The following is a 129537-nucleotide window of genomic DNA, read 5'->3' on the forward strand; positions in this document are numbered from 1 at the left end:
AAAACAATGAGATCCCATCATTTTCATTTGCAGCAACATGGATGGAACTGGAGGTCATTATGTTAAGTGAAATAAGCCAGGCACAAACATTGCATGTTCTCACTTATCTGTGGAATGTAAAAATCAAAACAATTGAACTTGTGGACATAGAGCAGTAGTAGAATGGTTACCAGAGGCTGGGAAGGTGACATGGTGGCAGAGGGGAGGTTGGGATGGCTAATAGGTTTTAAAAAATAGAAAGAATGAATAAGGCCTACTATTTGATAACACAACAGGGTGCCTATAGTCGATAATAAATTAATTGTACATTTAAAATAACTTAAAAAGTGTAATTGGATTGTTTGTAATACAAAGGAAAAATGCTTGAGGGAATGGATATCCCATTATCCATGATGTGGATTATTTAACATTGCATGCCTGTATCAAAACATCTTATGTACACCACAAATGTATATACCTGCTATGAACCCACAAAACTTAAAAAAAAAAAAAAAACTAAAAAAACTAGCAATGCTCACTTCAGAAGCATATACTAAAATTGTAATAATACAGAGAATATTATCATGGCCCCTTGCACAAGGATGACACACAAATTTGTGAAGTGCTCTATATTTTTTATATTAAATAAAATTATTATTTAAAAATTTTTAAAAACTAAAGAATTTCAATACACAGTTTGGAAAAACATGCTATATAGTTTCTAAGTAGCCCATAGTGAAAAACAACATAATAAATAATTTTTAATTTCTGTAAGAACTACTTCTTATAGCATAGTAAAAAGAGAAAAAAAAGAACAGGAGCGGCCAAGATGGCCGAATAGAAGTAGATAGTGTGCATGGCTCTCATGGAGAGGAAAAGATGGGGTGAATAAATACAATACTTTCAATTGAAACATCCAGGTACTCACACTGGGGTTAATCAAGGAAACAGCCTGACGCACAGAGAACAAAGAAAAGCAAGACAGGACAATGGCCCACCTAGGAGCAACATGGAGCCATGGGATTCCCCCCTGCCCAGGGAAGCAGTGAGTGAATGAGCAGCCCTGGGAAACCATGCTTCTCCCACAGATCTTTGCAACTTGCTGGTCAAGAGGCCTCCTTGTGAACCCACTCCACCAGGGCCTTCAGTCTTCAGTTTGACAGACGGAACTAGGCAGAGTCTTGGCATAGCAGCTGCTCAGGCATGCATGGAGACCCTGCAACCTTAGATGCTGGGACTTTCTAGCAAACGTAGCTGCAGCTCCAGCAAAGTGGGAGGTTAGACTCCTGTGCATATCCCTAGGAAAGAGGATGAATCCAGGGGGCTGAGCAGCAACAGCCCACAGACCCCACTTCCACAGCACCTCACAAGATAAGACCCACTGACTTGGAATTCCAGCCAGCTACCAGTAGTGGTATTGTACCTCGCTAAGAAGGAGCTCCCTGGGGTTGTGGTGGGTGGCCATTATTGCTGTCCAGGCACCTTAGTCATCCCAGCCTTCAGGCTTTGGAGAGTCTGAGCTGACCTGGGGCAGAAGGGATCCTCCCGAACAGTACAGCCGCTCTACCAAAATGTGGCCAGACTGCTGCTTTAAGCAGGTGCCCAATCCTGTTCCTCCTTACTGGGCAGGACCTCCCAACTGGGGCCTCAAGCCACCCCACCTAAGCACTCCAACCAACAGAGATATGAATTATTCCTGGCATGGCACTCCCAGAGGGAGGGGCAGGTCACCATCTTTGCTGTTTGGGTGACTTAGCTGTTCCAGCCTTTGGGTTTTGGAGTGTCTGGGGTGACTGAGAACTGAAGTGGACCCCCAGTGCCGCATAGCAAAGCTGCTCTACAAAAACGTGGCCAGACTGCTTTTTATTTTTTTAATTTTTTTTAAGGCATGCTTTTTTTTTTTTTTTTAATTATTATACTTTAAGTTCTAGGGTACATGTGCACAACGTGCAGGTTTGTTACATATATATACATGTGCCATGTTGGTGTGCTGCACCCATTAACTCGTCATTTACATTAGGTATATCTCCTAATGCTATCCCTCCCCCCTCCCCCCTCCCCACAATAGGACCCGGTGTGTGTGGAGAAATAGGAACACTTTTACACTGTTGGTGGGACTGTAAACTAGTTCAACCATTGTGGAAAACAGTGTGGCGATTCCTCAAGGATCTAGAACTAGAAATACCATTTGACCCAGCCATCCCATTACTGGGGATATACCCAAAGGATTATAAGTCATGCTGCTATAAAGACATACGCACACGTATGTTTATTGCAGCACTATTCACAATAGCAATGACTTGGAATCAACCCAAATGTCCATCAGTGACAGACTGGATTAACAAAATGTAGCACATATACACCATGGAATACTATGCAGCCATAAAAAAGGATGAGTTCGTGTCCTTTGTAGGGACATGGATGCAGCTGGAAACCATCATTCTCAGCAAACTATTGCAAGAACAGAAAACTAAATACCGCATGTTCTCACTCATAGGTGGGAATTTAACAATGAGATCACTTGGACACAGACTGCTTTTTAAAATGGGTCCTGATCCCATTCCTTCTTACTGGGCAGGACCTCCCAACCAGGGTCTCTAGCCACTTCCTATACATGTCTTTGGGCCAGCAACAGGTCCATATCTCCCTTGACAAAGCTCCCAAGGGAACTGCCCTTGCCACCCTCAGATTAATGAAGAAGTAGAGACCCTAAGTGCCTTATTCACACCTCCAGTGAGCTGCAGTTGACCCAAGGGGAGGAGGTCAGTCCATCTCCCATGGGTCCCATATAGCCCCTATGGCTTGTCACTAGTCAGGAAACCCCTGGCTTGGGCCCACAGCACAAACTTTCCATCTTGGGTTGACTGCACTGAGCAATTGCTGACCTGCATCTCTCTAGGTTGCAGCCCCAAGGAGTCAAGCAAATGACCCTTGGCTACAACCACTACTAAGATCTGTTCCTCTGCGCCTCAAAGCTGGGAAAAGAATATAAACACTGAAATCACCCAAGAGCTGCAGTGGGCAGCCCAGGAGTGCCAAATCGTGAACTACAGCCTGTACTTAAGGAGGAGAGGAACCCCCATTTTCAGAGCACTGAGAGGGAACTTGACTGCAACTGCAGGAAAACATAGGGAGGCCACACAAGGGGGCAAGAGTCTACCAACTGACCAATAAGCCTAAGTGTCGCCTGCTGGATCATACCCCAAGGCTTCAACACCAAAAATACCTCATTAACATACCCTACTCTGAAACCAGAGATAAGAAGTCAGCTTCAAATAAAGACCCTATAAATGTATCCAAAAGACAAGCCATATAATGTTAAAACCATTATGAAATTTTTAACAGTCCTTAAAAAAATAAAAAATAAAACTAGAAATCAATAACAGGAGGAATTTTTTACATTTACATAATACATGAAAATTAAACATGTTACTGAACAACTGATGGCTCTTCAAACAAGAAATTAAAAGAGAAATTAAATAATATCTTGAGACAAACAAAAATGGACACACACCATACCAGAACTTATGGAATGCAGCAAAAGCAGTTCTAAGAGAGAAGTTTATAGCAGTAAATGCCTTTATCAAAAAAGGGGAGGATTTTGAATAAGCAATCCAACTTTACACTTGACAGAATTAGAAAAACAAGAACTAAGCCCAAAGCAAGCAGAAGGAAGGAAATAATAAACATCTGAGAGGAATAAATTAAATAGAGACTGGAATATATTAAATAGAAAATAGAAAAGACCAACAAAACTGAGAGTTGGGTTTTGAAGAGATAAACAAATTGGACAAACCTTAAGATGGACTAACCAAAAAGAAAAAAGAGAAAACTTAAATAAATAAAATCAAAAATGAAAGAGGAGACATTACAACTGGCACTACAGAAATACAAAGGATCATAAGAGACTACTATGAACAATTATAAGCCAAAATATTGGATAACCTAGAAGAAATGGATAAATTCCTACAACATTACAACCTACCAAGACAGAATTATGAAAAATATAGATCATCTGCACAAACCAATAAGTAAAGAGATTGAAGAAGTAATAAAAATATCTCCCATCAAAGCCTCAGAACTTGATGGCTTCCCTGATGAATTCCGCCAAACATGTGAAAAGACCTAGCACCAACGCTACTCAAACTCTTCAAAAAAAATTGAAGAGGAGGAAATAGTTTCAAATTAATTTTTTGTGGTCAGCATTACCCTGATACCAAAGCCAGTTAAGGACACTACAAGAAAAGAAAATTACAGACCTATATATCTGACAAACATGGGTGCAAAAATGCTCAACAAAATACTAGCTAACCAAATTTAATAGCACATTAAAAGGATTGTTCACCATGATCAAGTGGGATTTATCTCTGGGATGCAAGGATAGTCAAAATACACTAATCATTAAATGCAATACATCACATTAACAGAATGAAGGGTAAAAACTATGATTCTCTAATGAATGCAGAAAAGGCATAGACAAAACTCAACATCCTTTCATGATTAAAAATTCCAACAACTTAGATATAGAAGAAAATTTCCCCAACACAATAAAGACCATATATAACTAGCCCACAGCTAACATCATAATCAGTAAGATAAAACTAAAAGCTTTTTCTTTAAGATGCAGTACAAGGCAAGGATGCCCACCCTCACTAATTCAGTACAATATAGTACTGGAACTTTTAGCCAGAGCAATCAGACAAAAGAAAAACAATCATCTAAATTAGAAAGGAAGAAGTTAAATTATCTCTGTTTGTAGATAACATGATCTTAGGTACAGAAAACCCCAAAGACAATCAAAAGCTAATACACGAATATAATAAAATTGCAGGATACAAATCTACATACAGAAATCAGTAGCATTTCTTATATCAACAGCAAACTATCTGAAAAATAAATCAAGAAAACAATCCCGCTTACAACTGCTATAAAGAAATAAAATATTTAGGAATAAATTTAACCAAGGAGGTGAAAAAAAAATCTGTACCTTGAAAACTATAAAACATTGATGAAAGAAATTGAAGAAGACACAAATAAAAGGAAAGATAGTCTGTGTTCATGAATTGAATGAATATTGTTAAAATGTCCATACTACTCAAAGCAATCTATAGATTCAATGCAATCCCTCTCAAAATCCTAATGGCATTTTTTGCCTATCAATGATAGACTAGATAAAGAAATTGTGCCACATATACACCGTGGAATCTATGCAGCCATAAAAAAGGATGAGTTCATGTCCTTAGCAGGGACAAGGATGAAGCTGGAAATCATCATTCTCAGCTGTCCCTTGCAGGGACATGGATAAAGCTGGAAATCATCATTCTCAGCAAACTAACACAGGAACAGAAAACGGAACACCTCATGTTCTCACTCATAAGTGGGAGTTGAACAATGAGAACACATGGACACAGGGAGGGGAACATCACACACCAGGGCCTGTTGGTGGGTGGGAGCGCTAGGGGAGGGATAGCATTAGGAGAAATACCTAATATAGATGATGGGTTGGTGAGTACAGCAAACCACCATGGCACATGCATACCTATGTAACAAACCTGCATGTTCTGCACATGTATTCCAGAATTTAAAGTATAGTAAAAGAAAATCCCGATGACATTTTTCATAGAAATAGAAAAAGAGCCCTAATATTTGTATGGAACCACACACACACACACACACACAAAGAATAGCCACAGCAATTTTGAGCATAAAGAACAATGCTGAAGAAGGCATCAAACTACCTGATTTCAAAATATACTACAAAGGTATAGTAATCAAAACAGTATGGTAATTGCATTAAAAACAGACACATAGACCAAAGGAACATAATAGAGAGCTTAGAAATAAACACAAATTTAGGGTCAACTGACCTTTGACAAACATGCCAAGAACATAAAATGGGGTATAATGCTTGCAGTGGAAGGAAAACATATCATCATTTGCAGATAATATGATTGCCCACACAGGAAATCAAACAGAAAAAGCTTGAAACTAACCATTTAAACCAATGAGAGCTAAACAAATTTCCTAAATACAAGACCAACATGCAAACGTAAATATCATTATTATACACAAGAAATAATTATAAAATGCAGTCGAAAAAAATATACACATTAGCAAAATATAATGTCTTATTGAGGAATAAATATTTTTTAAAAGTATGTGCATGCCTTTAGAGATGTATTTTAAAACACTATTGAAGCACAAAAAAGAACTGAGGAAATTGAGATATGTATCATATTGGTGATTAAAACAAGTTGAATTCTAGTCAAAATCCCAAGGTAATATTTCATAGGATAGACAAATGTACTCAAACTACCTGAGGTGATGGATATGTTAATTAAGTTGATTGTGCTAATCATTTCATAATGTATACATATATCAAAACATCAGGCCGAGTGTGGTGGCTCACACTTGTAATCCCAGCACTTTGTGAGGCTGAGGCAGGTGTATCGCTTGAGGCCAGGAGTTTCAGACCAGCCTGGGCAACAGGGCAAAACCCCATCTCTACAAAAGTAAAAAAAAAAAAAAAAAATTACCCAGGTGTGGTGGTGCCTGTTGTCCCAGCTATTTGGGAGGCTCAGGTGGGAGGATCACTTGAGCATGGGAGGTGGAGGCTGCAGTGAGCCAAAATCACACCACTGCACTCCAGCCTGGGCAACAGAGCAAGACTCTGTCTCAAAAAAAAAATACATTGTATACCCTAAATACATGCAATTTTTTAAATCATGCCCAAAAAAACCTGAAGAAAATTTAAAAATATTAAAATTATATATTTGAAAGAGTAAAACATTAAGTAAAAACCAAACAAATTAAAAAGAAAATCAAGACAAGGGGATTGGCATCTATACCAATTATATATTAAGATTTATTTTTAATGTATAATAATTAAAACAATTTGGAATTGATATAGAAACAGACAAACATACATCAAGATTTAAAATGCAGGCCGGGTGCGGTGCCTCATGCCTGTAATCCCAGCAGTTCGGGAGGCTGAGGCAGGCAGATTGCTTGAGTCCAAAAGTTCAAGACCAGCCTGGGCAACATGATGAAACTCCATCTCTACTAAAAATACAAAAAATTGGCCGGGTGTGGTGGCACATGCTTGCTGTCCAAGTTACTCAGGAGGCTGAGGTGGAAGGATCATTTGAGCCCAGAAGGTAGAGGCTGTGGTGAGCTAAGATCTCACCACTGCATTCCAGCCTGGGCAACAGAGCGAGACTCTATCTCAAAAAAAAAGGAAAAAAAAAAGATTTAAAACCCTAGAAATAGTCATGTATATATATACACACACATATAAAATCAGGGTTTGGCAAAATTGGCTTTCCATATGGAAAAATACAATTCTATCTGTACATCACAGAGACACAACATATTTCAAAAAGAATAAAGACCTAAATATGAAAAAAAAAAAACCTCCTCTTAAACTACTAGAAAAATAAGAGAATGTCTTTATGATCTGAGGGTAGAAAAATATTTCTTGCTGGGCATGGTGGCTCACGCCTATAATCCCAGCACTTTGGGAGGCCGAGGGGGGCAGATCACAAGGTCAGGAGATTGAGACCATCCTGGCCAACATGGTGAAACCCTGTCTCTACTAAAATACAAAAAATTAGCCGGGCATGGTGGTGCGTGCCTGTAGTCCCAGATACTCAGAAGGCTGAGGCAGAGGAATTGCTTGAACCTAGGAGGCGGAGGTTGCAGTGAGCTGAGATTGCGCCACTGCACTCCAGTCTGGCAACAGAGTGAGACTCCATCTAAAAAAAAAAAAAAAAAAAAAAAAAAAAAAAAAAATTCTTGTCTAAGAATCTGTTTTAAAAAGTTCAGTGTTAGAGAAAATAAATACGACTACTTAACAAATTTTAAATTCTGTCACCATAAACAAAGTAGAGGATATTTTTAAATTTGGTGAAAAAGCATAGATAGTATAAAATAGAACAGTCTGGGTACTATGAAAATCTATAACGATAACAAAAATAATACAAATTATGGACATCTACATGTCCATCAAAATTACGTATTATTTTGTAATGTATGTCTAAAGAAAAGAGTCTGGAATCTTGCCAAATAAGCTGATAAAGTTTCCTCTTGACAGGCGGACAGTAAAATGGGATTACAATTCTATCTACAAAATTTTAATGTCTCACAAAATGAATGTTCATGTCTTTACTTCTGGTATAATAATAATTAAAAAAAAAATAACAGGGAAGACAGAGAGGAGCAGGGTAAGGAAGGTAAAGAACAGAAGGAAGAAGAAAGGGAAGCCAGAGGAGAAAAAGGTAAAATAGGACAAGGAGAAAGAAAGCAGAGGGCGAAAGGCAGAAGGAAGTGAATTAACTGAAACAAAAAATCAAATATTGCTTCTCACTTATGAGTGGGAGCTAAACAATGGGTACACATGGACATAAAGATGGAAACAATAACTCACCAGGGTCTCCAAACAGAGGAGGATGGAAGTGGGATGAGTTGAAAAGTTACCTATCAGGTATAATGTTCACTAATGGGTACACTAGTAGCCCAATCCCCATCAGTATGAGATACACCCATGTAACAAACATACACATGGACCTCCTGAATCTAAAATAAAATAAAAACTTTTTAGAAAGAAGTTCATGTGAGAATCTAAGAGCCAAGGCTCTTGAGAGGTAGAAAGGAAGGTTTTTTGTTTTTTTGTTTTGTTTAGTTTTGGTCACTTAGCCACCTATACCCATGTCCAAAGTCAGTGGTTTCCCTATTCTGTCAGTTCCTGTCTCCCCGGTCTCTGCATTCCTCCTGTAGCTCCAGCTGTAACCCAAGCAGGAAGGTCCAATGCTGGCACCTCTTTCTAGAATGGAGACTGATGTTGACTAAACAGCTTTAGACTAACATCCTGGACTCGATATAAAATTCTTCTTCCTCCTAGCCAGCTGTTCTTTGCACTTACATGTAAGTTTTATTTTCTCTGCTTTCTCCTGAGATTAGGGGCTAGCTTGTTCCCTAATGTTGATTAGTGGGGTTCTGCCTTGCTCTCTGTGCTTGAGTCCCCATCAAGGTTATGACACCAGTACCCTAGTCACATTAGGATTAGGACCTCTGAGGAACTAAAGACCTATGTACTTCTATCAGCTTCAGTTACATATCAACTTTGAGGAGAATTGAATGGGTGAATCCCAGTTACCTAATGATAGGCTTCCCAGAAGCCAATTCTCCATACATATCTGTAGACTTCAAGGATTACACAAGAGCACCGTGAAGCCAGAGAGTGACAAAAGGACATCATGCCTGCTAAAAACTGAAAGAATATATTCAAAATGCTATATGAGTCATTACCCAGATAGGAAAACCAAAGCATATCACTTACTTTAAAAGCAATAATTCAATATACAGAATGGTTAAACACAAAAGTGGCTAAACAAGTATTAGAGGATGAAATGTGGAAAGAAAACACTAAGATAACAAAAATGTAATAGAAGATGAGAAGCCCAGATTCCCTCTCACGGAAGGACAAGGTGTCCCCGGGGTCAGCAACCAGCCTTGAGCTTTCAGCTACTTCACCGTTTGACACAGCTGCAGCGAGTTAGCCTGCCCCCAAGAACTGGTAACAGGGACTCTACTTCTGGTGGAGCACAAACAGCCCCTGGCACAAGGTGGGTATTCCAATGGTTAAAACTCTTATCAGTAATGACTAGGGATATGTGCCACTGAGGAAGAAATCACTAACAGATGAACCAGAGCAAGGGTTTGAGTTGTATTCATTTTCTAAACTATACAACAAATTACCACAAGCTTAGTGTCTTAAGCAAAATACATTTATTATCTCACAGTTTCCATTTGTGAGGAGTTGGGGCAGGCTTAGCTAGGTCTTTGGCTCAGGGTCCCACAGGGCTACAGTCAAGGCACTAGCTGAGCTGCATTCTCATCAAAGGCTGGACTGGGGAAAGATCTGCTTCCAAGCTCACTCAGGTTGTCGCGGGTTTCATTTTCTGGCAGTTGTAGAACTCATGGCCACTGGCTTCTTCAAAGTCAGCAACAGAAGTGTCTGCAGCTTTAAGTCTTACTTCCAGACCCTTCTTAAAAGGGATCACCTGGTCCCACCCAGAAAAATCTCCCTTTTGATTAACTTAAAGTCAATTAGTTAAGGGCCTTAATGACATCTGTAAATTTCCCGCATTTGCTATAGCCTGGTTAGAAGCAAGTTACATGTCTCACTCAAGCTTGAGGGGAGAAGAATACATAAAGGCAGATACCAGGGGGATGGGATGCAAGGGGGACATCTTAGAATTCTGCCTACCACAAGAGGTAAGGAGGAAATCGGAGCTAGAAGAATAAAAGCATTGAAGAGTGATTGCTAAGTGCCTTTGATACTACAGCAAGACAGTGAACAGCTGATGGCAATTACAATCCAGGCATGAATGTCAGTATCCTCTCTGACGGCATACAAAGTGACCCTCATTTCCTTCCAGGGGAAGATAAAGAAATCCAAGTGGCTGAACCTAAAAAAAAAAAAAAAAGTTAAATGCCCAACCAAGGGAGCGCTGTAATCAGGACCTTGGTGGAGAAAACCTGAGACTCTGACACACAGGATGGGAACATCTGACTAGATCCCTTGAACACTCACGCTCCATATATTCATCCACAGGAGTGATTCACCCCTGTATAGTGAAAGAGAATGCAGAGGCCACTCCACCATGAGGCAATAGATGTATTTTGCAGTCTTCCCCCACCTCCTCTTTTGGCCACTAGACATAAAGCTAGGATTGAGTCACAGCATAATCAACTGGAAAAGTGCTCAGCATGCTCAGAGAAAAGGCACTACATTCTGAGATGCATAATCAAATGGCAAACATTAAGTTGGAAAGGGAAAAAAGTTCACTCTCCCAAGATAGAGGATTTTACACCTTGGCAAGGACCCTAGGGCATGGTGCAAATTTGTTCCTGGGATGGCTTCTAGAAGCATGGAAAAGTAATGCTCATACAGTGAAGTTGAAATGCCAGAACTGCCATAATGAATGATTATGGGATTAAAAGGTTCATGGAAATGGGCATGCTGAAATGGAATTATACATGGCCTTCAGATGATAATGTTCCATAGGAATGTCCAGAAAATATACAATTTACCAAAGGCGTAAAGCATGTGCTAATGAGAGGAGCACTGGCATTACCAAAAGGTCCAGTATTGAGTCTTTGCAAGCCAGGCTCAGAGTAGGAGAGGGTGTTACAGAACTTTGCTCACTGATAGCATTGGTGATAATATGACTCTAACACCTAGAGGTCAGTAGGCAATACATAACCATCCCAAGGAATAAAAATAAGAAGTTGCAATTGTCATAAAGACTGGCAAGGTCAGAATGGCAGCCAAGACCTAAGGAGATGGTAGTAGAAGGATTCTAGAATCCTTAAGGGCAAAATAGATAGGCAGCGAACAAGGATACTTACTTTATGCCAATAGAAGAAGCCAAAGATAGATGACTGGGAAGCAAAAAGCAGTTGACTCCCCAAAAGTTAATCACTTTCCCAGTTTGTGAACTTCAACTTCTTTCAAACGTGGAACTCAATCCCTGATGACATGGACAGAGCCTTGGGCCCAGGATGCTATAAAATCATGGCAAATATATAAATAATAATGATTCCTCCAGACCTTTACCAAAGGGAACTATGGCCACATACATAGCTGTGCATAAGGAAGGGGGAATATCTATACATTTCGAGGACTACTGAACACAGGGACTGAGTTGACATTAATGTCCAAGTACTCAAAACATTTTGAAGACCTTCCTGTTAGAATGAAGACATATATGAGGACCAGGTAATAAATAAAGTCTTAGCAACACTCTGACTTTCAGTGGATTACTGGTCTTGTGGACACAGAGCTATGATAATTCTTCCACCCTCTGTCATAATATAGTATAGTGAGAGGACTGTCTGGATATCCCACAGAACATCACATTGATCGAGTACATTGATGACATTATGTTGATCAAGCCAGGTGTACAAGAGGTGGTAATGACATTGAAGGCCTTGGTAAAACACATGAGCTCAGAGAATGGAAGATAAGCTCTGTGAAGAATAATAAATTGTAATCAAAGACATGCTGTGTCAGTAAAATTTTTAGTTTTCTAAGAGCCAGGAATATGCTGGGTTATCCCTTCCAAAGTAAGGCCAAATTATTCCTTTCTCCATCTCCTATCATGAAGAAGAAAACACAATGCCTGGGGATTGCTTTGGTTCCTAGAGGCAGCAAATTTGATACCTAGGACCACAACTCTGGTCCTTATATTTGGTAACATATAATGATGTCATCTTTGAGTGGAAACCATAGAAGGAAAGAGCTCTGCACCAGGTCCAGGTTGTGATGCAAACAGCCTTCCACTGCGGTCATACCCTCTAGTAGACCCTATGATGTTGAAAGTATCTGTGACAGAAAAGGATGTTGGGTGGAGTTTGTGGTAAGCCCCAGAGAAAGAATCACAGTGTATGCCTCTGGGATTCTGAAGTAGAGGCATGCCATCAGCCAACTGACAATAAAGACCAAGCTGATCCACTAATCTGCCATAATTTCTAGAAGAACACATAGAGGGAAATTGACTACAATTGGTCATTATCATCCTGGAAGGGCCAGTGGTTCATTCTTACAGTAATAGACACATATTCTTGATATTAATTTGCCTTATCTCACTGAGGTAAGGCAGTGAGCCTCAGTGAGCACCAATATCCAAAGACATTGGGAGTATTTGATCCACTGGTCTGGTGTTTCCATATAATATCATATCAGATCAAGGTACCACTTTACAGTGAAGAAGTTTTGCAAGGGGGCCAAAGAACATGGTACATACTGGCTGTATATCAGACAACATAATCTAGGAACTGCCAGCATAATAAAGCATTGGAAATATCTACTGATGGTACAACTGAGCTAAAGCTGAAGTGCTTGTTCAGAGGCAATATACTACCATTCCCCAGAATGAATTGTGTGCACTGAATTACAGATCTTTACATGGGTCTGGGAACCAAGGCCTGGAAACAGGAGTAGCCCCACTTACTGTCACTCACAGTGACTCACTGGAGTGGTTTGTGCTTCTTGCCTACTGCAACTCTGGACTCTGCAGCCCAAAGGTCCTGGTCCCCAGTGGGACATATTTTCACCAGGGCAAAGCTAGAGTCCCAATAAATTATAAGCTTAAGCTGCCACTAGAACTCACTGTGTCCTGGCACCAACTAAGAAGATGATCACATTGTTGACAGAAGTGATTGACCCTAATCATCAGGAGAAGGCAGGGCTTCTGTTACAAGATGGAAACATAAGGGTGTATGCATAGAACCCAGGTAATCTCCTTAGGTGCCTATTGGTACTCCCCAGCCTGATTGTCAGTATAAACGGACAGGTTCAGCAATCATAGCCTGAGAAGGGCATGATGACCCAGTGCTCAGGTCTTTTGGAGATAAATACCTGGGTCATAACATACAGTCAAGGAAACTAGAATGGACAGTGGAGGAGTGAGACAGTAAGTATCCATTTCAGCCTCAATCCCAAATGCTGCAGAGGGACTATGGTTTATCCCATTAACTTCCCTCTTCTAAGGTTCCCCACAGAAAGGGATGTCCACCATAATCCTGGAGGTGTTGTTCCCCCAATATACATCAAAAAAGTGGGTCAGAGCAGTGCAAATATTGGACTGTAGAATACACAAATATGCCTCTTGGATCCTCCTTCAAGAGAGGACTTGCTGACCATCTCCATAATTATGATCAGAAGACAGCACCCAGATGTTAGCTCTTTGGGGTCAGCCTCAGTTACAAAGAGGCATCCTACCAAGCTCATGCCCTTCTCCCACATCCAAGGGAATGAACAAACTGAAGGGATGAAGACCAGACCATTTTGGCCCAACTCGGACAAATTTGTCAAGCAACATTCAGTCCAGAGCTCACTGCCAGATTGGCCGAAGCTGCAATATACAAGTACACCTTATTTTATCACACTTCAATGTATTGTGCTTGACAGATACTCTTTTGCTTTCATTTTACAAATTGAAGGTTTGTAGCAATCTTTTGTTGAGCAAATCTGTTTGGCACCATTTTTTCAACAGCAAGTGCTTGCTTTGTGTCTCTGTGTCACATTTTGGTAATTCTCACAATATTTCAATCTTTATTATTATTATATCTGTTATGGTGATCTGTGATCAGTCAACTTTGATGTTGCCATAATTGTTTTGGGTGCCACAAATTCCAACCACAGAAGAAGACAAACAAGCCAAAAAAAATTATGTGTATTCCAACTGCTCCACCAACTGACCATTTCCCCATCTCTTTCCCTCTCCTTGGGCCTCCATATTCCCTAAGATGTAAGATGGAAATTGGACCCATTAATTTATAACCCTACCATAGCTTAAGTGTTCAAGTGAAAGGAAGAGTCTTGCATTTCTCACTTTAAATCAAAAGCTAAAAACGATTAAGCTTAATGAGAAAGGCATGTCAAAAGCCAAGCTAGGCCTCTTGTACCAAACAGCCAAAGTTGTGAATGCAAAGGACACATTCTTGAAGAAAATTAAAAGTGCTACTCCAGTGAACACACAAATGATAAGCAAGCAAAACAGCTTTACTGCTGATATACAGAATGTTTGAGTGGTCTGGATAGAAGATTAAACCAGCCACAACATTCCCTTAACTAAAAGCCTAATGCAGAGCAAGGTCCTAATTTTCATCAGTTCTATGACAGCAGAGAGAGGTAAGGAATCTGCAGAGAGAAAATTTGAAGCTAGCACAGGTTAGTTGATGAGGGTTAAGGAAGAAGCCATCTCCATAATATAAAGGTGCAAGATGAAGCAGCAAGTGCTGATGTAAAAGCTGCAGTAAGTGATCCAGAAGATCTAGCTAAGATCACTGATGAAGGTGGCTACACCAAACAACAGATTTTCAGTGTAGATGAAACAGCCTTCTATTGGAAGAAGATTAGGAGTTTCACAGCTAGAGAGGAGAAGTCAATGCCTGGCTTCAAAGCTTCAAAGGACAGGCTGACAGTTTTGTTAGGGACTAATGCAGGTGGTGAATTTAAATTGAAACCAATGCTCCTTTGCCAATCCAAAAATCTGAAGGCCCTTAAGGATGATGCTAAGTCTACTCTGCCTGTGCTCTGTCAGTGAAACAGCAAAGCCCTTGATGATAGCATATCTGTTCAGAGCATGGTTTACTGAATATTTTAAGCCCATTGTTGAGACTTACTGCTCAGAAAAAAAATGATATCTTTTCAAATATTACTGTTCACTGACAATACACCTGACTGCCCAAGAGCGCTGATGGAGATGTACAAGGAGATTAATGTTGTTTTCATGCCTGTTAACATGGATGGATGTTGATCCATTCTGCAGCCCATGGATGGAGTAATTTTGACTTTCAAGTCTTTGTATTTAAGAAACATATTTCATAAGGCTATAGCTGCCATTGATAGTAATTCCACTGATGGATCTGGGCAAATCAATGGAAACCTTTCTGGAAACGATTCACCATTCTAGATGTCATTAAGAACATTCCTGATTTACGTGAGGAGGTCAAAATATTAACATTAAAAGGAGTTTGGAAGACACTGAGTTCAACCTTCACAGATGACTTCAGCGGTGGAAAGAGCTGTAGATGTTATGGAAATAGAAAGAGAACTAGAATTAAAAGTGGAGCTTGAGGATATGATGGAATTGCCATAATGTCATGATAAATCTTGAATGGATGAAGAGTTGCTTCTTATAGGTGAGCAAAGAAAATGGTTTTTTTGAAATGGAATTGATTCCTGATGAAGATGCTGTCAACAATGTTGAAATGACAACAAAGGACTTAATACATTACATAAACTTAGTTGATAAAGCAGTGGCAGAATTTGAGAGGACTGACTCAAATTTTGAAAGAAGTTCTGCTGTGGGTAAAATCCTATCAAACAGCATCACATGCTAGATAAATATTTGTGAAAGGAAGAGTCAATCGATGCAGCAAACTTAATTGTTGTCCTATTTTAAGAAATTGCCACAGTCACCCCAACCTTTAGCAACCCCCACCCGGAAGAGTCAGCATCTGTCAACAATGAGGCAAGAACCTCCACCAGCAAAAACATATGGCTCATTAAAGGCTCAGAGGATTGTTACTATTTCTTAGCAATAAAATATTTTTAATTAAGGTATTGCATTTTTGGACATAATGCTACATATTTAACAGATTACAGTATAGTGTAAATATAACTTTTTTATGTACTGGGGAACCAAAAATTTTGTGTGACTCACTTTATTGTGGTATTCCTATTATTGTAGTGGTCTGGAACTGAACCTGTATTATGTCCCAGGTACGTCTGTACTTGTATTTCTCATCTGCACAACCAACTTCCTTGCCTTTTTTCACAGCTGTTGGTCCCTAACAAAATCTTGTACTTGAAACTCCAATTCAGTGTCTGCTTCTGGAGAACTCAACCTACAACAACAAAGTAGCTACAGAAGGCACCTAACACTCCTAGGGCCAGGAGAACATAAGAAAGAAGTTGGGTTTACTAGAGCAGAGATGATTAAAGAACATTCCCTGCAGAGCAAGGACCCAGACCTCTAAAGACGGCACAGTGAACAGCTGCTCCTGCTTCAAGAACTCAGAGGACCACAACCCTGCTCACTCCAAGGCTGCAAATTGGACCCCTGAGGAGGTCAGTGTCCAACTGCTGCTGGTATTTCTAAGAAAAAATGAGGGTGGTTCTAAAAGTGACAACAGAACTGGAATCTGAAACCAAATATGATTACCAGAGTGAACGGGTCCAGCCAAAATAATGGTGACACTCATGGTAAGCACACAGGAAAGAAAGCTCCCTTCTTCCTTCATCATCACTCCAGGCTACTTCTACTGCCCCCTTTGGCACAGCTAAATGTGCCAAACAGAAATGAGGTGTGTACAGGCACATCCTGAACATTACGTAGTACAGCAAAAAAAAAAAAAAAAAAAAAAAAAGAGAGAGAGAGAGAAGGGTTAAAACTGAGGGACAAGAGCTGGAAACTATCTTTTCTGTGCCTTTGCTCAGGAAACATAAAGACACAACTTCTGGGAAAAGGAATCTTTAATATTGCTTAAGACACTGTAGAGTAAGAATATGCTAGGAATCCTTTGCTGTGATAGATAATGCTTGTGATCCTGACATGAAATATCCATGACGTTTTATTTAAACAGTGAGACATGCATTCATATTTTTCTATTAAGAAAAATTAGATATTAAAAATGAAGTATGAAGCTTAGTCTCCTTCTTTTTCCCATTTCTCTTATCCTTCTTTATCTTCTTTACTTTTTGTGCGTTTCTTTAAAAGCACACGTAAGCAAAATAAAAAAGCAACCAAAAGAAGAAGGCACAATAGTGACAGGTAACCCAACTTTCCCATCACATTTAATCCTTCCATGTTGTTCTTAGGAGGTGGGCCACTATCAGCACTACCTCCATAGCCTTTGTCCTTGCAGTAGGGGGGTGCCCATTCACTGTTGCAGTGACAGTGTTGTTTGTTGTTGCAGACTCCCCTCATGTTGCAGGTCTTAGGCTGACAGACTTGTGACAGACGAACCATACTGGCACACTTCTTACGGATGCAGATCTTTTCTGGACCACATACTGTGCCATCTTTTACCTCACCAATATCAGGTATAGCCATCCCTAAGTGATAATCAGTGCCCCAGCAAGTGGTGTCATTGAGGTGAAACTGCTGTACTGTGGAATGCTCTAGCAAATTGGGAATTACTCCTACATTTTCACACTGAACCCTCCCACACAGGATATCAGGGGACCAACATTTTACATATGTTGTACCTACAATACCACAGTGACCAAAACGGTTTCCTTGGGTGTTGATTTCTTGGTAGCAACTCTGAGATGCACTCCTTGCATCTTGGCCAAAAATCTCTTTACACTGTGTATCATGGTTATTACATGTCTTTTCATAGCAGAAGGCATTCACATTACAGGAGATCCCATCCTGCACATACACATCATCTGGGCATTGATGGGATGTCCCATTGCACCACTCTGGAAGGTCACATTCACCAACTTTTTGTCTACATAAAGTTCCCGATGGCAGAAATTTGCAGTCTTTGCAACACATTCCAAAAGCACAAGCAGCCCCAGGACGTAGAGTACAGTTTAACAGACAACAGGGATCTTTTACACACTGCTGTATGGTTCCACAGTCACATTCCTCTCCTTCTTCAACAACTAGATTCCCACAGTACTTCAGTCTAAATATATTCCCTGGATATGGAGGAGGTTGAATACATAATCCACTACTGATAGTATTGTCCCAATATTGGGCATAACTGCAGTTGCTAAATTTAGTTGTTAACTTTCTATAGGCATGCATTATGCACCACCGTAGCTCACACACACACCACTGGGTGTCATGTTGCATACCCAAATTGTGACCAAGCTCATGGCCCAAGGTAACTGCAAAAATGACCAACTTCTCATCTTCAAAAACATCAACTCCACTATTAAAAGGATTCAGGCATATTCCTTTAACATAGGCAACACCAAGCGTCGTGCCTTGTGTGTCTTTTATGAAAAGATGTGCAACATCATGTTGTAATCGATTATTAAGGTTATAATTCTTCCAAACAGAAAATTCCACTAAAACATTATCTATGTCTCCATTGGTAGGAAGTGGATTTGATGCAGTCCATATATCAATTCCAGTCAAAATTATATCAACCTCCAAAGGATGATAGAAGGAATCCACTATATTGACAACGTTAAATACTTCATGCTGCACTGTTGATGCATTACTTTGAGAGAAATGATATCTAACATTATCCACGACCACCACCAGCTCAACAAACCGCCGATGGGTCCACCAGCCCACAAAAGAACTTTGCTTCAGAGTGAAATTATATGACAATTGCAACTCCAACTGGCGTGCTATTTTCTCTTCTGTTAACCCACATCTCATAGGTGGAAACTGTGTATCATCACTGTCTATCTTATGTACTAGGTGTTCAAATGTGGCAGAAATACTAATTGGCTTGATTTCATAAACAAGGTCATTTATCTGTAGCATTCCAAGAAAGCCCCCAGAACAGGTACTAAGGGCAACCAAGGACTCAGGGACCTCCTCCACATAACCATGGTAGTAGCAGTCATCCTGGATGAAGGGCTGATCCTGGAGCAGGGCATGCTGCTCCGTGTAGGTGAACACAGGGAGGTGTGCGGCAAACAACAGCTTCTTTACCCTCATGTGGACGATGTATCTCTGTCCCCCCAACCGCAGGCTATAGGAGAGCCATCCAGGAGCCTTTGCACCTCTGCCCCTGCTGATCACCTTCAAAGGGATCACCACTTCTGGAGAAGTGAAACGCTGGGAGGGCCTGGCCTGAGAGTGGCCAAAAACAGACAAAAACATCCCAAACCAGAGCAGCAGAAGAGCGACTCTGATGTACACCAGGGGCTCACCCACTGCCATTATGAAGCTGTCATTATGGAGCCATCTGTCTAGAGCAGAAGAGGACAAGGTGTGAGGCACTGGTGGTCTGGCTCCTCCCTCTGAGCTGTTCAGGGTGCATGGCTGACCTTTAGGGATCTGGGGATCTGTGTCCTGGTGGAGCTGGACCATCAGAGTTGCAGTGCTGAAAATAAAAACCGAAAGAGCCAGGATGGGGTGGGTGGGATAGAAAGGGAGAAAAAGAGAGAGAAAAAAGGCAAGGTGATTCCTGCATTTGGACCATATTTGAAGCAATAAAATACATAGGATTCTCTTAATACATATGGCCAAGAAGATTTCCAGATGGGGAAGATTGCACATAGGTGAGTTATTTTCTTTTTTTTTTTTTTTTTTTTTTTTTTGAGACGGAGTCTCCGCTCTGTCGCCCAGGCTGGAGTGCAGTGGCGCGATCTCCGCTCACTGCAAGCTCCGCCTCCCGGGTTCACGCCATTCTCCTGCCTCAGCCTCCCGAGTAGCTGGGACTACAGGCGCCCACAACCGCGCCCGGCTAATTTTTTGTATTTTTAGTAGAGACGGGGTTTCACCGTGGTCTCGATCTCCTGACCTTGTGATCCGCCCGCCTCGGCCTCCCAAAGTGCTGGGATTACAGGCGTGAGCCACCGCGCCCGGCCTGGTGAGTTATTTTCAAATTTTCATGATGGATACCTAAAGAGTCATTATATACTGTTCTTTAAACATGTAAAATGGCAAGACATTTTCCATTTTATTTTAATGTATGTCTTTCTTTTATTATTTCTTTATTTTACAGATGGGGTTCTGCTCTGTTGCCCAGGCTGTAGTGCAGTGACACAATCATAGCACATTGCAGCCTCAAATTCCTGGACTCAAAAGATCCTCCCACCTTAGCCTCCAAGTAGCTAGAACTGCAGGCATGCACTGCAACACCCAGCTAATTTTTCTTTTTGATTTTTTTTGGGGGGTAGAGATGGAGTCTCACTATGTTACCCAAGTGGGTCTCAAACTCCTGGTCTCAAGTGATCTTCCTGTCTCAGCCTTCCAAAGTACTGGGATTACAGGCATGAGCTGTCACACCAGGCAAAATTGTTCATTTTAAAGACATTGTATTCTGACACAAATCTTTCTTCCAACCAAAAACCTACTGGCAACCTCACATTCAATAAGCATATGGACAACACATTCAAAATCCACCATTTTGTGTTCCTTTATTCGTGTAGTTTGCTCCATCTCCCCTCTCCTATCCCAGACATTTTATGTATACCTAATTCTGCTCTAAATTGGTAGTCAAAAAAGCCCCACTAAAAGGGCTTATTAGTATTGAGAGACCTCCTCCAATCAAGACTTTTAAACTTTATAATATATTCTTATCTGCAGAAAAGCCCTGGGCATTCCAAGGAAGGAAGGCATGTGATGGGGTAACAGGGAGTGGGGCAGCTGTTTTGGGGCAGGGCACACAGCCAACTAGCATCATGATCTCTATCATAAGAGGCTCCTCCTGGTCATGTCAATACAGATTTGATTCTATTTTTCACATGGCTGATGAGTTACCTGGATTGATTTCAATCTCAATTCCAAAGAAAGCCTACACAGAGGAGCTTAAGCCTAGAGTCTGTTCATTGTAATGTTCAGAAGACCACAATTTGAGTAGACTTAAAAACCTCATCACTGTTGAAAAAAAGTTTGGCTCAAGTAAAAGCTAACTTTGCTCAGTTCCTGACTTTCACTTAAAAATGTTGTTAATGATTTACTCAATATTTGAAATCAAAACATTAAAACAAATTTGGAGACACGTTGTTAACATATACTGGCGGCCTCAATATTCTAAGAGCACAAATGAACATGTGCAACATCCTTAGCATTATGATGTCAAGAAAACCTGCATCCCTCCGTGTAGGTGTCCAGAACTAATGGATGGCCACCAGATGCCACAAGAGGAAATCAGGAGCACTGGATGAGACCTCTTAGGGCAAGTATATCTGATACAGGTGAAATCCCAATTTAGATTTCCTCTCCATAGCTCTCCTCATAATATTCTTGGTATGTGTCATAGAGTTTGGAATATTAAGATGGAAATGGGTGAACTGAGAGAGGATCATGAAAGAAAAAGCCTTGTAGAGAAGATAAAACCTGTATTATGTATAGTCAGAAATATGATGAGGTTATAATACAAAAGTTTATTCCAAAGAATCTGTGATAGGCCAGTCCTTGTCATCAATGCATTACTCCAAAGACAAGTCTTAAAGGAACATTGCCTTCCCATTAATTTTGTGAACGGGTGTATTCTGAAGGCCTTTCCTCTAATATTACTGGGATTTCAACCACTGTGAGAATCTTCCTCTGCATCAGTAATTAACTCTTTCTTCTAATTCCAGTAACAATTTAAAACGCATCAACACCTGTCTTATGATCTCTCCCCTCACTCACAGTGACAGCCTAATTTCGTGTTTCTCAGACTCAGGTCACAAACTGTAAATCAATTTAGTGGGCCACAACCAAAGGAAACACAATTGTGTAGAAAATATCAGAGGGTTTTACACAGATGCTTACCAAGAGCTTCACACACTGTAACGAAAGTTTATATTTAATTTTCTGTGTCTGTGTTTGTATCTGCATACTCCCATGCTCACTGAGTCTCAATGTAAACTAAGCTAAATTTCTTATTGTGGTCACAGTCAAAATCCACTGGAAGAGCAGTAGCCAAGCAATGAAAATGAAAGCTTTAGAGAAAAACTCTGTCCCTCTTTCTTTGCTGAAAATAAAATCCTATCTGAAACTACAGTCATTCTTATCTCTCCCTGGGATCTTGGATTCAATTTCAGTGAAAGATGTATCTTCCTCCAGTTCCAGCTCATAGCCCCTCTATCTGTACTATGAATCCTATAGCCCTACCTACTTGAAGATTGACTGTCAGATTTATCCTCAACTTTTGCTTCATTACTTTCTCTTTACCTCCAGTACACACAACCTTAAAATATTTATCTTCCTTTATTCTCACATACTCCCATGGCTACCAGCTTGCCACTAGAACTTTCTCTCTTTAATGGACAAGAATCACTTACCAGCAAACTGAACAATTATGCCCATAGTTCTTTCAATGGCCACGGTCATCAGTGGTCTCTATTGCCCCTCTCAAAAAACAAATGTAACTGATATCTCACATGGCGAAAGTAAACAAATCTCTGTGGATCTCACAGAGGATTAGGTTATTGATCTCACTGCTTAGTAACAATGTCCTCTCAGTTACAGATCACACCACGTGGCTCTTAAAGTCAATTGACTCTGCCTCCACCACCTCTATCCAGTTTTCTTTTTCCATCCCTCCCCAACATGCAAGTGTCAGGTCAGCCTCTTCAACCCCATCCTATGAGCTCCACACACAGCATATGCTCACTTCTGCTTTAGGAACTTTGTTCATCCTCTACCCTTATCTAAATAATCTAAACCTTTCCTCACTCTTGAACCACATTATAGTATCCTTCAATGTTCAGATTAAATTCAACTTCTGCTTTGCAACATTAATATTCTATAAACTTCTGAATAAGCATCATATCCTGTGTTTGAAATATTTATGTATGCGGTCTGCTTTTTTGTGTGTGGTTCTACCACATCACCAGTTAAATTACAATTTTGTAGAAAAATATAGCAGAAATATTGTTAATGATGTAAAGTGTTCATATTTTTGGCTAAAGAAAGCTTAGTATCCTTAATATAATTATGTTAAACCTGCATAAAACAAAATTGAATGTGAAGTTCAATACAATTTAAAAGCACTCGCAGAATGATGATGCACTCGCAGTGGTGAGGCGGGTTGGAACAACAATTGGGAGATAATTGTATATCTTTGCCATCTACTATCTTCTTTTTTAGACATGGTTGTGAGGAAATGGATCAAAAAGTGAATAGATAAGGATCAATTAGGTCCATCTTCTAAGAAAGTCCTTTTCATTTTCTTATCATGATTGTATTAATAACAGGATACTTTAATTCTTTTCATGATTATATTAATCACTGGATACATAGGTTTCCCCTAATGTATGGGGGTTGAACTGTTCCATATGTCCAGGCAGAATTGGAGCATCCTCTCTTAAGGTGTGTTTAAAAAAAAAAAAAAAGGGGTTTCCTCATTCCAGAGCTTAGTGGACATAACCTGACCATGTCAGATTTGACTGACAATGATGAAAGAAATTGTCCAAGAAATTAGAGGTTTGGGAAAATACACAAACCCAAACCTGGAAAGGTTTTGACAAGGACACAGTAGATGATGCTATAGAAAAGAGAAAACTATAAACAGGCTGATAGATGGCCACATGAAAAGAGAGAGCCTCCTTGAGTCTGACAGAATGGGCAGTCGCCTGGAACATCTGTGTTAGAGAATGACTGAAGCTTCCTAAGGCACGTTTGACTACATCTTGTTTGTGGTAAAAATAATTTTATATTCATCTAAAAGCAAAACAAACTGTTACAAGAGACAAAGGATAAGACTATATAATGATAAAAGGGTTCAATTTATCAGGAAGATATAACAATTAGAAATATATGTGCCCAACATTGGAGAACCCAAATATATGAAGCAAACATTGACATAATTTAAGGGAGAAATAGATAGCAACACAATAACAGTAAGATATTTCAATACCCTATTTTCAATAATGGATAGAACATCCAGACAGAAAATCAATTTAAGAAACTGACTTGAACCACACTATAGACCATATGGACCTAACAGACACACACAGAACATTCTACCCAACACATCAGAACACACATTCTTCTCAAGGGCACACAAGATATTCTCCAGCATAGTTCACATATTAGGTCATAAAACAAGTCTTTTTGTCCTTGTGATAGTCCTTGCCTTAGTTTACTGAGAAACCACTCATAGGTGGGAATTGAACAATGAGAACACTTGGACACAGGAAGAGGAACATCACACCACAGGGCCTGTCATGGGGTGGGGGCAGGGTGGTGAGGGATAGCATTAGGAGATATACCTAATGTAAATGATGAGTTAATGGGTGCAGTACACCAACATGACACATGTATACATATGTAACAAGCCTGCACGTTGTGCACGTGTACCCTAGAACTTAAAGTATAATAAAGAATGAAAGAAAAAAAAAAACAAGTCTTAACAAATTTAACATTGAAATCACCCCAAGCATCTTTCTGAGCACAACAGAATGAGACTAGCTATCAATAATGTAATTAAATCTGAAAAATTCACAAATACACTCATTCATCACTTAACAATAGGGACAAGTTCTGAGAAATGTGTTGTTAAGTGGTTTTGTCATTGTGCAAACGTCATAAAGTGTACTTCTACAAACCTAGAATGGTATAGCCTACTATACATCTGGGCTATATTGGATAGCCTATTGTTCCTATGCTACAAACATGTACAGCATGCTACTATACTGAATACTGTAGGCAACTGGAATACAATGGTAAGTATTCATGTACATAAACACATTTAAACATAGAAACAGTAAACATATGGCATAAAAGATAAAAAATGGTTCACTTGTTTAGGGCACTCATCATGAATGGAGCTTGCAGAACAGGGAGTTTCTCTGGGTAAGTCAGTAAGTAAATAGTGAGTGAATGTGAAGGCCTGGGACATTCTGTACACTACTATAAACTTTATAAATACTGTGCACTTAGGCTACAATAAATTTATTTTTTAAAATTTCTTTAATAATAAATTAAACTTAGCTTACTGTAACTTTTTTACTTTATATACTTTTAAATTTTTAGCTTCTTGACTGTTTTGTAATAATACTTAGCTTAAAACATAAAAACATTGTAGAGCTGTACAAAAATTTTACATCCTAGGCCAGGCGCGGTGGCTCACGCCTGTAATCCCAGCACTTTGGGAGGCCGAGGTGGGTGGATCACGAGGTCAGGAGTTCGAGACCAGCCTGGCCAAGATGGTGAAACCCCATCTCTACTAAAAATACAAAAATTTTTATATTCTTATTCTATAAGCTTTTTCTATTTTAAAAATTATTTATTTTTTCTTACTTTAAAAATTTTTGTTAAAAACTAAGACACAAACACTAACATTAGCCTAGGCCTTCACAGGGTCAAGATTATCAATAATCACTGTCTTCTCCCTCCATATCTTGTCCCATTGGAAGGGGCAATAACGTACATGGAGCTGTCATCTCCTATGATCACAATGCCTTCTTCTGGAATACCTCCTGAATGAACTGCCTGAGGCTGTTTTACAGTTAGTTAACTTTAAAAATATATATGTAGAAGTATACTCTAATATCATGATAAAAAGTACAGTATAGGAAATCTTTTATCATCATTATCAACTTTATATACTATACATAATTGCATGTACTATACTTCTACATGATTGGTAACGCATAGGTTTACACCAGCATCACCACAAACACATGAGTAATGCATTATGATATGACATTAGATGGCTACAAAGTCACTAGACAGTAGGAATTTTTCAGCTCCATTGTAATATGAGACCACTGTCATATATGCGATCCATCATTGCCCAAAACATTCTTATGTGGTTCATGATGGCAGATGGAAATTAAACAACACCAACAATTGGGTCAAAGAAGAAACTAAGAGGGAAACTAGCAAATATCTTGACACAAAAATGAAAACACAGCATACCAAAACTTATAGGATGCAGTAAAGCAGTCCTAAAAGAGAAGTTTACAGAGATAAATACTGACATTTAAAAGAGAGAGAGAGAGAGAGAGAGAAAGATCTCAAATAAACAACCTGACATTAAACCTTAAGAAACTAGAGGGAGGCCGGGCGCGGTGGCTCAAGCCTGTAATCCCAGCACTTTGGGAGGCCGAGACGGGCGGATCACGAGGTCAGGAGATCGAGACCATCCTGGCTAACACGGTGAAACCCCGTCTCTACTAAAATACAAAAAACTAGCCGGGCGAGGTGGCGGGCGCCTGTAGTCCCAGCTACTCGGGAGGCTGAGGCAGGAGAATGGCGGGAACCCGGGAGGCGGAGCTTGCAGTGAGCTGAGATCCGGCCACTGCACTCCAGCCTGGGCGACAGAGCAAGACTCTGTCTCCAAAAAAAAAAAAAAAAAAAAAAAAAAAAAAAGAAACTAGAGGGAAAGAAGAACAAACTAGGCTCAAAGTCAACAGAGGAAAGACATAAACATTGGAGCAGTAATAAACAAAATAGAGAATAAACAAGTAAAAAATCAATACAAATTGGTATTTGAAAAGATCAACAAAATTGACAAACCTTTAACTAGAGCAGCTAAGAGAAAATGAAAAACAAAACAAAAATCAGAAATGAAAAAGGAGACGTTATAACTAATGACTTAGAAATAAAAAGGTCTAAAAGAAATTACTATGATGCGAGGATAGTTTAACATTCAAAAACCAATCATTGTGATATATCACATTCACAGGCAGAAGGATAAAAATTACATGATCATCTCAATAGATGCAGAAAAAGCATTTGACAAAATCCAACACACTTTTCTGAAAAAAATACTTGACATTCTAGGAATGCAAGAAAATTGTCTCAACAATATACATGCATGTATGGAAAGTACACAGCTAACATTGTACTCAATGGTGAAAAACTGAAATCTTTTCCTCTAAGATCTGAAACAAGGCAAGAATATCCATTTTATTCACTTCTATTCAATATAGTATGGGAAGTACTAGCCAGAGAAATTAGACAAGAAAAAGAAATTATAATGTCCATATCAGAAAGGAAGAAGTAAAATGATCTATGTTCACGGATGACTTGATCTGTAGAAGACTCTAAAAATTCTACAAAAAAAACCTGTTATAGCTAATAAATGAATTCAACAAAGTTGCAGGATACAAAATCAACCACAAAAGTCACTTGCATAATTATACACTAACAATAAATCATCTGAAAAATAAGAAAATAATTCTATTTACAATAGCATCAGAAAGAATAAAATACTTAGGAATAATCTTAACTTTAAAAAATTAAAGACATGTACACTTGAAATCACAAAACCTTGCTGAAAAAAAATTAAAGAAGACATAAATAAATGGAAAGACATCTCATTCATAGAAGACTTAATATTGTTAAAATGTCCATACTATCCAAAGCAATCTACAAATTCAATAGAATCCCTAACAAAATCTCAATGGCATTATTAGCAGAAATAGAAAAACAATTCAAAATTTATATAGAAGAATAAATGGCCCCAAATAGCCAAAACAATCTTGAGAAAGAAGAATAAAGCTGGAAGCCTCATACTATCTGACTTCAAAATATATTATAAATATACGGTAATAAAAACAGCATGGTACTGGCATAAAAACAGACAGAGATAGAATATAGAGTCCAGAAGTAAATCCAGACATGTATGAATAAATGACCTTTGATAAAGGTGCCAGAACTACACAATGGGGGAAATATAGTCTCTTCCATATAGTCTCTTCCATAAGCAGTACTGGAAAAACTGGATATCCACATGCAAAAGAATGAAACTGAACCCTTATACAACACAAAAATCATTCAAAATGGAATAAAAACATAAAAATAAGACCTGAGACTATAAAACTTCTTTAAAAAACACACACAAGGAAATCTTCACAGCATTTGTTTTTGCAATGATTTCTTGGGTATGACACCAAAAGCACAGGCAACGAAAGCAAAAATAAGTGAGACTACCTCAAACTAAAAAGCTTCTTAACAGCAAAGGAGACAATCAACAGATTGGAAATAGATAGGCATGTAGTGGCATCATAATTATTTAAATTACCACCCAATGTTACTTGTGATTAAGTTCTCTATTGATGCAAGTGTGCAGGGTGACCAAGTGACTGCTGTAATTTTAAGTACCTCAAGGACAGAGGGGTGAGATAGCTATACTTAACTGTATTGGCATTTTATACAACAAGGCCCAAGGCCCTAAATTCACAGTGGCCTACATGATGGAAGAAGTATTTGCCAAACATCTATGTGATACCTGATAAGGGATTACTGTCCAAAATATATAAGATATCCATAAAACTCAAAAGCAAGAAACTAAGTTTTTTCAAAATAAAAAGTTGGGCAAATGACCTGAATAGGCATTTATGCAAAAATATATATATGGCCAACACCATTTATGAATGATGTTATAACATATGAAAAGATGCTCAACATCACTAATCATGAGAAAATACAAATCAAAACCACAAAGAGATCTCACCTCTGGCTTGGATGTTCTGTATGCTCCAAATTTCATGTTAAAATGTGACTTCTTATACCATCTCATGCCAGTTAGAATGGCAATTATTAAAAAGTCAGGAAATAACAGATGCTAGAGAGGACATGGAGAAATAGGAATGCTTTTACACTGTTAGTGAGAGTGTAAATTAGTTCAACCATTGTGAAAGACAGAGTGGCAATTCCTCAAGGATCTAGAACCAGAAATACCATTTAACCCAGCAATCCCATTACTGAGTATATACTCAAAGGATTATAAACCATTCTACCATAAAGACACATGCACACGTATGTTTACTGCAACACTATTTTCAATAGCAAAGACTTGGAACCAACCCAAATGCCCATCAACAATAGACTGGATAAAGAAAATGTGGCACATATATACCATGGAATACTATGCAGCCATAAAAAAGAATGAGTTTATGTGCTTTGCAGGGACATGGATGAAGCTGGAAGCCACTATTCTCCACAAACCAACACAGGAACAGAAAACCAAACAATGCATGTTCTCAATCATAAGTGGGAGTTAAACAATGAGAACAAATGGACACAGGGAGAACATCACACCAGGGCTTGTTGGGGGATGGGGCAAGGGGAGGGAGAGCATTAGGAAAAATACCTAATGCATGTGAGTCTTCAAACCTAGATGATGGGTTGATAGGTGCAGCAAACCACCATGGCACATGTAAACCTATGTAACAAACCTGCTCGTTTTGCATATGTATCTCAGAACTTAAAATTAAAAAAAAAAAAAAAAAAAAAAAAAACCCTCTTAGAAAAAATAACATTCGGGCTGGGCACGGTGGCTCATGCCTGTAATCCCAGAACTTTGGGAGGCCAAGGCGGGTGGATCACCTGAGGTCAGGAGTTCGAGACCAGTCTGGCCAAGATGGTGAAACCCCGTCTCTGCTAAAAATAAAAAAATTAGCCGGGCGTGGTAGTGGGCACCTGTAGTCCCAGCTTCTCAGGAGGCTGAGGCAGAAGAATCGCTTGAGCCTGGGAGGCGGAGGTTGCAGTGAGCCAAGATCGGGCTACTGCACTCTAGTCTGGGCAAGAGAGTGAGACCCTGTCTCAAAACAACAAACAAACAAACCAAAACACTTAAATGTATTAATCTTATCCTAAATTCTTTTACATTTTATTTTATACTTATAGAAGCCTTCTCATGTATCACATAAAATTCTCATGCTTAAAAATAATGTGACTTCCAATGTTGGAGGTAGGAAAGTAAAATGGCACAGCTGCTATGGAAAACAATATAGAGGTTCCTCAGAAAATTAAAAATAGAACTATCATACGATCCAGTAATCCCACTTCTAGGTATTTATCCAAATTATCGAAATCAGGCTCTTGAAGATATCTTTGCATTCCCATGTTCACTGCAGCATTATTTACAATAGCCAAAAGGTGGGAAAAAAATCTAAATGTTACCCAACAGATGCGTGGCCCAAAGTGGTGGTATACACGTACATATTATTCAGTCATTTAAAAGAAGGAAATCCTGTCATATGCTGCTACACCATGGATGAGCATTGAGAATTTTATACTAAGTGAAATAAGCCAGTCACAGGACAAATACAGAATGATTCCACTTATGAGGTATCTAAAGTAGTAAAACTCTTAGAAGAAAAAAATAGAATGTTAGTTGCCAGGTGCTGAGGGATTAGGGAAATGAGGAGTTCCTATTCAATGGATATATAATTTCAGTCATGCAAGATGAAAAAGTTCTAGAGATCTGCTGTACAATAATATGCATATAGTTAATAATAATGTAGCTCCTTCTAGCAAATCTTACCTCTGTGTCTTTCAGTGTTCCATTTTTATCTTTTCAGTCCTCTAATAACTTTTAAAAATTTCCCTATATTAATTTTCCTTGGTGAGTTTTTCTTTTCTGGACAGGATATTGACAGACACAAGACTTGGTACTAATAGTGATATCAAAAAAAAAAGATAAAATGGGAATCTGAAATTGATGTGGGCATGACCCTAGTCTTAAACACACTGCTGAACTTCCATCCAATGGAGAATGGCATGTAATGACATCACAATTAGTTACTACTCAATGTTGATTACAGTGAACTGCCCTATTGACAAGTGTGTAAGGGGATGAAGTGACTGCTGTGATCATTACTATGAGCACCTCAAAGACTGAGAGGTGAAATAGCTGTATTTAACTATACTGGTAAATTTACATGATGAGGCCAAAGGCTTGAAATTCACAGTTCAAACAGAGCTTATAATGGTGGACCTAAAAGAATCTCTCCTTTGTTTTAGCCATACAACCAAGCTCACTGAAAACAAAATTTAATTGGAATGCTTGCAGAGTCACAATATAAGTTGAATACATAGATATGCCAAGGGAAAGGGAAGAAACTGATTGGGAAGGGGGAAAACCTTGAGACTTGAAATAGAGAATTCCTGGTGAATTTGGATGACTTTGAACATCTAAACATTCCAAAATACCCCTGAGTCTCCTGAGAAATACCCCTGAGAAAGAATGCACAGCTCTCCTGTCTGAGAAGTCTATGCACCTCAAGCTTGAGACCTTATAATGAGCTCAGCTGGGGAACTTATCCTGAAAAGGGATGCCTAGACTCCTCAAGACATACTCCTACCACCCTTTATTGGCTCTAGAAGCAAACAAGAATCAGATCTCAACATGCTCAAGAGCAAAAAGTTTCAAATCAGAATTGGAAGGAAATAACTTCTACTCCAAAATATTTGCAACATTTTACTAATTCATATTAGCCAAAGAAACCATATTAATAACAGAAATGAAGCAGGAACAAAAATAAAGAGGATAGACTTCATAGAATGAAATTCAACAGGAATTTGTATTTAACTAAATAGCTTCAAAATATATAAAGGAAATTGTAAGAGATATAAAAGGATAAATAGAAAACTTCAAAGTCTACTTGTTGGTATAACATGCTTCATTCAGTTATATGATAGAACATTCAGTAACTGATAGAACAATTTAAAAAATAATTAGTAAGGAAATACAAAGCTTAAGAAATGTTAATCAAATTAATCTAATGTACACATGTAAAACACCCAACAATTGCAGCACAGTTATGAAGTTCAAATGTGCATGGGACATATACCAAAATACATAATATCCATGGGCATGATAGAAGTATCAGCACATCCTAAAAATAAGAATTGGCCAGGCATGGTGGCTCACACCTGTAATCGTAGCACTTTGAGAGGCTGAGGCAGGCGGATCACCCGAGGTCAGGAGTGGAGACCAGCCTGACCAACATGGTGAAACCTTGACTCTATTAAAAATACAAAAAATTAGCCAGGCATGGTGGTGGGCACCTGTAATCCCAGCTACTCAGGAGGCTGAGGCAGGAGAATTGCTTGAACCTGGGAGGCAGAGGTTGCAGTGAGCCTAGATCACACCATTGCATTCCAGCCTGGGCAATAGAGCAAAACTCCATCTCGGAAAAAAAAAAAAAAAAAAAAAAAAATTGCACAGTGTATGTCCCTTAATGACTATGGAATTTAAAAAGAAAACTATATAAATACAAAGAGCTATTGACAGAGCAGAAGCATCGTCGTCTTGTACAAGCATCACCATTTTAAGGTTCACCTTGATAAAAAACTGCCTAAATCCAAAGGGCATCAGCCTAATGGCTAAGGTCAGCATGACCATAAACCACAAATCACATCTCCAACCAGAAACATTCCAACCATAATATAAACCCCTCCCCAACTGGAGACATGCCAGCCCCGAGATAACCTCCCCTCCAGCCAGAGAGATGTCAGTTCCAAGACAACCTCCCCTCCAACCACAGACATTCCAACCCTGCCATAAATTTCTCTCTAACACAGAAACATTCCAAGCCTGTGATAAACTCTCTCACCCTAAAACCAATAAAAACTCTCAGTCCATAGGAGCAAGCACTCCTGACCAAAATCGACCAGAAGCCCCTCTCAGGTCTATTCTCCAAAATAAACCTATCTTTGACTGTTGAGTCACTTTTCATGTTTCTTTCCTCTTTCTTTACTTCTTACATTTGGTGCCAAAACCCAGGATGGGTGTTGGCGATACAGGCTGTCTTGCAACCCAAGAAGCAGTGGATAGCAGCTGCTCACCCTGCTGGATCCTGAGAGTCTCTTGCCACCTACCTCGTCTTGTCTCTCACTTCACTTTTCGAGCAATTTGCATGAGGAGGACAACTAACCTGAAGGGGACTGTGAGGGTTCAGGTTGGGGCTACTCTCCAGTGAGCCCTCAAAACCTTCAGGTCTCAGGAATCCACCTCTGACTACCCATAATGGGTATTTCACTTTCTCCTCTCCTCCTCTCTCATCTTCCCTTCACTCTCTTTCTTGTATGGCTCCAGTCCAAGAGGCCCTTGCTGATTCAAACCAGAACATCCAATATCAGACACTAATTCACCCAACTGGTAAGATCTGCCCTCCCCTGGCATTCTTACAGTACCTGGGGAAAGTTAGGTCTGCTGTCCCAGTCCTTGGAGGACCAGTGGGACTAAGCTAGAAGAAATCTTGAGTATGCCCAGTTTCTTCTTAGCTTGACGTCCTCTTTAGAAAGAGGATTCCAGGTTTCTGTCTTTTGTCTGGAGACAACTGGAAAACAGACACCCTTGGCTTCTTCTTGCCAGTCCACATGTGTGCCAAACAAGCCCACATTCCTACGTCCTCTCCTCTGGGCTGTCTCCTTCACAACCTTGCCAAACTTGATGTATGCATTTAGTTTTTTATTGCAACACGGCCTGGACCCAATACAAATTAGATAATGACAGCTGATGGCCCGAAAATGGCACCTTTGACTTTCAAATTCTCAGGGACTTTGATAACTTTATAACCAGGAACAGTAAATGGCAAGAGGTTCTCTATATTCAGGCTTTCTTCTACCTTAGATCCCAACTCCCCCTGTGTCAAGCTTGTACTCCTCAAGAAATCCATTTTCTTAATGAAAACCCTCCCTGGGTCTCTCCTTCCTCCCAAACTTCTTCCTTCAAAACTGCTTCCTCCAAAACCCCTTTTGACCCTGCAGATGAACTCCCTCTGTATTCTCATCCCCCTGCATCATGATGCTCCTCGCCCATCTGAACTCTCTGCCCTGGTGTCCTGCCCTGACCCCAAGCCTTCAGCCCCAAATCCCACTTCTCCTCCTCCATCTGCTACCCATTCAAAAACCACCTGTGCTATTCTCCCTTTCTGAGAAGTGGCTGGGATTGAAGGCACTGCTCGTGTTCATATGCCTTTTTCCATGTCTGATTTGTCACAGATCAAACAGCATCTGGGATCTTTCTCTGAAAATCCCCCTCATTATCACAGGGAATTCCTGACACATAACCCAATCCTTTAATTTAACTTGGCATGATATTTATATAATTCTAACCTCCACTCTCACTCTGATGAAAAAGGCCACTCAGCTTAATTAATATCCAAGCTAAGTATACTCAAAAGGCCTTTATGTTTTTCTCTTCATAAATCTTGTTTTCTTGGAAAAGGTATTTTCCCAGTTAACTGAAATATTTTTTTCCACTTTGTCTTCCCACTCTTGGTGCATGTATGAAGAACACTAAAATGACTTCTGGTGCCCTGGGACTCATTGGGAAAACAGAAAAGGCACCAAAAATCCTGTTTCAGGAAAAATCTGTTTTCCTTACAGAACCCCTGGAATTAGAGGTGAATAAGTACCTCTCAAAATCATCTTTGTCTTCCAGCTATACTTGTTTATTAGGCCCTGGAAACTGTTTTCCTAGCCCTGCTCTTTTTTTTTTTTTTTTTTTTTTTGTAGACTTGCTCTGTCACCAGATTGGAGTGCAGTGGCACGATCTCAGCTCACTGTAACCTCCGCCTCCTGGATTCAAGTGATTCTCCTGCCTCAGTCTGCCAAGTAGCTGGGACTATAGGTACGTGCCACCACGCCCAACTAATTTGTGTGTTTTTAGTAGAGACGGGATTTTGTCATATTGGCCAGGATGGTCTCGATCTCTTGACTTCGTGATCCACCCACCTCAGCCTCCCAAAGTGCTGGGATTACAGGTGTGTGCCATCACGCCCAGGCAAAAAATAATCTCATATGGTAAATTCCTGTCCTAAAGTAAATTAACTGGTTGTTTAAAGATAGGAATGTTTACAACAAGTCAGAAAGTCAAGGCATGTTAGAGATTAGTCTGTGAAGGTCATGAAAAATTTTATAAAAGGAAATTTATGCAAGAAATGTACAATTTAAAAGTGATTAGGCCTCCTGAATGCTTTATAAAATGCCACTAATACCCTTAGCTGTACACTTCCATGGTTTGCAACTAGGTAAGATCTAGGACACATTTTTACCTAGATTAAAAGGTTAAAGAATTGTTTTAAGTTGAATAAAATAAAAATGAAGGGTTAAGCAAGTTTTGAAAGGTTAATTGTGAAGAAAATTCTGTAAATTGAGCATTAAAAGCACAATGGGTTTTCTGAAAACACTAACCTGCTCTTTTACAAAAATTATAGAGTTAAAAAAAGGTCTATAAAAATCTTACCTTATGGTCAAACATTAAAATGAGGTACATGTGTCTACAAGGTTTTATTAAAAATCGAGTTTAACATTAATAGCATACTAATACAAAGGTAAAACTTGGCTTATTTGGTATAAAAGCATACCGGAAGCATTGTCAAATATAAAATGGTGTTTGGTTTTCTTTGGGCTATATTTGTATAAATATGTTATTGGTATGTGTTCCAAAGTTATGTGAGACTCCTATAATTCTGATATCTTACTGTACATTATCAGTAATAATTATAATTGTTATGTTAAAATTATTGTGTGCCACAAAGATAACAGATATCCCTGTCAATTGTGTCTTCAACCTTGGCTACCCTAAAACTTTTTGTCATCCATAAACAATTCTTGTCTTGTTTATATAAAACCACCTTCTAAAGGTGGTTTTATAACTGCTATAAAGCTCTAACAGGTGCCCTTGAATGAAAGATTTTGATAAAAAGTAGGACAGGAATTAACTGCATGAACTGAACTAATAGGGAGACTAGAGTGATCTTTCTGATGTTTTGTTTAAAATATTGCTAATCCCTTGTTTTGTTTTTCAAAGTCAAATAAACTTTTCTTTTGTGCTACTGACAGCTTTGAAAAATTTAGTATACTCCCATGAACAAAATTTAGAGCATACTTGTTTCTCTCTACCTGATTTTCTCCAGAATTTGGAAACTATCTGTGAGTATTCTTAAGTTATGGCAATATAGTTATTTGCATAAGTTCAATAAGAATCTGTTTTCTTTTATAAGAGGATACAATTGGAAAAACTGGTTATTTTTACCAAGACTTTGACTGGAATGGTGTGCTTTCCTTTAAGGAATCAAACTTGATTTATGAAGCTAATAAAGCCCTTGGGAAACTGGCCTCATATTTTGTGTACACAGTCCCTGTACAGGGTTTCTGACCTGTGATAAGTAAAGAATGTCACTTTCTGACAGGTCAGGAACCCCAAGTTATCATGGAACCTCAAGAGGAGAGGAATTCACAAATACATAGGTAGTATTCGATGGTACAAATCCATGGCTGGGCTTGGCTTTAAAATGGTCTTATCTCAGATTCCATCTATGGAACAAAGTTCCATCAAAGCCAATTTAAAAGGCCTATGTCCAGGCATGGTGGCTCACGCCTGTAATCCCAGCACTTTGGGAGGCCAAGGCAGGCAGATCACCTGAGGTCAGGAGTTCAAGACCAGCCTGGCCAATATGGTGAAACCCTGTCTCTACTAAAAATACAAAACTTAGCCAGACATCATCATAGCAGATGCTTGTAATCCCAGCTACTCGGGAGGCTGAGGCAGGAGAATCGCTTGAACCCAGGAGGTGGAGGTTGCAGTGAGCCAAGATCATACCACTGCACTCCAACCTAAGGGACAGAGCAATACTCCATCTAAAAAAAAAATGGCCTATGTAACAAATAATTATTCTTGCTGCACTGTATGCAAATAATTAAACAAAGTATAATAAAACAAATTAGTACTACTATGATTTGTCTTTTATTAAAAATGGGAAACTAAAGAAAATTATGTTTTAAAAACTATTGCATACCTGTTGCTAAATTCTAGTGTTGCCTAATGTTCTTCAATTTTTATTATTTTCTACTGTTTAAATTACATTCCAATACCCCCTTCCTCACCAAATACGTCTTGTCATTCCTACCTCTCTTTTTAAGCCAAATATTAAAACTTTTTAATAGAAATTATTTACTATGCTACCCTGTGGGGAAAGCTTTACCCACTCTATTATTTGCAGTAGGACTATATACTGTAGCACCCTTAGGGTAGAATAGCAGACAGAATCTCAATTACTGTAGCATTTTGCTAAATTATTATCCTCACAGCAGGAATAACAATTACTAATAGAAAATAACACATGGGCCTTTCCAAACATGCATCTCTGCCTCTTATTGGGTGAGGAATGTTTCTATCTCAACCAGTCAGGCCTAGTAAGAAACACTGCTATATAATTTAAAGAAAGGGCTAAAAAGCTAAAGGAATACCAAAACAACCAAATAGATTCTTGGTTTGGGAACAAAATAATAGCATGGATCATCCCATTCCTGGGCCCTCTCCTAATAATATGCCTAGGACTAATGTTCTTACCCTGCCTACTAAACCTTTTTCAAAGATTTTTAACTGACAGAATCATGGCCATTTCACAGACAACTACTCAAAAACATCTAGAGATGGCATTACTCCTACAATCACTCTGAGACCAGAAAACTCTCCAACCCCTTGTCCACAGGAAGTAGCCAGAAAGAACACGTCACCCCTCATCCTTTTTATAACTATAGGGTCTGAATTGACAGAGCAGGAGCATCACCATCTTGGATAAGCACTGCCATTTTAAGGTTCACCTTGATAAAAAACTGCCTAAATCCAAAGGGCATCAGCCTAATGGCTAAAGTCAGCATGATCATAAACCACAAATCACATCTCCAACCAGAAACATTCCAACCATAAGATAAACCCCTCCCCAACCAGAGACATGCCAGCCCCGAGGTAACTTCCCCTCGAGCCAGAGAGATGTAAGCCCCAAATAACCTCCCTTCCAACCACAGACATTCCAACCCCGCCAGAAACTTCTCCCCAACACAGAAACAGTCCAAGCCTGTGATAAGCTCTCTCATCCTAAAACCAATAAAAACCCTTAATCTATAAGAGAGAGCACTCCTGACCAAAATCGGCCAGAAGCCCCTGTCAGGTTTATTCTCCAAAATAAACTTGTCTTTGACTGTTGAGCCACAGTTCATGTTTCTTTCCTCTTTTTTTAACTCTTACAGCTAGAAAATAATTATATGCCTCAAAATTAAAGAACATCCTTCTAAATGACCACGGTCCAAATATGTTCAAAATGCATAATAGCAAATTTACAACTAGTAAGGAAAATACTACATATTAAACTTGTAGGATGCAGCTAAAGCAATGCTTACATGGAAATTTCTGGCTTTCAGCCCATATATGAGAAAGGAGAAAGACTGAAAATATTTTATATAAAAAGTGATTTTTTAAAATAACAGAGAAAAATACCTAATTAAACCTTTAACAGAATAAAATAAAAACTAAGAATGAAAGTACAAAATAATTCATTATACAGTAGGGTTAACAATAATATATTGTGTATTTCAAAATAGCTAGAAATATTGAATATTCTCATCGCAAAGAAATGATAAATGTCTAAGGTGATAGATATGCTAATTATACTAATTTCATTATTATACACTATAAACATATATCAAACATCACACTATATCCCATAAATATGTATAATCATTATGTATCAATTAAAAATAAATTTTCAACATTAATAGATGTTTAAAATGTTTTTTAAAAATTTAAAAATCAAAGACAAAAGCTGGTTCTTGAAAGGAATAATAAAATTTATGAATATCTAGCAATATTGATCAATATTAATAGGGAAAACACAAATTGTAGGTATTAATTCCTATACACATTTTCAAAACAATGAGAAGGTACTAAGGAACAACTTTATGGCAATAAATTTGAAAATTTCAGCAACATGAGAAAAATACCTTTAAAGATACAATGAAAAGATTTTTGGGTAGAAAAACACGGCTGAATAGAAAACTCCACCAATCATCCCCACTGAAGAAACACCAAGTTTGACAACTATCTACAGAAAGGCAGCACCTTCATAGGAACCAAAAATCAGGTTAGCATTCACAGAGCCCAGTTTTGACTTCTTATTGCTGAAGAGGGTAGGAAAGACAGTCTTGAATTGTTGACATGACCTCTCCCCTATCCCACCTGGCACAGAGAATCTGTGCAATTGGGAGAGGGGCAGTGCAGAGATTGTGAGGTTTTGCATTGAACTCAGTGCTTTGCCGTCACAGCAGAAAGCAGAACCAGGCTGTGCTCACCTGACACCTGCCCAAAGAGGGAGCATCAATAATCTGTTGCCTACAAGAAATGTACTTCACCTATAAAGACACAGAGAGACTGAAAATAAAGGAATGGGAAAAGATATCCAATGCCAATGGAAACCGAAAAAGAGCAAGAGTCACTATACATATATCAGACAAAATAGATTTCAAGAAAAAAAGAAGAGACAAAGAAGGTCATTATATAATGATAAAGGGGTCAATTCATCAAGAGGATATGACAATTGTAAATATATATGTACCTAACACTGCAGCATCCAGATATATAAAGCGAATATTATTAGAGCTAAAGCAAGGGAGAGACTCCAATACAACAATAGCTGGAGACCTCAACACCCCACTTTCAGCATTGGATAGATCTCCCAGGCAGAAAATAAACAAAGAAATGTCAGACTTAATCTGCAGTATGGAACAAATGGACCCATAAGATATTTACAGAACATTTCATCTAATGGCTACAGAATATACCTTCTTTGCCTCAGCATATGGATCATTTTCAAGGACAAGACCACAAAACAAGTCTGAAAACATTCAAAAAACTGAAATAACATCAAATATCTCCTCTGACAACAATGAAACACAACTAGAAATCAATAATAAATGGAATTTTGGAAACTGTAGAAACGTGTGGAAATTCAACAATAAGCTCCTGAATGACCAATGGATCAATGAAGAAATTAAGAAGAAAATTGAAACATTTCGTGAAGCAAATGGTAATGGAAACACAACATAAAAAAACCTATGAGACACAGCAAAAGCCATACTAAGAAAGAACCTTACAGGTATAACCACTGTGAACTCCCAAAATTTGAGACAGGTCTCAGTTAATTTAGAAAGTTTATTTTCTCAAGTTTGAGGATGTGCACCCATGACACAGTGTCAGGAAGTCCTGATGACATGTGCCCAAGTTGTTCGGGGCACAGCTTGGTTTTATACATTTTAGGGAGACACGAGACATCAATCAATATATGTAAGAAGTACATTGATTCCATCCAGAAAGGCGGGGACAACTCAAAGCAAAGAGGGGACTTCCAGGTCACAGATAGGTGAGAGACAAATGGTTGCATTCTTTTGAGTTTCTGATAAGCCTTTCTAAAGGAGGCAATCAGAATATGCATCTATCTAGTGAGCAGAGGGATGACTTTGAATAGAATGGAAAGCAGGTTTGCCCTGAGCAGATCTGGGTTTGAATTTTCCCTTTAGCTTAGTGATTTTGGGGGTCCAAGATACTTTCCTTTCACAGCACCTACATCAAAAAAAGGAAAATCTTCAAATAAACAACCTAACAATGCATCTTAAAGAACTAGAAAAGCAAGAGCAAACCAAACCTCAAATTAGTAAAAGAAAAAATAATAAAGATCAGAGCAAAGTTAAATGAAACTGAAATGAAGAAAATACAAAAGATCAACATTTCAAGACATTGAAATGAATACAAAAAAAAAAAAAAACCCAAAAAACAAAAAACTGGTTTTTTGAAAAGTTAAGCAAAATTGACAAACCTTCAGCAAGACTAAGGAAAAAAGACAGAAGACCCAAATCAATAAAACCAGAGATGAAAAAGGAGACATCACAACTGATGTCACAGAAATTCAAAGCATCATTAGTCGCTACTATGAGCAACTATATGCCAATAAATTGGAAAATCTAGAAGAAATGTATAAATTCCTAGACACATACAACCTACAAGATTGAACTATGAAGAAACCCAAAGCCTGAACAGACCAATAAAAAATAACGAGATAGAAGCCATAATGAAAAGTCACCCAGCAAAGAAAAATCTGGGATGTGATGGCTTCATTGCTGAATTCTGCTCTAACTTTAAAGAGCTAATACCAAACCTGCTCAAATATTTCCAAAAAGTAGAGAAAGGGATACTCCTAAACTCATTCTACAAGGCCAGTATTACCCAGATACCAAAACCAAAGACACATCAAGAAAAAGAGAATCACAGGTCAATAACACTAGTCAATATTAATGCAAAAATCCTAAAAAAAAAAAACCTAGCAAACCAAATTCAAAAGCATATTAAAAAGATCATTCATCATGACCAAGCAGGATTTATCACAGGGATGTAAGGATGGTTCAACATATGCAAATCAATTAATGTGGTACATCATATCAACAGAATGAAGGGCAAACACCATGTGATCATTTCAACTGATGTTGAAAAGGCATTTGATGAAATTCAACATCCCTTCAGGATAAAAAAAGAAACTGGTATAGAAGGAACATACCTCAACATAATAAAAACCATACATGACAGACCCATAGCTAGCATCATGAATGGGGAAAAACTAAAAGCCTTTCCTTGAAGGTCTGGAAAACGACAAGGATGCCCACTGTCAGCACTGTTATTCAACATTGTATTGGAAGTCCTAGCTAGAGCTATCAGACAAGAGAAAGAAGTAAAGGGCATCCGAACTGGAAAGGGAGAAGTCAAATGATTACTGTTCACTGATGATATTGTCTTATATTCGGAAAACCTAAAGACTCCACCAAAAAACTATTAGAACTGATAAATTTAGTAAAATTGCAGGGTACAAAAATTGGTAGCATTTCTATATGCTAACAGTGAACAATCTGAAAATGAAATAAAAAAGTAATCCCATTTACAATAGCCACAAATAAAATAAAATACCTTTTAGAATGGCTGCTATCAGGAAAATAAAAGATAACAAGTGTTGGTGTGAATGTGGAGAAATGGAGCCCTTGTACGCTGTTGGTGGGAATGTAAATTGGCATAGCCATTATGGAAAAGAGTATGGAGATTCCTTAAAAATTAAAAATAGAACTATCTACTAACTAGAACAATTAACAACTCCACTTATAAATATATATCCAAAGGAACTGAAATCAGGATCTCAAAGAGATAACTGCACTCTCATGTTCACTGCAGCATTATTCACAATAGCTAAGATATGGAAACAATCTAAATGTCGACAGATGAATGGATAAATTGTGATACACACACACACACACACACACACACACACACACACGGGAATATTATTCAGCCTTAACAAAGAAGAAAATCCCGCCATTTACAACAACATAGATAAACCTGGAGGACATCATGCTAAATGAAAAAAGCCAGATGCAGAAAAACGAATACTGCTTGATCTCTTACAAGTGGAATCTAAAACAGACTCACAGAAGCAGAGAATAGAATAGTGGCTGCTAGGAGCTAGGGGTAGGAGGAAATGGGAAGACATTTGTCATGGAGTACAAAGTTTGTTAACAGTTGAGGGTGTCCAGGTTCTTGGCATCTTGAACAAATTTGAAAAAACGTACAAACAGAGCAAGGAAGGAATAAAGGGATTTATTGAAAATGAAAGTACACTCCACAGTGTGGCAGAGGGCCCGAGCTTGGGGGCTCAAAGGCCCCATGACAGAATTTTTAGGAGTTTAAATACCCCCTAGAGTATTCCACTGGTTGCTTTGGGTATGCCCTATGTAAATGGAGTGGATGAAGTAAAGTTACAAAGTCATTTACGACATACGCTCTATGGAGAGAATATTTTCCTGTTATAGCTGAAGTATGAATTGCCCTTATGTTCCCAGCCTCCAGACTCTACTTTCCTGCCTCAGTTTCAGTAATGAAAGTGAATACGTTCTGGAAATCCAATGTACAACAAACAATGTGACTATCGTTAACAGTACTGTATTTTAGACTTGAAATGTACTAAGTGCATAGATCTTATGTGTTCTCACCACAAAAAAAGAAAAGAAATAAAATGATAACTGTGTGAGATGACGATACATTAATTAGCTTGATTGTGGTGATTACTTCACAAAGCAAGTGTATATCAAATCATCAAGTTGTATACCTTAAATACATACAATTTTAACTGTAATTTTAAAAAAGGTGAAAAATCACACTGTTTAGAGAATTTTCTATAACACATACACTATTTACTGCAGGAATTTGGTAAAAATATACCAACACCCTCTTAGTCTTTTTTGGGAAACTCTTGCATTAAATCCCTTTTAGGGACAGCCAGCAGCTAGATTTAGCAAACCTAAAATTTAGTTTTACCTTCTTTTTTTCACGACAGACATTAAGGGGTGCCTTTGCTCTAATTTTCCATAGCCTCTTACAGTGTGGCCAAGATTCCCTAAGTTTTTCTCTTCTGAATTTACTTTAATTTCCATCACCCCAGTGCAACTTTTTCTGCTGTCTCTACTCATCCCTCTGCACCCTCTTACGTCTCCCTTCCAAACCACTTAGTTTCTGGTTCAATCCCCTCTTGTTTTCACCATCTACTTTTTCCGTTAAACCTCTCTCCTGCCAGCTTCCTATCCCTAGAATCCCAGCCTTACCTGCGACAGTTCCTTTTAACAGACTAAGGACGAGAAACCTCTCCCTGGATAGGGTGGCGGCCAACAAACCCAGGAGGCAGGGCTCCCTCCTCCGAAGAGCATTTTCCGACTCATCTCCAACCCCACTTTCCTAGCGGTCACCAACCAAGTCTTTCCAGAAGGCAGCTGCCTGAAACAGGTGCAGCCGGAAGCCTGCAGCAGGACGCTCTCCTGCTGTTCGGGTGATCCTCCTGGCCCCTGCCAGCGGCTCACAAACCAGGCCCTACTGGCGCTCTGCCCTGCCCAAGTGGTAATTCCCCAGAATTTCCCCCTGCGAAGTGGGGCCTTCAACAAGTCTGAGGGCTGTCTTAACGGCCTGCACCTGCGGCGCCATACTACGTCATTTGTTTAGGGCCTAAGAGGCCCTTCCTTTCCAGGCACCTCCTAGTGTTCACCTGCATGGAGCAGTGCGCTCCCCACGAGGATCAGCCCTTTGTCCAAGATGACTGCTGCTATCATGGTTATATGGAGCCCCCAGCCCCGAGTCTCTGGGAGTCCTCAGTACCCCTTTGGAAAACTTTGGAGGGATGTACAGATACAGATAACCAAGCAAACTTACAAAACCAAGCCCATAAGGCATTTTACCACATACGAACACCAGATAAGATAGGATTCAATTGTCGCCTTGAAATGTGGCTTAACAAAAGAGGAAATACAGCTGAGCTTTGAACAACGTGAGTCTGAAATGTGCAGCCCCACTCATGCGCGATTTTTTCAATAAATACAGTCGGCCCTCCGCAAACGCAGATGCAGAAAATACAGTATTCACAGAATGTGAAACCCACATATATGGAAAACCGACTTTTCATATACACAGGTTCTGCAGGGTTAACTACAGGACTGAAGTATGCATGGATTTAGGTATACGTTGGAGTTCAGGAACCAATCTCTGTGGTACACCAAGGGACAACTGTGTAGAGTATCAGAAGCTGCGGTTTGAGATAGAGAATTCAAAACCACCACAACATTCTGTTGGCTGGTGGACTCACTGCTGGCCCTTTGTGGAGTTGTAGTGGTGGGTAACTACAGTTTCAACTACTCAAAGTCAACAGAAGATAAATGTGATCAATTTAGTAGATTCTACTTCAATACAGTTAGGCCTTCAGGTTTCTTTGAGACCGAGATTTGGAAATGAGAATCTTATCAATGTTGAACAAGACACAAATCAACTTCTTGACAGTTTCAGTGAATACAGCAGTGTTCACCTTTATCCTCATTTGCCATGTGATTCTTGGACTCTCTGTGGGCAATAATTTTTAATCTTTGGATTGGCTTGGATTCAGGAATATGCTCCCCTCATTTTGGGTCAGTAGTTTGTATAAAGAGAGATTTCTTTCATTTTGCAGTAGCCACTGCTCACCCACTGGGCCATAATTTTGGTATGTCTCACACTGAGGAATTCTGCTTATGCAGGAAAAAGCATTGCATCATGAATGCCTATAATACAAATACCAGCATTTTCGGCATTGTGGTTAACCTCATGAACCACAGAGGAGTCTGATAAACACACTGTCTTCTTGAAATGTTAACCCACTGGAACAATGTGGTACCAAGATACTGGAAGGTGAAGAAGGGTATGACTATGAGTCAGAACTTCAATGCAGAAAGGATCCTTGCCATGACTCTAATTGTAAATTAAAATCTTGGGCAGATTGTGATTTTTGGGCCTTGTGGTGTGAAATGTAAATTTACTTCTCTGGGAAAGCTGTGTAGAGCACACATCAGTGCGTGTGACCTTCTTGAACGGTGCTATGAAAGTGCAAGGTGGTGCCCTGAGGATCCTTATGTATCAGATAGGACACTTTGTGGTCTACAGTGTCTACTCCTATCACAAAATATGCAACAGTCACAATAAAAAATGTAGATATATTTTTGGCCAGACAGCAAGGAGTGAGTGCCTCTCTGAGCTGTTATAAAAAATTAATATACAAGGAGATCATTTCAGTTCCTGTGGCATGGAAGGTTTAATATACAAAAGATGCCCTTCTTCAAATAATTCATGTGAGAGTCCACTGTGAAAATATATAAACAATTTCCAATGTAAAACAACATCATGCTATGATTTAAAAATCAGTTAATGGTCCCAGATGTTGGGGAACTATTACTTTGGAAGGGATACAGTTGATATTGGGCAAGTAAAAGATGGTACTTTGTGTGGCCTAGAAAAGATATATATGAGATGGAGCTATGTCAATTATTCTATATATGACTGCAAATTGGAGAAATGTCATAAGACTGCCACAGTTTATATGGGTGGGCCCTCCCTACTGTGAGGTTACGGCTATGGAGGAAGCTCAAACAGTGGCTCAGCTCCAGGGGGTAGTCTCCTTCCCCAACTATTAACAATTCTTTGCACAGTAATTCTTCTCACACTCTTTTGCCTTGCCTCATTGTCTCATGCCTCATTATCTCATTATCAGAGTACTGTTTTCAACAAAGTTTACTCAAGAAAATATCATTAGGATTTAAACAGGAAATAGAAGTATTACAAAATATTCACTGATTCAGAGAAAACATTTTTGGAAAGAGAAGATAGTACATGATCACTGTCCAGTGACCTCCAGTTCATTAATTAAGACAAGCTTGTCCAACCCATGGCCTATGGGCTGCATGTGGGTCAGAATGGCTTTGAATGCAGCTCAACACAAATTCATAAACTTTCTTAAAACATGATTTTTTTTTTTTTGCAATTTTTTTAAAGCTCATCAGCTATTGTTAGTATATTTTATGTGTGGCCCAAGACAATTTTTCTTCTAGTGTGACCCAGGGAAGCCAAAAGATTGGACATCCTTGATTAAAAAGATATGATCAAAGGCAGATTTTCTTGGTTCCTTATATTTAATTGAAAGACAAACAGGCACTGAATTTTTTAAATTAAACATGTTGTCCTTAAAAAAGTACTCATTTCTTTCCATTTAGGGTAGGATTGCACTCTGTAGGAAATCCTGGAATGTGTTCCATTATTTTTATCTTATTAGCTCTGTGGATACACCCTTTAACCAGATATAAGGTAACAAGTATGTGGCACAATCACAGAGACAGAATATTGTACAGACTCCCTTTGTAAAATCTGAAGGAGAAATGGTAGAAGCAATCATAGCAAAGAATAAGGATAATAAATTTATCCCATAAAGGGACAAAAATTAGAAAGGAACAAAAATTATAAAGAGATATAGAAAGTCTTATAGTCAAATACAAGGATTTTGTAGAAAGCCCAGTGAAGTAGTTTCAAAAAGGAATCTGGTAAGAAAACATAAATAGATCAGACTTGATATTTACTACCCTGGCTACTAAGAAAGGAACCTTAGAGATTCTAGCTGTCTTTAACTGCCAATTAGATGTCTGGATAATGATGCTGGTGAATTACTTTTCAAACATATCTGTGTGTCATGTATGAATGTGTGTGTGTATGTAGTGCCAAGTACAGTGTTCAGAGTTGTAGAGACTCTCCTGCCCTCAGAGTTGCTCATTGTCCAGCTGGGAGAAACAGATAAGAAAGTACAGAACTACAGTGGAGTGGAGTAAATGCTATAACATGGGTGTGCACAGTGCTCTTGGAAGTACAAGTTATTGGAGGGGAGACATGAAAATGAAGTAAAAATAAATAAAATATATAAATAAATTGGGGAGGCAGAATACACAAATTTCAGGCAAAAGGAAAAACATTTGCCAAACAAACAAACAAAAAAACTATCATCAGCATTTGACAGAGTTGATGACTTCCTCCTCTTTTAATTTCTTTCATTTGGTTTCCATGGGATCACTTCAGTAGCTGCTACTTCTCATATTCAATTGCTATTATTTTATATCTTCCCTATCTTCCCCAACACTAAGTGTTGTTAGAGTTCCTTCCAGTGCTCAGTCCTTGGACATCTTTTTAACTCTCCCTATACTCACTCTATTGATGATCTCATTCATCTCATGGTATTAAAGACCATATACATTCTATGATGACAAAATGTGTATCTCCAGCCTGGGACTTCTGTAAAACCTAAATTCACGCTTCTAACTGCCTACATGGCATCATCACTTGAAATGTCTAATTGGCATCTGAAAATAAGTATGTTCAAACTGAATTCTTTTTTTTTTTTTTTTTTTTTTGAGACAGAGTCTCGCTTAGTCGCCCAGGCTGGAGTGCAATGGCGCAATCTCGGCTCACTGCAAGCTCCGCCTCCCGGGTTCACGCCATTCTCCTGCCTCAGCCTCCCGAGTAGCTGGGACTACAGGCGCCCGCCGCCTCGCCCGGCTAATTTTTTTTTGCATTTTTAGTAGAGACGGGGTTTCACCGTGTTAGCCAGGATGGTCTCGATCTCCTGACCTCGTGATCCGCCCGCCTCGGCCTCCCAAAGTGCTGGGATTACAGGCGTGAGCCACCGCGCCCGGCCCAAACTGAATTCTTTAGCTCCCTCCTTCCACCACCTCCTCCCTAAAACTGCTGAACACACAGCCTTCCCCATCTCAGTTAATCCCAATTCTATCCTTCAAGTTGCCTAGAAAAACAAAAACTTACAGTCATCCTTAATTCCTTTTTTTTTCCATCATACCCCACAACCAATCTGTCAGCAAATCCTATTGTTTTGACCTTTAAAATCTGATCACTTCTCACCATCCCCACCATTATCACCCTGGTCAAATTCACCATTGTCTCCCACCTTGATTATTGCCTTAGCCTCCTAACATGTCTCCTGCATCCATTCTTATACTCGACACTCAATTCTCATATATCAGGGAAATTGTTTTAATATAAGTCATATCACATAATTACTTTGCTCAGAATGCTCCAGTGGTTTCCCATCTTATTCATAGTAAAAGTCTGTACAAGGCTTTACAAGGTTGTACCCAATATACCTCCTGCCATCACTATCGCTCTCTCCTTTTTTACCTAATTCATCTCCTATTTATTCTTCCCTTTGTTCATTTCAGCTGGTCTCCTTGCTGATACACTAACAGACCAAGGCATACACCCACCTCAGGGTCTTTATTCTTGCTGCTCCTTTGACCTGTGTAGATGGAGAGAAGGAAACCTGGAGAGAGGTAAAGATAAAGAAAGGAAAGAAGAAAGCAAGGGAGGGATGATCCATAAAGTAAATCCATTTGAATAAAGGAATGTATTTAAATGACTAGCCTATGACCAAGATAGGGAGGTTATTCTATTATTTATCTGTGTTAATAATAATTATTATGTTATTGTGTCACCCATTAACCTAATTCACTACATTAAGAATAAAGGGGAGAAAATTTAGGAAAATCTAAAGCATTCTCAAAATATGTGTTCATCCAACTCAGTACTCATCCAATATAAAATTTATTAGCCGGCTGTGAATAAAAAATATTCATAGAAAATAATCTGGGTATTAAAAGACATTCATGAATGAGGTAAAGATGTTGCCTGGAATAACTGTTTGTCAATATTTTAACAGCAATCTTAAAATGTATTACTAAAACAAAAAGAAAGGAAATAGAAATAAAAACATTCAACTATCACTATGAACTTTCTGATAGTCTACCTATAATACAAAAAAGGCTCAATCAAAAAAGATTTTATAATGGTCCAGGCACATGGCTGAATAAAGATGCTAATAAACAATCCAAAACCAGCAGCTTTCCGGTAACATACCAAAAACCACTTAGAAAATGTAATGGGGGTGGGGAGGAAGATCTTATTTACAGTATCAACTAAAATTATAAAATACCTATGAGTAAACCTGAAAAGAAATGTGACTCATGCATAAAAAAATTATAAAATTTTTCCAAAAATCAGAAAACTTCTTATACGGTTTAGATTTGTGTCCTCACCGAAATCTCATGTTGAATTGGAGGAAGGACCTGGTGGGAGATGATTGGATCATGGAGTGGATTTCCCTCTTGCTGTTCTCATGACAGTGATTCTCAGGAGATCTGATGGTTTAAGTGTGTGTGGCACTTTCCCCTTCACTCTCTCTCTCCTACCACCATGTAAAGAAAGCGCTTGCTTCCCCTTCACCTTCCACTGCAATTGTAAGTTTCCTGAGGCCTCCCAGTCATGCTTCTTGTTAAGCCTGCAGAACTGTGAGTCAGTTAAACCTCTTTTCTTTATAAATTACCCAGTCTCAGGTAGTTCTTTATAGCAGGGTGAGAATGGACTAATACAGAAAATTGGTACCAGGAGTGGGGCTCTGCTATAAAGATACCTGAGAATGTGGAAGTGACTTTAGAACTAGGTAACATTCAGAGGCTGGAACAGTTTGGAGGGCTCAGAAGAAGACAGGAAGATATGGGAAAGTTTGGAACTTCCTAGAAACTTATTGAATGGTTTTTACCAAAATTTAAATGCCTATAGTGATATGAACAATCACCAGGCTGAGGTGGTCTCAGATGGAGATGAGGAATTTATTGGGAACTAGAGTAAAGGTCACTCTTGCTATGCTTTAGCATAGATACTGGTGGTATTTTGCCCCTGCCCTAGAGATCTATGTAACTTTGAACTTGAGAGAGATGATTTGGGGTATCTGGTGGAATAAATTTCTAAGCAGCAACGCATTCAAGATTTGACCTGGCTGTTTCTAAAAGTGTATGCACATATTCATGAAGAAAGAGATGGTCTGAAATTGGAACTTATATTTGAAAGAGAAGCACAGCATAAACGTTTAGAAAATTTGTAGCCTGACCATACAGTAGAAAATAAAAACATTTCCTGGGGAGAAATTCAAGCCTGTGGCAGAAATTTGCATAAGTAAAGAGGAGCTGAATGTTAATAGCCAAGACAATGGGGAAAATGTCTGCGGGACATTTCAGAGACCTCCCTGGCAGTCACTCCCATCACAGGTCTGGAGGCCTAGAAGAGAAAAATTGTTTTGTGGGCAAGGCCCAGGGCCCAACTGCTCTGTGCAGCCTTGGGACACAGCATCCTGCATCCCAGCCATTCCAGCTCTAGCCATGGCTAAAAGGGGCCAAGGTACAGCTCGGGCCATGGCTTCAGAGTGCAAGCCCCAAGCTTTGGTGGCTTCCACATAGTGTTGGGCCTGCAGGATGCAGAAGGCAAGAGTTGAGGTTGAAAACCTCTGCCTAGATTTCAGAGGATGTATGGAAATGCCTGGATGTCCAGGCAGAAGTCTGCAGCAGGGGCAGAGCCCTCATGGAGAAGCTCTACTAGGACAATGCAAAGGGGAAATGTGGGATTGGAACCCCCATACAGAGTCCCCACTGGGGCACTGCCTAGTGGAACTGTGAGAAGAGGGCCACCATCCTCCAGACCCCAGAATGGCAGATCCATGGACAGCTTGAACTGTGCACATGGAGAAGCCACAGGCACCCAATGCCAGCCCACAAAAGCAGCTGGGAGGAGGGCTGTACCCTGCAGAGCCATAGGGAAGACCTGCCCAAGGCCTTGGGAGCCCATCCCTTGCATCAGCATGCCCTGAATGTGAGACATGTCAAAAGAGATTATTTTGGAGTTTTAAGATCTAATGACTGCCCTGTTGGGTTTCAGACTTGCATGGGGCCTGTAGCCACTTTGTGTTGGCCAATTTCTCCCATTTTGAATGGGAGCATGTATCTCCATTGTATCTTGGAAGTAACTAACTTGTTTCTAATTTTACAGGCTTATAAATGGAAAGAATTTACCTTGTCTCAGATGAGACTTTGGACTGTGGACTTTTGAGTTAATGCTGAAATGAGTTAAGGCTGGGAGACTTTTAAGAAGGAATAATTGTATTTTTACAATGTGAGAATGACATGAGATTTGGGAGAGGCCAGGGGTGAAATAATATGGTTTGGATTTGTGTCCCCATCCAAATCTCATGTTGGAGGAGGGGCTTGGTCGGAGGTGACTGGATCATAGGGTGGATTCCTCCCTTGCTGTTCTCATGATAGTGAGTTCTCACAAGATCAATGGTTTAACAGTGTGTGGCACTTCCCCCTTTGTTTTCTGTCTCCTGCCACCAAGTGAAGAAAGTGCTTGCTTCCCCTTTGCCTTCTGCCATGATTATAAGTTTCTTGAGGCCTCCTAGTCATGCTTCCTGTTAAGCCTGTGGAACTGTGAGTCAATTAAACCTCCTTTCTTTATAAATTACCCAGTCTCAGGTAGTTCTTTATAGCAATGTGAGAACAAACTAATACAACTTCTGAATAAATGGAGAAATACGTTTCTGATTAAGAATTTTCAATGTTGGTAGCTTGTCATTTCTCTAAATTACATCTATTTCAATGTCTGCCCAACCATACTCCCTACAGTCGGATATTCATTAATTAAACTTGACAACTTTCAATCAGCTTTGGATTCATATTCCCTAGCAATCTGAGAAGAATTCTCACAATTACCATTTAGAAATCCAGAAATGAACACATTGTCACTGCTTGAGTCACATAACCATAACTGGACCAAATGAGATGACCCGTTTGGCCAGGTCTAAGTCACACACCCTTCCCTGAAGCCAGAAGGAGAGTGACAGGTAATTAGCAGCCCTCATTACAACCCACGATTGGAGTACACAGAAATGAACAATTCCCCAAAGGAAGAAGTTTGCTATATTGCAGGCAGGGGAGACAGACATTCTGGGAGAAAAAAAGTAGATGTGTGGAGATGACATCAAGATGGCAGAGCCGGAACTCTGGTGTTGGTTTACCCTCAGAAACACAAAAATAATATTTGGACTGAAATACCTTTGTGAGAAACTTGTAATCCAGTTAAAAAATTGTGTTACTCTACACAAGAACAAATCAGAGAAAACTTGCAACCAACATAGGAAGAAGAGTGATATAGTTTGGACATTTGTCCCTGCCTGCAATTCATGTTAAAATGTAATCCCCAGTGTTGGGGGTGGAGCCTGTTAGGAGGTGTTTGAGTCACAGGACTGGATGTCTTATGGCTTTGTGGTGTCCTTGTAATAGTGAGTGTATTCCCCCAAGAACTGGCTGCTGTAAAGTGTGGCACCTACCACCCTCCACTCCATTTCTTGCTCCTGCTTTTGTCATGTGACATGCAAGCTCCCACTTTAACTTCACCATTAGTAAAACTCCCTGAGGCCTCCCTAGAAGCCAAGTAGATGCCAGCAGCTTCTAGTATAGCCTGCAGAACCATGAGCCAATTAATCCACTTTTCTTTATCAATTACCTAATTTCAGGTATTTCTTTATAGCAATGCAAGAAGGGCCTAATCCAAAAAGCAAACTTAATTTTCCCACATCAGTCCCTCCCCCAAACTGGCTTAGTTTAGAGCCAGAGGATCACCTCAGCCCATGACTTCTCCCATGAGTGGACACAATGAAGAGTGTGCCAGCTGCCTGGCCTACTGCCATTTCAGTGTACTCCCCAAGGGCCAATTTCTGTCATCTCACATTTGAAGCACTGAAAGACTAGTACAGCCTGTGAGCCTGAGACAACTAGGAGCAAAAGAGAGGGGGCAGGTATCCTTTTACACTAGCACTGCTCAGCAAGATGGGTAAAAGTCAGAGAACTAAGGCTTTATCTTCAGGAGGGAGTGAGAAAAGCAAACTGAGCCTTGTCCCCAAACTTTCAGTGCATTTCCAAGGGCCTGATTTCTATCTTGTCTCATACTTAGCATTAAAAACAGTAGAATCTAGATTCCTGGGACAGCTAGATGACTCCACCAGCCAGGAACAAGAGAAGAAGGGAGGGGGCCTCTCTACAGCTTACACTGCTCTGCAACACAGGGAAAAAGTGTTGTTTCATCAAATGTGCAGGCATGAATACAATCATATAAGAAACATGAAGAATCAAGAAAACATTGAAAAACAGCAAGAAAATATATCTCTACTAACTGACCCAAAATAAATGGGAATTTATGAAGTACTTGAAAATAATTCAGATTAATCATCCTAAAGAAGGTCAGTGAGATAAAAGAGAATGTTGATAGACAACTAAACTAAATCAAAAAATAAAACATGGACAAACTGAGAATATTAACAAAGAGAAAGATGTAATTTTTTTTTTCAGCCAGGCACAGTGGCTCACACCTGTAATCCCAGCTACTCAACAGGCTGAAGTGGGAAGACTGCGTGAAGCCAGGATTTTAAGACCAGCCTGGGTAATACAGCAAGAACCCTTGTCTAAAAAAATTTTTTTTGATAGACAGGCATGATAGTGTATGCCTGTAGTCCCAGCTACTCAGAAGACCAAGGCAGGAGGACTGCTTGAGCCCCGGAGTTTGAACCTGCAATGAGCTATGATCACACCACTGCACTCTAGCTCTGGGCAACAAACACAGCAAGACCTCATCTCAAAAATAACATAAAATAAAATAAATATAATTTAAATTTTAAAAATACTAGAAAATTGGATTTTATTAAAGAATAGCTAGATTTGAAAAATCACAAGAGAGGTTCAACAGCAAACTTTTATCAAGCAGAAGACAGAATTTGAAAACTCGAGGATGGGCAATTTGAAATTACACAGCCAGAACAGCAAAATGAAAAAATAATGAAGAGAAATGAAGAAATCTTAAGGGAATCATGGTACTCCAGCAAACCAATATATACATTATGGAAGGCCCAGAGGAGAAGAGAAAGAGAAAGTGGTAAAAACCCTAATTAAAAAAATAATGACTCAATAATTCCCAAATCTGGGCATGGAAATGAACATCCAGATTCATGAAACCCAAACAGAATAAATCCAAAAAGGTCTAGAACAAGACATTATAGTCAAAATGTCAAAAATCAAAGACAACTAGAGAATTTTCAAACCAGCAAGAGAAAAGTGACTCATTATAGGCAAAGGAACTCCATAAGACTACTGGTAGATTTCTCATCAGAAACAATGCAGGCCAAGAGAGTGAGATGATATATAGTCAGCCCTTCATAGCCACATGTTCTGCATCTGGAGATTCAAGCAACTGCAGAGCAAAACAAAAAACAATCTAACAATTAAAAATTTAAATAAAAAGTGTGATATAGTTAGAACAAATATTTCTGTTCTAAAATTTTTTAGATATTTTATTGGGTATTATGAGTAATCTACAGCTGATGTAAAGTATACAGGAAGATGTACATGGTCTATATGCAAATACATTATTTTATACAACAGACTTTAGAATTTGTGGATTATATTATCTGTGGAGTTTCCTGGAATCAATAATCCCACAGATACTGGGGGATCACTATATATTTAAAGTGCTGAAAGATAAAAAGACTACTAACCAAAAAGGCTATACCCAGCAAAGCTGTCCTTCAGAAATGAAGGCAAGAGAGAAAGTTCCCAAACAAAAGCTGAGGAAGTTCATCACCCCTAGGTTTTACCTTATGAAAAACGTTACACGAAGTTATTCAAGTTGAAACAAAAAGACACTAAATAACAACATGAAAGACCACAGGAGTATAAAACTCACTGGTTAGGATAAATATATAAGTAAATACAGAATCTTCTAATATTGTAAAGTATGTAAGTCACTTTTATCTCTAATATAAACGTTAAAAGTCAAAAGTACTAAGAACTACAACAGTTAATGGATACACAATTTAAAAAGATGTAAATTGTGACATTGATAACAAATAATTAGGGCAGAGTAAATGGGTAGTTTTGTATGCAAGCATAGTTAGGTTGTTATCGTCTTAAAATAGACTATTAGAAATATGTTTATGTGAGTCCCATGGTAACCAGAAAGGAAAAAACTTATAGGAGATACACAAAAGAGAAATAGAAAAAAATCAAAGCATAACACTACAGAAATCAAGTCACCAAAGAAGACAAAAGGGTAAGAGAAGAAATAAAGAACTGTAGAACAGCCAGAAAAAAATTAATGAAATAGCAATAGTAAGCCCTTACCCATCAATAATTACTTTACATGTAAGTCAATTAAATTCCCAAAACAAAAGACAAAGAGGAAGAATCTGGCAGAGATCAACCCCAGAGAAACTTGGAGCCCTGCAGAAAAAGGAGGTGGGAGGCCGGGTGCAGTGGCTCACACTTGTAATCACAGCACTTTGGGGAGAAGGTGGGAGGATCTCTTGAGGACAGGAGTTCAAGACCAGCCTGGCCAACATGGTGAAACCCCATCTCTACTAAAAATACAAAACAATTAGCCAGGTGTGGTGGCAGGCGCCTATAATCCCAACTACTCAGACACTGAGGCAGAAGAATCGCTCAAACCCAGGAGGTGGAGGTTGCAGTGAGCCAAGATCATGCCATCGCAATCCAGCCTGGGCAACAACAGCAAAACTCCATCTTAAAAAAAAAAAAAAAAAAAAAAAAAAAAAGGAGGTGCTTACTCTGCTCCCTTCACCCCTCTGATGATCTGCTGACCACCAAACTGTTGGGAACCACTCTGTCCTCATGACCTAGGGCAAAGCTATTGGTGGTTACTTGGGAATTGCCCAGGGATAGAGAACCAGCTGACTAGCTCCTGCAGGAATTCATGTACTCCCTGACCCAAACTGAGATGACAGGTGCAATACTGGTGTGGACACCTAGTGGACCTCTGCCCTGCCCAGGGTTTCTCTGCCCTTGAGTCATCACACCACCAGAACCCTCACAAATATCTTACAACCCACTCTGGCTGTGGCAAGCACAGGAGACTGATGGGCCCCAGGAAGTTGTGAGACCCCTGGAGATCTAACCCCCAGCATGGGCTACCAACAAGGGAGTGCAGCCTGCCAAAGTCCCCTTAGGACAAAGGGAATGTGGATGCAGCACTGATTGCTGAAGGAGGCAGTGCCAGCAGCAGGGAATTAACATGGAGAGAGGGACATCTTCCACCCATCCAATGCCATACACTATTGCAGACACAGCCGTGGTTCTTCCCACTGGGGGCTGGGGAATGTATTCAGTGAAAGCATTTTTTAAGCTTTTCACTGCAGCTCCATCCCTACTGAAAGTTAAGCCCATGCTGCATGGGGTTTACTCGAATGGCGGGGCCTAACTCGCCCTCCCTACACAGAATGGCAGCATCCCAGCAACAGAGAACAGAGAAATCACTAGAGTTGCCTACCCTGAACTGGCAGAAAAGGCTCTGTTCCAAGCCTTCAAGAAGATGTTTCGGTGACCCACAGCTCCTCTGCAACCAGGAACCAAAAGTATTTATGAACTAAGGTCATGAGCTCTGCAACAGGGTCAAGATAGGGAAGCAGATGGCATTCCTGCTGACTCAGGATAAGGACCTGGTGCACCTCCCCAACCTTTCCTCCAAGATCTCAGCGGGCCCCAACAAGACTGCTTCCTGTTCCCCACTGGCCCCCTAACCCCTCTCACGCCTCCTGTCAACACAGGTGCTACCACTTGACATCAGCCTGAGCCATGAGCTGTCTCTTACTCTTAAGTGTCATCTCCATCTACTGGACTACAGCCTGAACTGCACCACCAAATAAAAAACCTGCTACCAGAAGGGCTTAGTGCTAGTCTATGAGATAAGTTTCCTGAGACCTGTGCACCTGCACTCTCAACCCCACAGGAAATAGTGTGACCACTCATATGTTCAATACATCGCTACAACAATCAGCATTAAGAAAGTCACCACACAGAGGCCATCCACAACCAAGGTACCCATATAGAGCCTTGGCCCCCTGAAAGCACCAATAAATGAAACCAAAAGATCATACACAACATACAGCACCGTCAAGGGAAAAAAGGGTTAAAAAATTAAAAGATTCCATGCAAATGATAGCAAACTAAAAAATGAGAAGCAGCAGCTCCTCAGATGAGAAGGAATCAGCAAGAACTCTGGCAGTATAAAAAGTCAGGATGTCCTGACACCTCCAAAGGATTGCACCAACTCTCTAGCAATGAATACTAACCAAACTGAAAAGTTTGAAATGATAAAGTATTCAAAATATGGATTTCAATGAAATTCAATGAGATCCAAGAGAAAGTTGAAATCCAATACAAAGACACCAGAAAAATAATTCAGGATATGAAAGACAAGATAGTTATATTAAGAAAAAAACAAATAGAACTTCTGAAATTGAAAATTTTGCTAAAGGAATTTCAAAATACAGTTGGAAGTTTTAATAATAGATTAGACAAAGCAGAAGAAAGAATTTCAGAACCTGAAGGCTCGTCCTTCAAATTAACCCAGATGCAAGTAACAAAAAGAACAAAGCCTTTGGGGGGGGGGCGGGGGAAGCAAGCAAATTGGAAAACATATTTGAGGAAATAATTCAGGAAAATTTCCCTAATCTTGCTAGAGAGGTCAAGAACCAGATATAAGAAACTGAGAGTATACCTGACAGATACTATACAAGACAACCATCCCCAAGGTTAATACAAAAAAAAACCCCTCAAAGGTAGCTAGAGAAAAGCCCCAAATTACCTATAAAGGAAGTCCCATCAGGCTAACAGCAAACTTCCCAGCAGAAACCTTACAAGCCAGAAGAGACTGAAGTCAGTTTTTGCCTTCTTAAAGAAAAAAAAATGGCAGCCAGTAAGTTCATATCCTGCCAAACTAAGCTTCATAAACAAAGGAGAAATAAACCCTTTATTAGACAAGCAAATGTTAAGGGAATTTGTCTCCACCAGACAAGCCCTATAGGAAATATTCACAGGAGTTCTAAAGATGGAAATGAAAGAGTGATACTGCTATCATAAAAGAACACATAAGTATAAAATGCACAGATGCTACAAAACAATTACACAATTGAGACTATAAAACAACTAGCTAAGAAAGCTATGACAGGAATGAAACCTCACGTATCAATATTAGTCTTGCATGTAAATGGTCTAAATGCTCCACTCAAAAGACACAGAGTGGCAAACTGGATTTAAAAAACAATATTCTGCTGCCTTCAATAGATCTATCTCACATGTAATGGCATTCCCAGGCTAAAAGTAAAGAAACAGAGAAACATCTATCATGCAAATAGAAAACAAACAAACAAAAAAGAGTATGAGTTGTTATTCTGGTAGCACATAAAACAGACTTTAAATGAACAAAGTTAAAAAAAGAAAATGAAAAACATGGCCTTATTTAATAATAAAACATTCAATTCAATCAATAAGAAGACTTAAGTATCCTAACTATACCTGCACCCAACGTCAAAGTACCCATATTTATAAAACAAATACTACTAGACTTCAAAGATATACAGTGAAACAATAATAGTGGGGGACTTCACTACCCCACTGACAGCACTAGACATCACTGAGGCAGAAAATTAACAAAAAAACACTCTGGACTTAAATTGGACTCTTGACCAAAAGTACCTAATAGACATCTACAGAATATTCCACCCAAGAACTGCAAATAGCCATTTCCTTAATCATCTGTACATGCAACATTCTCTAAATTTGACCACAAGTTTGGTCATAAAGCAAGTCTCAATTAATGCAAAAAAACTGAAATCATACCAAGCATCTTCTTGGACAACACATCCACACCTCTTGAGTAAAGCAAAAGCAGTGTTTAAATGGAAGTTTATAGTGCTAAATGCCTATGTGAAAAGATCTCAAATTAACAACCTAAGGTCATATCTAAAGGACTTAGGAAAACAAACCAAATCCAAAGCTATCAGAAAAAAAGAATATTAGAGAACTAAATGAAACTGAGACCAAAATAACAAAAACAAAGCATCAATGAAATGAAAAGTTGTTTCATCGAACGGGTAAACAAAATTGATAGAGTAGTAGTGAGATTACTCAAGAAAAAAATGAACATTCAAATAACCACAATAAAAAATGATAAAGGTGACATTACAACTGATACCACAGAAAGATAAAAATCACCAGAGACTGCTAGGAACATCTCTATGCACACAAACTAGGAAATCTAGGAGAAATGGATATATTCCTGGAAAAACACAACCTCCAAAGATTGAGCCAGAAAGAAATTGAAATCTTGAACAGACCAATAACGAGTTATGTAACTGAATCAGTTAATAAAAAAATCTACCAACCAAAAAAAGCCCTGGACAAGACAGATTCACAGCCAAATTCTACCAAACGTTCAAAGAGCTGGCACCAATCTTACTGAAACTGTTCCAGGAAATCAAGGACAATTCCTCTTTGATTCATTCTACAAAACTAGCATCATCCTGATATCAAAATCTAGCAAGGACACACACATAAAAAAAACCACTGGTCAATATATTTTCTGAACATAGATGCAAAAATCCTCAACAACATACTAGCAAACTTAATTCAACATCATATCAACCAGATAATTCATCATGATCAAGTGGGTTTTATTCCTGGGAAACAAGGATCATTCAATATACACAAATCAATATTATTCACCACACAAACAGAATTAAAAACAAAACCCATATGATCATCTCAGCAGACACAGAAAAAGCATTCAATAGCATCCAGCATCCCTTCATAAAAACCTTCAACAAACTAGATATCGAAGGAACATACCTCAAAATAATAAAAGCCATTAATGACAAAGCCACAGCCAACATCATATCGAATGGGCAAATATGAATGAATTCCCCTTAAGAACAATAACAAGACAAGGATGTCCACTGACATGCTTTTGCTGTGTCCCCACCCAAATCTCAACTTGAACTGTAGTTCCCATAATCCCCATGTGTTGTGGAAAGGACCCGGTAGGAGGTAATTGAATCACGGGGGTGGTTACCTCCATGCTGTTCTCGGGATAGGGAATCAGTTCTCACAAGATCTGATGGTTTCATAAGGGGCTTTCCCCCCACCTTCACTCTGCACTTCTCCTTCCTGCCATCATGTGAAGAAGAATGTGTTTGCTTCCCCTTCTGCCATGATTGTAAGTTTCCTGAGGCCTCCCTATCCATGCTGAACTGTGAGTCAATTAAGCCTCTTTCATTTATAAATTACCCAGTCTCGAGTATGTCTTTATAAGCAGCATGAGAATTGACTAATACATCCATTCTCCCCACTCCTATACAACATAGTACTGAAACTCCTAGCTGGAGCAATCAGACAAGAGAAAGAAACAATAGACATCAAAATAGGAAAAAAAAAGGAGTCTAATTAAATCTCTATTCACTGCTGACATACTCCTGTACCTAGAAAACTTTAAAGATTCATCCAAAAGACTCCTAGACCTGATAAACAAATTTAGTAGTTTCAGGATACAAAAATCAATGTACAAAAATCAGTAGAATGTCTGCGCACCAATAACGTTCAAGCTGAGAACCAAATCAAGAACTCAATTCCATCTAGAAATAGCCACACACACACAAAAAAAATAGGTAGGAATATGTTTAACCAAGAAAGCGAAAGACCTCTACAAGGAGAACTACAGAACACTTTGGAAAGAAATTATAGATGATACAAACAAATGGAAAAACATTCCATGCTCACGGATTTGAAGAATCAATACAACTAAAATGACCATACTGCCAAAAGATATCTACAGATTCAACACAATTCCTATGAAATTACCAATGTCATTTTTCAGAGCATTAACAAAAAATTATGAAAACTTCACATGGTACCAAAAAAGAGCCTGATTAACCAAAGAAATCCTAAACAAAAAGAATAAAGCTGGAGGCATCACATTACCCAATTTCAAATTTTACTACTACACTACAAAAACAGATGCAGAGATGAATGGAATTTAACAGAGAACCTAGAAATAAAGCCACACCTCTACAACCATCTGATCTTTGACAAGGATGGCAAAGGCAATCAATGGTGAAAGTACTCCCTATTCAATAAATGGTGCTGGGAAAACTGGCTAGCTATATAAAGAAGAATTAAACTGGACTTCTACCGCTCACCATATACAAAAATTAACTCAAATCAGATTAAAGACTCAACTGTAAGACCTCAAACTATAAAATTCCTAGAAGAAAACCTAGGGAAAACTCTTCTGGATTGGCCCGAGCAAAGAATTTATGACCAAGACCTCAAACACAAATGCAACAAAAAGAAAAATAGACAAATCAGACTTAATTCAACTAAAGAGCTTCAGCACAGCAAAAGAAACAGTCAGCACAGTAAACAGACAGCCTACAGATGGGTGAATATATTTGCAAACTACACATCTGACAAAGGACTAATATCTATGATCTATAAGGAACTTAAATAAATCAACAAGAAAAAAAACAACCATTGAAAAGCAGGCAAAGGACATTAACAGTGATTTCTCAAAAGACATACAAGCAGCCAACAAACATATGAAAAAAATGCTCAACATCACTAATCATCAGATAAATACAAATTAAAACCATAATGAGATCTCATCTCATGCTGGTAATATGGCTATTACTAAAAAGTAAAAAAAAACAATAGATGTTGGTATGGCTGTAGAGAAGAGAATGCTTATAAATTGTTGGTAGGGAATATGAACTAGTTCAACCCCTCTAGAAAAAGAGTGTGGAGAATTCTCAAAGAACTAAAACAGAACTACCATCTGACCCAGCAATCCCACTACTGGGTATATACTTAAAGGAAATGAAATCATTTTATCAAAAGGTCATATGCACTTGTACGTTTATCACTGCGCTATCCACAATAGCAAAATCATGGAGTCAGCCTAAGTTTCTGTCAAAGGTAGATTGCATAAAGAAAATGTGGCACACATATACCATCGAATACTACACAGCCATAAAAAATGAGACTGTCCTTTGGAGCAACATGAATGCAGCTGGAGGCCATTACCCTAAGAGAATTAATGCAGAAACTGAAAATCAAATACTGCATGCTCTCACTTATCAGTTGGGCTAAACACTGGATACACATGGGACATGTTTTCCCACTAGGGAAAATGCTAGGATTAAGCTGCCTGCACAATAGACAGAAGGGGGATTCACAACCCACTGAGACCAGAAAACTCAGGAAATGTTTCCCAGAGTAAATGTTCCCTGAACTGGGCTGTGAAGAATAAGCAAGAAGAAGGAAGGCAAAAAGGATAAGAAAGCCTAGGTACAAGAACAGGCATTCAAAGGCATAAAGGTCTTAGAAGCCCTTCCAGGAACCGCACTGTTTGGTATGCAAACTCTTTCATGGAAGATAATATTTCCCAACTCATATGATGCTGACATAACCTTGTTACCAAAATAAAAAAGAACTTACAGGAAAGAGAATATTACAGGCTAATCTTAAATGTTAAATCAAGTGTAAAATCCTAAGCCACATCTCAACAAATTAACCTCAATAGTACATAAAAAGATAATATCATGAAAAAGTGGGGTTTATTCCTGAAATACAACATTGGTTAACATTTGGATGAAAATTAAAACAGTAATCCATCATACTATCAGAAGAAAAGAGAAGTATCATCTGTTATCTCAACAGATGCTCCTCCCAAAAAAGTATATATAAAATGTGTTTGATAAAGTTAAAAACTACTAGATTTCCACTTTCTGCCATAGTGGAGTAACTGGAACCAAATGTGTCCTTACACCATAAGAACTAGAACACTAGAATATATGAAACAACTACTTTCAAGCCTTGAAAGACAAATGGTTGGCGCAGAACTATAACCCGTAAAATTCATTCGAAACATAATAAAGTTGGAGTTCTCACACATCCTGATTTGAAAACTTACCACAAATCTACAGTAATCAAAAACAGTGTAGTACTGGTATACAGACAGACATATGGACCAAAGGAATACAATAGAGTCTCTCAAATACAAGGTCAATGGTTTTTGACAAGAGTGCCAAGACTATTCAATGGAGAAATAGTCTTTTCAACAAATGGAGTTGGGAAAACTGGATATCCACATGCAAAAGAACAAGCTGGACTCTTATTTTACAGTATATTCAAAAATTAACTCAAAATGGATCGAAGAACTAAATATAAGAGCTTACACTGGAAAACACTTAGAAGAAAACATAGGGGAAGCACTTAATGACATTGGATTTGGCAGTGATTTCTTGGATGACACCAAAAGCACAGGCAATAGAAGAAATAGTAAATCGGACGTTATAAAAATTAAACTTTTTTGTACATCAATGGACATGATCAACAGAGTGAAAAACAACTCACACACAATAGGAGAAAATCTTTGTGAATCATGAAACTAATACTGAATTCACATTCAGAATATATAAAAGAACTTCTACAATTCAAAACACCAAAAAAATTCCATTTTTAAAAATGATCTTTGATAAAGTCAACAAAAATAAACACTGGGCAAAGTATACCCTATTCAATAGTGGTACAGGAAAAACTGACTAGGCATATGCAGAAGAATGAAATTGGGCCTCTAATTCTCACTATATACAAAAATTACCTCAAGATGCGCCAAAGACTTAAATTTATGTAAGACCTCAAATTATAAAAATTCTAGAAGAAAATCTAGGGAAAACTCTTCTGGACATTGGCCTAGGTGAAGAACTTATGACTCAGATCTCAAAGGCAAATGCAACAAAAACAAAAAATAGACAAATGAGACTTAATCGAACTAAAGCGTCTGCACAGCAAAAGATACAATCAACAGAATAAGCAGACAACCTGCAGACTGGGAGAAATTATTTGCAAATTATGCATCCAACAAAGGACTAATATCCAGAATCTATAAGGATCTTAAATAAATGAACAAGAATAAAGCAAGTAACATTAAAAGTGGGCAAAGGACATGACCAGATGCCTCTTTTTTAAATTTTAGATACAGAAGGTACACACGGGGGTTTGATACATGGATGTATTGTGTGATGTTGAGGTTTGGACTTCTAACAATGCTGTTGCCAAAGCAGTGAACATAGTACTTGATAAGTTTTTCAACCCTTGCCCCCATCCCTCCCCACTTAAGTGTATATTGTTCCCATCTTTGTGTCTATGTATACTCAATGTATAGCTCCCACTTATAAGTCAGAACATGTGGTATTTCGTTTTCCATTTCTGTGTTAATTTGCTTAGGATGATGGCCTCCAGCTGCTTTCATGTTGCTGCAAAGGACATGATTTATTTTTATGGCTGCATAGCATTCCAAAAGTGTATATGTAAATTTTTAAAACCCAATCCACTGCTGATGGGCACCTTGCCTGATTCCACGTCTTTGCTGTTGTTAATAGTGCTGCAATAAACATACAAGTGCAGGTGTCTTTTTGGTAGAATGATCTACTTTCCTTTGGTAGGATACCCAGTCATGGGATTGCTGGGTCGAAAGGGACTTCTATTTTTAGATCTTTGCAAAATCTCCAAACTGCTTTCCACAGGTGCAGAAATAATTTACATTCCCACCAACAGTGTGTAAGTGTTCCCTTTTCTCCACATCTTTGCCAACATCTGTTTTTTGACTTTTTAATAATAGCCATTCTGACATGAGATGGTATCTCGTCGTGGTTTTAATTTGCATTTATCTGATGACTAGTAATATTAAGCATTTTTTGTTGTTGTTGTTTTGGCTGCTTGTACATCTTTTTGGAAGTGTCTGTTCAGAAAGTCCTAGCCACAGCAATCAGGCAAGACAAAGAATTAAAAGGCATACATATAGGGAAAAAAGGAAGTCAAAATATCTCTCTTCAGTGACAATATGATTCTATACCTAGAAAACTCTAAGGATTCTGCCAAAGACTCCTAGACATAACAAATAATTTAAGCAAAGTCTCAGGATACAAAATCAGCATACAAAAATCTGTAGGATTTCTACGTACCAATAATGTTCAAGCTGCAAACCAAACCAAGAATGCAATTCCATTTATAATAGACACAAAATACCTAAGAATACACCCAACCAAGGAGGTGAAAGTTCTCTATAAGGAGAACCACAAAACATTGCTGAAAGAAATCACAGATGACACAAATAAATGGAAATGCATTCCACACTCATGGATTGGCCAAGGCAATCCTAAACAAAAAGAATAAAATCAGTGGCATCACATTATCCAAACTCAAACTACATTACAAGGCTACAGTAACCAAAACAGCATGGTACTCATACAAAAACAGACACATAGACCAATGGAACAGAATAGAGGCCCCTGAAATAAAGCCACACATCCACAATCGATATTTGACAAAGTCAACAAAAATAAACAATAATAAAAAATACACACACACATCCAGTCTAAAAAAATTAAATTTAAAAAAATGTTCAGAGCACTTGAATAGATCATGTTTCAAAAGGAGCTAAACAAATAGCCAAAAAGCACGTGAAAATCTTAATATCACTAGTCATTAGGGATTGCAAATCAAAACCAGTGTGATCCCAGCTTGCACCTATTAGTATAGCTATTAACGGAAAATCACAAGAATTGGTGAGGATGTGGAGAAACTGGAGACCTCAGGGATTGCTGGTTGAAATGTAAAATGGTACAGCTGCCATTGTAAACAGCATGGTAGTCCCTCAAAAAGTTAAAAATAGAATTACCACTTCTGAATACATACACAAAAGAATTGGAAGCAGGGACTCAAATAGATATTTATACATCAGTGTTCATAGAAGCATTATTCGCAATAGCCAAAAGGTGGAAACAACTCAAATGTTCACGGAAAGATGAATAAACAAAACAAGATGTGTGTCCACACACACAGATACTGAAATATTACTCAGCCTTAAAAAGGAAATTCTGACACATGCTGCAACACAGAAGAACCCTCAAGACATCATGCTAAGTCAAAGGACAGATACTGTATGATTTTATATGAGGTACCTAGTCAATGTCAGAAAGTAGAATGGTGGTTGCCAAGAGATGGAAGAAAAAGGGAAAGTGGAGTTACTGTTTAATGGGTACAGAGTTTCCATTTGGGATAACAAAGTTCTGGAGATGAATAATGGTGAAGTGAAAGTACAACATGAATGTACTTCACGTTGATGAACCAACAGAAAAAAATGTGCAGAAGACCTGAAAACACAAAAATGAGTATCCAAGTAGCCAAATCATATGAAAAAATGTTCATCACCAATTACCAGGAAATGTAAATTGCAGCCCAAAAAAGATACCACTGAACACATGACTAAATTTTTCCTTGACAATATCAAGGGTCAACAAAGGAGTGGTACAACTGGAGCCTTACACCCTGCTGGCTGGAGTATAAACTGGTATAACCACTTCGGTAAGTATTTTCACGTCATCAACTAAAACTGAATAAAGGCAGCTTCGTGAGCTAGCAATTTGAATAAAATAGTAAAATGAGCCTATGTACACTGCATTAGTTCCCTAGAACTGCCCTAACAAAGTACAACAATCTGGGGGACTTACACAACAAATTTATTGTCTCAAAATTCTAGAAGCTGAAAATCCAAAATCAAAGTGTCAGTAGGACTATGGGCTATGCTTTCTCTGAGACCTGTAGGGGAATCCTTCTTTGCCTCTTAGCTTCTGGTGACTGGCCGGAAATCTTTGGCATTCCTTGGCTTGTAGATGCATCATTCTGATCCTCCATCTGCATATGGCATTCTCCCTTTGTCTCTTCACACAGCTTTCCTTTTATAAAGACACCAGTCATATCAGATAAGAGGCCCACCCGACTCCAGTATGGCCTCATTTTAACCCATAACATCTGCAATGACCCTGTTTTCAAATGAGGTCACATTCTAAGGTACCAGGGGTTAAGATTTCTGTACACCTTGTTTGAAGAACAGGACACAATTCAGCCCATAACATATACCAAAAAGCAATATAATATTCATACAATTGGAATATTCCTGAAATTTCATAAGTTCATAAAAATAGAATATTCATAAAAGCAGTTTTAATCGCCAAAAATTATGAACAATACAAATGTCTATCACCATTAGAATGAAATCTAAAGTTGTAATATATTCATGCAATATAATACTACACAGAAATTAAAATAACTACAAATGAAACAACTCTAATGAACTTCATAGACATAAAAGAAGCCATACATGAAATGCACACACTGACCAATTATATTAAATTTTTAAAATAGGCAATCTAAACATTTATTTAGGGATTCATGGTTACACAGTAAAACTGTGAAGACAAGTGATTACCATAAAACTGAAGATGAAGGTGATTAAGCGTTAAAATCAGGAGGGGACATAAAGGTGCTTCTGGGGTACTAGCAAAGTTCAATTTCTTAAACCACATAAGTTACATGATTACAGTGAGTTTTACTCCATTACTGACCCTGTCAGTTAAAAAGGCCTAGAAGCAATGACACCCCAGTAGCAATGAACATACCCAGCACACAGATTTTGATTTCCAAATGCGATTCTCCACTAAAAGAAACAGAAGTGCCTGGCTCCAGAGTTGAAATGAGCCTGGCATATCTTACTGTGCTAAAGAGCAAAGAAATCACTCAATGGATGATGAAGTCATACCAAAAGGACACAGGATCAGCCTGAAGTAGCTCCCACTGTTCCAATTTAAGACAAATTGGGCATCAATATGAATGATAGTAAGGAAATACACGCATTGAAGTAAATAAGAACCCAGGAGTCCACAATGGTATTTTTAAAAAGGGGGGAGAAATGAAAGCTGTTTATAGCAGAAAGCTAACCAATAAAACACAGAACAATGAAATCAGAAAATCACCATTTGGCAAACATCAGAGTAATAAATGATTCAGGCAAGACTTACTGATGGAGGCTAGCCAGTGGGTAAAAGTTTAAGAAATAACAGGACACTCAGAGCTTCAAAATATTCCAGGATACCTATAACTTACAAAAGGAAAAATAACTTTACAGTGGAGTAACCTTATAGACACTACCTTAACCAAGTGATGAATGCTAACATCACCAGAAATGGAGCAAATTGACAGCATGTACCTCCATAAGCATCTTTTCTATGGCATTCCTCACAAAAATGCATGAGGTGAATTTCATCATGAGGATATATCAAACAGACCCAAATTGAGAGACATTCCACAAAATGAATGGCTTCAACTCTTCAAATATCAAGGTTATGAAAAACGAGCAAGATTAAAGAACTATTCCAGGTTACAGGAGACTGAAAAGACAGGACAACTAAATGTAGCCCACAACTCGGGATTTTCTTCTGTTGTAAATGACATTATTGGCACCACTGGTGAAACATAAATACGATCGAAAGGGAGAAAGAGAGAAACAGCAAGTAACAGGAGAGCAAGAGTTAGAGACAGAAGAGAGAGAGAAAGAAAATAAAGACTAAAATACAGAAAAATGGTAACAGATGGAGAACTAGGGTAAAAGGCATATATAGGAATTCTTTGTACTATTCTTACAACTTTTATTTGCCTGAAATTATGTCAAAATAAGAAGTTGAAAGACAAAAATCTCACACAATACATAAAATTAGACATTTCACAAAAGCAGAAAACAAAGATAACAAATTCTTCAACCACTTTAAATACTAAAATACCACTTTTGCTACTTAATTAACACTAAAAACATAAATGACAAAATTTAGTGGTAGCAATTCCGGAAAACCTGATACATACTTTCCAACTTTGCTGTTTGAGTGATCACTAGTCCAACCTTTTGAGGAACAACTTAGCAATACGGACTAAGAGCAATAAAAATGCAGACTCTAGTGATTCCACTTCTGGAACTCTATCCTAAGGAAATAAATACCAAATGTTGAAAAGGCATTATATAAAGATATAATCACAGCAGTCTTATTTAAAATAATGTAAATTGAGAAAAAAATCCCAAATATAACACAGAAAGAAAACTGAGATACAATCATTTACAGAAATTCAGACACTAAAACAGTCTATAAAAACTATATAAACATGGGGGAAAGTTTACAACAGATATAATAAAGTAAAATTGCATGAAAGGAATGATTAAAGTAGTTTTAAAAGCATCTACATGCAGCAAGCACACTCAGTCCCCTTGCCATGAGATACCCTGTGCTGCCTAGGGACTTTGCAGACTTCCTACCAGCAAGAAGGCCCTCACCAGATGGAGCCACTCAATGCTGGACTTCTCAGCCTCCATAACTTAAAAAAAAATAAATTCCTTTTCTTTATTGAAAAAAAAAAAAAAAAGTATCTACACGTAGAATAAGATGAAAACTCACAACGTTGTTACAGTATTTATAGGGTAATGGTATTGGTGAGGTTTTTCCTTCATCTTCCAAAATGTCAGCAACTGTTTATTTTAATACTAAGGATTATGTAACTTAACAAAAAAAATATGCTTAGTTACTACTTTAACATCCTTTGTGTCTTCAAAGTGCATCTGAAAAATATCAGTCATGATGAAGAAAAAAGTCATGATGAAGCAATATATACAAACACCTTTATTTTGCTTTTAAACATATCTACCAGTAAATATGTGTGTAGGTTGCACAAGTCCAGGAGAGGAAAAGTTACAGAAGATATATAACAAATATTCACAAGAAATCATGATGGGAATAATATCTTTTCTTTTTTTTTTTTTTGAGACAAAGTGTTGCTCTGTTGCACAGGCTGGAGGGCAACGGTGTGATGATCAGCTCAGGGCGACTTCCGCCTCCTGGGTTCAAGCAGTTCTCCTGTCTCAGCCTCCCGAGTAGCTGGGACTACAGGCGCCCGTCACCATGCCCAGCTGATTTTTTTATTTTTAGTAGAGACAGGGTTTCACCATATTGGTCAGGCTGGTCTCGAACTTCTGACCTCAAGTGATCCACCCGTCTCAGCCTCCCAAAGTGTTGGGATTACAGGCGTGAGCCACCACGCCCGGCCTAATATCCTTTCAAAGAATAAGTGCATCCCATACAAATAAGGTGGTTACAATAAAGTACTTCAAAGCTCAAGAGCCACAGTACTGAGGTATGATAACTAGCATGAGGAGTCTTCCAGGCTTCTCTTTTGTCCGTACTCACTGAAGTCTCATCCGTTTTTCAGGGGGGCCTTTAGCACTCACTGTCTGTTGTACATTCTTTGTGGTCTCCTTCTCCTCAGATTTTACAGTTTCTGGTACAGGTTCTGCCTCTTTCTTTGTTTGATCCACTGATATCAAAAGTAGATTTTTTGGGGAGGGAGACACGGGTGGAGGGAATGAGATAAATTCAAACAATGGTTGGTATGAATGGTTCACATTTTCAAATTCATTTTTAACTGTTTATCTCAAGTTCTAGATCTAGCTGTTCCCATAGGCAGATGTATACAAGAACCCAGTTACAAACCTAACAACCTGATAACTCAAGGAAATTAATGATACTAGACAAAACTACATAGCATTTAAGTAATACAGTACGTAAAAACAAGATATATAATTATTCTAACCCAGTACCATGATGGTTCAACACCTGTTTTCAGTAATGTAACAAAAAACAACATTATATAAAAATACAGATTTTAGAAGAAACCTCGAATCACGGTGGCTTCCTCATATCTCCTCAATACCTACTTTCTCCCTCCCAATTCATCTTTTCACTACCACAATGGCACCATCTGTTGACAGTTCAGCACATCTCAAAGATTAAGAGTAAAAAACTACAATGGGAGACTCTAACCCGTGGCCCACGGGCAGCATGCGGCCCAGGATGGCTTTGAATGTGGCCCAACACAAATCTGTAAACTTTCTTAAAACATTATGAGACTTTTTTTTCTTTTTTCAGCTCATCAGCTATCATTAGTGTTATTTTATGTGTGAACCAAGACAATTCTTCTTCCAATGAGGCCCAGCCCCAGCTCTAGAAGGACAAAATGACCGCGGCTCATTTCACATGCTACAGTTATTGATTTACAAGCTGTTTGATCTTATTTCAAGCGTAATATTAGATGAACCATACCTGGAACAGGCTTTTCTCCAGGCTTTAGCTATAATTTTTTAGAAAAGAGGGAGGGGGAGGAAGAGGAAAAAGAAGAAAACAGGTCAAGTTGGCAAAGTTTCTTCTTCTTAATGTCATATTAATAAAATGAAAGCTTCATCCAAATTACATTTCAAATGACTTTGTGAAGAAAAGCTACTATTTATGTACTATAAAGTACATTTATCATTGTCTGTTTCTTATTCCCCATTCCAGAAAAGACACAAATCAAAAACTAGAACAAGATAGTCAACCAACCATAAAAATACTTGAACATTTAACAAGGACTTCCACCTCCACACCCAGGCTACAGTGCTTTATAAAAAGCAGTTCAGTAGAATCCAATGGGAAGAAATAATGAAGTCTTCCAATACTCCAGAGTCTTATTTCCTTAATGGGTATGAATTATGGGAAGGGAGAATGAAGTATGGATGAACTATGACTTTTAAAGTTGGCAGGCATGGGAAATTTGGAGGAAAAAGAGATTTCTGATGAGTCTATTATTAAAAACCAATCTATAGGAAAAAAAGATAAGGAAAAAAAGATTAGAAATAAGGTCAGGTCCTTCACTCCGTAGAGCAATTCTTTCACTTGATTAAGCTCTGTCATCTCCTTTGCCCCATTCCCCAAGTTAAATGCTCTACAACACTCTTGTCTTCTTCTACCCCTCATTCTCATCCGATGACACTGTCTCCCATGTTTAAAAACAACAACAAAACCAGGATGCCAACACCACCAACTTCCTTACCATCTACCTTTAAACTTATAACTTTATATACATATACACATATATATATATTTAAAATACCTTAGTACTTCCATATCATCTTAGAAGAAAAAAGCAGTCTCTTCATTTCTAATGCCTCCATCTGTTTGCTGAATCTTTCTGGATTTACATGCCCTCCCTAGGCCTTCTTACATATTCCCACTCCTAACAACTACAAAATTCTCTGATATTACACGTTCCAGGTTCATGCTGACAACTGCCAACTATCCTACTCCAACTGCAAGTCCTGGGAATCTTTACACTTAACAAGACCAAAACTGAGCTTCATATTATTATCCACTGTGCAATAAAAAGGTTACCACAGAAGGCCTGAGGCTGCTATACTTAGTCCTGCTTGCAAGGTTGGCCCTTGGCTAGTGTCTAGAAACTTGGATTTCTGGAGGGTTCCCACCATTCCCTGATAATAGTGGCTCACTGTGCCTAGACTGTACAAACAATGCAGTTTAGGCTGAATATCTGCTTTCTTCAGAGGTTGTGGAATTTTGGTATGTGCTAGATAGAGGGTACCTGCATGAAGAGCTCCCCCAACTCCAAAAACACACCTTGGGTACCAGGTCTCTAATGGATCTCCCTGGGAAGAAATATCACATATTCTGCATTTTCACTGTTGAGAGAACAGTGCACTCTGTGTAACCTCTTAAGGGAAGAAGAAAATATAAGGAAGCCTGCACATAGATTCTTCCAGACTCTGCTGTGTCCTTTTCCCTTATGATCTGGCTATACATCCTGACTGTATTATAGCAATGAATCTTAGCTGACTACAACTACATGCTGAGTCCTTTGAATCCTGCTAGCAATCTCCAATTACAGGAGTTGTCATAAGAACCCCCAACAAAGCCACATATCACATTATCTTGTGAAAATATCAATACTTAAACATGTCTAAAGTAATTCTGAGGGAACAAATTGTTTTTCTTTAAAATAGGAGAGGAAACATAGGGAGGAACATTGAGGAAAGTAAAAAATTTGAAAGGGGGGATTTTTCTACTGTCAGCACTGAACCATTTAAACTATATTGGACACTGAACTATATGTGGACATTGGAATAATGTCGTTATTTACCCAACATAATACACTGTCTAATCTTTTCCAGTAAATCCTGCCAGACTAGTAGAACATGGTTTGAGATGGGGATATATAACAAGGGTGCTTCTTGGAGCAAATTTAATCAGGTGGCTTTGGTTTAGATAATCCTAGGTGAAGTAAATATCCTTCTAGCAGCTTCTAAAAACAGCAATAAAAAGACGGTCCTCATAAAAGGCTCCAAAGACCGAAACTCTCATCACATCAGTATTAGTGCAACTTCCAGCAGTAACGATATTAAAATATGGAAAAAAGAGCTTCAAAGAAGCAGAGAGGACTTCTCCAATATTCTCTTGAGCATCCCTTATAGAAGCAACATTCTTGGGTACCACAAGCCCAACTGCTCGATAAAACTGGTAAGTAGGAATAGCTGCTGTATCCTTATCTGGACTACAAACAGTTATGGAGGACCCAATGGGTAAAGAGGAGTTAATATGAGCTAAAAGAAGTTCTGGGAGACTTGAAGTAGATTATTTTCTTCTCTAGATCTGAGGCTGGAAAAATTTTTGGTAGGAAAAGCAAAAAGATTATTAATAGTTCTAGAGAAAGCCATCTTTCTCCTAGTTATGTTATACACAGCTGGATATACTCTATCTTTGGGAGTTGGTTTTTGGCTCTTGGATGGTAAAAGAAATGTGGGGTCCAGGAATATGATAATATAAGTATGAATGTGGCTAAACCTTTAAAAGAAAAAGGTAAAACACTCACTGAAATGATAAGAAATCTGCAGTCTGCTTAAAAATAATTGGGAGGAAGTAGGGAGAAAAGAGATAAAATAAGTTTGGCCATTTTGATAACTGCTGAGGCAGACTAAAGGGTATAGGGGGGTTTTATTTTTAATTACTCTCTCTGCTTTCATGTTTTTAAGATTACCATACTTTTCTATAAAGTAAAGAGTTTTTATTTTAAGAATCAAGAGAGTCTTTGAGCTTTCTACCATGTCTAGCCTAGCGCACCAGGACAGGACAGCAAACAAGAATCAAGACAGCACCCCTAGCCAGGGGGAAAAAAAAAAGTTGTCTTTCACTGAGTACCCCAGGACTCAAATACAATAGCAAACTACTGAATGTTCTGTAGGTCAGTTAATGAAAACCAAACCCCTAACAACTGTACTTCAACCAAAATCTGGTTTTTTTTCCCTGTATTCTGAATTTTAGCTGACAATACCTAGCCTAATTCTAGGCCTGAAACCCCAGAATCACCCTTTGTCCAATCTCTCCAAATCCAACCACCAAATTAAAGCAATCCTAACTCTGTAAATACCTCCTGAATCTGTATCCTCTCTATCCTATGGCCACAGAATTAATTCAAGCTTTCCACAATTTAAGTGCCCTGACTCCAAACTTCACATGTGATTTCCTAAGCATCCCCTACCCTCCTGTTATTAGTTACATTCCTAAAACACAAAACTGACTATATTACTCCCTTGCAACTACTTTTAAATATCCAATGGGTCCTTACTACCATCAGCAACCATTCTCAGCTAGTCACTTGAAGATGAGGTAGAGGAGAGTTCAGTGAGAATACACTCCTGGAGAGTACATACTTGAAAAAGACTGTACAAAATTTCCCCTGGTTTGGTCTGTCTTTGGTTATGATAGCTATTGTTTTAAAACTTAAAATAATTTTGAATGCATCTGGAGGCCTGTTATGTTTATGGGAGTGGTAATAAGTTTAAAATAGAGAAGAAACATAGGACTCCAGGATTAAATCCCAGCTTCTTTGCATTGCATATAAAATCCTTCTCAACTGACCTTAATCTATTTTTAAAGTCTCATCTTTCATTACTCTTCCCCTCCACAAACACAGAGTAAGCCCTCAGAGGATTTTTCTGGTTTCTGAACATATGTTCACTAACTCATGTTTCCAGTTTTGCATGTTCTATTATCATTTTCTAGATGAGGACTGTTCAAAAGAAATGTGAGCCACAAATGCAAGATACAGATACACATGTAATTTTAAATTTTCTTGTCACATTTTTAAAAAGAAACATGTATTTTATTTAACCAAATATACCCAAAATATTATTTCAACACATAATCAATATTTTTAAACTACTATTTTACATGCATTCTTTTTCATACAAGTCTGAAATCCAGTATGTATATTGCACTTACATCACAACTCAATCTGGACTAGCTGTGTTTCAAATGCTCATAGTCACACATGCCTCGTGGCTACCGTACTGGACAGCACATGTCTAGATGTCTTCCCCTGCCTACCTAGCATGCACTATGTACTCACCAAATAAATGGTCAACTACACCTAACTTTTTACATTCTGTAGAGGTCATTCATCACCCTACGCACAGCTATAATTTATTTATTTATTCAACAGACAATGTTCCATCTTCAAGTGCAGTTGATGAGATTCCTCTAAACTGGCTTTCCTGTCCTGAGTTCCATCTTGCGTCTTCTGCTCTCTTCACCACCACATCACAATTCCAATAGCCCCTATCACTCACTACAGCACAGTCAGGGAAGAGGGAAGGGGAGGCCTGTTCTAAATTCATCTCATGTAAAAAATTTCATTTAGTTTAAAATTTCCCTTGAAAATCCCTTAAGGAGCTCCTAACAAAAAGGAGGTATATGATCTTGTATGTACACTGCAAAGGTCCAGAAGAATTGAGACTAGCCATGAGACCAGCATATTCATCGATTCCATTCCACATCTACTTCACTCCAAAAGCTCATTTACTAGAATGGCAGGTGGATTTGCTATTGCTGTTAGAAATCTCCCTGCCCCTCCAAATCACACAGTGGATTCATATAACTTAAAACCCCAATATAGTGTATCTCTATTAATCACTCCTGTCTCCTCTGTTTATTATGCCAAACACTCTACCTCACATGTTCTGTTCTTTTTGTTACACAAGTGTTAATCATTCTATCATTTAGATTGTTCAGACATCTACTACATCAGGCTGGAAGGTGGCACGTAGAGTAAAAAGAGCATGAGTTTCATATTCTAGTTTTGTTACCATGTGTGACACTTTCAGCAACCTTTTGAATGAGAATATGATCTATATGCAGTCCTCACAGTTTGTGAAGATTCAGTAAGAAACACAAACAGTGTTAATTCCATTCCATTTACCTATTTCTTCCATTAAGTCTTTAGAAACCTTTCCTTTGAAACAGAGATCATTTTTTAACTAATGAGGAAAATCGTAATTTTAGGTCAAATCTGAAACGGTTCTCAATTAAAAATAAATATATATGCCATAAAGAAGTGTCAAATCAAGATTAACCACACATATTCTCATTACCTGCACAAATTTGGGTGGAAATTTTTGTCTGAGGTCTAAAAGTAAAGCATCCACACGTTGTCTCTGAAAAATAGAGCTTGGTTCTTCTTTCCTTTTGGCTTTAGGTCTGACTTTATCTATTAAATACAAAGTCCAAATCAAAACATTGCCTACTTAGTTTGGTGTCTCATATTTTACAAATCTTTATCCACTATGAATATACCCAAACTTCATTATTTTTAATAGCTGCTAGACCAAAGATAATTCCCAAAATAAGGTAAACACAGCATATATACAGAAGTGCTGTTAACTCTCCCTCTTAACTGAAGTCAAATTCTAACATTTAAGCTGATACATATGTCTTTTAAAGATACTTCAGTTTTGGTATATAAGCATGCACAACCATAAGAGTTTTAAAGCTAAAGTTTTTCAAAATTACCTAAATCAAAATCCAAATTATTTGGTTTAAAATTACCTTTGTGTATTTTAAGTGTATTAAATGGTATTTTCCCACAAAACCTACTAGGAACAAATGGAAATGCAGGTTTCACAAACTCAATCTACCATATTCAATTATTAAGACTGTAATTCACTGAAAAAAAAAAATAACAAAACAGAAAATCATGAAGACAAAAAAGAACAGAACCTGAAAGAGAAATTCTGAAGTTAATCACATATGGGATTTGCCCTTGGGAGGGAGGTGTATTGGGAAACCGTATCCAAGCGAAGGGTTCCAGATAAGTGTTACTCCGAACACTTGGTTATGGTAGGGGAAAAGAACCATTGGGCCAATTTTAGTCAACAAATGCAAACTTTCCTTCATCAAATGTTCCTGCTTATACCTACTATTAAGAAGATACAGGTCTGAATTCTATACAAACACTATGTTTCCCTCAACAATTTATTCTGAGTTGCTATTTCTCAGACAAGGAAATGGAGAATACAAGTATGCTGTTACAGGCACATTTCTGGAGGTAGTCGAACAGTAAAACATGATGAAGACAGTAGCAGATCAGATGGAAACTTAACGAGAACCTGGAGCCACAAGAGGTGGAGAGATGGAAAGATCAGAAAACAGACTGGCCATCTAGGGATAGGGCTCTAAAAAGCAATCTCTCTCATCTCCTCTGCTTTGAAGACTGGAGGAATAAAGAGTTCCAGATTCCAAGATAACTCAGCAGTCAGGTAAGTAAGGAATATCATCTCTGCTCATTCCACGTCACTGCCTCTCCTATGTTCCTTTTTTTTTTTTTTTTTTCTTTTTGTAGAGACCAGGTTTCACCATGTTGCCCAGGTTGATCTTGAACTCCTGGGCTCAGGTGATCTACCTGCCTTGGCATTCCAAAGTGCTGGGATTACAGGAGTGAGCCACCGCACCTGGTCCCAAATATTTTCAAACCTTCAATCACCTTGACTAAGACTACCAGTTACCTAACAAAGTGAACGTGCATCTGTTCCTATGTGAAAGCTATTATTATACATCTAGTTACATGAATCTCAGCTGCAACAAAGCCAGCATCCCATGAAAAAAGTGAAACACACTTAGAAAAGATCAACAGCCACTTTCCTAAAGAAAACAGCTTCATTCTCAGAGGATCAAAAAGTGTGTTAGGAGGGTCTGGATGTTCTACTTACCTTGCTCTTCGTGATCTTTGAAGTGCCACCAATAACCTTTGGAAGGATGATATCGACAGTATGACATAGCTTCATCAAAAGCTGACTGAATACCATGCACTGCAGTAAGCTTGAAAAAGGAAAATAAATTCTAAATTTCTCATTAGGTCAACAAAAATTTCCAAAGTAAATACTCACAAAATATTACATATGCAAAGACAGAACCCATTTTTCAGAACCTAAATTACTATATAATTGAGACTATGAAATATACTTTGACCACTGACTTGGCTCATAGTAACCAAAGTTCAAGACATTCTAATAGTCAATACTTTATAGCAACTTACACAAGGCAGAGGAGCTCCAGTTGGATTACTGGAAGCAAGGTAGCTAATTAAAAGTTTTCTTTAGTGCTTAAAAGAATGTGAAGACACTTACCACTCTAGAGTTTATAACTGATCCCAAGTCTGGTGCCTGATAGATCACTCCAGCAATGATATAGTAATCAGCTAGTGGGATAACTAAAACAGTGGGAAAAAAGGTTTACAAATACAGCTATGGACACAAACTGCTAAACAGATTCTCATAAAAAGAACTAAAATCTGACATTTTCTCATAAGGCAGGGTTTAACAATTACTGTTTTGGTAAAGCTGTACCAGAAAACAGCCACATCCAATCATTTACATATTATCTATGGCTGCTATGGCAATAATTGAGTGCTGTCACAGAGACTAGGAGGCCCACAAACCCCAAGTATTTAGTCATTGGCCCTTTTCAGAAAAAGTATGCCCACTGTTGCCCTCCAGCAGTGCTTCTCAAACTTTAATGTGCATCTGAATTACCTGGGGACCTTGTTAAAATTAGATTCTTATTCAGTAGGGATAGTGCATTTCTAACAAGTTCCCAAAAGATGCCAAGACTGTTGTCAGTCAACCTTACTTAAGGTAGTAAGACCTTGAAGCAAGACAGACTGGGGGTCCAGTGTAAAGATATCAAATGCAATGAGCTTGCTTTTGTGCCCCAGTGCTGGGTCCTAAGGAATAAGATAACTGCCAGTGAGGATACTGCCGTCTTGTATAATTTCTATACCTTGAATCCTCTCACCATGGAAATCTTATCTTGTCGCTGGTCTGCCTTGATTCTAAGGTTCTCTTTTACTCTGGGCAGGGACTCTAGATTTTTGGTTTTGAAACTAAATTTGGATTCTAGAATCATAACTGCTTTATCAAGTCATTCTCTGAAAACAATGCCAAGTTAAAGGTTGTCCGTAAATGTCTTAATGAGGGTATCCAATTGAGAGATGTAGCTAGAGTAACACCCATCTGGCTCCCCTATCTTGAATCTTCTCTTCAGTATGACTTTATCCATGGTCTTGGCTTGATTCTTGATTCTAATGTCTTCAATTTCTGGTCATCACTGGAAAAGGTATCTAGCTCTTTGATTCAAAACCAAATCTGGACTCTACACTCTTCAGTGTTGTTTCTAAACCAAGTTTTCAGTAGGTAGTATAACCCAGGCAAGGCTTTTAGTTCAATGCATCACTGAGGATTTTCAATTGATCCTCTATTAGTTTGATACGACCGTATCTACCATGCATTTTGTAAAAGAATTAACTCAGTGGACTGAGATGAAAAGTTAATTGTGATCATCAGCAAAGCCTGAGTCCTGTCCTCTCGCTCTCCTCCCCAGAGAGCATGAGCTTCACCACTCGCTCCACCTTCTCCACCAACTACTGGTCCCTGGGCTCCATCCAGGCGCCCAGCTAGGGCACCCGGCCAGTCAGCAGCGCAGCCAGCATCTATGCAGGCACCGGAGGCTCTGGTTCCCGGATCTCCGTGTCCCGCTCCATCAGCTTCCAGGGCAGCTTGGGGTACGGGGGCCTGGCCACGGGATGGCCAGGGTTCTGACAGGAATGGGAGGCATCCAGAACGAGGAGGAGACCATGCAAAGCCTGAACCTACCTGGTTCAAGGCCTGGCCTCCTACCTGGACAGAGTGAGGAGCCTGGAGACCGAGAACCAGAGGCTAGAGAGCAAAAAAAACAGGAGCGCCTGGAGAAAAAGGGACCCCAGGTCAGAGACTGGGTCCATTACTTCAAGACTATCAAGGACCTGAAGGCTCAGATCTTCTCAAATACCGTGGACAATGCCTGCATTGTTCTGCAGATCGACAATGCCCATCTTGCTGCTGATAGAGTCAAGTATGAGACAGAGCTGGCCATGCCTCAGTCTGTGGAGAACAACATCCATGGGCTCTGGAAGGCCAATGATGACACCAATGTCACTCTGCTTCAGCTAGAGACAGAGATTGAGGCTCTCAAGGAGGAGCTACTCTTCATGAAGAACCATGAACAGGAAGTAAAAGGCCCACAAGCCCAGACTGCCAGCTCTGGGTTGACGATGAAGGTACATGCCCCCAAATCTCAGGACTTCGCCAAGATCATAGCAGACATCTGGGCCTAATATGAAGAGCTGGCTCAGAAGAACCGAGAGGAGTTAGAAAAGCACTGGTCTCAGCAGATTGAGGACAGCACCACAGTGGTCACTATGCAGTCTGCCAAGGTTGGAGCTGTGAGGTAATGCTCACGAAGCTGAGAGGTACAGTCCAGTCCTTGGAGACTGACCTGGACTCGATGAGAAATCTAAAGGCCAGCTTGAAGAACAGCCTGAGGGAGGTGGAGGCCTGCTACGCCCTGCAGATGGAGCAGCTCAACAGGATCCTGCTATACCTGGAGTCGGAGCTGGCACAGGCTGGGGCAGAGAGGCAGCGCCAGGCCCAGGAGTATGAGGCCCTGTTGAACATCAAGGTCAAGCTGGAGGCTGAGATTGCCACCTACCGCCGCCTGCTGGAAGACAGCCAGGACTTCAATCTTAGTGATGCCCTGGACAGCAGCAACTCCATGCAAACCATCCAAAAGACCCCACCTGCCAGGTAGTGGATGGCAGAGTGGTGTGTGAGACCAACAACATCAAAGTTCTGAGACATTAAGCCAGCAGAAGCAGGGTACCCTTTGAGGAGCAGGAGGCCAATAAAAAGTTCAGAGGTCAAAAAACAAAAAAAAGTTACTTGGGATGCTTGACATTCAGTTGGTATACCAACTGTGATCACGGAAAGAGGGAGCTTTGATGCAGTGAGTTGCTCTGTTAGTGCTTGAAGAGTTGTCCTTGGGCATGCTGGAAGAGTCCTGGTATCCAAGTATACAACTAGTGGAACTTGGCTTTTGAAACTTTTCCTACATGAGAGTTATGCTGGTTGTACCAGCCTCTGCAGACAATTTGTACAAACAATGTGACTATAGTAGACACCAGATTTCTTTTGGAAAATCTAAAAATTTGGTGGGCAGAGGATGTCCAAACAACCAGCCCTCAATAAAAATCCCTGGCTCAGAACCTCAAATGGACTTCCTTGAGCAGACATATTGAATGCAGCTGCATTTCACTGCTGGATGGAGGGCACACTCTGTGGCCCTTCACAAGCAAGAGGGAAAGCATAGGAAACCTGCACATGGATTCCTACAGACCTCACCTGACATGTCTTTTTCCAGTACTAATCTGGCTGCGTACCCTTACTGTGTTGTCATAACAAATCTCAGCTGTAAGTACAACCATATGCTAAGTCTGGTGAGTCCTCCAGCATAGTACTGAACATGTATGTGGTCTTGGGGACCCCCCAAACAGAAACCAATCAAAAAAACCAAGTTAGGTCAGGAAGTAAATAAATCATGGTATTTTAAAAAGAAAACAATGCCTAAAGTTTACACATTTTACCTTGGGCAGGGGACTGCCGCTGTTGCTTCCGAATGATGAAAAGAATGGGCTCTTGAGCATGCAAAAGGATGTATTCGATTCCAACCATCTGACTGAAAACAGAACACAGACATCCAAATATCTATAAATGCCCTACAAATAATTTTATAAGACAAATTATATAAAAATGCGGCAACACTTTAATAGGATTAAAACTGCCTATGTTTGGTGTTATAATCTACTGTCGAGTAAAACTAGTTTGTTTTTAAACAACAAAATTTCTCTACAAAAATGTATTATAAATTTAAATCTGAGTGTTTTCAGTTAGGAAAGGACACCGAAGAGTGTCTGCTTCAAAAAGGCAATCAAAATGTCATGATGCTTCCTGATCAAATCTACGAATACTTATAAAATATAAAAATAAACATGAAGACACAACTTCATATACTACCAAACTAGAAACATCAAAAACTTTATCCTCACCCCAACAAATTTTTTTACCTGATAGATTATGTTTAAAAACAATAAGTTGTCTCAATAGCTGTATTTGCCCCATAACAAAAGCCATTTAAAATACGACAGATATTTAATTTTATATTCTCCTCCTCAATATTTAGCTGACAATAGGAAAATTATATCAACAGTTGTTTCAAATACTTTTGTAATATAAACTAGATATAAAAGGGACAATAATTATAGTTGCCTAGTTGAGAATAGCAGTAGCATTGCCAAAGTCACTCATCAGATCGAAATCTAAACCTGTTATATTTAATTAAACATTATGAAGTTATACAGAAAAGACCTCTGTTAAAAGTGAATACTAATAATTATCTTGCATGTCAAATTTGTATAAACCCAAACAAAACTCCAGTTTTTCCTCTAAAATTCTACTTTGCACTTCATGATCCACAGCTTTAAAGAACTGTTCATTGTAAAACCTGTATTTGGTAAAAATGCTACCTTCTTAAAATAACTTACTTCAAGTGTTCTAATGTTAGCCTCTGCATTTTGACCACTTCATTATTACATGTTCTGTCATAAAAAGGATTACTTCTTTCTGAAAAGTAATCCAGGACACTACCACTGTTCAAAATAGGGATCCAAGAGCTGTCAACCCAAGAAATTCCCAGCAGATTGTCTATGGGAAAGAAAACAAAATGATAAAGAATTAGAAAAAAAAGAAAGAATCCAATCCAACAAACATTTATTATACATCTAATGTAGTAGGCACTATGAATATAAGGATGACATAGATCCTAACCAACATACTTTCATGATGTAACAGAAGAGATTATGCAAGAAAGCAATAACATGATGTAAGTGTTATGATAAAGACATGGTGAAACTCTGTCTCTACTAAAAATACAAAAAATTCCGGCCGGGCGCGGTGGCTCACGCCTGTAACACTAGTACTTTAGGGATCTGAGGCAGGTGGACCACCTGAGGTTGGGAGTTTGAGACCAGCCTGACCAACATGCAGAAACCCCGCCTCTACTAAAAATACAAAAATTGCCTGGTGTGGTTGTGCATGCCCATAATCCCAGCTACTTGGGAGACTGAGGCAGGAGAATCGATGCACCCAGAAGGTGGAGGTTGCGGTGAGACGAGATTGTGCCACTGCACTCCAACCTGAGCAACAAGAGTGAAACTCCATCTCAAAAAAAGAAAAAAACAAACAAAAAATTAGCCAGGCGTGATGGTGAACACCTGTAATACCAGGTACTTGGGAGGCTGTGGCAGGACAATCGCTTGGACTCAGGAGGCGGAGGTTGCAGTGAGCTGAGATTGCGCCACTGCACTCCAGCCTGGGCAACAGAGCGAGACTCCATTTCAAAAATAAAGATATGAAGAAATGTGTTACAAGACTACAGAGGACCTGGGGGAACGAAAATCATTTTTCATGGGGTGAGAAGATGGGTTTTAGCATGATTTGTTAAAGAATAGATAGAAACTTACACAGAGAAAAGGGCAAAGTAACTCCAAGCAGAGAGAATGTATATAAAGAGGTATAAAAATACAAAGTATATTATATCTTCAGAGGATAATTTCATTAGGTGAAGAAGTGATATGATTTAAAATTTAGAAAGGACTTTTTTTTTTTAATTGGAAATCCTTAATGCTGGCAAAGAATTCAAAATTTTCAAACAACATGTATGCCCAAGAGAACACATCCATAGCTACCAGTTTGCGATCTCTCAATTAGGGATAGAGAAGTTAGGAAGCTATTATTGTAGATGAGATGATAATGATATAAAAGCTAAGGGATAAACAGGAAGTAGAATTACCTTAACTATAGCCACACAGTTTCATATTTAGAGTAGAATTAAATCATGGCTTTTAAAAAGACATGATAGAGCTAGATACTTTTAATAAATGAGCTTGTATTGGCCATTGGCTTTGATGATGCTTCATACCACTGACTGTACTGAACACCACTAGGTGTAAATCATGAACATCAAAATGCCTATACAATACTGGTTGAAAAACTTCAATCTCTCTTATACTGTCATTACCTCAGGCATCTTCAAAGAAGTCAGACCTAATTCAAGGTGACAGGCAGTTTTGAGCCAAGTGACTCAACTGAGAAAAATTATATAAAGGTAAAATGCACTTTGTGTGCTATAAAATAAAGGAGGAGACAAAGTATGTTAATAACCAAATAATTAGTACAGACCATTTAGATAGTTCATCATAACTGGATCATGCAATAACCAAATACACAATAGGCCAGGAAATAACATTTTCAGGCCTCCTAACTGGTTTTCCTAATTCTACCCTTGTCCTCCTACACTGTTCCCAGCAGCCAATGTAGTCCTTAAAAAAAAAAATCAGATCACATCATTCCTATGATGGAAATCCCTCCAATGGCTCTCCGTTTTACTCAGAGGAAAAGCCAAAGACCTTATCATGGCTTTCAACACCTTTCTGACCTCATCTCCTTACCACATCCTCTCTCATTTCCCTCCAGCCACACTGGCCTCTTTGCTGTTCCTTTAACATACCAAACACACTCTTAGAGTCTTTGCCATGATCCTAACAAATCCGAATTATAAGTAAAACATTTTACAAACTAAATATTTGAAAACAGTCTGATAGACTAAATGTTTCTTTTTTATTCTGTAGCAAGGCAACATGTTGACATAGTCCAAGCATTCTAACAATCAGCAAGTGATGAAATTAGGCAGTTGAAACGCCCACTTATAATGAAAGACATGTATGTAAAATCATGATCCAGAAGTGCTGAAGATCACCGGATAACTACAAATGAAAATATTTGTAATAAATGTGTTAGACCCCAATCCAGTTAATATATAAAAAAAGGCATCTCAAACATTTCCCTTTAAAAATCAAGTACTGTATATACAAACAAAAACAACTCTACGTGCTCCCCAAGATCAAGCAGCAATTAAGCGGGGGCATCTCCATACATTTATTCACTGACTGATTCAGTATGTGAGTACCTCTACAGTTCAGCTGTGAAAAAAATACGACTCCTGGCCATAATAATTGCTGCATGTTCGATGTAAAGTATTATCGACTCAAAAAAAAACAAAACAAAACAAAAAAACCTTACAATAGAAAATATTTGGGATTCATGCTCAGGGACCCGCGGCGCGCGATCTAAAGAATCTGGCAGCCACCATGCCAAGTCCCAAGAGATGAATCAAATCAAGTTGGCTCATTACCCCACTCCCTCCTCTGCCTAAAGGCCATTCCTTCACTCCAATAGAATAGCCCTAATGTTGTCGCAGAGGTACGTGTGAAGAACAATACTCCAGCTCTGAAGGCTCAAGGCCCAGAGCTTCTTCCAACCCCTTCTCTCCGACGCTTCCAAGAGACGTTTCAAGAACTTAAAAAAAAACTCGTCGTTTTGCTAGATCACAGCCTTGCGTTGTCCACAAAAACCACTCAAAAAAGCTTGAGACCTCACACAAAGGAACCTAAACCTTGAAAGTGCGAGCTATAACATCCCAAACTAGTCCATAGACAATCAAGAGACAAAACATAGCAATAGACTATACCTCGGATATCCACCCCCGCCATAATTCAGAAAGCGTTCAGAGGTTCTCTTTCCGGCGCAAAGTAAACGTAAGCCTAGGCCGCCGGAAGCAGCGGGTTGAACAGAGTGCGCATGGGTGAGGAGGGACGTAGAGCGGAAGAAGGGGCGGGGCGGGCGGGAGAGAGGCAGGGCTGGGAGGTGCGAGTGGGAGGGGAGGGGGCAGAAAGCGGGAGGGGCGGGGAAGGCGGGAAACGCGAGGTGGGGTGGGGGGATGGGGGGACGGGACGCAGAAAGTTGGTGCAGGGCAGCAGGGAAAGACTGGGAGGAGAGGGATGGGCCAAAAAAGGAGAATGGGAGGACGGATTACTGGGGAAAAAATTAGAAGACTTTAGAGGACAGGAAGGCCGAGTGGAGTCCCGCCCCACGCCCACCACTGATGGAATAATTCTGTCTTGATCGTCTGTGATCGTCAGGAAAACAAATTCTGATGCTGTACAGTTACGCTTGGGAGCGTCTCTTAATTTTAAAAGCTCCTCGGGTGTATCCACTGAGCTATCAGATTTAGGAACGATGGTCATTTATGTTTTTCTCCCTGCCTCAGGTATTGGGATGGGACAGGACTTAAGAATTTGGGAGTCATTGGCTTTTCTGTGACCAAATCCATTAAAACTCTAAACCAATTAAGCCTCTGAGAAAAATTTCACAGCACAGGAAATGCTTCTGAAGTGAAATATTAATAAGATTAAGAGAAAGGGAATACCCCTGGGTCCCACAGTAATGAGCGAATGTCTGCATTCCAAGTAGTCTGGAGTAGGTAGCAGGACTCCAAAGAGGGAATGATTCTGTGTACGGGGAAGCCACAGAAAGCCTCAGATTCTCAAGCTTCAGTGTGGCTCTGTAAAAGCAAAATGATACAGAAATATGAAAACAACACGCAGATACTAGGAAGAGGATGCCAAAATCTGAAGGAGGGATGTGGGCGGGTGCCTACATCTTCTCCAAAACTTAGGCACTGTGAAGACTCCGCAAGAATTTAACCACAACCCAGGAGCAAGAGGGGAAGACCATAAATTTAATTGGGATTTTGAACCTCATAGACAGGGAATTCAAAATTTTTAAAACTCCGTAGAATAAAAGTACATTGCTTGTACATTTCAGTTTGGGAATTTTCTGCCTGAGATAGTATGTATAAAATAGGTGTCCCAACAGAAGTATGTGCATGCACAGAGTAGAGTTTTGAGAGAGAATTTTTCAGGAAGGAAATTTTCAGGAGGGCCTGTTTGGGAGCCTAGTGGGAGGACATTGCCAAAAGGAGGAGTATCGTGTCCAATAAAAAGTGTGATACATAAAGCTTTTTGTTTTTCTAGTTTTTTGTTTCCTTGTGTTTTGATTAGGCTAGAAGGAGATTAGGAAGAATCGTGACAGAATGCAGATCTGTAGACAATAAAACACATGGTATGTATGGTAAATGAGACCTGGAAGCTCAACCTTTTCTTGTAGGCAATGGGAGAAATGTTATCAAGCTTCCATTTTAGAAAGACTACTTGAGGAGGGCCGGGCACAGTGGCTCACGCCTGTAATCCCAGCACTTTGGGAGGCCGAGGCGGTCGGATCACGAGGTCAGGAGATCGAGACCATCCGGGCTAACAAGGTGAAACCTCGTCAATACTAAAAATACAAATATTAGCCGGGCATGGTGACGGCGCCTGTAGTCCCAGCTACTCAGGAGGCTGAGACAGGAGAATGGTGTGAACCTGGGAGGCGGAGCTTGCAGTGAGCTGAGATTGGGCCACTGCACTCCAGCCTGGGTGACAGAGCGAGATTCCGTCAAAAAAAAAAAAGTGGAGGAAAAAAGATGTGGAGAAATAGGAACACTTTTACATTTTGCACTGTTGGTGGGACTGTAAACTAGTTCAACCATTGTGGGAAACAGTGTGGTGATTCCTCAAGCATCTAGAACTAGAAATACCATTTGACCTAGCCATCCCATTGCTGGGGATATACCCAAAGGATTATAAGTCATGCTGCTATAAAGACACATGCACATGTATGTTTATTGTGGCACTATTTACAATAGCAAAGACTTGGAATCAACCCAAATGTCCATCAGTGACAGACTGGATTAAGAAAATGTGGCACATATACACCATGGAATACTATGCAGCCATAAAAAAGGATGAGTTCGTGTCCTTTGTAGGGACATGGATACAGCTGGAAACCATCATTCTCAGCAAACTGTTGCAAGAACAGAAAACCAAATACAGCATGTTCTCACTCATAGGTGGGAATTGAACAATGAGATCACTTGGACACAGGAAGGGGAACATCACACACCGGGTCCTATTGTGGTGGGGGGGGGCGGGAGGGACAGATTAGGAGATATACCTAATGTAAATGACGAGTTAATGGTTGCAGCACACCAACATGGCACATGTATACATATGTAACAAACCTGCACGTTGTGCACATGTACCCTAGAACTTAAAGTATAATAAAATAAAAAAAATAAAATGCAAAAAAAAAAAAAAGAAAGAAAGAAAGATTACTTGAGGAGAATGAGTTGGAGGTGTTTGTAAGACTCAAAGCAGGGAGTGCATTTAGGAGATTCTTGCAAGCTAAATAATATCTATACTAATACAAAGAGTGGTAGCTGAGGAGAAAGACAGGATTAAAGATATTTAGGTGACAGAATCAAAAGGGAATTAGTGACTAATAAATGGGCCTGATGAGGGAGAGGGAGGAATTGAAAATGATATTAGAGATACTAGTTTATAAGATAAATATCATTAATCAGATTAGGAATAACAAGTAACAAATTAGTAGGTGAGAAAAGAGGTAGTGATTTATTTCTGAACATGACCATGTTGTTCATTAAGTATCTATAGGACATCCTGTTAACCAGGTTTTCTTAGGCTTTGCGCTATGGATATTTTGGGCCAGATCATTCTTTGCTGAAGATGGATGGATGTTTAATAGCATTTCTGGCTTCTACAAACTAGATGCCAATAGCTCCCCCCACCTCTCCAGCAAAACTATCCCTGGTTGAAAACCACTGCTATACACTGGGATCTATGGGAATATGAAGTCAAAGCAGAAAAGTTTCAGGAAGAAGGTATACTCAACAGCATCAAGAAAACAAGCGAGGTAAGGTAATGGCCAAGAAGCAGGCCTTGGATTTGGTAAATTGGATGCCCATAACAAGAATAATTTTTGTGGAATGGTAGGAAGGGGAAGAAGCCAGAGGAAGATATGTTCAGCAGTAAAAGGAGGTGGCATGGTGTGTAAACTGTGCTTTCAAGAAGCTTGGCTGAGAAGGAAGGCTAGAGCTAGAACCCTACGTAGAAGGGGATATGGAAATAATCATAGGGAAATGTGAATATGTTGATAGGTAATGTGAAAGACTCAAAGAGAATACCTCCAGTTTATCTTAAAATTGTTCACCTATTCATCAGTCAATCATCAGGTATTTAACACCTCATTGCAGCTCTCATTGCAGAGGATAAAGCAGTAAACAGACAAAGCCCCTGGCTTCAAGGAGCCAACAGCTCTGGTGGAAAATAAAGACCATGAACAAGTAAACAAATAAAGAAGAGCATTACAGCCTCACCCCTGTAATCCTAGCACTTTGGGAGGCCAAGATGGGAGGATCGCTTGAGCCCAGGAGCTGGAGACCAGCCTGGTCAACATAGCGAGATCCCATCTCTATTTATTATATATTAATTGTTTCAATTAATAATGAAATATAAATTAAAAAGTGTTACAGATTGTGGTAACAAAAACAAGAGAAGACAAGATAGTGAGGAAGCCACTTTGGATAGGACAGACAGAACAGGACTCTCTGAGGAAGTGATACCTGAGATGAGACCTGGATGATGAAAGCAAATCACTCATGTGAAGAGCTGGGGCACACGCATTTCAGGCAGAGGGGACCATGGACCCTACAGTGGGAAAGGGGTTGGTCTGAGAACCATAGAAAGGCTGGTGTAAGCCAGGTTGTACGAGTGAAGGATGAATGGTGGGAAAAGAGACTGGGAATGAAGGCAGGGGCCAGATGATAGAGAGCCTGGTCAATAATTTATTTTTTATTCAAAGAACATAGGAAGCTATTAAAAGATTTGAAAGAGTAGAATGCCACGAAGGTATTAGTTCTGACTGGAAATTTGCTTATGGATGTCAAAAGTATTTGTTGTGCTTATTGAGCCACTTACTATGGATGAGGCACCGTGCTAAGCACTTTGATGAACTATCTAGTTGTTCCCTTGAAACAATTTTATGAGGCAGAAGCTATTACTCCCAATTTTTTTTTTTTTTTTTTTTTTTGGTTCCCAAGTTTTATTCAAGAAATCATACAAAATATTCTGGATAAATGAAATTTAATCCTCATCTTCCTCCTCTTCTTCGTCCTGGTTAATCTGGAAGTAACGTAATTCATAACTCTCTTTGCTGTTAGCAACCACGCGCAACCAGTCATGTAGATTATTCTTCTTCAAATGTTTTTTGGTGAGATATTTCAAATGCCTTTTGGAGAAAGCACCTCAGATGTCACGGTGATCTTGTTCTTGCTCCTTTCGATGGTCACCACCCCTCCACCAAGGTTCCCAGCTTTTCCATTTACTTTGATCCTTTCTTGCAAAAACTGCTCAAAATTGGCAACATCCATGATTCCATCTTCTACAGGGTGGGTGCAATCAAGAGTGAACTTCAGAACCTGCTTCTTTTTTTTTTTGCCCCCTTTGCCACAAGCTTTTTCACAGGAGCCATGGCCGCAGCCGAGTTAGAAAGTATTACTCCCATTTTTAAATGAGGAGACTGACTGAAGCAGATGAGCTAGCTTCTCACCAAACTTATTAGCTACTTGGGTATACAGCTAAGCTATATTTTCCACCACTGTTGCACCTGGATGGAGCTACGTAGCCAGTTCTCATCAAGGGACTGTGAATGGAAGTGATAAGTGTTACCTCCAGACCAAGATAGCGAAAAACACTGGTTCCATCTTCATCTTCTCTCTCTGTATTCACCAGCTAGATGCCAGAAAACCTAAGGTCATGGATTGAAAGTGGTGGTCATAGGGAGTTGCGGGGGTGGGGTCTCTGAATGACTGACCACAGGTGCTGAGCCACCTTGCTGACCTAAACTGGATTCAAAGCAAGAAATAAGATTTTATTGTGTTAAAACACATGCACGCACACAAAATTGCTATGTACTGTCTCCTCCATAAAATCAGTAATACTGGTGTAATCTCTTTTCTGTAGGATATATTAAAATGTGTACCTGCCTCCCCTATACACAGTATGACATTTTGAGGCTTTATGATTTGGAAACTTAGATAATTTAATACATAAGTGTGAGAATGCAAGTAAAAGAGAAAAAACCAAGATCTTTAGTAAGGAAGTGGGAATGATTTCTGATTGGTTAAAGATGAAATGATGCCCATGGATAATTGATAATGTGTGGTACTCATCTTCCTCTATAAGATTACCATCTAAAAAAACAGCTTTTCTTCACACATGCTGTCTTTAAATACCTGACACCATGATCCTCATTACTACGTTTTTCTTTCTCTAACATTCTCTCCAATATTCTAAACTTACACATGTCATGTCATCCCATTCTGTACCTATAGAAATGTGTGTCCTATAGGAATACCTCTATAATTGCATGTCCTGAATTCAGAAACTTTTCTAAATAAAATTTCTAGACTGTAAACTCTGTGAGGACATGGTCGTGTCTCTGTTTGCCTGGTGTTACTTACTTAGTCTCTGGCAGGGTGTTTTTGATATAGTAGGTGTTCAACAAATATTTGTTGAATGAACAAATTCATGTATAAATGAATGGATGATATGATGGCCCTCAGATAAATAATAAACTTCATTAATTCAATAATAAATGAAATATGAAATTGCTAATAGAAATTTATTTATGGGAAGTTATAAGAAAATTCTTAAAATCTCCCCTGATGTTAGAATAATGCCAAGTGCACGACTTTATTTATACTAATATTCTAAATAAAAACAACATGGTTATATTTTGTTTGGTGTCCTATCAAGAAACTATTTTAGCAAATGACAAATGTATGAGGTGTTTTTTCTACTTATTTAGTGAGGAAAAGTCCAGCTACTTCATTATACAAAGGAGAGCAGAAAATTGCCTTAGAAATACTGAGGAATTATCTCTGAAAAGTTACCTTGGAAACTCTGAGATTGGCCCCAGTGGTCTAGGGAGAGGTATGGTACCAATTTTTTTGTGATTTAAGGGTTACAAGAAAAGCTACACAACCCCTTAAGGCAAATGCCAAAACCTGACCTATGGCAGTAATTCTGAAAGCAGCTGTTCACCTTAGGAAGTGGCTGTAATCATAAACCAAAAAAATCTAATCACAAAGCTTTAACTCTAGAATCCTAAACATAGAGTACAAATAAGCTTAGTCCAAACAGAATCATCTTCCCTCAAAGAACCTTTGTGGATTTTCCTCTCGTTGCAGGATAGTTGTCAAGGGCCCATGAGATTACACAGTGCTAACTTTAAGTAAGACTCCATCAAGGCATCAAAAAGCAATAACAAAGGCAAACTAGATCATCATACTCCAGTATGTCATTAGAAAATATTTAATAACCCCCGCACTCTTTGGGGTGTGTATGTCCCTGAGATGCTTGGTTAATTCTGGAGCAGAGCAAAGAGAAGCATCCCAAGGAAGATGCTTGACCGCCAACTCAATACAGCAGGTAGGGGCTCAAAGTCAAATTGCTGTATCTGAAGTAACAATCCCAGCAAACCCTGAAAAGGAGGTGGCTGTGGCAATATATTGGAAATCCGCTGGTAGTTCTTGCTTTACTGTTAAGGATCTGTGGGTAGAGGATTAGACAGTTTCCTGAAGAAAAATGCAGGGAAGAAAGTAGTAATTCTGGGACCTTATCAGTAATTAAAATAGCTCAGTGTATTCTCATATTCTCCTTTTAATCTGGGCTACATCTAAACCCATGTCTCCCTTTTTAATTATATTTCTTCTTTTTTTTTCATGATGAATGTCACCAAAGATTTATCCAATTTGATTGTATTTTTAAAGAATGAACTTTTATCTTGATTAATTCATTTTATTGTATTTTTTCTGTTTCACTTATTTCTGTTCATTTTTTGTTCATATTTTTATTCTATTTCCTTTGGCTTTATTCTGTTGTTCTTTTTCTAATTTATTGAGATGAACATTAATCAATTAATCTTCAGCTTCTATTCCTTCCTTTTCTTTTCTCTCTCTCTCTCTCTTTCTTTCTTTCTATGTTTTGACAGAGTCTCCCTCTGTTGTCCAGGCTGGAGTGCAGTGCAGTGGTGCGATCTCGGCTCACTGCAAGCTCCAGAATTCAAGCAATTCTCCTACCTCAGCCTCCCAAGTAGCTGGGTTACAGGTGCCCACCACCAAGCCTGGCCAATTTTTTTTTTGTATTTTTAGTAGAAACAGGGTTTCACCATGTTGGCCAGGCTGGTTTCGAACTCCTGACCTCAAGTGATCTGCCCCCACCCCTCCCTTTGGCCTTCCAAAGTGCTAGGATTACAGGTGTGAGCCACCATGCCCGGCCTTCTATTCATTTCTTAAGTAAGCATGTAAGGCTATAAATTTTCCCCCAAAGAAACACTTTCATTGTATACCTTAAGTATTGATGTATAGTATTTTCTTTATCATTTAGTTCTAAGTGTTTTTTTAAGTTTTGATTTTTTCTTTGATTTGTGAGTCATTTTTTAATTCCAAAGTATGTAAAATTTTAAAAATTATCTTTTTGTTATTAACTTTTTTTTTTTTTTGAGACAGACTCTCACTCCATCACAATTCTCCTGCCTCAGCCTCCCCAGTAGCTGGGACTAAAGGTGCGCACCACCACACCCAGCCATTTTTTTGTATTTTTAGTAGAGACAGGGATTCACCATGTTGGTGAGGCTGGTCTGAAACTCCTGGCCTAAGATGATCCACCTGCCTCGGCCTCCCAAAGTGCTGGGATTACAGGCACAAGCCACCATGCCCAGCCTGTTATTAACTTCTAACTCAATTGCATTGTCCTCAAGGAACATGTTCTACATAATACCTATTCTTTAATTTTTGTTTAGATTTGCTTCATGCCTTATATGATCATGTGTGCTTAAGAAAGCAATGCATCCTCTAAATGCTGGATACAGAATCTGGAAGTGTTAGACACCCCAACTTCTCAATACTGTCTTTTTTCTTGGTCTCCATGGCACTACCCTCCACTAGTATTTCTGCCACCTCTCAGACTATTCCTTTTCTATTCCTTACACGGGCTTCTCTTCCTCTATTTTACCTGTAAGACCTCTAATCTTCAGACCTACCCTCATCTTTCCTATCTTCCTGCTTTTCACTCTCCTCTCTCGATTTCATTCACACTGTGGCTGCAGTTTTCATCTATGTTATCATGGCTCACAAAACAGCCTAATCTAGACCTCTCTCCTGAGCCCCAGGAACATATTTGTAACTGCATACTGGATAGCCCCAACTTGCTGTTCTGTTTCAAAGTACAAGAGATTCACTCTTACCTGTATTCTTGATCTTACTAAGAAACCTTGCCACTCCCTCTTCCTTACCTCCCTCACTAATCTAGTGCCAAGTCTTCTCAGGCTCCTGTCTCAAATCAGGCTTCTCCTCTGCGTCTTCACTGCTATTCTTTCCATCCCAATGCCCATTCTGTCTTGCCTGAACATTGTTGCCAGGGTAATTTTTCTATAAATAGTGTTTTCTTGCTCTAAAAGCTTTACCAACTCTATTTTCAGCCCACAACATGAAATGTAAATGGGCCCCAACCTACTTTTCAGCATTATCTCTCAACCCCAAATCACCACTGCACACACTGAACCCCTGCAACACTGAGCTTCTCACAGATCCCCAAACTGCTTGAGATGTTTATGTCTCTGGGTCTTTGGACATCATTCTACCTGGAAACTTGGAATGTTATTGTGTCTCTATCCTCACTCACACCCTTAACCCACACACAGGACAGCAAATGTGTATGCACACATGCATACACACAAATATACATTTATCTGAAAAATTCTACTCATGTGCAAGCAAGATTAGAATATGTAAAAAAAAAAAACTAAACAAAAGTTTGTTATTCTGCAGATGCTGACAATTGGTGATTAATGAAATTTTAGTTGGAGACAAATAGGCGGGTAGGGGGAAGGCAGGAAACAGGAAATAACATGTCAGCAAATAGTCCCCTACTCTTCATCATTTCTCTGTTGACTTGTTAGGAAATCTTCTTAAGCCACCATAAAATATCATGTTCAATTCCACTACTTCTCAGACACCTAGCTGCCCAGGCATTTGGCTAATTGGATGAATCTATATAGCTGACTCTATATCCCAATTCACCTTCATGTTATTTTCCCCTGGGATTGGTCACCTGGTAATCCTGACCCCAGGCTTGTCTTCCTAGTAATTATGTTGTTTGTATTCTCTTATAATTATCTCCTTTTGAGTTTTCCTGAAGTTTATATTTATTTCTAAATCTATAATATGTGGACATAAAGAAATATTTTATTTTCATAGGCTCATGTATGGTGTATATTTATATAAGAACATTTACAAGATATTTATTAATAGGAAAAAAATTTCTGGGTTTTTGTTCCATTTCCTGCCAGATGAAAATGACCCTTTCCCCACCAGTGTCTGTCCATGTGAGTATGGCTTTATGTGATTTTCATACATAAAGTGAGCTAATTCTTTACATTTCTGTGGGTGGCCAAGAGTAAGATTCAATGTCATTTCACAGATCAGGATTAAAAGAAGATTTTAGGCTGGGACAGTGGCTCATGCCTATAATCCCAACACTTTGGGAAGCCGAGGCAGGCGGATCACCTGAGGTCAGGAGTTTGAGACCAGCCTGGCCAATATGGTAAAACCCTGTCTGTACTAAAAAATACAAAAACTAGCCTGGTGTGGTGGTGTGCGCCTGTAATCCCAGCTACTTAGGAGGCTGAGGCAGGAGAGCCGCTTGAATCCAGAAGGCAGGCGTTGCAGTGAGCTGAGATCATGCCACTGCACTCCAGCCTGGGTGACAGAGGAAGACTCTGTCTCAAAAACCAAAAAATAAAAATAAAAATAAAAAATATAGGAAGATTTTAAAACTTCACTATCAGCCAAATAAACCTTAACAGCAGGGGAAAAAAAAGGTTGAAAATAATATACTTTATAATACAGTGTCTTTTCTTGTCTCCAGTTTGTGCTATACGTTATCTTCAAGGTATAAGCAAATGAAGAGTATCAATGTATATAATTTTTGGATATATAGTAAACCCATGTAAACAACGTAAAACCATATTGTATATGTGTTAACATTCAGGGCTTTAAAAAATATATGCTATGTACAAACCTGAAAATATTTGTCTGATTCATGGACAAATCACTCAAACAAACCATTTCAGTCTTCATTTATTTATGCATTCAGCTCTCAGTTGTGGGCAGGTACAGAATGGCCATATAATCCAATACTGTAATACAAAGTGAAAAGTGATGTAATAGATGTTGTAATTTTATAGAATATCAGTCAACTCTAAAGCCCCCATTGGAGGTGTGGAATAATGGGGAAAGGCTTCTATTCTTAACATGCTTAAGGTTGTGTTTTAGATGAATAAGACATACACATACACATATATACATCAAAACAAGTAATTCATAATTTTTGTTGCAAATCTATTACTCCTCTTACCAGAAAACTATATTTTCACATAAGAATTTGTCAGATCTCAAAAGCAAGATTGGGAATCATAGTGATCATTGTATATTTTAATATAGAATGAAAATAAATTTGACTTTGAGGTATAGTTGAAATGGAAATAAATCAGATATGAAATTAGATTGAATAAGTTCGAAGTGGTAATGAAAATAAGCCTTGTATGTATAAATTCAATAAAAGTATTTGTCTCCATACAGGCATAGCCAACATAGGTAGGAAGATTTTACAAAGGTATTATGGGGACAAGAGTTACTTTATTTTAAAGGCGAATCTGCCATGTAACTTCTAATTAACCCTGAGTTTGGGAATGCTTCCAAAATGGCTAGCTGATGTATTACTCTTTATGTAGAAACATCTACTTATTGTAGGTTTCCTCCAAAACAACGCTTGTTGTCACAGAAATCACAGGCTGTGATGCCCAAAACTGGCTTCCAGAGCATATATGCTTTCTTCTCAAAATATAAGCCCTGGGTCTGGGGCTTAAAGTACAGAGATCTACCTATCTTGCGTATGCCCAAAACCACACTTCTGTCCGTAAGTTCCCCATAATAAATTACCCAAAACCAACCAAGTGGATTTGTCCACCTCCTTCTTTAGTTTTTCATCTTCTTCGGCATTTAGGAGTTGCTTTGCCCTCTCAAGGAACAAGTAGAATCTTTAAATTATTTGGTGATGTTCATATTTCTTATTATTAAAGCAAAGCACTAGAAATACCTGACCAGACTCTCAGAATTCCCAAAATACAAAAGCTTGAGCCCAGATTAATAGTTCTTGACAGAGTTATACTTACAAGGGTCACTGCCACACGGCAGTTCAATACAACTTGTTCAAACCACACTCCATGAGATACAGCTGTGGTAAATATTAAGGAATAAATGAACTAGAGTTGGTAATGCTGTTACTTTGGTTATTCGATTCACCCAAGCTAATACAATTCTAGGTATAAAAGCCATTTTAATTGGGTGTGGTGGTGCATGCTAGTAGTCCCAGTTACTTGGGAGACTGAGGGGAGTATTGCTTGAGTCCAGGAGTTCTAGTCTGTAGTGCCTGAAGCCCACTGGATGTCTGCACTAAGTCTGGCATCAATATGATGACCCTTGTGAGCAGGGAACAATGAGGTTGCCTGAGGAGGAGTGAACTGGCCCAGGTTGGAAACCTCTGTCAAAACTCGCCTGCTGATCAGTAGTGGGATGGCGCCTGTGAACAGCTCCTGCACCCCAGCCTGGGCAACATAACGAGACCCTGTCTCAAAAATAAATTAATTAATTAAATTAAGTTTCTTAAAGTCAGCTAAGCCAAAATATAACTGGGTTGAGAAAATGGCAGCAAAACTAGAATAATAGTTAATGTTTACATGTTAAGTACCTATGATATGCCAGGCACAGTCCTAAGTACTTTAGAAATATTGTCACATTTAATCCTCCCAATAACCTGATGTGGTAGTTACTGTTAAGTCTCCAACTTACATGTAAGAAAACAGAAACTTAGGAAAGTTAAACAAGTCACTCAATCTTACAAATGTGATCAATGGAGGAGCACAAGTGTCCAGAATCCTTACTCTTTCCCATTTTGCTGTTCTGCCTCTAACATATTGAACACAGCAACTGAAATTTGAACTAGGTATTGAAAGTTGAGTACGATTTTTCTGGTAGAGGAAAGGGAAAGGATGCTTTTCTCTGGCTGGAGGAGAGTGAGGAGCTGGTAAAGAGTCACAGAAGTGGGAGGGATTTTCTTCCAAGAGGAGCAAATACATGGTGCCTTGTGCATACAATGTGACAGTGCTGGAAGACGAGACTGGAAGGGACATTTGGGTCTAGTTTGCTAGGGCTCTTCTGCACTTAGGAATTTTGACTTGATCCTGAAGGCACTGGCTAATCAATGAAGGCTTGCATTTGGAGAATGAGAACTCAGATGTCAGGGTGGAGGGTGGATTGGATGCATATTAAGGAATAGTTCCTAATAATCCAGACGAGAGGTGATGGTGAACTAAACTAAGGCAGGAACTATCAAAGTAATAAAGATACAGACCTTGGAGGGGTAAAAGAAGATATATTCTCCCCAGCTTCCCCAGGCACACAGGTGCAAGCGCTTCAATGGGCTGCTGGGCAAATGCAAAAGTGGTAAGTGGTCACCAAGGAATGCTGTCCTGAGTTTTTCCACATCAATAATTTTTCTTGCTGTGAGTTCTTTACCAATCCAGATGGGGCATCATCACTTGTGACTTCAGAGGAAAGAGTAATTGTAAAATTCATTAAGCTTCTGAATGAAGATGTGTAATGTCTTCCAAGAAAATAATTAAACCACCATGGGGCAAAGACTCTCATCTGTATAATTTAAAGTTATGAAGTGGGTCATTGCTTAGTGTCTCAAATCTCATTTACATGTAGCTAATTCATAATCATACTCCATCTGGCTAAAATTAGTCACATTATTCTGTGAGCCAAGAAAAATATTTGTCTCATTTTAGAGGTTTTATTATACAATCAAATGTAGTCTAATGTACATCTGAATTCTTTGTTCTTTTCTTCTAATATTTGCATCTCACTAAAATGAAAAGAAAATGTAGAATATATGGTATATTCAATAAAAGTTCTCAGCTGGGTATGGTGACTCATGCCTGTAATCCCAGCACTCTGGGAAACCGTGGGCAGATAGCTTGAGCCCAGGAGTTGGAGACTAGCCTAGGCAACATGACGAAACCCCGTCTCCACAAATATATATATATATAATATATATATAATATATAATATATATTATATAAGTTATATATAATATATTACACGTCTATGTGTTATTCTATATATTATATAATGACCCCTTGTGAGCAGGGGACAATCAGGTTGCCTGAGGAGGAGTGAACCGGCCCAGGTTGGAAACCTCTGTCAAAACTCCCATGCTGATCAGTAGTGGGATGGTTTATATTTATATTTTATATTATATAATGTAATATATATAATATATAATATATAAATACATAAATAATATATAATATAGTTATATATAAAATATATGTATTTTATATAGTTTTTCATATTTTCATATATATGAAAATTAGTCTGGTGGGAGGATCACCTGAGCCTGGGGAGGTCAAGGCTGCAGTGAGCTGTGATTGCGCCACTGCACTCCAGCTTGTATGACAAAGCAAGACCCTGTCTCAAAGTAATAATAATAATAAAAATAATTAAATTTCTCATTTCAAAGAGCACAGAGCCCATAATAAAAGAGGGTTAAAATGGAATATTCCTACTTAAAAGACAGGGAAACCAAACAGATGTGTGCCAGGCTACCATGTGTTGAGGTGACCAATTAAGACAACAAGCCAAACTGAAAATAACTATTAATTCATTGGTTGTGACAGTGCAGGCAAGAGTCAAAAGAGAAAGGCACTGGTTCCCTACTGTTTTTTCCCAATAGAACAGTGCCAGGCAATAGTCAAATGGAAGCACAGGTAAGGGAAATCATTTCATTTCCGAGGAGCCCCAAACAAAAGATTCCTGCTTTTTATGGACTTATAGGGCCATGGAAAGAAAGGGGGAGAAGAGCTAGGAGTGAAAAGGTCTGGAGTCAAAATGGATAAAACTGTCTCAGCCAAGGCCCACAATAACAAGGTCTCAGCAGAGGTGCCTGGGAAGTATCTCAAGAGAGGCCCCAGTCAAGAGGCTTCTGAATGGAGGTGCCTGAGCTGGAAATGCAGTTATGCATACTTAGCACTGCAGCTCAAAGAAGCCTAAGTCCTCAACTGCAACTCCTTCCAGAAAACTACAATGCACTGGTGGTACAATAAGTTAGATGTGGGGAGAGCAGCTCCTCTTATGAGGCCTGCCATGCAACACCTTGTAATTGCCTATGGGAGGGCCTGAAATATCACACATGGGACTGAGTCCTGGACCCACGCTCCAAGAGTATCCATATCTGGTAATAAATAGAGGTGAATTCAGGTCCAGTATGCCAATCTGCCAAAAGCCATACATTGTGAATAAACAGCGTAAGGGGATGTTTTGGTTTAATGTCAGGCAATTTCTAGGGGCACTGGCTATTTTGATTTTATATATCTGGGAAGCAAAGACCAAACATCAGACCCAGGGCTTGGGTACAGAAAAGAGAAATTGAAATTTTCTTTTTCATTTCCTAACTCTGCTGATTCCCTACCCATCAGACTTTGAAAAGAAAAATAAAGGAAAAAAGAATGGGGCTCTGAAAATATTTGACCTTCCTCAGTCCTGTCAGCATTCACTGTGTCAGTCTTCGCCACAGGAAAAGTAGGCAGTAGCACATGCTGTGTAATTTCAGAGCACTGGCAAGAGTCTCCCCCATCTGCCTTGGAGGCAACTCATAGCTCAGATATCTCTTAAACGTGTCCCCAATTTTCATTCTTATCACCTCTCACTTAGATTATTGTAATAGACTTCTGATTACTATCCCTGCCTCTGGTTTATTTCTCCCATCAGAATATCTGGGAAGCAATAAGAGATACAGAACTGGAACTTTTGGAAGTTAGTTATGTAGAGGGGGTAATTGAAACCCATTAGGAAGGAACAAGCTCTCCTAGACAGGGGTGTAGCCTTAAAAACATATTTGACCTTTTTTTTTTTTTTTTTTTTTCTGAGATAGTGTCTTGCTTTGTCACCTAGGTTATAGTACAGTGGCGCAATCACGGCTCACAGCAGCCACAACCTCCCAGGCTCAAGCAATCCTCCCACTTCAGCCTCCTGAGTAACTGGGACTACAGGCATGCACCACCCTGCCAAGCTAACTTTAAAAAAAAAATTGTAGAGATGGATTCTCACTATGTTGCCCAGGCTGGTCTCAAACTCCTGGACTCAAGGAATTCTCCTACCTTGGCCTTCCAAAGTGCTAGGATTACAGGCTTGAGCCACCACTCCTGCCAAAAAACATTTCCCTACTAGTGAATGAGGGGCATACCCATTTGTTTATTTGTTCAAAAATTAATCATTGTGAATATTTATTACTATACTCTAGGCATTAAAATATTCTACCTAGAAAATAATGACGGCAACAAGGTGGGGTTTTCCCCAACGGTTTCATATACGAGATGACATGTGAGAGGGAAGAAGAAAGGAGAAAGGAAGAGGAAAGGAAATATGTGAGCATAAAGCATCCTGACATATTCAAAGTTTTGCAAGCATTTCTCTGTTTGGATATTGGGGATATCTTAATCCATTTCGTGCTGCTTCAACAGAGTATCAATAATAGTGGAGGACTTCAGCATCCTACTGACAGCACTAGACAGATCACTGAGCCAGAAAATCAACGAAGAAACTCTGGGCTTCAACTGGACTCTAGACCAAATGGACCTAATGGACATCTAAAGAACATCCTATCCAACAACCATAGAATATGCGTTCTTCTCATCTCTACATGGAACATTTTCCCAAATTGACTATATGTTTGGCTACAAAGCAAGTATCAATAATTTGTTTTAAAAAAACCTAAATCATATCAAGTGTCTTCTTAGATCACAGTGGAATAAAATTTGAAATCAATACCAAGAGGAACTTTCAAAACTACACAAACTTGGAAGCTAAACCACTTGCTCCTGAATGACTTTTGGGTAAACAAATTGAGGCAGAAATTTTTTAAAATCATCAAAAGAAATAAAAATAAAGACACAATATACCAAAACCTCTGGGATAGAAGAAAAGCAGTCTTAAGTGGAAAGTTTATAGCATTACATGCTTACATCAAAAGATAGATCACAAATTAATAATCTAATGTCACACCTCAAGGAAGTAGAAAAACAAGAACAATTCAAAACCAAAGCTAGTGGAAGAAAAAAAATAAAGATGACAGAGGAACTAACTGAGATCAAGACCAAAAATATGACACAAAAGATAAACAAAACAAAAAGTTGGTGTTTTGAAAGGATAAGCAAAATTGATAGACTTCTAGTTAAACAAGAAAAAACAAGAGAAGATTCAAATAAGTGTAACCAAAAATGTGAAAAGTGGTATTACAACTGGTAACGCAGAAATACAAAAGATCCTCATAGAGTACTATGAACACCTTTATATACACAAACTAGAAAACCTAGAGGAAATTGATATATTCCTGGAAACACACAACCCTCCAAGATTGAACCAGGAAGAAACAGAAATCCTGAACAGACCAACAATGAGTAATGAAATTGAATCAGTAATTTTAAAATTCTAACAAAAAAAAAACCCCATCCAGGACCAGATGGATTCACAGCCGAATTCTACAAGATATAGAAAAAACCTATATGTCCAAAAACAAATAAATGGATAAAGAAAATATGGTATATAGACACAATGGAATATTATTCAGCCATAAAAAAGAATGAAATCTTGTCATCTGTGATGACGGAGATGAAACTGGAGGACATCATGTTAAGTGAAATAAGCCAGACACAGAAAGAGAAATATTGCAGGTTCATATGTGAAATCTAAAAAAAAAAAAAAAATTGGTATAACAGAAACAGCAGAACAGTGGTTACCACATACTGGGGAGAGAAATGAGGAAGGGAGGATAAGAGAGGTTGGCCAATGGATATAAAGTTATAATTAGATAGGAGGAACAAATTCTGATCATCTATTGCACAATAGGGTGAATACAATTAATAGTAAAATATCACATATTATAAAATAGCTAGAAGAGGGGCTTTTGAATGATCTCACCACAAAGAAATGATAAATACAAAAGGTGATACATTAACTACTCTAATTGGATCATTCTACAACATAAATAGGTATTGAAACATCAAAATAAACCTCATAAATATGTACAATAACAATATGTCAATTAAAACAATAAATTTAAATTTTTTAATAAAATAAAGAGGGGTATGTGTGTGTGTGTGTGAACAAAAGCTCAAAGGCCAGGATTTTTGTCTGATATTCGGAATATGGTGCAACACATACTGTGACATATTCAGTAAATATTTATTGGTGATTCAATGCAAAATAGTGGGTCAAATGTCATTTCTAAGTTTTCTCATGAGAATCTCAGTGACTTTGTAGGTTCTTGAATCTGTATAAAATGAAAACTTTTGACACCTCAAGCTGTTGTTATAACCCAAGACTCATGCATCATGCACTTGACTCACTCCCTCTTGTCTGTAGGTTACATGCACCGGGATGATAATTCCCAATGATGAACTTGCAGGGAATGCAGGTCAAGAGAGAACTTCAGGATCTTTCCATTTCTGATTGCATGTTAACATTACTAAGTGTGGCTTATTTAACCTCAAAAGCCCTAAACTATAAAAGGATATTTTTGTTATTATTTTTTAATTCAATCAAAAAATATTACAATGTAACCTCAAAAAATATTTATAATGTGCCAATCACTGTGCTGGGTGATGGAGAAATAGCAGTGAATAAGATAGACATAGTCTCAACATTTCAGTCTAGTGAGGGATACAGACAAAAACACTCATAAACCGTATTGTAATCAGAGCTATGAGGGAGGAAGCAGAGTAGTCTGAGAGCATGAGGAGAGGGTACTAAACACATATGGGAGAAAGGGGAAGTCTTCCTAGAGGAAGGGATGTTTAAGCAGAAACAATGAAAGACTAGTAGGAGCTAGCCAAGTGAAAAGAAGAGGTAAGAAAATGCAAGCAGAAGGAAGAGCATGAACCAAAGCCAAGAGGCAAGAGAGAAAAAGAAAATGGAAAATGTTCAGAATAGCTGGAACATAGAATATATGAGAAGACTGGAGAAGAGAAGATTGTAGCAGAAATCAGAAATAAGATCATTGTAAACTATGCCAAGGAATTGAGAGCAGTGGGACACTAAAGAAAGATTTTAAAGAGGCAAGTGACAAGGAGGCAAGATTTCAATTTAGAAATGTGTTATCATAATCTAAGCTTGAAAAGACAATGACCTATGCTAAGTAAGTAACAGTAACAGTAAAAAGAAATGAACTAATAAATTAACTAAATAAAATGATATTTAGGAGGTAGAATGAAAAGGAATTGGTGAAAAACATGGGGTGAGGAGAAAAAGAATTCAAATTATCTAGCTTGGCAATTGGGTGATTTACTGAGATACAAAACAGTTGAAAGAACAATTTGGAAAAGAGGGTAGAATAGTTGGGTTTAGTTTTAGGTGTGTTGTGTTTGAAGTGCCAGTGGATCCTCCAAGTGAAGATGTCAACAGGACAAATATAACTAAGAAAAATCCATGAATCCCATATATAAACTTGGGAGTCCTAGCAGCCACTGAGGATATAGCAGAACACAGTGGTGGTTGAATCAATAATATGAAAGGAAATCAGTTGTATAGATATTTTTTATTGTCCTGCTGTGGGCTTGAGTTAAAATACTTTTCTGATATCCTAGCCTTACTTGCTAAATGAGGACCTCCCAAAACCTGGTGTTTATTACGAAGCAAGTCCTATCTGCCAAGCTCTTCTAGACACTTTTCATTCCAGGCAGTTCATTATATCACTGAGTCCTCGCTGTAATCGCCAAACTGGGCTACATTTGAAAAAAGTGACTTAGAGTGATAATGAAGGTTACCTTGTTTTTCAGAAACAATAGCACCTAGCTTTTTAAGTGTTTAAAATAGGGTAATGTCTGAACCTCTCCTTTCTTTGCAGCTGCCACAGACACATAAATAGTCCCATGAACTCCCTTCTCTAATGCTAATTCATCACTGCAAAAAAATTAGGCATTCTTCCAGTAAAGAAGAGCCCAGCCCAGACTAGCATGGTGGCAAGCCCTTGACTAAACGTAAGTTAGGTTGACCACAAAACGTTAGTGGGATTCCTTCAACACCAACTCCTCTACATCCTCCTGCTCCCCCTTCCATTTTTAGGGAATATTACAGTGTTTTTCTAGTTTGGCAGTAAATCTCTCTGTGTCTCAGTTTTGACTAAATAGTAACCACTGACGTTGGGCTGATATTAAACTAAATAGAGACAATATTCTTTCACGTAAGCCTCACAACAATGCTATGAGAGGATACTGGAGCTTAGAGAGGTTAAATAGTGTTCCCAAGGTCACAGAGCCAACACTCTAACAACAATGCTACCCTGGCTCCTATTTTTTATCTTTTACTTGTGTCAGTGACAATACTTACCTCAACAATAACTAACTTGTGTGAAGTATTCACTATGCCCTAGGAATTCAATGGAAACAGTTGACCACTTGACCAGGATTTTAGCATTTACTCCTCCCAACAGTTTTATCCCCATTTTTTCTTTTTCTTTTCTTTCTTTTTTTTTTTTTTTTGGGACAGGGTCTCACTTTGTCACCCAAGCTGGGGTGCAATGGCACAAACATGGATTACTGCAGCCTCAACCTCCCAGGCTCAAGTGATCCTCTTGCATCAGCTCCCACAAATAGCTGGGACTACAGGCACAAGCCACCACGCCTGGCTTTTTTTTTTTTTTTTTTGTAGAGATGGGGATTCATCATGTTACCCAGGTTGGCCTCAAACTCCTGAGCTCAAGCAATCTGCCAACCTTGGCCTCCCAAAGCACTAGGATTACAGGCATGAGCCACTGCACCCAGCCAATTGTCCCCATTTTTAAGAGAAGGAAACTGAAGCCTAAAGAAGTTGTCACCTGCTCAATGAACACAAGTGACAAGTGGCAGAACCAGGATTTGAATACGAAAAGTCTAACTTCAGAGACTTCACTGTAATCACCACACGTCGGCCTAGGTGACCTCTAAGGACCCTCTTCTCTTACTCACCCCGGCCATCTATACAAAGATTCCGTGATTTGTTCTTATAACAAGGCGGCTTATCACACTTTATTTCACATAAGATATACTGCTAAAATTATGGCTTTGAATTATATATTGACTTTATAATATTAGGATATTTAAGTTTAGAAACTTTATATTCAACTTGGTTTAACAAGTTCTTTGGCCTGAGCATTGGAAGTAGCTGAGGAGGAAGGGGCAGGTGAAACATTACAGGTTGGCTCAGAACCAAAATGAGGCAGAAAGGTTTATTTTTCAACCCTAAAGGTACAGGAAAAGGACTGAGTCACCCCACTCTCCCCAGCTAGATTCTGGAAGAATCTAGCACCTTTCCATACAGCAGAAGCTTCCTTTGCCAATGGCAGCATCTGCTTCACCAAGCAGTATTCTATTGGCTCTTCCTTTGGCTCAAAGAAGCATAAGGCTGGCTAGATTTCCTTGTTAGTGCTCAGGAAGAATTCCAAACCCCAGATATATCGGGACAAAAAGAAAAATAAGAAAGAAAAATATTTCACCTTTCTCTGGTTTTTTGTTTGTTTGTTTTTGTTTTTGTTTTTTTTTTTACTGAAAGAGGATTGGTAAAGGAAGTAACCATAATTTTTAAAAATACATTTTAAATAAATCCTGAGTATGGTACTCCCGAAAGTCTCTAAGCTAATGGGTTAGACTAGAAAATGAATACTTGGCCTCTTTTTTTGTACTTTCCCTCTAACTAGTTGTCTGAGAGGCCCCAATTCCCACAACAACTTTGAACTGCTCTTCAGCCCCACAATTCAGATCTAACGATTCTGATTCTGAATTCTTCTTTAGACCTTCCTTCTGTTTTTCCACATACTAAGTTGGCTCTGTTAATGCTATAAAGTAGTAACATTCCTACTTTGTAATAGAAATGGAAAGGAAATCTGGCCATATTCAGGAGCTCCATGATTATGAACCCATATTACAAAGTAGTAGCATTATCAGAGCCAACTTAGTATGTGGCAGAAAAGAGGGAATTCACTTTGAAACTTAAGTAACAGCCAACTTGAAACAATGCAGTCTCTTTACTTCTTAGCACAGAAAAGTACTTAATGAAGATAAAATGTATCTGTCAACTACAATGCAACTTAGCTGCTGGCAAATACAAAGTAAAGAAAGACTTGGGCCGGGCAGTGGCTTGTGCCTGTAATCCCCGCAGTTTGGGAGGCCGACAGGGGCAGATCACGAGGTCAGGAGTTCGAGACCAGCCTGACCAACATAGTGAAACCCCTGTCTCTACTAAAGATACAAAAATTAGCTGGGTGTGGTGGCACGTGCCTGTAATCCCAGCTACTCAGGAGGCTGAGGCAGGAGAATTGCTTGAACCTAGAAGGCAGAGGTTGCAGTGAGCCAAGATTGCACCACTGTACTCTAGCCTAGGCGACAGGGCAAGACTCCATCTCAAAAAAAAGACTTGAAGAAGAAAGAAAAAAAGAAAGAGGTAAAGAAAGAAGGGAAACTGTTAATAAATTCTGTCTGTGGTAAAGAAAGAAGGGAAACTGTTAATAAATGCTGTCTGTGGTATATGTGCTTTTATGTTTCTCTCAATATTATCCTTAAATAGCCTATTTAATCCCCACCAGTGAACCTAAACTTTTATTTACTGGAGGAGTTTAGAGAGCCCTGAATTTCTGGTTTTGACAGGTCAGGTATTTTACATTCCCAGTGTAAGATTATCTGGTTCCTGTAAGAGAGTTAAGAGGAAATCAAGCTGTATGTTCATCCTAATTTTTTCTCTCTGTCCTACCCACCCTTGTGCCCAAATACCTTCCTCTTAGGCCCACACTCTAGTCCTGAGTTTACCAACAAAGTCTCAGCATCACTACATATGGGAGGGCTGGGGCAAAATGCAAGAACAGGGAATAAATAATGGATGATTAGCTTGGCTGGTGACAGACTGTTGTAGCACTAGCAGAATCTGCAGGAGTTCAGATGCAATTTTGCAGATCTGAAAAGATCTTGGGTAAAAAAGAAGGGAAAGGAAATCTGGCCATATGCAGGAGCTCCATGATTCTGAACCCATATTCCATAGTTTTCACAGGGCAACCAGAGTGATCCCACACAATTCAAACATGTGTGGTAGTCAACAGTGTAATTTGAGGAACATGGAAATAGCCATCTGTTCAGAAAAGGGGTCTCTTGCTGGGTCTGAAATGCCCCTTTCACACATTAAACCTTGATGACATCCTAGTTTCAACATTAGGACACCAAAGGAACCACATTATACCATTCAGGTACTCAAATCCAAAGGGAATTGATGGAAAGGTTTTAGTGGGAGAGAGTGTTGTCAGTAAGATGGTGGAATAGGAAGATACAGGCCCTCCTTTCCTCACGGAGACACTGAATTAACAATATACAGATCAGAATAACTCTGTGAGAACTCTAGAGACAGGTTGAGAAGCTACAGCACCCAGGTCATTGTAAAACCAAGAAGGGATTCTGGCAAAATGGATAGACAATTTTGCAACATCTGGCGTGCCCATCTGTGTCCTTTCCTCTCTGTGGCATAAACCTGAGCAACTTCGGAGAAACCCCTTACTCCAAGGCTTCACCCTCAGGGATGGAAAAAGAAGAATGAGCCACGCATTGAATGTTCTGGCTTATCTGGGGGCTGCCCAAGGGATTCGTTTCTGTCTCACCTAACAGAAATCAGTGCTGACAGGACCAGGTCAAGCATTTGGAAGCCACTAAAAACAGAGGTGAGTAGCAGGTTAGAGTCGCAGTTCCACAGGCAGACACCAGAAGGAGTAAGAGATCAGAAAAGGTTTGAGAGGTCCTAGATCCTCCAGCAGAGCTGATTGGTGAAGGTCTTTCCCTGTATGAAACCAAAGACTGGGAAAGGTCTTCAAATGGCCAAGTTCTAGCAAAACATTTTAAGACATCCAAAGAAACAGAGAAATATGGCCCAATGTATCAAATAAAACTTCAGAAATCAATTCTGAAGAAATGTGATCTATGAGTTGCCTGAAAAGGAATTTAAAATAACTATCATAAAGATGCTACCAAAAGGATAACAAACACTATCATAAAGACGCTATCTAAAAGATAACAAACACTGGACTGGGCGAACACTGATAAGCAACTAAGTAAAATCAGGGAAATGATGCACGAACAAAATGAGAATATCAACAAGGAGATAGAAATTATAAAAAAGAACCAAACAAATTCTGTAGCTGAAAAATATAATAACTGTACTAAAAAATAGTAGAAGGATCCAACAGCAGACTTGATTGGGCAAAATAAATAGCAAACTCAAAGACAGGTCATGTAAAGTCATTGAGTCAGAGGAGCAAGAAGAAAAAAAATGAAGAAAAGAGAAGAGAGCCCAAGGAATTTACAAAACACTATCAAGAAGCCTAATATATGTATTATTAAAATCTCAGAAAAAGAATGAGAGAAAGGGACAGAGAGCTTATATGAAGAAATAATGGCTGAAAACTTCATAAATCTGAGGAAAAAGAAGAACATACAGATTCAAGAGCTCAAAGAACCCTAACCAGAATAAATCCAAAGAGAATCACACCAAAACACATTGTAATCAAACTCTAAAGTCAAAGACAAAGAGAGTAACTTGAAAGCATGAGAAAAGCAATTTGTCACATAAAAGGAAACTTCCATAAGATTATCAGTAGATTTATCAGCAGAAACTACAGGTTAGAAGGGAGTAGCATAATATATTCAAAGTGATGAAAGAAAAAAAATGGTCAACCAAGAATACCATATCTGGCAAACTGTTCTTCTAAAATTATGAAGAAATTAAGACTTCAAAATAAACAAAAGCTGAGAGAATTTATTACTACTAGACCTTCTCTACAAGAAATACTAAAGGGAGTCCTTAAAGTTGAAATGTAGAGAGCAACACAAAGCCCTATGAAAATAGAAGGTTCTCTAATAAGGGTAGTATATAGACAAATATACAAACTTATACTGCTATAATTTTTGTGCCTGAAATATTAATGAAAGAAATATTTAAAAAATAGATCTGTGTTAATGAGTATACAACATATAAAGAAGTAATATGTGACATCAGTAATATCTGGGGAGAGTAGGGCTGTAAAGGAGCAGAATTTTGTCCGCAATGAAGTTAAGCTGTTATCAATTTAAAGTGGAAGGCTATCACTTTGAGATGTCTTATGTAACTGCAATGGTAACCACAAAAAACTACAGAATATACACAGAAGAAAATGAGAAGTAAATCCAATCATTTTGCTACCAAAAAAATGAAATATAAAGGAAGACAATAACAGAGGAAATGAGGAAGAAAAAAGCTATAAGACATACACAAAACAATGAACAAAATGGCAATAACAACTCCTTCCCTATAGGTAATTACTTTAAATGTAAATGGGTTAAATTCCCCAATCAAGAAACAGAAATTGATTACATCAGTTTTTAAAAATAGGATCCAACTATTTGCTATCTACAGGAGACTCACTTTAGATCTAAGGACATGCAGAGGTTGAGGGTGAAAGGATGAGAAAAGATATTCTATGCAAATGATAATCAAAGTAGAGCAACAGTGGCTATACTAATATCAGACCAAATAGACTTTAAAGCAAAGACTGTTACAAGAGGCAAAGAAGCGCATTATGTAATGATAAAATGGCCAATTCACTAAGAAGATATAACTTACAAATATTTACGTACCAAACATCAGAGCTCCTAAACATATGAAGCAAAACTTGGCAGAATTAAAAGGAGAAAGGTCACTTTCATAATGAATAGAACAACCAAATAACATCAATAAGAGGACTTGAACAACACTATAGACCAATTGAACCTAACAGATATAAGCAGAACACTCCATCCAACAACAGTAGGATATAAATGCTTCTTGCATGCACGTGGAACATTCTCCAGCAGAGACTATATATCAGGCCACAGAACAAGTTTTAGCAAATTCAATAACATTGATATCACACAAAGAATGTTTTCAGCCAGGCATGGTGGCTCATACCTGTAATCCCAGTACTTTGGGAGGCCGAGAAAGGAGGATTGCTTGAGTCCAGGAGTTTAAAACCAGCCTGGGCAACATGGTGAAACCCTGTCTTTACCAAAAATACAAAAGTTAGCTGGGCATGGTGATACATGCCTCTAGTCCCTATAGTGTATATGACTATACTCAAGAGGCTAAGGCAGGAGGATCACTTGATCCTGGGAGGCAGAGGTTGCAGTGAGCTGAGATCTTGCCACTGCACTCCAGCCTGGGTGACACAGCAAGACCCAAAGAAAAAAAAAGGACATTCACATTGATAACTGTTAAAAAAAAAAAAAAAAAAAACATAAATGTACAAATGCGTGGAAATTAAACAACACACTCTTAAACAACCAATGTGCCAAAAAAATAAATCAGAAGAGGAATTAGAAAATACCTTGAGAAAACTGCAAATGAAAACACAACATACAAAAACTTACAGGATGCAGTGAAAACAGTGCTAAGAGGGAAGTTGTATGGCAGACACATGTGACAGCAATAACTCAAGCATACCCTGAGAATGACCCTATGGTCTAGGAAGAATGTGTGTTCAGAGTTTCAAGCTAAGGAATTCAGGAGTGGCCAACCTGGAAATTCACTCCTTAACTATGAAGAACATCCAAACCCCTGGTCATCCCTTCGAATGTAGGCTGTACAGGGGATCAAGGTCCTTTGTTTTGGGTTAAATGGAGGTTGCCAAGTGGAGGTTGTTAAGTGGAGGTTGCTAAATGAAAATGTGGCATAACATGCATGCTTTTTACAAATGGGACTGGTTTGCCTGTCTAGCTCACTGGTCCTGGACCACCATGTATGTAAGTCCCCAACAAACCCTATGTCTTGTTTGCTGTCTCTAGTCTTTTCTTCAACCTCTGTGAATCAATATGAATCAATGGAATCAATATGGGTCCAGCACAACAGAAGTTTATAGCTGTAAATGTGTATATTAAAAAAGAATAAAGATCTCAAATCAACAATCTAACTTTACACTTCAGAAACTAGAAAAAGAAGAACTAAACCCAAAGCTATGACAAGGAACAAATAATATGATTAGAGCAGAGGTAAACAAAGTAAATAGAGAAACGATAGGAAAAATCAATACAACTAAGAATTCACATTTGAAAAGATAAACAAAATGGACAGGCCATTAGCTAGATTTACTCAAAAAAAAAAAATAAAAGAGAAGACTCATATAACAAAATTTTTGAAAGGGGGTACATTACAACCAATATGACAGAAATGAAAGGAATTATAAGATAATACTATGAACAATTTTCACCAACAGATTGGATAATCTAGGGATAAATTCCTAGAAAGACACAACCTACCAAGACTGAATCATGAAGAAATAGATAATATGAAAGATCAATAAGAAGATGTTGAATTCGTGATCAAAAACCTCTAAACAAAGAAATGTATAGGATTAGAGGGCTTCACTAGAGAATTCTACCAGACATTTAAAGAATTAACACCACTTCTTCTGAAATTCTTCTAAGAAATGGCAGATGAGGAATACTTCCAAGCTCATTCTATGAGGCTATAAGGCTAGCATTACCCCTGCAACCAAAGCCAAAAAAAAAAAGTCACCAGAAAAGAAAACTATAGACCAATATCCTGGATGAATATTAATGCAAAAATCCTCAAGAGAATACTAGCAAACTGCATTCAGTCAGATGTTAAAAAAATTCACACCATAGCCCAGTGGGATTTATTTCTGAAATATAAGAATATTCCAACATATAAAAATCAACCCATGTAATACACCACATTAACAGAAGGAAAGGGGAAAAACACATGATAATCTCAATGCAGAAAAAGCACTTGACAAAATTCTATATACTTTCATGATTAAAAAACAAAACTCAACAAACTAGGAATAGAAGGAAACTGTCTCAACAAAACAAAGATCATTTATGAAAAGCCCACAGCTAAATCATACTCAGTGGTGAAATACTGAAAGCTTTTCCTCTAAGATCAGGAACAAGACAAAGATTTCTACTCTCTCCACTTCTATTCAACATAGATTGGAAATCCTAGCCAAAGCAATTAGGTAAGAAAAATAAATAAAATGTATCAAAATTAGAAAGGAAGAAGTAAAATTACCTCTGTTCACAGATGACATAATTTTATACATAGAAAACTCTAAGGAATATACACATACACACACACACAGAGACAGAGAGAGAGAGAGAGAGACAGAAAATATATTAAAACTAATCAATGAATTTAGCAACATTGCAAGATATAAAATTAACACATAAAAGTCAGTTGCATTTCTATACACTAACAATGAACAATTCAAAAAGGAAATTAAGAAAACAATTCAATTTATAAAGCGTCAAAAACAATAAAATATTTAGGAATAAAGCGAACTAAGAAGGTGAAAAACTTGTACACTAAAAACTATAAAACATTGCTGAAAAGAGTAAAGAAGATAGAAATAAATAGAAAGGCATTTCTTGTTCATGGGTTGGAAGACTTAATATTATTTAGATGTTCCTACTATCCAAATCAATGTACAGCTTCAATGCAAACGCTATCAAATCCTAATGGCTTTTTTTTGTAGAAATGGAAAAATCCATCCTAAAATTCATAGGGAATCTCAAGAGACCTCAAATAACAACAACAAAAAAAAAAAAAAAGGAAAAAGAACAAATATGGAGAACTTAAACTTTCTGATTTCTAAACATACTATCAAAACAGTGTGGTATTGACACAAAGACAGACAAAACAATGAAATAGAATATGAAGCCCAGAAATAAACTCTCATGTATACGATCAAATGATCTTTGACAAGACTGACAAAACCACTCAATGGGGAAATGACAGTCTTCAACAAATGGTGATGGGAAAACTGGACATCCACATGCAAAAGAATGAAGTTGGAAACCTGTCTCACACTATATACAAAAATTAACTCAAATGGATTAAAAATTTAAACATGAGATCTAAAACTATAAAACTCTTAGAAGAAAACATAGGGAAAAATCTCTTAACATTAGTCTTGGCAATAATTTCTGAATTATGACCACCAAAGCACAGATAACTAAAGCAAAAATAGACAGTTGGGATTACATCAAACTTAACTTTTGTGCATCAAAGGTCAGAATCAACATAGTGAAAAGGATATCTATAAAATGAGATTAAATATTTACAAATCATATTATCTAATTAGGGCTTAACTGCCAAAATATATAAAGAACTCCTACAGCTCGACAACAAAATATCAAATAACTCAACTTAAAAATGGGCAAAGGACTTGGATAGATGTTTCTCTGAAGATGACATAAAAATGACCAGCAAGCATATGAAAAGATGCTCAACATCACTGCTTATCTGAGAAAAGCAAATCAAAACCACAATGAGATATTACTGAGCACCCAATAAGATGGCTACTAGCCAAAAACAAACAAACAAACAAAACCTCAGAAAATAACAAATGTTGATAAGGATGTGGAGAAACTGGAACACTTGTGCACTGTTGGTGGATTGTAAAATGGTGCAACCACTATGGCAAACAGTACGGATTTTCCTCACCAAATTAAAAATAAAACTATCACATGATCCAACACTCCAGCTTCTAGGTATAAATCCAAAACAACTGAAAGCAAAGTCTTGAAGAGCTATTTGTACCCCCATGTTCACAACAGCACTATTTACAATAGCCAAAAGATGAAAGCAATCCAAATGTCCATCAACAGATGAACAGATAAGCAAAAGTATTACATACAATAAAATATTATTCAGGGCCGGGCGCGGTGGTTCATACCTGTAATCCCAGCACTTTAGGAGGCCGAGGTGGGTGGATCACGAGGTCAGGAGTTCGAGACCAGCCTGGCCAACATGGTGAAACCCCATCTCTACTAAAAATACAAAAATTAGCTGGGCATGGAGGTGCCTCCCAGTAATCCCAGCTACTTGGTAGTGGTTGACAGAACAATCTTATGAACCCTTCTTATCATCAGAGTAGCTTCAAAGAAATTTTCCAGGAGCCAATGATATTTTAACATCTTAAAAATGTTGCTCTACTTTAAAAGTAAGAAGTTAAATTTACAGAAAAACAAAAAGCCTAAAGAGCTTTGAGCTCTAAATTCCTTCCAATGTCTTGACCTTTGTAATAAAAATGTGTACTTGTATACATTATTGTGATCAATGGTCAACTTTATTTTTTCTTTTGATATTACACAAATGGCCTCTTAAGCTCTGGCATGTGGCTAAGTGCAATAAAAAAATATAACGTTTACTTCTCTTTTGAGGTAGCCAGCCTCTAAAATCTCTCTTCAGTATTTCTCACCTCCTGGTATTCACACGTTATGTGGTCTACCACTTGCACCAGATTTAGTTGGTGTAACCAATAGAATACAGTTGACCCTTGAACAAGACAGGTTTAAACTGCATAGGGATGGGGTGTGGTCGCTCACATCTGTAATCCTAGCACCTTGGAAGGTGGAGGTGGGAGGATCGCTTGAGCCCAGGAGTTTGAGACTAGCCTGGGCAACATTGCAAAACCCCATCTCTACAAAACAAAAAACAAAAACCCACAAAAATTAGTGGTAGCACACACCTATAGTCCCAGCTACTGGGGAGGTTGAGGTGGGAGGATTGCTTGAGCCCAGGAGAAGAGGCAGCAGTGAGCCAAGATGCCACTGCACTACAGCCTGGGTGACAGAGCCAGACCCTGTCTCAAAAAATAAAAATGAAAATAAATTATAATAAACTGCATGGATCCACTTACACACAGTTTTTTTCAGTAAGTATATTGGAAAAGTTTTTGGAGATCTGCAAAAATTGCAGACAAACTACATAGCCTAGAAATATTAAAAAAAAAAGTTAGCTACATCATGAATGCATAAGTATATGTAAATACTGGTCTATTTTATCATTTACTACCATAAAATACAAGTCCATTATTAAAAGTTAAAATTTATCAAAATGCACATAAACACTTATAGACTGTGCATGGCACCATTCTTAGTGGAGAGAAATGTAAACAAATGAAAAGATGCAATATGAAATCAGAAATGTGTAAAATTAATAGTACAAACCATACTACTGTAATAGTTTTGTAGCCACCTTCTCTCATTGCGGTGAGCTCAAGCGTTACAAGTAGTCACTTAAAACACTCTAATCATCTCCTTTTGAGCAGTTCCTCCTTCAGTAAATTGTGTATCATAATAAAAAGTGACTCTCATGGTTCTTAAGTATTTTTCATCTTGTTTAGTGCAATATCATAAACATTGAATAACACTATGGGACCCATATGAAGTGATACTAGTGATGCTAGAAGTGCTCCTGAGAACAAGAGAAAAGGCATGACATTACAGGAAAAAGTTACATTGCTTGATATGCATGGTAGATTGAGGTGTGCAGCTGCAGTTGCCCACCATTTCACAATAAAAGAATTCAGCATAAGGAACACTGCAAAAAAAAAAAAAAAAAAAAAAAAAAAAAAAGAGAGAGAAAAAAAAAAAGAAAAAAGAAAAGGAAAGGAAATGGGCAAAGCCACAACTGCACCTATACCAGCATTTTGGTGAAATAGCTTTTTGTCTCATATTTAAAATGCAGCTTTTAGGCCAGGCACGGTGGCTCACGCCTGTAATCCCAGCACGTTGGGAAGCCAAGGTGGGCAGATCACTTGAGGTCAGGAGTTTGAGACCAGCCTGGCCAACATGACAAAACCCGTCTCTACTAAAAATACAAAAATTATCTGGGTGTGGTGGTGTGTGTCTGTAATCCCAGCTACTTGGGAGGCTGAGGCACGAGAATTGCTTGAACCCGGGAATTGGAGGTTGCAGTGAGCCAAGATCATGCCACCGCACTCCAGCCTGGGTGACAAAGTGAGACTCTGTCTCAAAAACAACAACAACAACAACAAAACCAGCTTTTATGTGGGAGTAGGGTTGCTATAAGAAAGGTGTACCTATCAACTCTAATGTGATTCAAGAAAAAAGTGCAGTCCTTTTTTTTTTGAGAGGGAGTCTTGCTCTGTCACCCATGCTGGAGTGCAGTGGCATGGTCTTGGCTCACTGCAACCTCCACCACCTGGGTTCAAGCGATTCGCCTGCCTCAGCCTCCCAAGTAGCTGGGATCCCTGGCATCTGCCACCATACCCAGCTAATTTTTCTGTGTTTTTAGTAGAGATGGGGTTTCACCCTGTTGACGAGGCGGGTCTCAAACTCCTGACCTCAGAGGATCCGCCTGCCTTGGCCTCCCAAAGTGCTAGGACTACAGGCGTGAGCCACCACGCCCAGCCGGCAAAAGTGCAGTCATTATATGACAACTTAAATCAAAAGGAAGGTGAAGGATCTAAAGGTGGAAAATTTAATGTCAGCAAAAGATGGTTTGATGATTTTACAAAGAGGTATTTGACTTAAAAGAAGGTCAATATAGAAGCAGCAGCTTCTGCCGACCAAGAAGCAGCAGATGAGTTCCCAGATGCCATTAAGAAAATCATTGAGGAGGGTTGGGCGCCGTGGCTCACGCCTGTAATCCCAGCACTTTGGGAGGCTGAGGCGGGCGGATCACGAGGTCAGGAGATCAAGACCATCCTGGCTAACACGGTGAAACCCCGTCTCTACTGAAAACACAAAAAATTAGCGGGCCGTGGTGGCGGGCGCCTGTAGTCCCAGCTAATCTGGAGGCTGAGGCAGAAGAATCGCTTGAACCGGGGAGGCGGAGGTTGCAGTGAGAAGAGATCGCGCCACTGCAGTCCAGCCTGGCGACAGAGGGAGACTCCATCTCAAAACAAAACAAAACAAAATGCCTCGCCTTACACATTGAGGTAGTACTGTAAGGATCTAAATGAGGCTAAAATGCTTAATAAGTCACAAAGTACTAGATGAATTTATGTCATTATGAATGTGGCACTCATACTGGCCGGGCGCGGTGGCTCACGCCTGTAATCCCAGCACTTTGGGAGGCCAAGGCAGGCAGATCACAAGGTCAGGAAATGGAGATCATCCTGGCTAATACGGTGAAACCCCATCTATACTAAAAATACAAACAAAAATTATCCGGGCGTGGTGGCGGGTAATTTTTAAAATTATCGTCCCAGCTACTTGGGAGGCTGAGGTAGGAGAATGGTGTGAACCCGGGAGGCAGAGCTTGCAGTGAGCCGAGATCTCCCCGCTGCACTCCAGCCTGGGCGACAGAGTTAGACTCTGTCTCAAACAAAACAAAACAAAACAAAACAAAACAAAAACCAGAAAGAAATAAAAATCATTGAGGAGAAAGGATATTTGCCTGAATGGGTTTTTAATGCAGATAAAATTGCCCTATTTAAAAATTAAATGCCACAAAGGACATTTATTAATAAGGAAGGGAAGTGAGCACAATAATTTAAGGCAGGAAGGGACAGGCTAACTCTACTGTTTTATGGAAATGTAGATGGGTTTATAATCATAACTGCCCTTACCTATAAACCTGCTAACCCCTGAGCCTTGAAAAGATAACACCAGCTGCCAGTCTTTTGGTTGATAGGAAGGCCTGGATAATGAGAACCCTTTTTCTGGATTGGGTCCACTGATGCTTTGTCCCTGAAGTCAGAAAGCACCTTGCCAGTAATGGACTGCCTTTTAAAGTTCTTTTGATATTGGACATTGCCTCTGGCCACTCAGAACCCTATGAGTTCAACACTAAAGGTGTTGAAGTGGTCTACTTGCCCCCCGACACAATGTTGCTAAGTTAGCCTCTAGATAAGGGGGTCATAAGGACCTTTAAAGCTTATTAAATATGGTACTCTATGGAAAGGATTGTTAGTGCTGAGGAAGAAATCCCCAACGGAGAGAACATCATGAAAGTCTAGAAGAATTACACCATTGCAGATGTCATCAGTGTTACAGAAAAAGCTGTGAAAGTTACCAAGCCTGGAACAATAAATTTCTGCTGGAGAAAATTGTGTCCAGATGCTGTGCATGACTTCACGAGAATTACAACAGAGCCAATTGAGGAAATCATGAAAAGAGATTGTGGGTATGGCAAAAAAAAAAAAAAAAAAAGTAATGGATAAAGAGTTTCAAGATATGGATCTCAGAGAAATTCAAGAGCGATTAAATACCAAACCAGAGGAATTAATAAAGATGACTTGATGGAGCTGAGTGCTTCCAAACCAGTGCTAGATGATGAGGAAGAAGACATAATAGAAGAAGCGGTGCCAGAAAATTAATTGACATTAGAAAATCTGGCAGGTTTCCAATTGTTCAAGACTGTCTTTGACTTCTTTCATCATATGGACCCTTCCATGATATGGGCACTGAAACTAAAGCAAATGGTTGAAGAAGGATTGGTGCCACAAGGAAACATTTTTAGAGAAACAGAAAAGGAAAAATGTCAGATAAAAATTATGATGTATTTCCACAGAATGACACCAAGTGTGTCTGCCTTTCTCACCTCCTTTCCACCTCCTCCACCACTTCCTCCTCTGCCACCCCTGAGACAGCAAGACCAACACCTCTTCTTCTTCCTCCTCCTCAGCTTACTCAGTATAAAGATGGTAAGGATGAAGGCCTTTATGATAATCCACTTCTACTTAATGAATAGTAAATATATTTTCCTTGCAATTTCCTTAGTAACATTAGCTTTTCTGTAGCTTACTTTACTGTAAGAATACAGCATGTAAAACATATAACAAAAAAGATGTGTTAATCAACTGTTTATGTGTTATCATAAAGCTTCTGTTCAACAGTAGGCTTTTAGTTAAGTTTTGGGGGAGTCAAAAATTGTATGAGGATTTTTGACTGCACAGAGGTCAGCACACCTAACTGCCCCCCGCATTCTTCAAGGGTCAACTGTACATCAGAAGTGATGATGTATCATTTCCAAGACTCAGTTTTAAAAGATTATGGATCTCTTAGATCTCTTGCTCTGGGGGAAGCTGGGTACCATATTGTGAGGACACTCAGGGCCTATGATGCAGAAGATCATCAAGATGCCAAGATGTTCAGCCAATAGCCAGCAAGGAACAGAGGCTTGCCAACAATTATGTGACTGAGGCTGGAGCTGGAATCTCTTCTAGTGGAGCCTTCAGATAACGTTAGTCCTGACCAACAACTGGACTGCAACATCTTAAAATAACTTTAACCAAAACTATGCAACTAAGAGACTCCCACAGAGACCGTGAGATTGTTTGAAAATGATAAATGATATTTTCAGCTGCTAAGTTTGGGGATAATATGTTACACAGCTATAGATAACTAAAGTATCTCTCTAGCAATTCCGTAGGAAAAAAAGTAGTGTGATTGGCGGGATTGGGGGATTTAAAAAAGACTGCTAAAATGTTAAATGCCTGCTAATGGAAACCCAAGGTTATAGGATCAGAGTTTCATATAAAGTTATGAAGAACAAGACAATAACCAAAAAAACTACATATAACCAACAGCAGAGCCAGTCTTAGCACTTGGCCAAATAGGCTGCTGCCAAGTAGATAGAATTTGAGAGTTAAAAGTTCCAATTACCCTTAGTTAGCCTGAAATTTTACCATTAGAGATTAATGTCACTGAACCTTATAGCATCAGGTCTTTAAAGTTCTCCTGGAAGAGATTATATCTTAAAATAGTATTTATAATAGGATTATGACAGAAGACAAAAATCTAACTAATGAATGGTTCATCTGAAGAGACTTTTAATACAAAGACTATTTATAGAAGTGTGGGCATGGTTAAAGAAACCAAGAAAGAATAGTGAAGTATCCAGAGACTAGCAAGAGAGGGAAGATATTTAGGGAAAAAAAAAAAAAAAAAAAAAAAAGGAAGGAAAGGGAAGAGGAGGGAAGGGGAGGGGAGGGAAAGGGAAGGGAAGGGAGAAATAAATTGTATTACCAGAACCCATTAAGAGGTAGACCCAAGGAGGAAGGCCCCCCTCCCACCCAGTTATAATAGTGACACAAATTGACCCCTGCCAAAACCTTGGTGTCAAGGCAGGGAGAAAGTGGGAATAAAATGTTAATTTCTCTTCTCTCATCCTCCAGTCTCACGTTGGTGCCTCCCTTTTGCCAAAGCTGACCCTCAATAAGAGGGTGAAGAGCCCAATTGGTACAGAGGTCAACCAGGACATAAAGCCAACAGAAAAAGACAGGGAATGGATAGCAGAGGGTGGCACAGTGTTGGAGCATCTTCAGATTAGAAAGAATCAAAGATCATCCAGGAGCATCCACCAGGCATTCTGCAGAGATCCTCTTTATTTCAGGAATACCAAAAACTCTAAGGGAGGCAAAAAGCATGGTCTTTGAGGTAAGGCAGACCTGCTTCCAAGCTATGTGACCTTGGTTAAATTACAGAACCTCTGAAAACCTCGAACTTCTTCTAAGTTGAGCCTCGGAATAACAACCTCATGGGTATGGGTGAAATTAAGTGATACACACAGAGGTGTAGAGACTGGCCTTCTCCCCAACAGGTAAGCTACTGACTTAGTTAAATATGAAAGATTCGATGCATCAGAGTCACACTGCAACCTAACTTTTCAACTAGTTAAGTGGTTCACCAAAACATCTTTTTTACTACTTAAATACCCATCGACTGAGGCCTGATGAAATACATTCTGATGCACTCATAAAAACACATACTATCTAGCTATATTTTAAAATGTAGCAGTTCTGTATACTGAAATATAGTGATTTCCAAGATAATACTTATTATTGAAGATATATTACATTGAAAGCTAGAGAGACAGATAATCTCTATCTCTGGAGTGATACATAAAAAACAAGTAAGAGTGGATGCCATTGGGAAGGATTTTGGAAGGCTGGGGCCAGGGGCGAAGGAACACATAGTATTTTTAATATATATTCCATTATGTAGAGTACTGTTTGAATTTTTTCCCATGTACCTATACTATCCTTAAAAAAAATTAAAAAGACCAGGTGCAGTGGCTCACACCTGTAATCCCAGCACTTTGGGAGGCAGAGGCAGGTGGGTCACTTGAGGTCAGGAGTTTGGCCAACATGGCAACACCTCATCTCTACTAAAGATACAAAAATTAGCCAGGCATACTGGCACATGCCTGTAATCCCAACTACTTGTGAGGCTGAGGTGGGAGGACCACTTGAACCCGGGACGTGGAGGTTACAGTGATGGCATTCCTGCACTGCAGCCTGGGGTGACAGGGTGAAACTCCATTTCAAAAAAACAAAACAAAAAACAAACAAAAAAAAACCTTCCTTGACACCAACAGTATTTAGAGTTGGTGTCTTGTATTCTGTTTTTTCCATTTATTCCACAACCATTACAGAATGCTTGCTAATATATATACTAAGTGCTTGGCTACAAAAAGAATAAGACACAATCCCTGCTTTGAAATAGCTACAGTCTAGTTGTAGAGACAAAAAAACAAGCAGATAACCATTATGCAGTGTAATGAGTATGGCTTATCTTATTTTCCTTATTTAAAATGTGAAGACATACACACATACCCAATTCCACTTAAGCTATTTTCCCACTGCAATTATCACATTCTAACAGCCTATGTTATTTATTTATTTATGATGTTTATTTTCAGTCTTCCCTCATTCTACAAAGGTGACAATTTTTGCCTTTTTTATTCATTGATCCCCAACACCTAAAACAGTGAAATATTTCAATAGAAGTTTGTTGAATGAATGTTGAATAAATAAGTGCTATGCAGTATAAAAGCATGAAAAGGGAGCTACCGGAACATAGCAGAATGAACACCAACCTTGTATATGGAAGTCAGTGGGACTTCATAGTGGAAGTGACATTTGTGCCAGCTCTTTCGGCAAATCTGGGTGACTTTGACTGGAAGACCTAATATTCTAAGAGCAAGCAAATGAGAAATACAGAAACATGAAACACATAGGAAACGGTAAGTACAAAGGCATAGAGATATAAGAATAGTACATCTGGAAAACTAAACATATGGCAATAAACATTGGTTGTTGATAACTGTGTAAGCTGGGTGATAGGTTCTTAAAGATTCATTATGCCACTCTTTTTTGTGTATAGTTTAAATTTGTCCATAATACAAAGTTAAGAATAAATTAATAAACTATGTTTTAATGAGTATAAAAGAATGTCTATATATATAAATCTCAGAGAAAACTCTGATTGTCCATGTGCTTCTCCCTGAAAGCAATCACTATGGCGTAGGAAGATAGAGTAACACGATGGGCTTAAGCCTGGAATAGGTACTAGCAAGTGGCGGGGTGACAGGGGCAGTGCAGGGAGCTAGAGGACACCATGATTGACAGTTCCACCCGACCACATGGAACAGGGGAAAGAAGAGTGTCCTAAGGAAGGTTGGCAGCTGATCCAAATAAATGATATCATGGTCCCAAGGAGGGCTTCAATTGATACTGGAGATGAGGCAGTCAGAGAATGGATTGGGTGGTAGGAGACAATGGAGATAGGTAGAGAGGGCTTATTTTTCTAAATAAGGTCAGGCTGAACCAGACTTTGGAATCATAGAGAAATCTGTTGTTGGGTTGGGGTTGTGGGCAGAAGGTAGAATGAATGAAAATATGAATCTCACATTAGCTACATCTGGACACACAGTACTCAAAAATCTCCTGCTTTCCCGTAGAGGAATATTTGAAGATTGAATATGGATAACAACTGATAATGAAAATGCTATAATTTTGTCAGGTAAATTTTAAGTTTGATGCAATTAGAAAAACATCCCCAAAATAGCTTTGATTTGGTTATCATGTGACTAAACCCTGAAGAGCTTAGCTTAGTACAAAAGATATTCAAATACATGTCTCACATATGCTCAAGAAATTGAGCTGAAGGAAGAGACAAAGCAGCACAAGCCATCTGTTTAGAAGGTACGCAAGCTCCAGAGTGCGTTTGGAGAGAAAGGGGCCTCCGGTCTTCCAAGACCAGCGGGTAGCAGAAGAGTCAAAGGCTCCAAAAAGCAGAAACAAGATCCAGAAGTGGGGCAGGCACAATGCTTGAAGCCTGAAAACAAACATTGTGCCTTCTACTGTTGACCATGCAAAGGTCTTTCCTTCAAAACAGTTCCACACACTTCTCTAGGAAATCTTCCAGCATATCTCAGCAGTAATGAGCTGTTCCGCTAGTGGTATGAGCCTCTAGAGGATTCACTGGGGTGTGTTCAAGGCTAGCTTGTTAGGATAGAAGAGACAGGTTTTGATGACATTGGGCCAAAGTACCATGAGTACTAGAAACTTGCCACGTGGCCCAGTCATCTTTCTCCTTCATGAGGTTCATGAAGAATCCATATATGCATGTGCCACTGACAGATGAGAAATTAAAATATCACTTTATAGTTACCTGAATAAATGCCCAATTTCTTAGTGTAGAACTCTCTTTCAAAAACAAAGTTAGAGGCCAGGCACGGTGGCTCACGCCTGTAGTCCCAACACTTTGGGAGTCTGAGGTGGGCGGATCACTTGAGGTCAGGAGTTTGAGACCAGCCTGGCCAACATAGTGAAAGTCCCTCTCTACTAAAATACAAAAATTAGCTGGGTGTGGTGGCATGTGCCTGTAGTCCCAGCTACTCGGGAGGCTGAGGCTCAAGAATTGCTTGAACAGGGGAGGCAGAGCTTGCAGTGAGCCGAGATCACGCCACTACACTCCAGCCTGGGCAACAGAGTAAGACTCGGTCTCCAAAAGAAAACAAAACAAAAAAACAAAGTTAGAGCAAGCAGCCTATACTAAAGGCCCACAAGGGCCTTCGTCTCCCTGTGACATACCAAGATCTCACTTTCTTTCCTGCCACATTAAACAAGATGCAAGCAAAAAATGTACACTTAGCTATGCATTTGAGGAAGAGAAAATATGGCCAGATCCCAAGGGAAGGCTCTGATTCAGCTTACCTATTCCTGCTGCATTAAGAGAAAGCTGAATGGAGGTTCATAACTCTGTTCATGTTAAACATGGATCAATTGATTCTCTAGAATCTGGTCAATCTGTAAACAACCCCTCTCTGGGAAAGGGTGAAGATTAGGAAAGAAGGGAAGGTATTGAGCCTCCTGTTGGAAGTAAATGCTCGGTGCCACCAAGTGAAAATAGCACTCAGGCAAAAGTTTTCTCAGCAAGGCAACTTAATTCTATAGAAGGATGCGTCTCATGGATGGAGCAATGGCAAGAACACAGTCTAAGCTAATTCCAATTGCCTGTTTTAAAGAGAGTGAGGGTACAAGCCAGAGTGGCAGGGTGAGTAGTTTCTGCTGGTAGGTTGGGAAGGATGGTTACAGAACAGGTGACTAAGAATGACTAAGGACAGAACAGGTGACTAAGGATGACTACAGACAAAAGAGGTGACAGAGGCTAGGAGGGGGTTCTTTACTAAAACTAGGGTCAAAGAGGCACAAAGAACAAGGAAGTTAAACTTTAAAATGGAAAACAAAGAACAGGGAAGCTAAACATACTGACATATTGGTTCTTTGAAGAGGAACTCAGAGCTCATTGTACTTAACAATTTTTCTCCCTCTTGAATTTTAAAGGGAGTTAACAGGCTAAACTTTGAAGAGGAATTTACTGTATCCTACACTCCCTTCCCTCTAAACACTTGCTCTTCAAAATGTGGTCCATGGACCAACAATATCAGCAGCACCTGACAGCTTGTTAGAAACATAATCTTGGGGCGGGACGCGGTGGCTCACGCCTATAATCCCAGCACTTTGGGAGGCCGAGGTAGGCGGCTCACGAGGTCAGGAGATCAAGACACAGTGAAACCCCGTCTCTACTAAAAATACAAAAAAATTAGCTGAGCATGGTGGTACATGCCTGTAGTCCCAGCTACTCGGGAGGCTGAGGCAGGAGAATCGCTTGAACCCGGGAGGCAGAGGTTGCAGTGAGCTGAGATCATGCCATTGCACTCCAGCTTGGGTGACAGAGTGAGACTCTGTCTCAAAATAAGAAAAAAAAAAAAAAAAGAAAGAAACATAATCTTGGGCCCCAGCCTAAATTAACAGTCAGAAAACTGCATTTTAATAAGGTCTCCAAGCAATTCATATACACATTAAAGTTTGAGAAGCACTGAGATGCTGTTTTACATTTTTAGTATTTTTTTATTTCAATCGCTTTTGGAGTACAAGTAGTTTTTTGTTACATGAATTGTATAGTGGTGAATTCTGAGATTTTAGTGTACCCATCACCGAAGAAAAAATAAATTTGGACAAAAATTTAAGTATAAAGATAGTTAAGAGCATAGATTCTGGAGCCAGATTTCTTGGGTTTAAGTCCCAGCTCCACTACTCATTAGCAGTGTAATCTCAGGCAAGACTCTGTGCCTTGGTGTCTAAAATGAGGACAACAATAGCACTGATTTCACTAAGTTATTATGAAGATTCAGTGGGTTATTATATGTTAAGTGCTTAACCCAATGCCTGGCACAATGTAAATACTATATGTAGGTGGTATCTATTACACATTGTACCTAATGTAGAGTTTGTTTGTTTTTTTAATCCCTAGGCCCTCCCTACTCTCCCCTTTCTAAGTCTCTAAAGTCCATTATACCACTCTGTATGTCTTTGCATACTCATAGCTTAGCTCCCACTTATATATGAGAACATATGTTTTTTGGTTTCCCACTCTTATGTTACTTCACTTAGAATAATGGCCTCTGGCTCCATCCAAGTTGCTGCAAAAGACGTTATTTCATTCCGTTTAATGGCTGAGCAGTACTCCATGGTGTATACATACCACATTTTATTTACCTACCCATTAGTCAATGGGCACATAGGTTGCTTCCACATCTTTGCAATTGTGAACTGTGCTGCTATAAACATACGTGGAGAAGCACTGAGTTTCTGACTCTTAAGTTCATGCTCAGATTTTCTGTCATTTGGGTCTTTTCTCACTTCCTAAAATAGTGCTCTGCATATGGCCAATGGTTAATGAAAGAATGTTTAAGAAATTCTTGTTGGCATTTATTTAATTCCATTTGAAGGGAGAAGACCATTTCTGGGAAGCCAGAACACGTTTACCAATGAGTGGCTTAAACAGAGACAGAAGCATACTAACAACAAGCAAACAGAACAATTCTAGACATACACAGACAACTCTGTGGAGCGGGACAGATGGGCATGGTAATTCTACCCTCACTCCATGCTACCACTCTTACTATTCCCTCCCTTCCTCGTTCATGCTTGCCTTTATCAGACCCACTACTAAGCTCTTGTGCTGAGTTCTGCCTCACACACAGGGTGGTACCACATGGGTTACATGTTTCTCATAGCCTTGTCCTCAAACCCAAAATCTAAGAGTGAGATACTGTACCATTAAGCCAGCACACAGTGGGAAAATAAAGCAATTTGGCATGTCAGTATTTCTTACCTTTAAATGGTTGTGACCACTATGACCCAATTAATGTCTTATTTCTGACAGGAGCCAAATCCCAGGCCTGGGTCTTTATCCAACATTTGCCTCCTGTAGCCTGTCCTAAGTTATTTTAGGGACTGGTAACAACAAAAATTCAGAGTGCCCAACCTCCAATTTCTTCTCTTTGCTCTACCTGATGCAATACCTTAAAGTAAAAAGAGCCGGCGGTTGGCAAATATTTATTAATTTACTGGAGTTCTGTCATTACATTCTTATGGGATCCAATAATGACAGGATTTAATGAGCAATAATTAAAGTTACTATCTGTCGAGCACTTATGATATGCTTCACAACAACCCTATGAAATAAGTAGTAGTCCTATTTAATGAATGAGGAAATTAAGTTTTCAGAAGTTCAATAACTTGTCCAGGAAATAGTCAAGATAGAATTCCAGCTAACACTTGTCTGAGTCTAGAATCTTTTAACCACTGAACTTATATGATGTCTCACTTGTAAGATACCACTGGAAATGCACTGTGTGGGCAGAGAATCATCTACCTTCTCCAGGAATAATGTGAGGATCAAATGAGATGAAAAATGTCAAAGCATTTAGGAAAGTAAAGAAATATAAAATATAAGATATAATTTAGCACACTAAAATTGTGTCCAAATAAAAGCCCTAGGTTCTCTATACATGACAACTGTATATGTGAAAATTTTTCACCTTTATAATTAGAGCTACCTCAGTTAATTCTATATACACTTTTAATTTATCAAATTAGAAAATATTTCTTAAGAGCTCACCCTTGGTGTTGGCAAGGAGGCGGTGAAACTAGCACTTTGCTGACGGGAGCACGAGTTAGTACAATCTTTCTGAAAAGCAAGTTGACAATGTGCTTCGAGACTTTATTAAAACTTGAAATAATGTTTTGTAAGAAAAAATAAATTTGGACAAAAATTTAAGTATAAAGATAGTTAAGAGCATAGATTCTGGAGCCAGATTTCTTGGGTTTAAGTCCCAGCTCCACTACTCATTAGCAGTGTAATCTCAGGCAAGTCTCTGTGTCTTGGTGTCTAAAATGAGGACAACAATAGCACTGATTTCACTAAGTTATTATGAAGATTCAGTGGATTATTATATGTTAAGTGCTTAACCCAATGCCTGGCACAATGTAAATACTATATGGAGGTGGTATCTATTATTTTTATCTCAGTGTTATTTATAATAGCAAAATCTGCCTGACTATAGAAGAATGCTTAGGTACACTATGGTACACTTACAATGGAATTTTTTTTTTTTTTTTTTTTTTTTTTTTTTGAGATGGAGTCTCCCCCTGTGACCCAGGCTAGAGTGCAATGGCACAATCTGGGCTCACTGCAACCTCTGCTTCCCGGGTTCAAGAGATTCTCCTGCTCAGTCTCCCAAGTATCTGGGATTACAGGCACCCACTACCACGCCCGGCTGGTTTTTGTATTTTTAGTAGAGATGGGGTTTCACCATGTTAGCCAAGCTGGTCTTGAACTTCTAGTCTCAGGTGAGCTGCCCACCTCCGCCTCCCAAAGTGCTGAGATTACAGGCATGAGCCACTGCACCTGGCCACTTACAATAGAATATTGTACAGAATATTAAAAATGAGGTTTTAAAAGAATATTTAATTACATATAATGTAAAGTAAAAAGCCCAGGAAGCAAGCCTGGGGAACATCGCATGACCCTGTCTCTACAAAAAAAAAAAAAAAAAAAAAAAAATCTACCAGGGGTGGTGGTGTGCACCTACAGTTGCAACTCCTCACGAGGATAAGGTGAGAGGTGAGAGGATCCCCTGAGCCCAGGAGTTTGAGGCTGCAGTGAGCAATTATCATGCCACTGCACTCCAGTTTGGGTGACAGAGAAAGACCCCGACTCAAAAAAAAAAAAAAAAAAAAAGAAAGAAAGAAAAGAAAACAACAACAACAAAACAGTAAATGAATTGTGTATATTGTTCCATACTACTTATGTTTGCTAAAAGAGCACTTTTTACAAATATAGATGCCTAGAAAACAACTGGTAGGAATTACATCAAAATATTAACAAAGAATACAACTGGGTATAGACTGGGGGGTTCTTTATACTTTACTGTATTTTCCAAAGTCTCTAGAGCAGTGTTTCTCACACTTTAATAGGTAAACAAATCACCCAGTACGCTCGTTAAAATGCAGCTTCTGGGTTAGTAGGTATGGGATTTTCAGATTCTGCATTTCTGATAGGTTCTCTTGTGATGCTGATGATATTGGCCCAAGGTCTACACTTTGAATAGCAAGGTTTTAAAGCAGCATATCTGAACCAATGTACTGGTTAACTGAGACCCACCCCCAGAGTTTGATTTCGTAGGTCTGGAGTAGGATCCTAGGATTTGCATTTCTGACTGTTTCCCAGGTGATGCTGACACTGCAGGTCTGTGAACAGCACTCTGACAACCGGTGCTCTAGAATCTTTTTTTTTTTTTTTCTTAACATTAAGGAGAGGAGGGCACTAAAAAATATGTCAGGCTTCTCCATTGCCTCCAAAATC

At 38.8% G+C, this 129537-nt stretch overlaps 2 protein-coding genes, 1 non-coding gene and 1 pseudogene across 7 annotated transcripts; 1 reads left to right on the forward strand and 3 right to left on the reverse strand.

Moving 5' to 3' along the window:
• Nucleotides 1–512: 512 nt before the first annotated feature.
• LOC123574745 (U6 spliceosomal RNA) lies at nt 513–616 on the forward strand. The gene has a single exon (XR_006699949.1). It is a non-coding gene; the product is annotated as a U6 spliceosomal RNA (small nuclear RNA).
• A 6984-nt stretch (nt 617–7600) lies between these two features.
• MED6 (mediator complex subunit 6) lies at nt 7601–85392 on the reverse strand. 5 transcript variants are annotated; one of them, XM_005561661.5, is made up of 8 exons: nt 85355–85392; nt 82311–82470; nt 81354–81445; nt 78025–78107; nt 77608–77716; nt 75994–76109; nt 70841–70868; nt 68327–70055 (listed from the first exon to the last, which is right to left on the reverse strand). In XM_005561661.5, the coding sequence occupies exons 1-8, from the start codon at nt 85374–85376 to the stop codon at nt 69925–69927; spliced, it is 741 nt and encodes a 246-aa protein (XP_005561718.1). In that variant the 5' UTR covers nt 85377–85392; the 3' UTR covers nt 68327–69924. The 5 variants fall into 5 exon arrangements, with proteins under 5 accessions (XP_065405040.1, XP_005561718.1, XP_065405041.1 ...); XM_065548969.2 differs by having other exon boundaries at nt 83618–85392; XM_065548968.2 differs by lacking the exons at nt 68327–70055; nt 70841–70868 and adding an exon at nt 7601–7733.
• LOC102116690 (disintegrin and metalloproteinase domain-containing protein 20) lies at nt 17009–19849 on the reverse strand. Its single transcript, XM_045396636.3, has one exon. It carries the CDS (start codon nt 19740–19742, stop codon nt 17226–17228), a length of 2517 nt encoding a protein of 838 aa, XP_045252571.2. The 5' UTR covers nt 19743–19849; the 3' UTR covers nt 17009–17225.
• A 4205-nt stretch (nt 85393–89597) lies between the features above and the next one.
• On the reverse strand, nt 89598–90222 carry LOC141407301 (large ribosomal subunit protein eL22 pseudogene; annotated as a pseudogene).
• Nucleotides 90223–129537: the final 39315 nt, after the last annotated feature.

This window comes from Macaca fascicularis, chromosome 7, assembly GCF_037993035.2.
Source record: "Macaca fascicularis isolate 582-1 chromosome 7, T2T-MFA8v1.1".
NCBI classification, from domain to species: Eukaryota; Metazoa; Chordata; class Mammalia; order Primates; family Cercopithecidae; genus Macaca; species Macaca fascicularis.

What these genes read in the sequence shown, in the direction of transcription:
- MED6 (XM_005561661.5), bottom strand. Translation starts at nt 85,376, where the DNA reads ATGGCGGGGGTGGATATCCGAG. An exon ending in GGCGGGGGTGGATATCCGAG is followed by an intron (nt 82,471 to 85,354) that starts GTATAGTCTATT and finishes TCTTTCCCATAG; the next exon opens with ACAATCTGCTGGGAATTTCT. An exon ending in CAGTTATAAACTCTAGAGTG is followed by an intron (nt 77,717 to 78,024) that starts GTAAGTGTCTTC and finishes TCCTTTTTCAAG; the next exon opens with CTTACTGCAGTGCATGGTAT.
- LOC102116690 (XM_045396636.3), bottom strand. Translation starts at nt 19,742, where the DNA reads ATGTGCAATCTTCCCCATCTGGAAATCTTCTTGGCCATATGTATTAAG.